Here is a 144179-nt window from a genome sequence, read left to right on the forward strand (position 1 = left end):
GGCTTTTAGCAGATGTTGATTCAATTAGACATGCTATGGTTCAAAATCATGCTGCCATAGATTTTTTGTTGTTAGCGCAAGGACACGGTTGTGAAGATTTTGACAGGATGTGTTGCATGAACTTGTCTGATCATTCTGAATCAATTCACAAAGCAATCAGAAGGTTAGATGATATGAGCAAGAAATTAACCCATGAAGACTGGGGTTTAGATAAATGGTTGAATGGTTGGGGAATTACGGGATAGATTAAGGATTTAATAAAAAATGGTCTAGTTCTATTGATGGTTGTATTAGTAATATTAATGCTTGTTCCTTGTATCTTACAATGTGTACAACGTACAGTAGAAAAATCTGGGGCAAGAATTAGCTGGGCTCATTTGGAGAGCTTTAAACTAGGCTCGAAGGGGGATGGGGTTGTAGCTGGGCTTGCCCCAGTGGGGCAGCATTCTAAAATGGATGAGGACCGGGTGGCCTCCTGTGCCCCTAGGGAGAAATTGGTGTGCTCTGCTCGCTCCATGAACTGCCTGTACACCAATGCGCGCAGCATGGGGAATAAGCAGGAGGAGTTAGAATCCTATGTTCGGTCGGGAGATTGTGATCTGGTGGCAATTACAGAAACATGGTGGGACAGTTCACATGACTGGAATGTGGTCATGGATGGCTACGCCCTTTTCAGGAAAGACAGGCCAGCCAGGCGTGGTGGTGGAGTTGCTCTCTATGTGAGAGAGCAACTGCAATGTATTAAATTCTGCCCAGGAGCAGATGAGGAACGAGTTGAGAGTGTATGGGTCAGGATCAAGGGACAGGCTGGCAGGGGTGATACGGTTGTAGGTGTCTATTATAGGCCACCAGATCAGGGTGAGGAAGTTGATGAGGCCTTCTATGGGCAGCTGAGAGTGGCCTCACAGTCACAGGCCCTGGTTGTTGTGGGTAATTTTAACTTCCCTGATGTTTGCTGGAAGGACCATTCAGCCAGCCAGCCACAGTCCAGGAGGTTCCTCCAGTGCATTGATGATAACTTCCTCATGCAGATGGTGGAGGAGCCGACCAGGAGAGGTGCACTGCTGGATCTCATCCTCACTAACAAAGAGGGTCTGGTCGAAGCAGTAAAGGTTGAGGGCTGCCTGGGTTGCAGCTACCGTGAAATGGTGGAGTTCAGCATCTCGTGTGGCAGGAACAGAATAGCAAGTAGAATTGCAACCCTGGACTTTACCAGGGCTAACTTCGGCCTTTTCAAGCAATTGCTGGGGGAAATCCCATGGGCAAGACTGCTTGAAGGAAAACGGGCCCAAGAGAGCTGGATCGCATTCAGAGATTGCTTCTTCCACGCTCAGGAACAGAGCATCCCCACACGTAGGAAGTCAAGGAAGGGAGCCAGGAGGCCTGTGTGGTTGAATAGGGATCTGTTGGGTATGCTCAAGCAGAAGAGGAGAGTTTACAGGTCATGGAAGCAGGGGCTGGCCACTTGGGAGGAATATAAGGCTGCTGTTCGAGGATGTAGGAAGGCAGCTAGGATAGCCAAGGCCTCCTTAGAATTACAGCTGGCGAGAGGGGTCAAGGACAGCAAGAAGAACTTTTTCAAATACATAGCAGATAAAACTAATACCAGAGGCAATGTAGGCCCACTGATGAATGAGATGGGTGCCCTGGTGGCAGAAGACACAGAGAAGGCAGAATTGCTGAATGCCTTCTTTGTCTCTGTCTACTCTGCTGGAGGCTGTCCTGGGGAACCCTGTACCCCTGAGACCCTGGATGAAGCCAGGTCAATGGAGGAGTTTGCTTTAGTCGATGAGGACTGGGTTAGGGAGCAATTAAATAGTCTGGACATCCATAAATCCATGGGTCCAGATGGGATGCATCCGCGGGTGCTGAGGGAGCTGGCTGAAGTCATTGCTGGACCGCTCTCCATCATTTTTGCCAAGTCTTGGGAAACGGGTGAGGTGCCCGAGGATTGGAGGAAAGCAAATGTCACTCCAGTCTTCAAAAAGGGCAAGAAGGAGGACCTGGGTAACTATAGACCCATCAGCCTCACCTCTGTCCCTGGGAAAGCAATGGAACAGCTTATCATTGGTGTCATCTCAAGGCATATCAGGGGTAAGAGGGTCATTAGGGGCAGTCAGCATGGCTTTACCAAGGGTAAGTCATGCTTGACCAACCTCATAGCCTTTTATGAGAATGTAACAAGGTAGATGGATGATGGCAGAGCGGTGGATGTGGTCTACCTTGACTTCAGTAAAGCCTTTGACACAGTCTGTCATGGCATCCTCACGGCTAAATTGAGGAGGTGTGGTCTAGACAATAGAGTAGTGAGATGGGTTGCAAACTGGCTTAAAGAGAGAAGCCAGAGAGTGGTGGTCAATGGTGCGGAGTCTAGTTGGAGGCCAGTATCTAGTGGAGTGCCTCAGGGGTCAGTACTGGGGCCAATATTATTCAATATATTCATTAACGATTTGGACGAGGGAATTGAGTGGACTATCAGCAAGTTTGCTGATGACACGAAGCTGGGAGGAGTGGCTGACACTCCAGAAGGCTGTGCTGCCATCCAGCGGGACCTGGACAGGCTGGAGAGTTGGGCAGGGAATAACCTGATGAAATTTAACAAGGGAAAGTGTAGAGTCCTGCATCTGGGCAGGAACAACCCCAGGTTCCAGTATAGGTTGGGAAATTACATATTAGAGAGCAGTGTAGGGGAAAGGGACCTGGGGGTCCTGGTGGACAACAGGATGATCATTAGCCAGCACTGTGCCCTTGTGGCCAGGAAGGCTAATGGCATCCTGGGGTGTATTACAAGGGGGGTGGTCAGTAGATCGAGAGAGGTCCTCCTTCCCCTCTACTCTGCCCTGGTGAGACCCCATCTGGAATATTGTGTCCAGTTCTGGGCCCCTCAGTTCAAGAAGTACAGGGAACTGCTGGAGAGGGTCCAGCGTAGGGCAACAAAGATGATTAAGGGAGTGGAGCACCTCCCTTATGAAGAAAGGCTGTGGGAGCTGGGTCTCTTTAGTTTGGAGGAGACTGAGGGGTGACCTTATTAATGTTTATAAATATATAAAGGGTGAGTGCCACGAGGATGGAGCCAGGCTCTTCTCAGTGGCAAACAATGATAGGACAAGGGGTAATGGGATCAAGCTGGAACACAAGAGGTTCCACTTAAATTTGAGAAAGAACTTCTTCTCAGTGAGGGTGACAGAGCACTGGAACAGGCTGCCCAGGGGGGTTGTGGAGTCTCCTTCCCTGGAGACATTCAAAGCCCGCCTGGACACGTTCCTGTGCGACCTCTCCTAGGCGTTCCTGCTCCAGCAGGGGGATTTGACTAAATGATCTTTTGAGGTCCCTTCCAATTCCAAACATACTGTGATACTGTGATCTATGAAAGGTCTATGGCTAATTGAAAAACAAAAAGGGGGAATTGTGGAATATATTACAGACAGTCATCTTGAGTTACTGGAATGACCTTGACCAAAATAGAATTAAAAAACAGAATGTTTTTGTACAAGAAAAGATATTTACAATGTGTTAGCCAAACTGCCAGAGGGTGTGCAAGATTAAGTAAACCAATCGCAAGATAACTTTGAGCGCGTGAACAGCTGACATAAGCCAATTAAAACAGAAAGTTAAATGCATGTACAACAGCTACTAACTATAAATGTAAGTGCCTTGCAACAATAAAGGGCCTCTTGGTTCACCCACACTGAGAGTCCGTGCTGTTAATCCCTCGCTCTTGTATTATTTGCTCTGCCGGCTGCAGCTGCGGTAGTGTAGAATATATAAATCGCCAAGTTACATGCAAATCATCGGGAACTTCAAAACCTAAATTTGTTTGTGTTTGTAGATATTCCCTGACCTTTTTCCAAATTCTACTGTCAAACATCCCATCACTCAGAAACCAATCACAAGTCTCTTTCACCCATACCAGAAGCGAAGCGACTTGTTTCTCAGAAAGACAATACCTGGAAGAACGTAATATCTGCAGTAATACCTGCAGATACAGGTTACGTTCCTGTATGGGGATATAGCGGAAGATTTGGCGAGGAGGTTAGTTAAATGTAAATACGCTCAAGTGACTTGCACCTGTCTGTAGAAAAAGCACATACATCACATTAATTGTTTTATTGACCTTGTGGGCTTGATGAGTAGAACCTCTGTGTTAGACAACATAGGCCTGTGAGAAACTCTAGGCACCTTATCACTATGTCTGAGATTCCTGCTTTGTTGTGAGAAAGAGTGGCAGGCTGTGCCTGCCTGAAGCCTTGAAATACAGGCGAGCTCAGCAGGCCCAGTGATCTTCCAGCAGGGCTGAACTGACCAGCGCCTGCGTCCCCGCTTGTGTCACCTCTGCCTGGGAGCTTAGGTGTGGCTTTGGAGATCCCCCAGTAGAGAGGTAACTAAAATAAAACTTGCTCTTTGCAAATGCATCCATGGCCTCAGGCTCTTCTTGCGATGTGCCTGTGTATGTGTACACAGTTTCTAAGAAGCAGCTTGCCCCATACTACTGCAATCCCACAACTCACTCATTCAGCGAGGGTTGCTGTCCCTGTTACACCCAGGGATTTGTGGCCACAAATAAAATTTATTCACCCGTCGGATTGCGTGGTCGTCAGTACAGACCCTGCTCGATGAAGAGCCTCACAGGGGTCAGACACTCACACGACGGGCACCATTTGCGACGATGAAGAACAACGCACACAGGGACACAGACAGAGATGCACACACAGGCAGAGGTCATGTTCAGCAGGGAGAGCAGAGCCAGGCAGAGCTAAGATGAGCCAAGGTGAAACCCTCTTTAATTAACCATTCTCAGTTTTTAGGTTTACAGATATGGGCCTAGACCAAGAGGTTAGACAGGATTTTTTTTTTCAATAATTGTTATTCCAAACACACCACACTCATCTTGTGACTATTTTCAGTCACGTTCCCATGCACATCTTCTTCCAACCCACTCATTCACAGCCCAGGCCCAACAACATTCATACATCACACATCCTTGGGGGCGGTAGCCCAAGATATCATTTTCACCAGCCTGGGCTATCACTCCTTACAATAATGAAAAACATATTCTGTACAACCTGTCCAAGGCCCTTTATACTTTGACTAAATACTGTGATTTAATCATGTTAGTATGATTTCTTCTTTGACTGTCCGGATGGTCATATTAGTATTTATCTTCCTTTATTATCCAAGTGGCTGCACGTCCTGCTGTTCCCACACTTTTCTGCTTCTCACACCACCTCACTAGTGAGTAGGTTGGGGATGCCCAAGAAGTTGAGAGGGAACAGAGCTGGGACAGCTGACCCAAACTGATCAAAGAGATATTCCATACCATATGCTCAGCAATATAAAGTTGGGGGAAGAAGGAGGAAGGGTTAGGACATTTGGAGTGATGGTGTTTGTCTACCCAAGTAACTGTTATGCATGATGGAGCCCTGCTTTCCTGGAGATGTCTGAACACCTGCCTGATGACAGAAAGTAGTGAATGAATCCCTTGTTTTGAATTTCATGCATGCAAGGCTTTTGCTTTACCTATTAAACTGTCGTTATCTTAACCCATGAGTTTTCTCATTTTTAATCTTCTGATTCTCTCCCCCATCCCACTGGGGGGAAGTGAGTGAGCAGCTGTATGGTGCTTAGTTGCCAGCTAGGGTTAAACCATGACACCAGGTTAATTACATGCCTGTCATCTTGATTGTAATCCTCAGCAAAATATCCAAGTGACTCATATAGGGCTAAATTATTAAAGATTTGAGTAAAATTACTACTCAGAAAAGACATTTCCAGAAAACAGATGTTGTAATGCTATTGTGGTATCTCTTTTTCATTCAAATGCTTATTTGATAAAAGTAACAGTGATGTTATATCCTTAAGCTTTGTTTTGGCATTTGACTTGGTACAGCAAAACATTTTAATTAAAAAAACTAGAAAGATAAAAAAAAATCAGAATGTCACACAGTAAGTGGACTGTGAATAATTGGCAGGCCTCAAAATACAGAAGAAGAACAATTGGCAAACACTTATGTGAGTGATTCAGATCCTCTGGGGATGTGTTTTGTCCATCTGCTATTCTTTTTTATCAGTGATCTTGAAGAAGCTATACTGAATTACCACCAAACCACATTAGCAGATGTGGCAGGAGCACTTCTTCCCCCTGGAAAGCACCAGAAGCTTCTAGACCCATGGACCATTATGGTCATGTACACACCCTTTGGTCAACAGACGGCCTTTGACAATGAAACGCCTCAGCTGAGAGAAGTTTCTAGACCACTACCATAAATGACCACAAGTTCAGATTCAACTACGATACAAATGGAGCTTGCTGGAGACTCTCTTTGAGTTGGTCTTCCTGGGAGCAGCAGATCTACAGTTGAAGACTCTCCTTCTTAGGTCTGGGATGCTGCCTAAGGAAACTTCCCTGAGGATGGAGAAACCTTGCCTTACTGGTGAGTGATTATATCTTCTGGGTTACCCTTGGGAGTCCTCATTTTTTGTGAGTGGGTAGATGTGTATTTTGAATCATCATTCTGGGATCCCCTGAGTCTGAATTGGCTGTGTAGTATTTGAACTCCCTGCTGGTATCTGAATCTGTGTTTTATAATGTTGTTGGAGTGCTGAATGATTTTGGATAAACCCTGTTTCTAGTTGGTTCTGTTAGAATAAAGTCTGTTTGGAGCTTATCAATCACCTGCCTAAATTGATTTTTGGGGTGCTTCTGTAACAGCAGATTATGCAAGAATCGGGGGTGTGGGAAATAATGGAGTGACTTACAAAGTGACTCGGAGCTCTTGGTAAACAGAGTGCACCTAAATATATATATATATATATATATAACAATACTGTATTTATAGCTTAGATACATATTATATACATTATTTTTAAAAAACCTACATATATTCCAATGTGGCCAAATGCAACATCCTACTTGTGGACTAAAAAGTATAGGCCATCCTTGCATCTTAAGCACCTTTATTCTTTAATAAAATATGCTACTTGGAAACATTTATGAAATGAAGCCTTGATAAGTAGTTTTTCGGTTTTGGTGTGCCATGCTCAAAAGGGTTAAAGGTTTGAAAAGATGCCTCATTGACAGCAGAGCCGAAGGACTCAGTTTACTCCATTTAAAGTCAAGACTGTTGAGAGCTCCATCTGCTCACCTGAGCTTAGTTGATGAGTATGTATATATATATGAAAATATATTCCTGGGGGGCTGCACTAGCAATCAGACATGGTCTTGTGGCTAAAAATGAAATCAAGCAGACTTAAGGTTGTAAATAAGGCACTTCTTAAGGAAAAAATATTAATTTAAGAGAGCGTACTACTCAGCCCCTGGGTTATGCCACAGCGGGCACCGGCCGTCCCCCTCCCTCTGCCCAGAGTATTGGATTAACTGTCCTCCACAGCCTCAGGTAACAGTTAGTAACAGCCTGGACTCCCTAAGGCCGAGGGGCCGCATCCCCTGGGCGCCTCGTCCCCACCTCCTGCCCCGCAGGGAGCTCCTCCCCCCTGCCTGCTCCTGCCACATCCTCCGCTGACATCAGCCCGCGCCGCCATATTGGAGGAGAAGCTACCTCCGCCAGCTCAGCCGCTGCAGGAGGAGGGGGACGTCTGCCCCTACGGCCACTGCCTCCGTCTCCTTTGCTGCGGCTGAGCTCTGCTCCCCATGACTACCCCTGGTCGGCCGCTGTCCCGGTGCGGATAGGGCGGACGCAGGAGCGGTTCCCGTCCCTTTTTCTCCCTCCTTTCGAGCTGTCGCCAAGCCCTTTTTCCCGTGGCGGGCCTTTACCTTCCCGCCGCCTCTAGCCATGACTTCCCTGACCCAGCGTAGTTCCGGCCTGGTGCAGCGTCGGACTGAGGCCTCCCGCAGCGCCGCCGCCGACAAGGAGCGGGGGGTGGGGGGCGGCCCGGAGGATGAAGGCCGCCGGGACGAGCCCGGCGACGACGAGAAGGGCGACTCCAAGGAAACGCGGCTCACCCTCATGGAAGAGGTGCTGCTCCTGGGCCTCAAGGACCGCGAGGTACGGCCAGAGCTGTGGCGGCGGGGCTGGGGCGGGCTGAGGTGAGGGGCGCTGGGCAGGTGGTGGCTGAGGAGCCCCAGTGGTGCTGGGGGGCTTTGGGGAGGGGGTGCCTGAAGGGACACCGGTTATTCAGGGGATTATGGAGGTTGTTGATGGGGAAGGGGAGCCTAAGTGCAGATAGGGTGCCGGTGGGATGGGGGCAAGGACGCTGCTGGGTGAGTGTTGGTTTGGGGCAGAGGCGTTGCTGGGGCCGGGACTGTGATGTTGCTAGGGCTAGGGATGCATGCTGGAACAAGCTTGGGATTTTGGAGGAGATGGGGAAGGTACTTGGATGTTGGGCAAAAGGGAACCTGGCAGAGATTTCGGATTGCACTTTGGATGCAGGATTTGCAGAAGGACTCTAATATTTGTAGCGTCTCAAGGAATGCAGTGTAGGGCTTGGGGGAAAGTGTGGACCTGGAGCCTCTGACAGCATTGGTGGTTGATTTAGAGGCCCTGGTTAGACCCGTGATGTTTATACTCATACTTACCCGTAACTCTAATGTAGGAACCTTGTCTACTATGTATTATTGTCAGACACAACTACATGGTACTTTTGGGGTTCTTGGATGCTTTAGGATGCTTAGCAACCCTTTTTAATAAGGCTTTCCAGACTAACACATGTTAAAAATGTTTTAAACTTTGTGAAGATATGTTTGACAAAAATAGGCCTTGAATGAGAAGTGTGTCAAAATGAGGAAATGGCATTATCAGTGATGCCCAGCGACAGGATGAGAGGCAATGGGCACAAACTAAAGCATAGGAGGTTCCATCTGAATATGAGGAGAAACTTCTTTACTTTGAGGGTGACAGAGCACTGGAACAGGCTGTCCAGAGAGGTTGTGGAGTCTGCTTCTCTGGAGACATTCAAGACCTGCCTGGACGCATTCCTGTGCAATCTACTCTAGGTGAACCTGCTTTAGCAGGTGGGTTGGACTAGATGATCTCCAGAGGTCTCTTTAAACTCCAACCGTTCTGTGATTCTGTAATTCTGTGGTTTTGCTAAATTTATAACTTGAGTGTCATGATATTGTGAATAACGGTCATTGAGGAAAGTATACTTCTACCAGTGTGCTGGATTTTTTGTTTCATTTGAAAGAGGTAGTCAATATAAAAAGCTTGCACACTGCAGAAAGACAGTCCTGTTAGTTTGGTTTCATGTGGTGTATGGCGAAGCATAATATGCCTTTATTTTAGATATGAGTTATATGAATTTAATTAAGCAACCTGCCTTTTTTTTCATAGTGATAAGTAAACTAATGAAGCCACTTCATTGATTTGGGTGGAAGTCTCTTAAAACTGTGTGTGTTCATGAGCACAGAATAATGGGGGGAGCTGCTAAATTATATGTTCTTTGACTATATGTTGCATCTAAAATAAATTTGTTGGTTGATAATGAATAGGTTGAAGAGTAGTTTTCCTAGTTAACATTTGTTTTTCAATGCATGTGTCTATATCTGTATGTATACCTGCCGCCATAACATATTTCTCTTTCAGATTGTGTATTTTGGGCTATATTCTTCTGATCCAATTTTTTTTTTTAGATGGACCTTGCCATGGCATCCTAATAAAGTTAGTAGCTATTCACCATGTTGTGTTCTTCCACCTGTTGAATCTGAAAACTTGTGTTTGCATGTTTCTCTTTCTATATACCTGAATAGTTGTAGGAAAGCAAATTAGGCATGACAGATACCTGGCAGGATTACCTAGGAGGTCTTGCCTTGAGGATGGTGGGATAGACTGGGTGATCTTTCAGTCTTTTTATTTTCCCCATGATTGTTTGCTAAATCTTCTGAATTTTTGGGCATTAGGCTATAAATATTTAAAGGCAGGGAACATTCTATCTGCCTAGAAATGATATACGGTGCAAGTATTCCTAGTATATCAAAAGTTAATTATTAACATGGGGCCTAAAAATCTAGCTTTGCACTGATGTACATCAAAATTGTAAATCATCTAACTTTGCTAAGTACTACAGTGGCAAACACTGCAGATAATCTAATATTTTTGTATGGATAAAGGAACTTAGTGATTACAGTGGCCCAGATATTCACAACTCCCTTGGGATTTTGCAGTTGAGACATCAGACAAAACGAATGATAATGTCATCTATAGAGTAGGGGGCTTATATGCACAAAGTGCAGCATACACAGTTTCTGAGCTTTGTTAGACATGAATCACTAGGGTTTGTATTTGCTTGTGCCCTTCTCTCTTATACTATGTAAACTGCTTTGACTCCACAGTTCTTCCCCTTTTAAAACTGTAGAAGAAAACTCTAAAAAGCTAAAAAACCCTATAGATGCATTTTGATTTTTTTCTTTTTTTTTAGTTCTCTATTTTTCTAATGATAAGTAAGCAAAGCTTAGATACTTTATGCATCTGGAAATGCATTTGTGTGAGATTTTTGTCATGACAGCAAGCAGAGAAAAGCAGCCAATATTAGACCTACTTTGTCTGCATTAGAAGGACACATCACATTTGGGGTTTCTTACTGTTTTTAAGAGGACTGTACTGGGTCTGGCTGGGCTGGAGTATAGTTCATTTTCTTCATAGTAGACAGTATGGTGCTATGTTTTGGTTTAAAATAGAAAGCTAAAACCATATTGATAACATAAAGCAGTGTTGAAAACACACCCATGTTTTAACTGTTGCTGAACAGTGTTTGCACAGTGTCAAGACTCTGTCAGTTTCTCACTGGGAGCAGAGTGAGTAGGCTTGAGGTATGAAAGAAGCAGGGAGGGGGGACAGCCAGGACAGCTCACCCCAACTGACCAAAGGGATATATGCTGTATAGTGTCATGGTCAGCAAGGGAGGAGGGGGAGGGATTGGTAAAGGTGGTTATTGCCTGAGTACTGTCTCAGCATGAGTCTGCATGTGGGAGTGGTGAGTGAATGTCTTTGCATCATGTGGGGTTTTTTGTTGTTTGTTTGTTTTTTTTCACTCTAGTTCTTCCTATTCTCCCCCCTCATCTCACTGGGGGGGATTGGGGGAACAGTTGTGTGGGACTTAGTTGCCAGCCAGGGTCAACCTACCACTAGGAGACACTAAATGTGTGCAAGATTTGTGTTGTAAACTTCTGGTTGTTGTATCTAGGCAGGATGTGAGCTATTTTTCTGATCCTGCTATATTTGCTTACTGCTGTGGGAAGCCTTGTTTTTTTTTTTTGAATGAAATATCTAATGTGGAGGATTTAAGCACCAGTTATTTCAAATAAATGTCAGATTTTATGTTCAGTAACAGTAGCTGGTAGTGTAGAAATCAATTTGCAGGTTATGGAACAAATTAACTACATCTTTTATTTTGCACAAAGTATGGAGAATAGAGATTGGACCATGATGGAAGGTTGTGAAGGGGTTTCGTTAGAAGGAGATATGTTGTTGAATTAGTCAGGCCCAAAGGAATCTCAAGGCCACTTCGAGAAACTGAGAACAGAATCTGCTGTGAGAAAGAGGGGCGTTTCTTCATTAACAGGGCCTCAGCATGGCGTGAGTCGTCGGACCTATCATCGGTGGGGCTCCAGCGTGTGGACTGCCCATGATACTCATTTAGCGAATCCATGCTTGGAGCGTGGATTCGTGATTAGAGAATAGTTGCGTATATAAGGAGATATGTGTCTGTAATAAATGGCTTTGGCGTGATTCACATTGAATCGGAGTGCTGAGTCCTTTATCGTTCCAACAGAAGGTGTCTTTGCAAGAGCCACACAAATATTTGAAATCATTATCTGCACATGTATGCACTTAACAATGGTGAAAGTTAGGCTTCTAAGTTTGTCTTTTCATTTCTAAATGAACAGTCAGACTCTTAAGTGTTGATTTGTTCAGGGGTCTCTTAAGGGTTCAGCATTCTGCATGTGTTAGTTGCTTCCTCTTCAGCAAAGTCACTTTATTTATTTATTTAAGCTTTTTATTAACTTCATTTTAGTGAAATGTTTCTGTAATACATACCTGTGTACATGCTTAATTTAATTTATTACAAATCAAATCAGAGTAGGATGAGAAATAAATCCAAATCTTAAAACATTTTCCTCCCACCCCTCCCTTCTTCTTGGACTCAACTTCACTCCCAGTTTTCTCTACATCCTTCCCCTGAGCGGTGCAGGGGGACAGGGAATGGGGGTTGTGGTCACTTCATCACATGTTGTCTCTGCTGAAGAATTATTTAACCAGAACCCGAACCCTGAGTCAGCTGAGTATGAATGAGTTGGGGTAAGACCACACAATTCCTTGTCAAAGGAAATTGATTTGGGTCTTGTCAGAGAATACTGCCACAGAAGCTGAATTTGGTTTAGTGTTTTAATCTGTCTGGCATTGTGCAGTACTGTAGCATCTGGAAGTATAAGATTTTTGTAGAGGTAATCTATACTTATTAGATATATAGATTAATATATGTGTATTGAATGTATATTGGAAAGTTACTGACAATTTATAGGTCATTAAAACACATGCAGAATTTGACCATGTCAGCTTTTCTTGTTTGAGATTTATTCACTTTCAACTGCAGCTTCTGTGCTGTGGTTACACTCATCTTCAGGTAGATAAAATTACAATAACCTGCATTGGAAAGAAAAGAATGGATATTTTTGATCCCGTGAAGGTGATTATGGATCAGTTCATACAATAAGATACCTGTAGTGAGAGCAGCCTAATATTAAGTTGAGGGTTCAAATAATTTTGGATGTTCCAACCTGTCTTCAATGAATGTTGCAATAAAGCTTTTCCTTTTTCTCCTCTTCCATCATTATTTTCTGTTGTTTGCATTTTTTCCCAACTTCTTATGAGTATGGTTAGTTATGCTGGTAAAAAGATTTTAATTGGTTCTCACTGGAATTTAAGGTGCTTTATATGTTTACAGTCTCTTTAAGGTTACTTGAATAGCTGAGTCACTGCTTTATAAAAATCTGTATAAGGACCTATTAGGTTGGTGCAAAAGGAATTTTAGTTTTTGCATTGTTGAAATTTGTCATTTGATATTGGAATACATTGTTAAATAAACGTGGTTATGTTATACATAATTTTAATGTTCTTTGTTTTTCTGCTACTGACTTATTACTTGCTGTTTATATTTATTTTAGACTATGGAAATTATATTAGACAAAAAGCAAATTCAAGCATTTTTCTTACTTGAGTTCAAAATGGGTCGTAAAGCAGTGGAGACAATGCACAACATCAACAACGCATTTATCCCAGGAACTGCTAAAGAATGCACAGTGCAGTGGTGGTTCAAGACGTTTCGCAAAGGACATGAGAGCCTTGAAGATGAGGAGCATAGTGGCTGACCATCGGAAGTTGACAATGACCAACTGAGAGCAATCATAGAAGCTGATCCTCTTACAACTACACAAGAAGTTGCTGAAGAACTCAACATCAACCGTTCTACGGTCGTTTGGCATTTGAAGCACATTAGAAAGGTGAAAAGCTCAATAAGTGTGTCCCTCAGGATCTGACCGAAAATAAAAAAAAAGCCATCATTTTGAAGTGTTGTCTTCTCTTATTCTACACAACAACAAACCATTTCTTGACTGGATTGTGATGTGCAATGAAAAGTGGATTTTATACAACAACCGGCGATGACCAGCGCAGTGATTGCACTGAGAAGAACCTCCAAAGCCAAACATGCACCCAAAAAGGTCATGGTCACTGTTTGGTGGTTTGCTGCCACTCTGCACTACAGCTTTCTGAATCCCAGCAAAACCATTCCATCTGAGAAGTATGTTCAGCAAATCGATGAGATGCACCAAAAACTGCAATGCCTACAGCCAGCATCGGTCAACAGGAAGGGCCCAATTCTTCTCCACGACAGTGCTCAACTGTACATCACATAACCAATGCTTTCTAAGTTGAACGAATTGGGCTACCAAGTTTTACTTCATCCACCATATTCACTTGACCTCTCACCAACCAACTACCACTTCTTCAAGCAGGGAAAATGCTTCTACAACCAGCAGGATGCAGAAAATGCTTTCCAAGAGTTCGTTGAATCCCGAAGCACGGATTTTTACACTACAGGAATAAACAAACTTATTTCTCGTTGGCAAAACTGTGTTGACTGTAATGGTTCCTATTTTGCTTAATAAAGATGTGTTTGAGCCTAGTTATAATGATTTAAAATTCATGGTCCAAAGCTTCAATTACTTTTGCACCAACCTAATAGATAAGGAGGAACAAATGCTGTCTGGCTGCACAACAGGATCTACGAGCTTCAGATTATTAGAATAAATATGCAGTTTTGGTATTGACTACCTGTTCTATTTGTTATTGAGAACTTGGAACTTGTGGACTGTTGGTTTTTTTTTTGGGGGGGAATGGGGGGGGTGGTTTTTATTACTTTTCTTTTTTAAAAAAATTTGTGTTCATTTGTACCAGACAGGTTTGCTTATTTTTACGTTGAGAAGCTTCTTGCTGGAAGAATAAACTTAGGTAAACTTTTTAAAAGTGTACCTTATTTCTAATATAATTGTTTCTTTTTTTGAAAAGGATATGGTTGAAGTTTTTAGGATTGACTTGAAAGGTCAGGTATCAGATTTGTTGGACTGAAGACTTTATAAAATATGCTCAATATTAAATTAAGCATATATAGCATCCATCTTGCTGATTTTTCTACCCCGTTCAAGAGATTCAGAAATCATGTTAGATATTCCTTATAGAATGATGATGTTCCTAAATAAAATACTAGATTTTTTTTCTCATCTAAATAATCCATAAACTTGTTACAGTAACTCATTTATTGACTTTGATCTGCCTGAGATATCCACTTTTATTTACATTATCACAAACAAGAGATTTACTTACCTGCAACAATAGCATGCAATGTTTCTTTCTAATCAGCAATTTTACTTTCAACTGAAAGAACGGGAATCACAGAATCATGTAAAGGTGTCAGAAGCTGACATTCATTTATTCTTTTGTCCTCTCCTACCCGTCTGCTAGCACCTCCATTTAATTGTATGACTTGACCTGAATATCCAGGAGGATGTACTGTTTCTGTTGTAGAACACTGATGATAGATGAATTTGGAATTCATAAAATGAAGCTTTTGGATCAACAGAAAGGATTGAAATTCTGTGCTGAAACATACATTTATAATAAACCAGGTACTTTCATTATCCTTTGTATATACATACTGCTTGTATTTTGTATTTTTATCTCTTTGGATTTGGGAACAGTTTGAAGGAGATGTGTTGTAGAAGTTCTTTAGGTCATTCCAGTTGCTTTGAAAAAATCAAAATATTAGTAACGTAGAAAGACTATGTAAAGGAAACAGTATATTAAGATGGTTCTCATCTTTTTTTGAGAATATGATAGTCCCATGCTCCTCAGTCTGCTAGTATTCTTCATTAAAATCAAAATACTTAAGTGTTTGTCATCAACAATCATAGCTATGAAGCAGATTAAAGTTGTAGAGTTGTTTGCAGCAGATTCTTATGTTGGAGATAGGATGCAAGGGAAAGAAAACAACCATTTTTTACTTAAAAACTGTGGCAGCTCAAAATTCCTATTAACTTTTAACCTGTTGCAATGTGCAGCGTATGCTGTTATGCCTTTCCTCTCTCCCCTTCCTAGCTGTCTTTCTGTAGATCCTAAAATTACTACTTCAGACAGGAACTCCTTGACTAAAAAAGTGAGAGTTCTGTCACAATTGTGATCAAATCCATTATGAAATACAACTTGCCACAACCCATGTTTCAAGAGAAATTGTCTCTGCCTGGTCTTTTGCAGTAGATTTCAAATGGGTGGCAAATGATCATTTTGGATTATTATGTTCTGTCTGTGCTTTGTGCTGGCTAACAATAAGGTAGTAGACACCTCTGAAAGAACTTGCTGTTGCTTCAGAGAATCAGAAAGGGGTGCTAATGCCTTCCTGTCAGATTTAAATAATAAAACTTCAAATTTATGATGATTAGGGTAATCATTGCTGGGGTCCAAAATGGGGAGAACAAGGTAATGATGAATATACTGCATGATACCTTAAGCATTATGTCTTTTGTGCTTACCAAGTAACATGAATCAAAGAGTATATTGAAAATCATACAACCTTATATCTTGAAATAGTTCATTATATTTAGTGTGCATCTACTTAAGCTAAATGATTAATATTGAGCTTGAATTGGGCTCATCCACTGACCTGTGAGTAGTAAAACCATTGCCATACAACTGACTTATTTAGCTGGGAGAGCTCAAAGTAGGCTCATCCAGGCTGTCGTATTTATAGAATAAAGTGGTTGACTCATAGTCAAATTGCATACAGTAGGAAAAGTATGCACGAGACTCCCTGTGCCCACAAGTTACCGCCTGTCAGTGTGCTGTTCTGCTTCCTTGTGGATCTCCTGGAAGGAGTTCTTGGCCTGGCTATGGCTCAGGCCCTTACCTCCTCTGGAGCCTGGACCAAACTGCTGTTGGTTTGGCTTGAGGGGGGATGGTTGAGTGCATCTGCCATAGTAGGGCATTTCCATTCAGGATCTCTTCTCTGCCCCTTCCTTTCCTGCAGGCTGTGTGTATGAACCCTGCCTCCTATTGCACCCTGCATGCCAGCATCTGTAGGAGACTGGGTCCTAGTATATTGTTTACACATTTTTGTATGCAGATCTGAGCTGGGGTATTCCTACAGTAAGAAGGAAGAAGCTGCAGGAGCCTGCGCTTTGCTCAGTAAAACTAGATGCAGCGTTTTTAAAAAGGGAAAAAAGTAATACCTGGGGAACTACAGGCCAGTCAATCTCACCTCTGTACTCAGCAAAATCATGGAGCAGATCCTCCTGGACACTATGCTAAGGCATATGGAAAGTAAAGAGGTGATTGGTGATAGCCAACATGTATTCACTAAGGGCAAATTGTGCCTGATGAATTTGGTGGCTTTCTATGACAGGGTTATGGTGTTGGTGGATAAGGGAAGAGCAACTGACATAATCTACCTGGACTTGTGCAAAGCATTTGACACTGTCCTGCGCTACATCCTTGTCTCTAAATTGGAGAGACATGGATTTGACGGATGGACCACTCGGTGGATAAGGAATTGGCTGGATGGTCGCACTTCAAGTGTTGCGGTCAATGGCTCAATGTCCAAGTGGAGACCAGTGATGAGTGGCATTCCTTAGGGGTTGGTATTGGGACCAGTATTATTTAACATATTTGTCGGGGACGTGGACAGTGGGATTGAGTGCACCCTCAGCAAGTTTGCCAGTGACACCAAGCTGTGTGGTGCGGTCAACATGCTGGAGGGAAGGGATGCCATCCAGAGGGACCGTGACAGGCTTGAGATGCGGGCCTGTGTGAACCTCACAAGGTTCAACAAGGCTAAGTACGAGGTTCTGCACATGGGTCAGGGCAATCCTAAGCACAAATATAGGCTGGGTAGAGAATGGACTGAGAGTAGCCCTGAGGAGAAGGATGGTTGATGAGAAACTCAACATGACCTGGCAATGTGTGCATGCAGCCTAGAAAGCCAACCGTATCCTGGGCTGCATCAAAGGAAGCGTGACCAGGTTGAAGGAGGTGATTCTTCTCCTCTACTCCGCTCTCGTGAGACCCCACCTGGAGTACTGCATTCAGCTCTGCTGCCCCCAACATAAGAAGGATATGGACCCACTGGAGTGAGTCAGGAGGAGGGTCGCAAAGATGATTGGAGGGCTGGAGCACCTCCTATGAGGAAAGGCTGAGAGAGTTGGGGTTGTGCAGCCTGAAGAAGGCTCCGGGGAGACCTTATAGCAGCCTTCCAGTACCTAAAAGGGACCTACAAGAAAGCTGGAGAGGGACTTTTTACAAGGGCATGTAGTGATAGGACACGGGGTTTTAAACACAAAGGGGATAGATTTAGATTAGATATAAGGAAGAAATGTTTTACCATGAGGGTGGTGAGGCACTGGAACAGATTGCCCAGAGAAGTTGTGGATGTCCCAGCATTGGAAGTGTTCAAGGCCAGGTTGGATGGGGCTTTGAGCAATCTGATCTAGTGGAAGGTTTCCCTGCCCATGGCAGGAGGGATTGGAACTAGATGATCTTTAAGGTCCCTTCCAATCCAAACCATTCTATGAATCTACGATATCGGTAAGGCTTACTTGCTTGTCGTATGCTAATATAATCGTGTGGCTTTTCCCTTCCTCTTGGAGCAGAAACAAGAATAAGATGCCTGCTCACCACATATAGCGTACATATTTTACTATTTTGCCCACACCATTTGTGTGAACAGGTCTAAGGAAATCCATGAGGATCGTAGAAATTCCGATCTTTATAAACCTGGAAGTGAAAAGTTAATGTATTGCATGTCATGGTAAAATGACATGGGGAAGGGGGCTGGAGTAGGATAATGAGTGTCACCGTTTGGTGGTGGGGAAGTGCAGCTGAAGAGGCAAGGTAAAAACAGGGAGTTGGAAGGTAAGGTAGGTTGGATAACACTGAGGTACAGGGCTATCTTTAGGAGATAGGCAGTATTTAATAAGTGAGAGTTTCAAGTGATTAATGGCTAACTGAACAGGAAGACGTGTGAGCTTGGGAATTAGTAAGGGGCATGGGAAGAGGAGAAAGTGAATAAATGCTACAAGAGGTGGTGGGAGAGAAATGGTCTAATGAATGTGGATTTTGGATAACTGCTTTAACCAGAAAGGGGATCTTAGTCTTAGCTCTGTGCTTTGCCATACCTGAGTGGAAAGTTTGAGCTTTCAAAGTTAATATGGTAACAAGTTTCTGTTATAAACTTTATTTTCATTTCCCTTTATGCTTGTCTAGCAAAACTAGTTTTTACTTGAAAATTTCTAGGTTAACTCTGACAAAAAATGCTTTTGTGCTGTCTTTGTGTAAATAAACATGACAGTTGTAAACATTTGTTTGATCTTTGAATCAATGTAGATTTAAAATTTTGTCATGTGAGCTATTCATAGTTTAAAGTGCTCTTCTAGTGTGATTGCTGTCAGATAAAAGTAATTCCCTGCTTAGCAACTTTAATGAAATAAGTATTTCATTGAGTTAGGGTGTTTATAAAATTATTAAAGACTTGTAGGAAGACAGCTAAAGCAAAAATATTTGGTGGTTTATTTGAGAGAATGCTAGTGCTATTTAAGAGCATTAAATAGTGAAATGACTTGCATCTATAAATAGTGACCTTTGATCTTCAGTCTAAGTGTTCTGAGACTGTTAGGTGTTTGGAATATATTACGAGAACAACATTACAAGTTCCAACCAAATTCTTGTTTCATAACCTGTAACTGGCAATGGTCAGGCCATATTCAGAGAACATGGAATGACTATTCCTCCAGTGTACACTGACTTCAACTGAGTGGGGCTTCCCAGGCCATGCGTAGCTTACAGATCAATTGCTGTCTGTCAAACTTCTTTATCTCCTATGAATTTAACTATTTTTTTTAAAAAGGTGTGTTTTTGTTTTGTTTTTTAAACTTTTTCCTTCCTATAAAAACAGTTTAATAGAAACATAGAAAAGAAGTTGATCTTTGACTTTTCCAACCTGTAAGCTAGCTTCATTTACCACCTTCTAGTTCTTGTCTGTGGAAAAAGAAAAAAAAAATTGTTTCCTGTGCAAATAGTACATTATTCTATATTGCTGTTCTACCTCTATGTACATTATTATTCTCTCCACCCCTTTTCTTCGCTGTCCATTTATAGCCTCTTTAATAGGCAGTAGTTCTATGATGCTGAGTTTTATTGTTTCTCCTTTGTGCACCTTTTTCTAGTTACGCTGTGTGCCATTTAAAGTAGGTGTCAAGGAACTGTTTGCAATGTTGAAGATAAATGTCTACTTCTACTCTGCTTCAGGTACACCAGGAAGTTTGAGTTAATTTAAAGGATTATTTAATTAGACTGTGTGCTAAACTGACCTTCTGTGAAGGTTCCTTCAGTTGTCTGAGATCTTTGTAGTAAGTGCTAAAGACGATCAGTCTATCTGCCTGGACTATCTGGAAAGATCAGTTTAATGGATTGAAAAATGTTCAGGATGACACTGACTGTTATAAAATATCTTTTCCCTCACTGTTTAATTGCAGTATAATCTCGGTATGTTGAAATATGATGTCCCTTATCTTGTGGATCACCTGCAAACTCTGAGCCTGTGAAAAGAAAAAATCAACCAAAAAAAACCCAAAACAAACACATACACACACACAAAAAATGAACCACAAACAAAAAAACTCAACAAACACAAAAAACCCAAACCAGAAGGTGAGGCAGTATACGTTTTATGACTTTAATGTCATCTAGCCCACTAGAGCAGTCAGTTCCATTTATAAAGACCATAATCTCTTTGATCTGACTTTCAGGATCACTTAATTAAAAACTGTTAGATGGTTGTGCAGTCTCTATCCTTGGAGGTTTTTCATGACATTATAGAACCCTGAGGAACTTGATCTCACATCATAGCTGAACCTGCTTTGAGTAGGAGGTTGGACTAGAGAACTCATGTGGTCCCTTCCAACCTGATTTATCTTATGATTCTGTATTTCTCTGCAACCCACAGCCTGAGGCATATATGTTGAATAACTGCTGAAGCAGAGAAGTTTACATCTGGTAATTGCTGCTGGGAGTAGTGTAGTTAATGCCACTGTCATGGTTTAACTTGAGCTAGCAATATAGCAAAATACAACCACGATAGCTGGTCGCTCACTCCCCCCCCCCCCTTTCAAATAGAGGAGAGAATCGAAAGAGAGGGAGAAACTTGGATTGAGATAAACGCAGTTTAATAAAATAACAAAATAGTAATACACTACTAGTAAATATATAGATAAAATAGAATGTAAAGATAGTGCAATTCCTTATGAATTCCGTCTGTACCGAACAGCTGGTCACAGCACCCTGGTCCCAAACAGCTGACCCCAGAGAGAGAAAAGAGGAAAAAGGCAGAAAGGCCCAGAGGCCTCTGCAAATGGCAGGATGGCAAAAGACCAAACCAAAGAAAGTCCTGAACATAATTCTGTCCAGTCTCTTACAAAGAGAACTCGAGATGAAGAGAGGGACTGGAAGATCTCAACTCTCCTTAAATATGAAGCATGACATTAATGGGATGGAATACTCTTATTAATCAGTCTGGATGTCAGTCAAGGTCTGTCCCATCCATGCCCTCCTTCCTTGATACATTGCACCTGTGGGCAGAGCACTCAGAATGTCCTTGGCTCTCAGATCAGAGCAATTAAAAACATTAACTCTGTCCATGGGTGTTATCTTCTTGTTCTCAAACTAAGTCCAAATAATGACCATGCTAGCTATGAAAAAGAAAGGTTTCCAGCTGCATGAAGAAAATTAATTAATTTTCAGTCAAACTAGCACAGTCACTTCATTAAAAAATGCTCACTTCAAAAATAAGTTTTGGTTTTCATTACTAAAGAAGGGAAAAAATTTCTAGCGCTTGAATTGCTTGCACAATAACACTTCTTGTGAATAAAAAGAAGTGGATATTTGTCATGCCACAGCTGTAAGTTTGTTCAATAGATTTTTAGTTTGTGTATGTGTTGTTTGATTTCAAAAATTATTTTTATGTAAAGACACTATTTGATTGAAAACAGTAGAGTGTAGGAGTTGGGTTTTTTTTTTATGTGTGTTTCTGTGGTGTTGTTTTTTTTTTTTTTTTTTTTGGGGGGGGGGGGTGTCTTTTAGTTTTTCATCAAGCAAATACTACTCAGTATTGTGCATGTTTTTTGGCAAATGTCTGGTCCCAACCAAAATCTTAATTTACAGAATGGCTCAAAGTATCAGCTCTGAGTAGAAGGCTGATTAGATAACTTCTAAAATGCCTTTCCAAACTTGTTTTTATGTCCTTTAAAATAAATGTCTGTGACATATTTCAGTAATTACTTTCCAGAGATTCAGAGCTCTTGTAAAATTTTAGGAAGTATTGATGAACTATATAATACAGCTCTTAAAATATTAGATTGGCACAAAAGTATTTATGGTTTCAGACCATGAATTTTAAATCATTATAATTAGGCTCAAACACATCTTTATTAAGCAAAATAGGAACCATTACAGTCAACACATTTTTGACAATGAGAAATAAGTTTGTTTATTCCTGCGGCATAAAAATCCATGCTTCCGGGATTCTACGAACTCTTGCAAAGCATTTTCTGCATCCTGCTGGTTGTGGAAGCATTTTCCCTGCAAAAAGTTGTCAAGATACTTGAAGAAGTGGTAGTTGGTTGGCGAGAGGTCAGGTGGATATGGCAGATGAGGCAAAACTTTGTAGCCCAATTCATTCAAATTTTGAAGCATTGGTTGTGTGACATGCGGTTGGGCATTGTCATGGAGAAGAATTGGGCCCTTTCTGTTGACCAATGCGGGCTGCAGGCATTGCAGTTTTTGGTGCATCTCATCGATTTGCTGAGCATACTTCTCAGATGGAATGGTTTTGCTGGGGTTCAGAAAGCTGCAGTGCATCAGAGTGGCAGCAGACCACAAAACAGTGACTATGACCTTTTTTTGGTGCAAGTTTGGCTTTGGGAAGTGCTTTGGAGGTCCTTCTCGGTCCAGCCACTGAGCTGATCATCACCAGCTGTTGTGTAAAATCCACTTTTTGTGCCACTTCACAATCCAATCGAGAAATGGTTTGTTGTTGTTATGTAGAATAAGACGACACTTAAAAATGATGATTTTTTTTATTTTTCGGTCAGCTCCTGAGGCACACACATATCAAGTTTTTTCACCTTTCCAGTTTGCTTCAAATGCCGAATGACCGTAGAATGGTCGAGGTTCTGTTCTTCAGCAACTTCTTGTGTAGTTGCAAGATGATCAGCTTCTATGATTGCTCTCAATTCGTCATTGTCAACTTCCGATGGCCATTATGCTCCTCATCTTTCAGGCACTTGTCTACTTTGCAAAACTTCTTGAACCACTACTGCATTGTATGTTTGTTAGCAGTTCCTGGGCCAAATGCATTGCTGATATTGCGCATTGTCTCTGCTGCTTTATGACCCATTTTGAACTCAAATAAGAAAATCACTTGAATTTGCTTTTTGTCTAATGTCATTTCCATATTTTAAATTAAATATAAAATAAACGACAAGTAAGACATCAGTATCAACAAAACTTAAAGCAAGAAAAGCACATTACAATGATGTATAACAACCACATTTATTTAAGAATGTATTCCAATACCAAACAGCAAATTTCAGCAGTGCAAAAACTGCAGTTTCTTTTGCACCAAACTAATAAGAAGTGTGTGTGTGTGTGTGGGGGTGGAACCATGCAACAGCAACTGCAGCCAGAGAGAGGAGTGAGAATATGTGAGAGAAACAACTCTGTAGGCACCAAGGTCAGTGAAGAAGGAGGGGGGGCAGGAGGTGCTCCAGGTGCCAGAGCAAAGATTCCCCTGCAGCCTGTGGTGAAGACCGTAGTGAAGCAGGCTGTCCCCATGCAGCCCATTGAGGTCCATGGTGGAGCAGATATCCACCTGCAGCCCATGGAGGACCCCCACGCAGGAGCAGATGGATGCATCCGAAGGAGACTGTGATCACATGGGAAGCTCGCACTGGAGCAGGCTCCTGGAAGGACCTGTGGCCCTGTGAAGAAAGGAGGCCTTGCTGGAACAGGTTTGCTGGCAGGACTTCTGACCCTGGGGGGACTCACACCGGAGCAGTCTGTTCCTGAAGGACTGCACCCCATGGAAGGGGAGCCACGCTGAAGCAGTTTGTGAAGAACTGTAGCCTGTGGGATGGACTCACGTTTTAGAAGTTTGTGTAGGAGTGTCTCCTGTGGGAGGGCCCTATGCTGGAGCAGAGGAAGAGTATGAGGAGTACTCCCCCTGAGGAGGAAGGAGCAGCAGAGACAATGTGTCATGACCCGACAGCAACCACCATTCCCCGTTCCATCCCCTTGTGCCACTCGGGGGGAGGAGGTAGGGAATTCCAGAGTAAAATTAAGCCTGGGAAGAAGGGAAGGGGTGGGAGGAAGGTGTTTTTAAGATCTAATTTTTATTTCTCATTTTCCTGTTCTGATTTGATTTGCAATAAATGAAATTATTTTTTTTCCCAAGTCAAGTCTGCTTTGCCCGTGATGGTAATTAGTGAGTGATCTCTCCTTGTCCTTATCTTGAACCACAAGCCTTTTGTCATGTTTTCTCTCCCCTGTCGAGCTAAGGAAGGGGAGTGACAGAGCAGCTTTGGTGGGCACCTGGTGTCTCGCCAGGGTCAACCCACCACAACATCCATCAAGTTTTAGAAATATATGTTTTCAAAGGATTTAAATGACAAAATAGTATCTGTTCCAAATATTTGCTTGAAAACTTTTGTCTTTTGGTTTACTGTATTCAAGCTGAAAAATCTGTTCTGTGGTTTGTACTGATTGCCACATTTGTGTTTGGACTTTAAATTTCCAATATACTCCATATTTTATGTAATATCAATTCCCCCCCCCCCCCTTCCCCCCAGGTTATTATTATTTAATTGGTGCCATATTGTTTATGGATGTAAAATCATGTTAATATTTCTCAGGAAACTCAAATAAGCATGTGTGATGTCAGTAATGCTATCCCATCCAACTCAGTGGGGTAAAGGCAGAGTTAACTTTTAAATACTCTGTGTGGTAACTGGGAGTAACAACAATTACTCAAGAGGTTTAATTAGATCACAAATTCACTTAAAACTCAGTGGAATTACAGCAAAATGTGGCTTGGCAAAAACTTGTAACTATATCATAAAACTTAACAAGACTTCAACAACAAAACTCACAACAATATTACCCTTATGTGCCCAGAATAAATTGAGAAAGAGAGAGAAAAGAGATAAAGATATCAGAAGAGAGGTAAGATTTCACCACTCCAGAGGTCAGTTCATCCAGCGACAATCTCTGCATTTTTCTTGGGGTGGTGGGTACCACACAATGCAACACAAAACAGTGTCCCCAGTGAGGAGATTTTTATACTTCAGTTCATTTGCATGTGAAATAGGAGAGGGCAGCTCATCTCCTCCCTCTGCTCACTCCTCATGCTAATTAAGGAGATTGTCCCAGAAGTGAGTTGGTTGGACCTCTAGGGCTAGCTGGTAATTCATGATTTCCCCTTAGCTGATGGTCATAGCTGAATGACCCTGCTTTTGTTCAAGCCCAATTAATGAGGTAGGCCTCAAGGAAGAGATACAGTCCTGCCTCCACAGCACTTATCTTTTCCTTCCTGCCAGAAGTTGCAAAAACCAGCTGTTTAAGGCGTATGTGTACACATACACAGGCATGTCGCAGGAAGAGCCAGAGGCCATGAATGCATTGCAAAAAGCAAGTTTTATTTTGGTTACCTCTCTACTGGGGGATCTCCGAAGCCACACCTAAGCTCCCAGGCAGAGGTGACACAAGTGGGGATGCAGGTGCTGGTAAATTCAGCCCTGCTGGAAGATCACTGGGCCTGCTGAGCTCGCCTGTATTTCAAGGCTTCAGGCATGTGCAGCCTCCCGCTCTTTCTCACAACAAAGCAGGAATCTCAGACATAGTGATAAGGTGCCTAGAGTTTCTCACAGGCCTATGTTATCTAACACAGAGGTTCTACTCATCAAGCCCACAAGGTCAGTAAAACAATTAGTGTGATGTGTGTGCTTTTTCTACAGACTGGCACAAGTCACTTGAGCGTATTTACATTTAACTAATGTCCTTGCCAAATCTTCCGCTATATCCCCATACAGCGTAACAAGGTGCATACCATGTCCATCACAAATGCCAAATGCCTGATGTCTTAATGATGATATGTTTATTTTGACTCCATATAAGCTATATATTTTGAAGTTCTTGATATCTTGCTGTTTTGTTTTGTTTCACTTTCCTGAAGTTTCGCTGTCTTCAAAGAGCAGAGACTAAGTGTCGAAACTAATAGGGGATGAGTCTGTTTTCTCTTTCATGTTTTCAATACAGGAATGATAGTTGACTGGTTATGCTACTTCAAAACTATATGAGGGCTAGAGAACTGCTTAGAGAATGCAGTAAGCCTCTTTTTCTATTTGCTTTTGGGTGGAGATGGAAACATCTTACTGTCTCATTCTTCACAGGGTTACACATCATTCTGGAATGATTGCATCTCCTCAGGATTGCGTGGCTGTATGTTAATCGAATTGGCATTGCGAGGGCGTCTTCAGTTAGAAGCTTACGGAATGAGGCGCAAAAGTCTATTAACAAGAAAGGTAAGTGAAGGAAAATGGTCACATTTACTTTTTTGTCATGCTCCAGGCAATACAGTAGCTGTAAATTACAACTGATTGTAAGAAAAAGACATTTTTTTCTTTATATGGGGATAGGGATTCTGAGTAGTGACTTAAGACGGAGAGAGTTATTACCCAAAGAGTTTAAACAGTGAGCTGAAGTGTCTTGTAAAATCTTCTGTGCTTGTTTTCTGCACCTGTTTGTTCTTTTGATGTGTTCCTGCTGCTGTTGGAAACCTTGCACAAACAGTTGGCAGTGGTTTTGGCCAGGATGTGGTGGCAGCGATTGCTGCTGAGAGTCAGTAGCACCAGTTGTAATCTCCTGAAGGAAATGGGTTTTGCAGTGTTGGTGAGATGTGAGCTGGGGCTGAATGGGATGGCTAACTGACAGCCTGTCAGATGTATCCTGCAAGTCACCAGTTTAATTCTGGTGTACACAGTATTGCAGTTAGTGCTTGCAGTGCACGGGAAGGAAACAATCCTTGTACCTTGGGCCCCTGAGAACACAGAACTGTATCTAGTTAAAGCATGTGTCTAGTGTGTTAAATTTGTTGTGTTGTTGCTAAAAATGTGAGTTCATTCCTGGTATGCAATGAGCCAATCTTACACACAGAGATGAGATATTATTTATTACGGAGTTGCACAAGTCTGGATGCTGGAACAAAGACAGCATACATCAACACAATGTTACAGTCATTTTATACAAAATCTTAACAGTACATATACACCCTCAGGGCATATTGGTTACACAGTCATTTTACCACTACACATACTCCCTGAGGAGGGGGTCTCAGGCTGGGCCTGGGTCTTCCCTCCTGGGGGTGTGATTTTTAGTATTATAATGAGCAAAGTTCAACAGTCTTTATCCAACAGTCTTGAGATATATGTTAAAACAAGACTCCACTAATTGTACAGGTTCCAGGATGTCTAAACTACAAGGACAGGAATTTCTGATAAGGAGTTCTTCCAATCGCTCTTATCCTTGTTCTGCTTTTCTTAAGGCTAACAGCTTCTATAAGATCAGCTTAACCCAAACTCTGTGCACATATTTTACAAAGTTTGGGCAACAACTGTACTCGCTGATGATGTATGATGCGATGAATGCAAATGCCGGCAGGAGCTCTTTGAGCGCGACGGGTGGGCCGGGCGAGAGTGAGTCCAATTCAATATGAATTTAACATCAATACTCTTTAATGAACTCTTAACAACACTGAATATCAATGTCCGCCAGACCACGTTTTTCCAGCCCTTATATACTCTATACCCAAAGGCCATGCGGCAAGCGCAGGCTGCAATTGGTTACACTTGCAGTCACTCTTCCCCCCCACTATGGTGATTAGCTGCAGGGCACTATTCACATACTGTTCATGCACAGCGGTGACGCCCCTCCTGCAGCCTGGGTGGAGGGCAGACCAGCTTCTGTTTACTTCCCTTCTGTCTTTGGTGTCTCAGGGAAAACCTTCCGTGTAGCACAGCCACATCAAGCTCTGGCTTGTTCACAGCACACAGCCAGAAACTCTCCACACCTTTAAGATGGATAATTTTTTAAGGTTGTTTATGGAATTAGGCTGAAGATTTGAGGCACCTTAATTTATTACTTTTGCTACTGGATTTTTTTCCTTAATAGAAAATGTGCAAGTCACACTGAAGAATTTTTACTTCATCAGCATTAGAGGAGACTTGTAAAATAAGTTTATTGAAAACATGGTCAAATGTTGTCTGTCACAAATAAATTATATTTTATGGCACATTTCCCTGTCACTTGCTAAATTTTTTAAAGGAAACCTTACAAATTCCCCAACCTTCTCCCAGCTTCTTCCTCTTCTGAAGAATCGAACCTCTGTTCAGACATACAGGTCCTACTTTCAGCTTCATTTAAGAATATTCAGCATTGATTAGTTTGCAAAATTTCTTTGTCCTCCAAAGCTTTTGGCTCCTTAGGCATTCAGGAATGTTCTTTAGCAGTTATTTTCATTCTACACAAACCTTGTCAGCTTGCTCTAACTGAAATTTTAACTGTCTTTTTTTTTTTTTTGGAAAATGGAAAAATAACTTCAATAAAAAATAGAAGCAAAATTATTGTTTTCCTTTATTGAATTTTATTAGGTTGATACAAAAGTAATTATGGTTTTGGACCATGAATTTTAAATCATTATAACTAGGTTTAAACACATCTTTATTAATCAAAATAAGAATCATTACAGTCAACACATTTTTGACAATGAGAAATAAGTTTGTTTATTCCTGCGGCATAAATATCCGTGCTTCAGAATTCAACAAACTCTTGGAAAGCATTTTCTGCAGCCTGCTGGTTGTGGAAGTATTTTCCCTGCAAAAAGTTGTCGAGATGCTTGAAGAAGTGGTAGTCAGTTAGCGAGAGGTCATGTGAATATGGCAGATGAGGCAAAACTTTGTAGCCCAATTCATTCAACTTTTGAAGCATTGGTTGTGTGACATGCGGTTGGGCATTGTCATGGAGAAGAATTGGGCCCTTTCTGTTGACCGATGCTGGCTGCAGGCATTGCAGTTTTTGGTGCATCTCATCGATTTGCTGAGCATACTTCTCAGATGGAATGGTTTTGCTGGGATTCAGAAAGCTGTAGTGGATCAGAGTGGCAGCAGACCACCAAACAGTGACCACGACCTTTTTTTGGTGCAAGTTTGGCTTTGGGAAGTGCTTTGGAGGTCCTTCTCGGTCCAACCACCGAGCTGGTTGTTGCTGGTTGTCGTGTAAAATCCACTTTTCGTTGCATGTCACAATCCAGTCAAGAAATGGTTCATTGTTGTTGTGTAGAATAAGAAAAGACAACACTTCAAAACAATGGGTTTTTTTGATTTTCGGTCAGCTCCCGAGGCACACACTTATTGAGCTTTTTCACCTTTCCAGTTTGCTTCAAATGCCAAACAACTGTAGAATGTTTGACGTTGAGTTCTTCAGCAACTTCTTGTGTAGTTGTAAGAGGATCAGCTTCTATGATTGCTCTCAATTTATTGTTGTCAACTTCCGATGGCCAGCCACTATGCTTCTCATCTTCAAGGCTCTCATCTCCCTTGCAAAACTTGAACCACTACTGCATTGTATGTTTGTTAGCAGTTCCTGGGACAAATGTGTTGTTGATATTGCGCATTGTCTCTGCTGCTTTATGACCTGTTTTGAACTCAAATAAGAAAATTGATTGAATTTGCTTTTTGTCTAACATGATTTCCATAGTTTAAACATAAAATATAAATATAAAATCAACAGCAAGTAATAAGCCAGTATATAAAAAAAAAAAAACATAAATCAAGAAAAGCGCATTAAAATGATGTGTTTTTACTGTAAATCGGCCTAATAAAAAAATCTTCTAAACCCAAAATTTGCAGTTTTAAAAGCAACCATCCTTTATTGGCGGGCCACCAACCCCAGGGGATCCATCCTCATAGTGGGGGGCAGAAGAAGCTCCAGGCACAGGTTATATCCATGCAGATCATACATATCCATTACATTTCCAAGAAATCCATTGCACATGCCTTACATTCCTTTTTTACTCGGCTTGTAACCTGCTTGTGCTGGTGTCGCCACCTTATCTTCTGAGAGCAAGAGCATTGTCTCCTAACCTTCTGCTTATTTTAACAAATACCATTCTTGTGACTGAACGCCTAATAAATGCCTAAAATCTAACATCTGTGACCCTTATTCTTATTAACTTAGTAAATGCCTAAAATCTATGACCCTTATTCATATAGACTTATTTTATTACTAATTGCCGTATCAGTATAACATAACCACATTTATTTAAGAATGTATTCCAATATCAAATGGCAAATTTCAGCAATGCAAAAACCACAATTACTTTTGCACCAACCTAATATCGTGTGATTTTTGGTGGTGGGTTGGTGGGTTTGTTTCTTTTTCTTTTTTTTTTTTTGTTTTTCCCCATTTTAAGGAGAGCTAAAAGCTACCTAATATTAAATGCTTTGTTCTTTTTGCTGTTTTAGGGCAATTGAGAGATTTATTTTTGTAGGCTGTAGGCAGGAAGGTTCTATGAAAAAGACAATATAAAATTCAAATGAAGATTGATTTCTGCTTAAGGAATTTCTTGCAAATAAAATCCCTTACTACTGATATATATGATTCTTTTCCCCTTGCCCCAGTTATCTCAATTTAGAAATCCTTCTCATGAATGACTTGCGTTGTTTTATACCATATTTGAAGTCTTGCATTAACACTAAATTTCGGTCTCATTTCTGTGTTCGCTAGATTTAATTGTCTCAACTCTACCAAGTGTCCCCCTTGTTTCCCTTTTGCAGGCTTTGCTCCCCTTGCTCTCAGCTTTCTCTGTGAATTAAATATTATGCTTAGTGAGTGGAATGAACATCCAAGATCGTGATTCAGCAAGGTGGAGTTTCAGTGGCAATACCATTTTTATATAGTTTCTGCCTCTCAGGCTAGCCCTTCTCCCTCCCCCATTCTGTGACTTTGTGAAAAGGTAAAATCTCATTAAAACTAAAGCTTTGATTTGTGACTCAAAACCCTGTATCTTCAAGCCATGGTCTGAAGGGAGGAATTTAGGCTTTAGTCACTTGTACTGCAGCTGAGAAGGGTAGTCCTGTCTTTGCAAAGAGGTTTATTATTGGAGTCTCTTAGGTTGTTACTAGTGTTTGTGCAACCTTATCAGATAATCACTCATTGAAAACTAGTTCACTTCTTTGATCAGTTTAGGTTTTATTTGAATAACTTTCTTGATCTTGTCATCAGATGTGGCACAAGTGAGACTGCTGGCACAAGCGATAAGATGAAAATAAGAAGAGGGTAGAATTAGTTCTTTGGGCAGTAGTACAGATTTATAACCAGCTAATGGTGGCCTTGGTCACACAGCTGACTGAAAAGATTGCTGGCTACAAAGTTTTCTACTTCAAGCATTAAATTGGGTGGATCTTGGCTGATTATTTTTTGCAGTTTCTAAGACACAACTTCAGAAGTGATCAAGATGCATGAAATCCATGCTTGAATGCCATAGAGAGACAAATGAGACTGAGAAACAGGCGGATAAGGACTTAATGAACATTAGCGAAACCTCTGAAAGTTCCTGAGATCAGCTAATCGAAGGCAGCTTGGTGGGTCCTGATTAAGCGAAATCTTCGAGGTACAGAGAAGCCTTCGTGGTTTTTTTTCTTTTTTCTTTCTCTCAATCGGGCACTTTCGTTCTCGAGAGACCCGGAAGCTCCCGGCAGCCCTTGTGAGAGCAGCTGACGTGGAGTGGGCGTTACCGCGGCGAGGGCAATCACTCCCCCGCCCCTTCACTTGAAAAAGCCTCCGGGAGGCAAGGCTGCCTTCCTGTGTAACCTCATCTAGGTGTTCCTGCTCCGGCAGGGGGATTGGACGAGCTGATCTTTCGAGGTCCCTTCCAACCCCTGACATTCTGTGATTCTGTGATTTTATGTTGCAACATCCTTGTAAATTTAGCTTCAGAGCATATAATCATTGCATAATTTTGTAGTTCTATCTGCTGGTATAACTTGTTTTTAAAACAAATATGTGAATGTTGAGGTTTATGTATAAATAAAGTTATTGCTAAGACTAGTGGTTATAGAAGATAGAAAATGGTACTCTATGCTGCTTTACAGTCTCAGAAAGCAAAGCAAATAATTACAGTTCTTAAAAGACATCCCAACACATCCTTGGTGGATTACCTTCAGTATTTCATAGCTGACAATTCTAAGTGATGAATGCATGAGTGAAGTTTTGTATTAAAACTAAATAATGAAGTTTATTTAAAAATCAATGCAAGAGGTGCTCCATCTTTAGCATTGCTTATTTGCAAAGCTGCATTGTGGAAAATGAAAAATAAATATTCTGTATAATAGAAATGTCCCCAGCAATTGCATACAGGGCAAATCTAGTACATGATAAATCACTGAAAAACTGGGATAAAGAAATATTCTTTGCAATAAGGCTAAGGACCATAGTCTCTGAAGAACCAGGACCTTAGCTCATTTATTAATGACAGAGAAAAAATACCCCCTTGCAGATGATTAATCTTCTGTGATGATTCAATTCACAAGATCCCCAACCCACTCGATTTCCCGCTCTTCTTAGAATCATAGAATCATTTAGGCTGGAAAACACCATCAAGTCCAACTGTAAACCTAAGGCTGCTGAGTCCACCACTAAATTATGTCCCTAAGCACTACGTCTACATGTCTTTGAAATACTTCCAGGGATGGTGAATCAACCACTTCCCTGGGCAGCCTGTTCCAATGCTTGACAACCCTTTTGGTGAAGAAACTTTTTCCTAATATCCAATCTAAACCTCCTGTGGTGTAACCTGAGGCCATTTCCTCTTGTCCTATCACTTGTTACTTGGGAGAAGAGATTGACACTCTCCTCGCTACAACTTCCTTTCAGATATTTGTAGCAACTGGTAAGGTCTCCCCTGAGCCTCCTTTTTTCCAGGCTAAACAACCCCAGTTCCCTCAGCCTCTCCTCATAAGACTTGCCCTCTAGACCCTTCACCAGCTTCATTGCCCTTGTTTGGGCACGCTCCAGCACTGTCTTGTAGTGAGGGGCCCAAAAGTGAACACGGTATTTGAGATGCAGTCTCACCAGTGCTGAATACAGAGGGGCAATCGCTTCTCTAGTCCTGCTGGCTACACTATTCCTGATATAAGCCAGGATGCTGTTAGCCTTCTTGGCTACCTGGGCACACTGCTGTCTCATATTCAGTTGGCTGTCAATCAACACTCCCAGGTCCTTTTCCACCAGGCAGCTTTCCAGTCATTCTTCCCTGAGCCTGTAGCATTGCATGGGGTTGTTGTGACCCAAGTGCAGGACATGGCACTTAGCCTTGTTGAATCTCATACAATTGGCTTTGGCTCATTGACCCAGCCTGTCCAGATCCCTCTGTAGAGCCTTCCTACCCTCAAGGAGATCAACACTCTGACCCAACGTGGTGTCATTTGCAAACTTACTGAAGGTGGTGTTGATAAAGATATGTTACCATTTAGCCCAGGGCCAGCAGCCAAACAGCAAACAGCCACTGTCTCTTGCCTTTCCTTGCCCAGGGGGAAGGGAAAAGGAAGAAAGACTCAGGAGTTGAAATAGTGTTGAAATAGTGGTTTTTGTAACAAAACCAGGACAAACAGAAACAGATTTACTTGAACAATAATAAAAGAAAAGGGCAGTACTTAGCCACTGGAACATGTGCTCCCAGCAATGAACACCATAGGGTGGACACTGCAAGTACAGCTAGTCCAGTAAAAGGCAGAGATCAACAGCAGGCATGGGGGGAGTCCATGGATCAGGCAATGGGAGCAGAAGCAGGACCAGGACCCCTCGTGGACAGCTACCATCAAAGAAGAGGGGCCATGTTCAGCAACTGCCTGCTTATATATGGAGCATAACATTCATGGTCAACTTGGACATCATTCTATGTGCTATCTCATTATGTTACCTCCCAGAGGCTATCTTGCACCTTCAGCTGAACAGTTGAAAAGTCCTTCATCCCCTTGGCAACAGCCAAGATATCAGTGAGTTCTTACCTTCTTTTCATACCAAATCCCATATACTGGAAAACTACCAGAAGAAAACATTAACTTTATTGCAGTATGCTATCTTCTTATTCTCAACCGAAATCCAAAACAAAAGACCATGCTAGCTACGAAGAAGAAAATATTCTAACTACGTGGAAAATTACCTCAATTCAGCTAACCCAGCACAAGATATTAAACAGAACTGGCTCTAGTACCGAGCCCTGGGGAACACCACTTGTGTGTGACCGGCTGCCAACTGGATTTGACTCCATTCACCACCACTCTTTGAGCTCAGCCATCAAAACAGTTTTTAACCCAGTGAAGAGCATGCCTGTTCAAGCCATGAGCAGTTGGCAGTTTCTCCAGGAGAATGCTGTGGGAAATGATGTTGAAGGCTTTACTAAAGTCCAGGTAGAATACATCCACAGCCTTTCCCTCATCAAATAATCAGGTCACCTTGTCATAGGAGATCAGGTTAGTCAATCAGGACGTGCCTTTCATAAACCTATGCTGATCACCTGGCTATCCTGTACATGCCACATGATGGCACTCAAGATTATCTGCTCCATAATTTCCCCAGCACCGAGGTCAGACTGACAGACCTATAATTCCCCGGATCCTCCTTCTGTCCCTTGTTGTAGAGGGGTGTCATATTTGCTAATCTCCAGTCAACTGGGACCTCCCTGGTTAGCCAGGAATGCTGATAAATGATGGAAAGTGGCTTGGTGAGCACTTCCACTAGCTCCCTCAGTGCCCTTGGGTGGATCCTATTCAGTCCCATAGACTTGCATGTGTCTAAGTGTTGTAGCAGGTTGCTAACTATTTCCCCTTGGATTATGTGGGCTTTATTCTGCTCCCTGTCTTCCAGCTCAGGGGGCTGGATACCCAGAGAACAACTGGTCTTACTACTAAAGACTGAGGCAAAGAAGACCTTTTCTTCATCCTTTGTCACTATGTTTCTCCCTGCATCCAAAAACGGATTAAAATTTTCTTTGGCCCTCCTTTGTTGCTCATGTATTTATAGAAACATTTTTTTTATTGTCTTTTATAGCAGAATCACAGAACGGTTAGGGTTGGAAAGGACCTCTGGAGATCATCTAGTCCAACTGACCTGCTAAAGCAGCTACACCTAGAGCAGATCGCACAGGAATGTGTCCAGGCAGGTCTTGAATGTCTCCAGAGGAGACTCCACAACCTCTCTGGGCAGCCTATTCCAGTGCTCTGGCACCCTCAAAGTAAAGTTTTTCCTCACATTCAGATGGAACCTCCTATGCTTCAGTGTGTACCCATTGCCCCTCATCTTATCATTGGTCACCACTGAAAGGAATCTGGTCCCATCCTCCTGACATCCACCCTTGAGATATTTATACACAGCAATGAGATCCCCTCTCAGCCTTCTCCAGGCTGAACAGACCCAGTTGTCTCACTCTCTCCGCATAAGAAAGGTGCTCTAGGCCCCTAATCATATTCGTAGCCCATCGCTGGACTCCCTCCAGTAATTCCTTATCCTTCTTAAACTGGGGAGCCCAGAACTGGACGCAGTACTCCAGATGCTGCCTCACCAGGGCAGAGGGTAACCTCCTTGGACCTGCTGGTCACACTTTTTAATGCACTCCAGGATACTGTTGGCCTTCTTGGCCACAAGGGCACATTGTTGACTCAAGGTCAACCTGTTGTTGACCAGAACTCCCAAGTCCTTCTCTGCAGTGCTGCTTTCCAGCAGGTCTGCCCCTAACCTGTACTGGTGCCTGGGGTTGTTCCTCCCCAGGTGCAGGACCTGACACTTGCCCTTGTTAAACTTCATTAGGATCTTCTCTGCCCAGTCCTCCAGCCTGTCCAGGTCTCACTGAATGGCAGCACAGCCTTCTGGTGTGTCAGCCCTTCCATCCATTTTGGTATCATCAGCAAACTTGCTGAGGGTGCACTCAGTCTCTTCATCCAGGTCACTGATGAACAGGTTGAACAGGACTGGACCTAACAATGACCCCTAGGGAACCTCACCAACTACAGGCCTCTAGTAGCCAGAAGTTCTAGTTGGGCTTTGACACTTATAATTTTCTCCCTGTGTAACCTTACATCATCCTTCTAGTCCTTGAGTTGTCTGCCCCTTCTTCCAAAGGTCAAACTCTCTTTTCTTTTTTCCTGATTTCCAGCCAAAGCACTCTGTTCAGCTAGGCTGGTCTTCTTCCCCACCAGTTAGTCTTTCAGCACATGGGAGCAGCCTGCTCTTGTGCCTTTAAGATTTCCTTCTTGGAGAATGTTCAGCCTTCCTGGACTTCTTTGCCCTTCAGGACTGCTTCTGAAGGGACTCTGTGAACCTCCTGACACTCACCCTTTACATATTTATAAACATTCATAAGGTCACCCCTCAGTCTCTTCCAAGCTAAAGAGACCCAGCTCCCTCAGCCTTTCCTCATAAGGGAGTGTCGAGGGTTAAGATTGCAGGGTGACAATCAAACCCTGGCAGATGTATTGTTAACCTCCTCTCCCCCCCCACTTCCCCCTTTTGCCCCTCCCTCTCCCCCCTTCCCACTCAGGACAGGCGATCGGGAGGGAAAGAAGGACAGAGAGAAGAGAGTTGGAAAAGTTAAAGATGTTTTACTAATGCTACTAATAAGAATAGAGAAAATAATACAAAATATACAAAACCAATCTTGAAAGTCTCAGCAACTGCAGAGCCAGCACCCAAAGTCCTGGATTAGACTCTGTAGCAAACCGGAGCTGGATTCAGTCTGTCACTAGGCCTCAGTTCGCAGGGATGACCAGCAAGGTCCTCTCCTAATGTCAGCCATGAGAAAAAAGGGAAAAGGGCCGAGATCCTCGTGATCTCCCACTTTTATATGAAGTATTCACGTGAATGGAATGTTATACACCATTGGTCAGTCTCTCGGTCATCAGTTTCTCGTTGCCCCTCTCGCGAGATGTCCATCCGTGCTTATCAATAAGTTTGCATTCCATTGCTAGGTTTAACCAAAACATGTGTTGGGTTCTCCAGGAAAATGCAGCTAACATGAAGGCTTTAGCTGACAGGCAAATTCACTAAAAGAGAAACTTGTTTTTAACAAAACCAGGACATTCCACCCCTTATAATATGACATTCACTGAATACTTAAACCTTATCAATACAATCTATCAATACAATCTAATTAATCACTACTACTATATATATATATACACACACATATGTACATATATACACAGGAGTAATTAATCAGTGGACCATCCTTTGAAAAGTACATTAAGTTCATTTTGTCACAACAGTCTCCCAGGGCAGGGAAAATGGTACAAGTGCATCTCATGACCACTGTTTGTGGGTTAACGACACCAACTTCGAAGAAGGTGTCGGGCGCCACTCGAAGAAGCTAACTCTAGTTTCATCACCATTGTCTGTAGTGGCAGAGCACCCCCCCCGCCCCAGGGGGATGGGGTTGTCGCCAGCCTGGCTGAGAGGTGAAGCCAGAGACAAAAGAGACTAAAGGAGCACCATTAGAATGTAATAATGAGTGAGCAATCGCCGGACACATGCGTGCAGAGCGCGTGGACAGTATATGCAGCCTATCATGTTATTGTATAACACGAGTTACAACCAATCACATTGTTGTAAGGCGCGTGGACAGGGCAGCTTTGCTATAAAGCTAGCCCGGTCCGACAATAAAGCGAACTCTGTGAACATCATATTGGTGTGTCAGGTTCCGTGGCTCGCATGGATAAAGCAACAATTGTCTTGATCTGAAAGATACTTATTAAACATTGTTAGTGCGGCAATTCACATCATACAGTTCAGCATTGCATATTTTCACCTAAAATCAAATCCCCTTGAGGTACACACCGAACTTCTCCATCCTTAAGCATCACCCACCAGGTGCTGCCAGGTCCCTGGGCAAAAACAATCCCACGAATAGGTTTGTAGGTTTGCCTTTGCCTGAGGCAGGAGTAACCCAGACTGCCTTTCCTAACATATTTTTCATGTGTATTACGGGGACTTTATCTTCTTTTACAGTCCGTAGAATTTCTGATTGGGCAGGCCCGGCTCGGTTGGTTGATCCCCTAGTGTTGACCAACCAAGTGGCTTTTGCTAAATGTGAATCCCAGTTTTAAAAGGTTCCACCACCAAGTGCCTTTAGTGTAGTTTTTAACAAACCATTGTACCTTTCAATTTTCCCAGAGGCTGATGCATGGTATGGAATATGATATACCCACTCAATACCATGTTCTTTGGCCCAATTGTCTATAATACTGTTTTTTGAAATGAGTACCATTGTCTGATTCAATTATTTCTGGCGTACCGTGCCGTCAAAGGACTTGCTTCTCAAGGCCCAAGATAGTATTTTGGGCTGTAGCATGAGGTACGGCATATGTTTCCAACCATCCAGTGGTTGCTTCCACCATTGTGAGTACATAACGCTTACCTTGACGTGTTTGTGGAAGTGTAATATAATCAATCTGCCAAGCTTCTCCATACTTATACTTTAACCATCGCCCCCCATACCATACAGGTTTTAGCCGTTTAGCTTGTTTGAATTCGGCGCAAGTTTCACATTCATGAATAACCTGTGAAATAGTGTCCATAGTTAAATCCACCCCTCGATCACGAGCCCATTTGTATGTTGCATCTCTACCTTGATGCCCTGAAGCATCATGGGCCCACCGAGCTAGGAAAAGTTCACCTTTATGTTGCCAGTCCAAGTCCACCTCAGCTACCTTAATCTTAGCAGCTTGATCTGCTTGTTGGTTGTTTAGATGTTCCTCGGTGGCTCGACTTTTAGGCACATGAGCATCTACATGACGAACTTTCACAGGCAGGCTCTCTAGCCGAGCAGCAATGTCTTGCCACAGTGTGGCAGCCCAAATGGGTTTACCTCTGCACTGCCAGTTGCTTTTCTTCCATTGCTGTAGCCACCCCCACAAGGCATTTGCTACCATCCATGAGTCAGTACAGAGATAAAGTATTGGTCACTTCTCTCGTTCAGCAATGTCCAAAGCCAGCTGGATGGCTTTCGCTTCTGCAAACTGACTGGATTCACCTTGTCCTTCATTGGCTTCTGTAACGTGTCGTGTGGGACTCCACACAGCAGCTTTTCACCTTTGATGTTTTCCTACAAGACGACAGGATCCATCTGTGATCAGTGCATACTGCTTATCAGTCTCTGAAAGCGTATTATATGGTGGTGCTTCTTCAGGACGTTTTACTTCTTCCTCATCTGGACACATCCCAAAGTCTTTGCTTTCTGGCCAGTCTGTAATAACTTCTAATATCCCTGGACGGTTGGGACTTCCAATTCGAGCTCGTTGCGTGATCAGTGCAATCCATTTACTCCATGTAACTTCGGTTGCATGATGTGGAGAGGGAACCGTCCCTTTGAACATCCAGCTCAGCACCGGCAGTCGAGGTGCCAGGAGGAGCTGTGCTTCAGTGCCGATCACTTCTGAAGCAGCTCGAACTCCTTCATATGCTGCTAGTATCTCCTTTTCAGTTGGAGTATAGTTGGCCTCAGATCCTTTGTATCCTCGACTCCAAAAACCTAAGGGTCGACCTCGGGTTTCTCCTGGTGCTTTCTGCCAGAGGCTCCAGGTAAGTCCATTATCTCCGGCTGCGGTGTAGAGCACATTTTTAACATCTAGTCCAGTTCGGACTGGTCCAAGGGCCACCGGATGAGTTATCTCACGCTTAATTTGTTCAAAGGCTTGTCGTTGTTCAGGGCCCCACTCAAATTGGTTCTTCTTACGAGTCACTCGATAGAGAGGGCTCACAATGTGGCTGTAGTCAGAAATATGCATTCTCCAAAAACCTACAATGCCCAAGAAAGTCTGTGTCTCCTTTTTATGAGTAGGTGGAGACATTGCTGCAATTTTATTGATCACATCCATTGGGATCTGACGATGGCCATCTTGCCATTTTATTCCTAAAAACTAGATCTCTCGTGCAGGTCCCTTGACCTTACTTCGATTTATGGCAAAACCAGCATCCAAAAGAATATGAATTATTCTCTCACCTTTCTCGAAGACTTCTTTCACTGTCTTGCCCCATACGATGATGTCATCAATATATTGCAAGTGTTCTGGAGCTTCACCTTGCTCCAGCGTGGTCTGGATCAGTCCATGGCAGATGGTAGGACTGTGTTTCCATCCCTGGGGCAAGCGATTCCACGTGTACTGGATGCCCCTCCAGGTGAAAGCAAACTGCGCCCTGCACTCTGCTGCTACAGGAATAGAGAAAAATGCATTAGCAATGTCACTTGTAGCATACCACTTGGCTGCCTTTGATTTCAGTTCAAATTGCAGTTCTAGCATGTCAGGCACAGCAGCACTCAGTGGTGGTGTAACTTCATTCAGGCCACGATAGTCTACAGTTAGTCTCCACTCGTCACTAGACTTACGCACTGGCCAGATTGGGCTGTTAAAAGGTGAGCGAGTCTTACTGATCACACCTTGGCTTTCCAATTGACGGATCAGCTTCTGGATAGGAATCAAAGAGTCTCGATTGGTGCGATATTGCCGGCGATGCACCGTCGTGGTAGCAATTGGCACCTGCTGATCGTCAACCATCAGCAGTCCTACAACAGAAGGGTCATCTGAAAGACCAGGCAAATCAGACAGCTGTTCAATTTTCTCAGTGTCCACAGCTGCTATACCAAATGCCCACCTATACCCTTTTGGGTCCTTAAAATACCCTCTCCTGAGGTAGTCTATGCCAAGGATGCACGGAGCATCTGGACCAGTCACAATGGGATGCTTTTGCCAGTTTTTTCCAGTTAGGCTCATTTCAGCCTCTACAACAGTCAGCTCCTGGGATCCCCCAGTCACTCCAACAATATTGATGGATTGCGTTCCTTTATAATTAGAAGGAATTATTGTGCACTGAGCACCAGTGTCCACTAAAGCTTTGTACTCCTGGGGTTGTGTTGTACCAGGCCATCGTATTTGTACAGTCCAATAAACTCTGTTATCCCTTTCCTCCACCTGATTGGAGGCAGGGCACCTCTAATTCCTGTTTTGCACAGTCTCTGGGTGTGAATTAGAGGTTCCTTCAAGAGCATCAGAATCTCTTCTGCTCCTTTTGTAAACTGGAGCAGCCACCTTCCTAGGAGTTTTTCCTTTTATCTCACGTACTCGTTCTTGAAGTTCTGAGGTAGGCCTTCCATGCCACTTATTCATGTTTTCTCCCTGCTCATGTAGGAAGAACCACAGTGAACCTCTTTTTGTGGGCTGTCTCTGCCCTCTCTCTCGAGATTGGAAACGCCTTCTCCTAACAGCTGAAACATAGGTTTGTGCAGGTCATGAATGGTACGTGTCTTCTCTGAGCTCTTTGATTTCTTGCAACAACTTTTCAAACCGGTCATCAGATTTTTCACACAGTTTCTCCACAGCAGAGACACAAGCCCGTAGAGAACCAGCAAGGCTGTCCTCAAAGTTGCGAAGCTGCTCAATCACTTCAGTAATATTTTGTACACCTCCAGATGACCAGACCATTCCTGCCAATGACTTAGCATATGCAGGTGGTGCACTTTGTACAAATCTGCGCCACATAGATCATGTACAATTGATTCTATTTGGGTCCGTCCTTTCTTGGCTGTTTGGGCCTAGATAGATGATCTCTCGCACAGCTAATTCTCTCAGGAACTGGATACCTCTCTCCATAGTATTCCATTTCCCTAACTTGGATATACAGTCTTCCTTGTAGGGAAATCTTACTTTCATAGCTGCCAGGAGTCGGGTCCAGAGAGTAGCGGCATTAGACTCTCTTGAAATTGCCCTATCAATGGTGGAATCTTTTGACAGAGATCCCAGCTGCCTGGCTTCACCACCTTCTAATTCAATTGTTTCTGCCCCATTGTCCCAGCATCAGAGCAGCCAGGTTAAAATATTCTCGCCTTCACGACGACTAAAGTCTTTTCGCAGATTTCTCAGCTCACCTGGAGAAAAGGACTGAGTGGTGGTCACTTCATCTCCACCCTGTCCTGATGATGCCTTTTGGGTTGATGTTGGCCCTGTGCCATCACCTGCTGCACAGGTAGTCTTTCTAGTGACTTTCTTACAACCAGCAACTGATGCTGATATGGGTTCACCATCATTTGATTCATTTCCAGAGTCTGAATGACTGTCACAGTGATTGCTGTGGTTACAGCAGCAACAGTGCCCAGTGTGTGAAGAAGGCGGGGCTGCCTTTTTAGCCTTTGAGCCTGGAGAGGTAATGTTATCTGCAGCGACCTTGGCAGAGGAGCTCTGCATAGGAGCTGTAGCTTCAGCCTGTGAAGCCGCAGTTGGCGGGGCAGTGGCTGCAGCAGCAGCTTTGGCTGTTTTGCCTTTTCTCGAGCGGCTAGGAGTGCTTTTTGCTAAAGCTTCCGAAGACACACTGCAACTCTCAGGACTAAAAAGAGACGCAAACCTCCTATTGAACCTCATTTCTCTTAACAGTAACACAAACTGACACACATTCAGCAAACCAGATAACACCATCACAGTTCTATCAAAGCTCCAAGGATGTTCAAAGTTCTCTAAAACATTTGGAAACTGTCCTAGCGAAAACACAAAAGTATTGTTAGTCAGCCTTTCTAAAGATTCGCTTGACCAATTAGCAAATATAGAGCCATTCTGCTCTTTAATCTCTCCTGGAGGTTTTTCAAGGTAAAGCAGAAGCGAGTAGAAATTCATTAGCGGCTGCAATATAATGAAATAAACCAGTGCCATACCACACAGGATCATCATGACCGCTGTCCAGTTTCTTGTTGTTATATAATGAATACTTCGATTCAGAAAGAAACACCAACACAGATATGGGATCAGCGAGCACAATGTAGAAAATAACTGATACAACTTATGCCACAACATCTTTAAGTCAATGTAATTCACTTTGCCTTAATACCACTAAATAATATCCGAAGCAAACAGATGCGCGAGTATCACAACTCTATGAGTTGGCACCGTGCCAAGAAATTTGAAAGGTACGTCAGAGCAGTAGAAAAGCCAAAAATCTCCAAATTTACCCCTTTCTCGTGCCCCACGTTGGGCGCCAATTATCTGTCGAGGGTTAAGATTGCGGGGTGACAATCAAACCCTGGCAGATGTATTGTTAACCTCCTCTCCCCCCCCACTTCCCCCTTTTGCCCCTCCCTCTCCCCCCTTCCCACTCAGGACAGGCGATCGGGAGGGAAAGAAGGACAGAGAGAAGAGAGTTGGAAAAGTTAAAGATGTTTTACTAATGCTACTAATAAGAATAGAGAAAATAATACAAAATATACAAAACCAATCTTGTAAGTCTCAGCAACTGCAGAGCCAGCACCCAAAGTCCTGGATTAGACTCTGTAGCAAACCGGAGCTGGATTCAGTCTGTCACTAGGCCTCAGTTCGCAGGGATGACCAGCAAGGTCCTCTCCTAATGTCAGCCATGAGAAAAAAGGGAAAAGGGCCGAGATCCTCGTGATCTCCCACTTTTATATGAAGTATTCACGTGAATGGAATGTTATACACCATTGGTCAGTCTCTCGGTCATCAGTTTCTCGTTGCCCCTCTCGCGAGATGTCCATCCGTGCTTATCAATAAGTTTGCATTCCATTGCTAGGTTTAACCAAAACATGTGTTGGGTTCTCCAGGAAAATGCAGCTAACATGAAGGCTTTAGCTGACAGGCAAATTCACTAAAAGAGAAACTTGTTTTTAACAAAACCAGGACAGGGAGATGCTCCACTCCATTAATCGTTTTAGTGGCTCTGTGCTGGACTCTCTCCAGCAGTTCCCTGTCCTTCTTGAACTGAGGGGTCCAGAACTGGACACAATATTCCAAATGCAGTCTCACCAGGGGGAGGGGGAGGAGAACCCCTCTCACCCTACTAACCACACCCCTTTTAACACACCCCAGTGTCAAGGTTTAAGGCAAGGCGGCAGTAAACTGCGGCAGATGCTCCCTGTTACCGTCCTATCTCCTGAAAGGTGATAGGGAAAGGTGATAGGGAAGATAAGAAGGAAGGAAGAGAGACTTCAAATTGGAGTTTTAAAGGGTTTTACTAATGCTACTAATAAATAGGGAATATATATATATACACACAAAATATACAAAACCAATCTTGAGTGCTAGATGTGGAGTTGGCGTCACTCCAGCAGCAGGAGCTGGGTGGGTGGGGCTGGCGTGGCTCCAGCAGCTGCAGGTAAGGCCCCTAGAAGTCATGGGCAGGACTTTACAGTAAACCAGATACTGGTTGCAGGGATGCAGGGCCTGAGGCCTGTAGATCACAGGCAGACAAAGTCTTCTCTAGATGCCAGCCATGGTCAAGAGCCAACAGACCCTTCTGATCACCCTTTTATATAGGGGGTATGACGATTATGGGATGGAATACTCAGTTGGTCAGTTTAAGTCACCTGTTCCATCTACCCCTCCTTAAACACGCCCCTCTCACAACAGAACATGGGAAAACTTATCAATCTTTCTTGGCTACCATAGTAATAAATCTAAACATGAGCTTCTTCAGCATTCCGTTGGTCTTCTTATCAGCATCGAGTACAGCATCCTAGGAAAAATATGCAGGCTAAAACTCAGAAGAGTACAGCCACCTAGAAGAACTTAGCTAAAATGAAAAAAATCACTAAAAGAGAACTGGTCTTGTTTTTAACAAAACCAGGACACCCGAGGATGCCATTGGCCTTCTTGACCATAAAGGCACAATGCTGGCTCATGGTCATCCTGCTGTCCACCAGGATCCCCAGGTCCCTTTCCCCTACACTGCTCTCTAATAGGTCATTCCCCAACTTATACTGGAACCTGGGGTTGTTCCTACCCAGATGCAAGACTCTACGCTTGCCCTTGTTATATTTCATTAAATTTTTCCCCACCCAACTCTCCAGCCTGTCTAGGTCTCACTGGATGGCAGCACAGCCTTCTGGCATGTCAGCCACTCCTCCCAGTTTAGTGTCATCAGCAAATTTGCTGACAGTGCACTCTATTCCCTCATCCAAGTCATTGATAAATATATTGAATAGTACTGGTCCCAGTACTGACCCTTGAGGGACTCCATTAGATACAGGCCTCCAACTAGACTCTGCCCCATTGACCACAGCTCTCTGACTTCTTTCCTTCAGCTAGTTCCCAGTTCACCTCACTACCCAATCCTCCAGACCACACTTCCTCAGTTTAGCTGTGAGGATGCTGTGGGAGACTGTGTCAAATGCTTTACTGAAATCAAGATAGACCACATCCAGTGCTTTACCATCATCTATTCACCTGGTTATGTCTTCATAAAAGGCTATGAGGTTGGTTAAGCATGACTTCCCCTTGGTGAAGCCATGTTGACTGCCCCTAATGATCCTCTTATCCTTGATATGCCTTGAGATGGTGCCAAGGATAAGTTATTCCATCACCTTTCCGGGATAGAGGTGAGGCTGACCAGTCTATAGTTACCCAGGTCATCCTTCTTGCCCTTTTTGAAGACTGGAGTGACATTTGCTTTCTTCCAGTCCTCAGGAGTCCTTCTGTTTCCTACGATTTAGCAAAGATGATGGAAAGTGGCCTAGCAGTGACTTCAGCCAGCTCCCTCAGCACCCACACATGTATCCCATCAGAACCCATGGATTTATTGATGTCCAAATTGCTGAAGGAGAGAAGTGGCTGGGCTTCCCTTGTTGCCTGTCTGCATGTGCTGGGAAAGGGAGGGGAAGAGAAATACAGTGGACCTGTACATCAAAATACTTTTCTTTGAGGAGAAGGGTAATCAGAAGAATCTGTGCCATGAATATGTAATGTAGCAGAGAAGTGAGAAGAAACAGTGCTGTATGCCTGGCTGCAGAACGGTCAACTTAGAAACAAAATCGCTGTGTATTGTGGCTTCCCAAGAGCTTATGGAACCCTGACTGAGTTGAATGGGAGATTCTATGCGCCTTACAACTTTTTCCTTTGTTTCCTTTATATTCAGACTAGCTTCTTAAACTTCTTTGCAGCAGTAGAAAAAATTGTCTTAACTCCAAATAAGCAAGAAAAACTGTTTTCTACACTTTTTTTTTTTTTTAAAGCAGCTTAGTTTTAAAAATGCTTTAAAGTCTGGGATATATCTGTTCAGTGAGGTTTGGTTTTGTTTGTTTAATAAAACAGGTCAAAAAGATGACTTCACATCTCACCTGTTAGAGTGAGATGGTGAGTAGTAGGTTACCAACTGCAGCAGTCTCGAGTGATCTAGTCTAAGGTTACTGTGAAACAAATCATATGGGATACATCAAACAAACTAAAATACTGTTGGAAAGTCATTTTTTAAAAGAAGTAAGGATAAATAAGTTGGGTGGTTTTAGGCTAATTATTAAAGGAGTATCTGAAGGGTGTCTATTAATAGCCACAATCTAGCAGCTCAAAAACCCAATTTAAAGTATGATCCTGTATAATTAAATAAGAGAAACTTCCAAAAATTTAGTCTTGATATAAAACTGGAAAACATGTAATATAATATGTGGTTAATAAAGTTTTTGAGTGACACTATGGTGCAAGCTTGTAAATCTGAAATATAAATATGCATTGTGTGTTTAGTTTCAAATATAGATTGTCTGGATTAAAATATAGTTGTGTTCTTAAAACCAAATATCTGAGATTTATGGTTGGAGTGATCTCCAGCTTCCAAAAGTGGAGATCTGGACAGTATCTCAAGAGACCATTTAATCTTGATGCAGTAACAGAAAATCAAGTTTCTCTGGTCCTTCCCTGGGACATATTTAGTCTTAAAATTCTCCACTGTATGCAATTTAACATCCTTTCTGGATATTTAATTTGCTTGTTGAAGTTTTTGACAATACATCCTGCATCTTCCATATATCCAGAATAAGCTGGTATCTTATTTTTCCCAAAGTAGATGCACTAAACTACTAGTAGTACTAGTACTACTACCGATACCCTCTTTGTAAAAATGTCTTACATGCTTCTTTTTTATATTTATACAAACATCATTCTTTTTATCCTGGTATTGTGGACTGGTTCATTCTTGCTGATTTTTATTAAAATCTTAGTTTCTGTGTTTTATAGAGACCATCTGAATTTGACATATTATTCCAGCTATGACCTGTTAGGTATTCACAAAGATTTCTCTGGCAATTTCCTGTTAATACAGCTTAAAACTAAATTTTACTTTGTCAAAAGACTTGGCTTTTGTTGATTCATTTGATTCGTAGTCTACTACTAGAATTACTATTAATAGATTTTTTTTTGCCATTCTGAACTATATAGTTATTTATTATATCTTTTATATTTATCATCTGTTTTTTCATCCTGACTATACTACTTTGCATTTCTTTTCATTTCATGTCATTGACTTTGTACACATCTCCAGTTTGGGATCATCTTGCCAGTATTGAAGCTGTCTTACCATTGCAACTCATTTCAGTGTCATCTACAAACCCTATGAAAATGTATTGTACTCCTCTATTGTTTGTAGTAAGGATTATTAGAACTATGGAACAGAACTGAACTTGGGATATATTTCAATAGGACACTTAAAACTTTTCCAGAACACCTTTCTGACTACTGTGAAACTTTACTAAAAAATAAAATCTTTCACCCTATGCTTCTCTTGCATATGTGGAATTGTTTTGATGTGTTATTTTTCTGTCTATTGCCTGTTATCTTTTTACCTGATGCTTATAAAGTGCTAGCTTGTAAAACTATTTAAATTGTCAGATTTAATAATTATTTTCATAAATAGCTTTGAAACAGTAGTAATTCTTATTTTCCTAAAGAAAGACAGCATTTTGTTGTTGTTTTTATCCAATCATATTGACTTGGGCTAGTTATATCTGTATGTTTTAGTTTGATGCTCATGTTTTTCTAACCAGAAAAAATTATAATTGTACATGGTTTATATAATTACTTATACTGGTAAACAAGCAATTACATTCTTAAATTTCGTTATGTTACTGTGAATGATTTTTTTCTTTCTCCCGTGTTCTCTTGGGTGAAGAACTCAAATAATTTTAGAAGTTATTAAATAACAAACTTAAGTGATATTGCATTTATTATTGCATATTAAGAGGTTTATTGGTACATACATATTTTGCATAATATGTGTATTTTAACTGTTGGTGAATGGAACATAATGTTGCTGGTCAGCATGTTCTTCAGAGCTGTAAAACTTATAGATGTTGTCTTGAACCTATTTTTATCCATCAATATATGGAAGAAGAAAACCAGTTTTCCTACTTTTTCACTTTCAAATTGACTTCTCAGTTTCATGTGGCCTAATTGTTTAACTGCAGTATTCTGAATAAATTAACTTGAAGCAGTAAAATTGACTGCCATCAGAGAGCAATGTAACACTGTAGTATACTTTGTTTTGGGGAGGAAGCGAAGGACCTGGCCAAGTTAGTGGATTATCTTCCTTAACATACTTAATACCTAATTTTTTATTAATACTATAGTTTTAGTTAATGAAGGTTAATTTTAATTTAGGTTATAGATAACTTAAGACTTAACATAGCTTTGTAATTAAAATCCTAAATAGTTTTTTTAACTAGGTACTTTTTAAACTTGCATATTAAGAAATTCCTCACTCCTTGAATTTTTCCTTGGTTCTGATAAAAGGTAGATATTTCCAGTTTTTATTGTTGGATGTTTATGATATATGAATTAAGTCAAAATACTGACTGTGTTTTATTTTGTCCTAGGTGATTTGCAAATCAGATGCTCCTACAGGGGACGTTCTGCTTGATGAAGCTCTGAAACACATAAAAGAGACCCAGTCTCCTGAAACAGTTCAAAATTGGATTGAACTGCTCAGTGGTAAGCCTTGAACATAATGTATTTGCTTCCCCCCCCCCAATAAAGCTAATTATCTGGAGATTACACTGTAAGATTTTTGAGGAGATAATATGCAAAAAAGTTAATTTGTCCTCTAGAGTACATTCTTGTTGATCGTAGCCTATGATCAAATATAAGTAGCTGTTGCTTTTGACTTAACTTGGTACAGAAAGGATCTAGATGGAAGTGTCAGAGGATATCTCTACTCTGTGGAAGAGGTGTCTTCCACTGACTCTGAAGTAAATCAGGACTGCACCCTGGAGATATAACTGCCCTTCTTTGTCATTGAAAATGAGGGCTAGCAGAAGTTTGGAGTATAGCCATATGGATTCAGTATTCAGATCTTTTGATAAAGAAAGGAGATAAGGAGCTCACTGTTCAGATGTAAAAACTGAGGGTGATTTGGCCATTAATCATAAAGAAACAACAGAGAGTCAGGAGTTCTTTCTATTTTTCCATTAACTGGAGAAATGTAACAATTATTTTCAAATATTAGATACTTCTACTTGTTCAAAGCAAAGTCTTCAAGATGAGTACTTTGCACACAGCTCTTCCTGTAAAGCTAATAAATTGTTACCAAAAAAATGAAATGTCAGTTAGATTTCATCTTTACAATTGCAGTTAACACTTTTCATATACCTTGCCAATGTTTGTACTCAGACTGCATAAATTAAACTGAAATTAACAATTATCATCTTTTAATATGTAGTGCTTTTATTGGGTTTTGTTTGGTTGGTTTGGGTTTTTTTTTGTTTGTTGTTTTTGTGTGTGCATTTTGGGTTGTTTGTTTTTTGTTGTTGTGTTTTGGTTTTTTTGTAGCCAAAATTAATCAATAAGGTTTGTTTGTTTTTACAAAATACACAAAATGCAGCTTTCCTGTGTTAAAGAAATGTTCTTGACCCTAGGTTTCCTGTAGCATAGTCTCAGATGTCTGTGCTTAAAAAATTAATTTAGTTTAAAATAAATAAATAAACAAATTGAAAGTTACAGCAAAGAAACAGTCTGGACTGAGTACCTCTCAAAGGGAGGGACCCCAATACAAAATAGGCTTGGGCTTTTAAACCCTCACAATCTATGCACCCCATCTTCACATGTCCTTTACATGCTGTCCATGGCGCCTTTTAGTCCAATAGTAATTCTGGGTCTGGGGCTTCTTTGTTTCTTATTGGATTCTCTTTTCTTGGTCTTCTAGGCAGCTTTTTACCGTTCTTATCTTGATGGTTTGCAGCCTCTGCTGACAGTGTTGCCTCTTTGTCTCCTGGTACCAGTTTTCACATCCTCCCCCATCACCAAGCAACCAGGTTAAGATAAGTTCACAGTATGCAGCCTGGAATTCCAGCAGGTCTGGCCACTCAAGACAAGTTTGGCTACTCATGCTAAAACAGGTTGTTCAAACAAAATAATACTGCTAATAGAATACAATTTAAAAGTTAATTTGCTTAAACTTATTCTGTAACACCTGGAATAGATCAGAGCTGTATTTAGTTGTGCAAACAGTGCAGGAAAAAAACCCCACTGTTTTGTCAACAATATGACTTTGGGAGGTAGGGGATAATGAGACTTGAAGTTGTCTATCTAAATCTAATTGTTACTTGTAACAACAGGTAAGTAAGAGTTTCAAAAATGAGCAAAATCTCTCCAGCTTTTTGTGCCTTCTTGATTTTGTAATGTTCTTCTCATTCATCCTGTACCACTTGAAGCAGCCTTCCTTGCATACTCTAAACAGTTCATAGTGCCCTTGCCATCCCTCCCCTCTTGTTTCTTGACTGTCAGGCAGAGTGGGGAGGGAGGAGAACAAAGCAGCCCATTTCAGTAGGGGCATGGCTGCTTTGCAGCCTTGCAGTTTAGTTCTTGCTCAGTTCCTTCACTTTTACAGCCTGCAAAAACAATTAATTCTTCTTGTCCCAAATACATCATCGGTGCTGACATTTCACCTTCTCTCACAGTGTGGAGCACATCAAGTTAGTACTGATTCAAAAAAGGTCAACTAATGAATGAACAATGTTGTAGGTTTTCCTTGAGCTAAGCTAAGGTTTTCCTGACCCTGCTAAGCTTTGGCTCTGGGAAGATGATTACAGTCAGTGCTGTGGCTGAGACTTAGATCAATCATTTTTACTTACACATGGATATTTAATTACTAGTACTTGGATGGCATTAGGGTTCTTTGTGTTGACCATTGTTTAGAGACCTGCCCTTTGAAGAAAAATATTTTGGTGTTTTGTTTGGGGTTTTTAATAAATTCTTTTAGATTTTTGCTTTAGAGCCTGATCCTGGAAAATAGTTACTCTATCCATAATTATCAGTGATGTGAAGAATGCTGCTTGAAGTTTGTGTTCAAAGCCTTCATGGAAGTATTTATATGGACATTTAAGGTGATGTTTGCCAGGCTGATCTTGTTTATAAGATAGCCTCTAAGGGAAAGCAAATATAGGGAATACAGAAGTTTGGATCAAAATGTCAGGTCTTCCTGTAAATGTAACAAACATCTATCTGTTTTTGAACAAGCAAGTGCCTGTGTCATTGAGGAGATTGATCACAAGGTGTCCAATCAGACCAATCAGAGCAGTGACAAATATTCCTTAGCTGCCTCCCAAGATGAGAACCAGAGGGCAAACCACCTCAAGGGTACCACACAGCTATGGTAGATCTTTCTGCACCCTTCATGAGAAACTCGCATGCTTGAGTATTTCCCTGAAGTGTCTATACACCAACGCGTGTAGCATGCGGAATAAACAGGAAGAATTAGAGATCTATGTGCATTCACAGGGCCATGATCTCATTGCTATTACGGAGACATGGTGGGGCAGCTCACATGACTGGAATGTTGTCATGGAGGGCTATGTACTTTTCAGGAAAGACAGGTCAGCAAGGCAAGCTGGAGGAGTTGCACTTGATGTGAGACAGCAACTCGAATGTCTTGTACTCTGCCTAGGGGGCGATGACGAGCGAGTTGAATCCTTATGGGTAAAAATTAAAGGACAGCTTAACACGGGTGACACTGTTGTGGGTGTTTGCTACAGGCCACCTGATCAGGAGGAGGAAGTTGATGAGGCTTTCTACAGACAGCTGGAAGTAGCCTGACTATCACATGCCCTGGTTCTCATGGGAGACTACAATCCTCCTGACATCTGCTGAGTGGGCAACACAGCTAAGGACACACAGTCCAGGAGGTTCCTATAGATCATTGGTGACAACTTTTTGACACAGATGGTGGAGGAGTCAATGAGGAGAGGTGTACTGCTGGACCTTGTCCTAACAAACCAAGAAGAACTCATTGGAGATGTCACAGCAGGGAGTGGCCTTGGTTGTAGTGACCATGAGATGGTGGAGTTCAGGATTCTGCATGGAGGAAGTAGAAAAATAAGTAGGACTAAAACCATGGACTTCAGCAGAGCAAACTTTGGCCTCTTCAGGGTCCTGCTTGGAAGAATCCCATGGGTTAGGACTCTAGAAGGTAGGGGAGTCCAAGAGAACTGGCTAATATTCAAACATCACTTCCTCCAAGCCCAAGACCGATGCATCCCTATGAGGAAGTGAGTAAGAGGCCAGCATGGATGAGTAAGGAACTCCAGTCAAATCTCAGGCAGAAGAAGGATGTTTATGAAATGTGGAAAAAGGGACAGACCACCTGGGAGGAATACAAGTAGGCTGTTAGAGTATGCAAGGATGTGGTGAGGAAGGCCAAGCTTCACTTGGAAGCAAATCTGGCCAAGGATGTCAAAGACAACAAGAAGGGCTTCTTCAAGTATATCAGCAACAAAAGAAAGATTAGGGAAAATATAGGTCTGCTGCTGAATGATGAGAGTGCCCTGGTGATGGATGATACAGAGAAGGCAAAGTTACTGAATGCCTTCTTCACTTCCATCTTTACTGCTAAAACTGGCCCTCAGGTATTCCAGACCCTAGAGATAGGAGAGAGAGTCTGGCAAAAGGAAGACTTTCCCTTGGTTCAGGAAGAACAGGTTAGAGATTGTCTACACAAACTGGACATCCACAAATCCATGGACCCTGACAGGATGCACCCACGAGTGCTGAGAGAGCTGGCAGATGTTATTGCTAAGCCGCTTTCCATTAACTTTGAAAGGTCTTGGAGAACAGGAGAGGTGCCTGAGGACTGGAGGAAAGCCAATGTCACTCCAGTCTTCAAAAAGGGCAAGAAGAACGACCCAGGAAACTACAAGCCAGTCAGCCTCACCTTCATCCCTGGAAAGGTGTTGGAACAGCTCGTTCTGGAATTTATCTCCAAGCATGTGGAGGAAAAGAAGGTTATCAGGAGTAGTCAGCATGGGTTCACCAAAGGGAAATCATGTTTGACCAACGTGATAGCCTTCTATGATGGTATGACTGGCTGTGTAGACAAGGGGAGAGCAGTGGACGTTGTCTACCTTCAGCAAGGCCTTTGACACTGTCTCTCACAATCTCCTCATAGGCAAGCTCACGAAGTGCGGGCTGGATGTATGCATGGTGAGATGGATCATGAACTGGTTGGATAGCAGAGCTTGGAGGGTTGTGACCAACAGTGCAGTGTCTGGTTGGAAGCCTGTAGTTAGTGAGGTTCCCCAGGGGTCAGTATTAGGTCCAGTCCTGTTCAACCTGTTCATCAGTGACCTGGATGAAGAGACTGAGTGCACCCTCGGCAGGTTTGCTGATGATACCAAAATGGATGGAAGGGCTGACACACCAGAAGGCTGTGCTACCATTAGTGAGACCTGGACAGGCTGGAGGACTGGGCAGAGAAGGTCCTAATGAAGCTTAACAAGGGCAAGTGTCAGGTCCTGCACCTGGGGAGGAACAACCCCAGGCACCAGTACAGGTTAGGGGCAGACCTGCTGGAAAGGAGCACTGCAGAGAAAGACTTGGGAGTTCTGGTCAACAACAGGTTGACCTTGAGTCAACAATGTGCCCTTGTGGCCAAGAAGGCCAACAGTATCCTGGAGTGCATTAAAAAGTGTGACCAGCAGGTCCAAGGAGGTTACCCTCTGCCCTGGTGAGGCAGCATCTGGAGTACTGCGTCCAGTTCTGGGCTCCCCAGTTTAAGAAGGATAAGGAATTACTGGAGGGAGTCCAGCGATGGGCTACGAATATGATTAGGGGCCTAGAGCACCTTTCTTATGCGGAGAGAGTGAGACAACTGGGTCTGTTCAGCCTGGAGAAGGCTGAGAGGGGATCTCATTGCTGTGTATAAATATCTCAAGGGTGGATGTCAGGAGGATGGGACCAGATTCCTTTCAGTGGTGACCAATGATAAGATGAGGGGCAATGGGTACACACTGAAGCATAGGAGGTTCCATCTGAATGTGAGGAAAAACTTTACTTTGAGGGTGCCAGAGCACTGGAATAGGCTGCCCAGAGAGGTTGTGGAGTCTCCTCTGGAGACATTCAAGACCTGCCTGGACACATTCCTGTGCGATCTACTCTAGGTGTAGCTGCTTTAGCAGGTGAGTTGGACTAGATGATCTCCAGAGGTCCCTTGCAACTCTAACCATTCTCTGATTCTGTGTCACCATAGTACTGATTTTAATTATTGTATAGCCACATTCACCTAACAGTTTTGGAAACATCTTAGGAAATTACCTTTTCCATGTGAAACACTGTATGGAGATGACTCTGGTGTGGGTTTTTTTGTTTGTTTGTTTTGGGTTGTTTATTTCTTTTGTTGTGTTTTGTGTGTGTGTGCGTGTGTTTGTTTTGGTTTGCTTTTTGGTTTGGGTTTTTTTTGGCGGGTGAGGGTTTGGTTTTTTTTTTTTGCTGTGTGATAGTGAGAATGTGATTCTTCCAGGGAAGTGTGGAGTTCAGGCCTGGGTGATATCTGTACTTTTCACTATGCAGTTGGTGTCACCTCATTTGTTTAATTGTCTGTTACTTGGATACAGTATACGTCACCTTCCATCACAATGGGACAAACCTTAAAGTAGTATTACTTAACCAATGATTTTTTAAAAAGCTTTTTGATATAGAAATTCTCGCATCACTTTTGGGAAAATCCCCATCTGTGTAAGAAATACTTGATGCTGTTTCTTTCCTCATCTCTCAAAATGCGTAGGCTCTTTGATATCAGGAGGGGGTTTTAATACTTACAATAAATACTTAGGCAGGTTGGACCTAAACTTTTAGCTTCTTAAGTAAACTCTTAAGCAAAGATGGATTTCTCAGCACTTAGCAACTTTAGTTTTCTCAGTAGCTGTTGATGCTGATTTTGTGCTTTTAAAATTCCCTCCTCTAAGCGCATACACACACACTCGGAAGTGCCCAGTTCTCCTGCCTTAACAAAAAACCATTGGAAATAATTTTTATAGAAACATCAAAGCCCCTGCCCAACATGTGTCCTTGTGTAATGCACACACCCACGCTCATACAGTGCATGTCACTGTTTCACCTGATGGGGGCAGGAAGGGAGAGAAGAATGTAAACCTTAAGAAACAGAGAAATTAGGAGGACATATAGGTTATGTGTGCATTAGCTTGTCTGTGGCAAAATGGCAATGACGGTTCTTCCAGATTCTGAATTGATAAAAGGTTGGAAGTAGAATTTTTATTAACTTTCTTGAGGACTGTGTGTGGAGTTTTGTTTAGTGGTTTGTTTTGGGGTTTTTTGGGGGGGCTGTTTTGTTGTGGGTTTTTTCCCCCCCCTTTTTTTTTCTTTCGTTTTCCTTCAGTATAAGAGTGCTTATTTGTCATCTCCCTAATCAAGACATGGCTTAGCTAGCATTTTGTCCAAACTTTAAATATACACTGAAACTCCTCAAAAAGGCTCTCGTTGTCTCTGTCTCTCTGCATATATCTGGGTAGGTCAAAAATCAGAGAATGCTGACATGAACACAACATCTTAGTGTAGTAGTCAGCTATATGAATTTGATGGCTCATTCTGCAGTGAGGGGAGAGAATTGCTGTAATAGTTCAGCTTAAACTTTCCCTGACTCTTGGCTTTTTTGCTTGATTTTTAGGTGAAACATGGAACCCACTGAAGTTGCACTACCAGTTGCGAAATGTCCGTGAACGGTTAGCTAAAAATCTGGTGGAAAAAGGTGTACTGACGACAGAGAAACAGAACTTCCTTCTTTTTGATATGACTACTCACCCTCTCACCAACAACAATATCAAACAGCGCCTCATCAAGAAGGTTCAAGAAGCAGTTCTTGACAAATGGGTGAATGACCCTCACCGCATGGACAAGCGCTTGCTGGCACTTGTTTATTTAGCCCATGCTTCGGATGTTCTGGAGAACGCTTTTGCCCCGCTTTTGGATGAGCAGTATGATTTAGCTACAAAGAGAGTACGGCAGCTTCTGGATTTAGACCCTGAAGTTGAATGTACGAAAGCCAACACAAATGAGGTTCTGTGGGCTGTTGTAGCAGCTTTCACAAAATAACTGCATTCAGACTGAAGTGTTCTCTCTTCTTTCATGTTAACCAGTTGTTTCTCTTCTATCTACTATTCATGTTTTCTGTAATTTGTACCTTCTCACATGATGAATCAGCTCTTCTTTAATGGGAATTATAAGTGGCGTATTCCCTCCTCTGTGTATCTGTATACAAGATTCTGCTGGTACAAGAGACCTTCCTGTTTAAAAACAACAGAAAAAGGTTTTACTGCCATATTGGCATTCTGTTTGCTATTCAGTTTGAGTTGTCTGAAATACTTTGTTTAATCTATTTTTCATCTTACTGTTATTGAAGTGGTTTAACATGGAAGGTACCTCAAGGAGGAAATGTGCATGCAGTTGGATCACTAGTCTCAGCTGACACAGATGTGTGCATGCATCTCTTCAGTACAATTCATAACAGATCAAAAAAGGACCTTTTAAAATCACCAGAGCTCCATGATGAAGTGTCTCTCAGGACATTTTATACACAGATGTTGTTTCAATTATATCTAACAAAATTACTTTAAAATTACTTTAAAATGTAAAATTACTTTAAGCAGCTTCATCAATAGTTCCTGTAAAATGCCCCTTAAATTTTACTTTTCATTGCCATTTGATGGAAAGGCCTCCTATAAAGAGCATGTATGTGAAATCTATTTATTTTCAGTGTCTACAGAGTTTGCCATCTAGATATTCTCAGGTTATGCATTGCTTTTGATAGTGTATAGAAAGAGACCAGTTTCTATCATAGTTTGTACTTTTTTTTTTTTTCCTCCTGTATGGAAGAGGCTCGTGACCAGTACAGTTCTTGAGTGCAGTTTTTAATTTTGTTTGTACACAAATTAATGTTTGTCTCTTAAGCCTTGTAGTCTATTTTACACTTTAAAAACTAAGTCAGTCCTAGCAGGTGTTGCATGTAAATGGTTAGCAAGTAATGACTGCAGTTCAGATTATTAAAATTTCTGTAATTGGATGCTCTGCTATGTTTTATTTTTTATATACGACTATGCTGATTAGCACACTATTGTAAAAGAATATATATATATATAAAAACTTTGGCTTTTTAAAATTTATTGCCTCTTTGCCATTGCTTGTTATCTCTCATTGGTTTCACAGTGTAAATATTATGCATTGAACAAATTAAGCATTGATTTACATATAATTTCTTTTTCCTTATAACAATGAAGATTTAAAGTGGGGCTTACAGGTGTTTAGAAACCTTTTTGGTTAATATTCAGAGCAAGAATACTAGATGGTATATAACTGTAGAGTTGAAATTTAAGGGATCTCTTAATCTGTATACTAGCTTTTTACCTACAGTAAATTATGTTCTTAAAAGTGCCTGAAAAAGAGCATGTCATTTTTATTTTTTGTTGCTAATTAGAAAGGTTTTATTGCTTAGCTGTAAGCTTTAGTTAATATCCTTCTTATTAGAAAGGGAGAGTTTATATTAAGTAGATCAAACTGACCTGATCAGTGGTGTCATTCAGATCTGCAGGATTCACAGCTGAGACAGACTGGGTTAGCTTATGAGTTTGCAGCTGTACCTGCCATGGATAGACCTCTTCTATCTTGAGCACAACTCTACAACCTCATCTGTGACTGAACTTCCAATTTTGCACTTCATTTAAAATCGTTTCGATGCTTAAGTAGTTGACTTTAAAATACAACTTAAATTCATCATACCTATATAACCTTTTTTAATAAAGATTTTTAAAATATGGTCCTTAACATTTAGTGGCACACTGTTCTTCAGTTCTTAAATTATGTTTCTTTAGAAAGATTAAAAGTATATTGTAAGGTATTTCAAACTTTGGTTTACAAATAAAAATATAAATGGTGTTCTCCCAGTTGTAAGATGCTGTGTTTAAAACTTTGAGGAACTTGGGCATGAACTTTGGACATTTTCTTTTAAACATTTTCAAAATGTGATTGCTTTAAGTGGAGGAAAAATGAAAGTTGCTGTGTTGCTCTTATATTTGACAGCTTACAGAATACTTTCTGTACTTGATAGTATATGCTAACTCACTGCTTTCATTGTCACTCTCTCCTGTGATCTGTTTTTTTAATTTTCTGTTGCTCTTTGAGAGGAGAGAAAAGTAATTAGGTGGAAAAGTCACAAAAATAGTGGAGTATTCAGGAGAAAGTTGAGTGCATTAAACTTTTAAAATGGCTTTGAAAATTTAAGCTACTTGAAACATGCTTCAGACTGTCCTCTCATCTTCATTCCATCAGTATTTTTCATGTTCCTGCTTGTTTTATGTTACACTGAGGAGGATACTGGGTTTTTGTCACCCTTACAGCAGCCAACATGGTTTAAAAATAAGTCAGCTTTCTTTAATCCCTTCCAGAGAGAGGGTTTGTTGTTTGTTTTTTTGTTTGTTTGTGGGGTTTTTTAGGTTTTTTTGTTTTTTGTTTTTGAGGTTTTTTTCTTTTTCATGTACTGCCTACAGTATTTATCACCTTTATTTCACTTAAAGATAGATAGAACTTCTGTGATGGGGAGAGTTTGTATTGGGTATATCAAAGAACTTTGATGTAAGTAACAAAGGGTTTGTGAAGAGTGACTATATTTTGCTGGACCTCCTGGCATAAGCCTGGATGCGTGGGGAAGATAGATGAGCTTTTGGAGTCAAGTCCTATGTTGTATTTTAAAAACCCCAAAGCCTCATGAGTGCTACTAGACCTTATATCTAACAGTGAGGGTAAGTTTAGTAGATTGAGACTATTTAGCAAACATCCTTGCCTTCATTGCTATTTCAAGTTCTAATAAAATGATTAAACATGAAAGACTGCTTTGTTCTACTGAGATTCAGGTACCCTTCTTCCTGTTAGCTGCTACTGCAGCTCACAGAGACCTGGAGACCTGGTTTTAAGACAGTTTTGGCTGGTCTGAATCCTCAGTTCTCAATGGCTACTTAAAGTGAAGATTGCTATCATAAGCTGAACTTGAACCTGTGCCTCAAGGAAGAACATATATTCAGGGACTCATTCTTTTAAAATAAACTTTCAAGTTAATGTCAAAAATATTATTCTAAAAAATAAATCCACAAGCAGTATCTAAATATAATTTTATGGTCCTTGAGATTTACATCCTCCTGTGTTTCTAGAGATGATGTTACAGTGCTCCTATATGGGATGTTAGTGAAATCTATGTGCCATACATGTTGCTTTAGAGGCAAAGTTTGCATAAATTAGCTATAAAAGGCTGGTGACTGAGTGCTCATGTGTTCATGCCAATTTCTCCTACAAAGTGAAGATATGTATTAACTAATGTTTTCTCTGTGAACTGGACTTAATCTGTACCGAAACAAAATAAAGCACCCTTTCAAGCTATGAGCTGCAAATGGTTACTGTGCATCACATGCATGCAATATTTAAAGGTTTTTTTTTCATTTTCTAAGTAATTTCCAATTTTTCCTGAGGTTGGGAAACAGAACTTTAAGATCAAAGCCTCAGTTCTACCTAAACCGGGCTTCAGGCACTTTGGGTAGTCAAAGTCTGTTTATGTCCTAGTTTCCCCTATCATGTCCATCTATTTTTCTATATAGAAGGGGGTTTCCAGATTCAAAGTACAAATTTATTGAAAAAGTAACTCATTTATTCTGTGGTAATACTTAATGTATACAACAGTTTAATTACTTAGCATCTTATTTCCTGTCAAGTGCTTTCTAAGTGTCAAATACAAAATGTGATTTCAGGTGCGTGTAAGAGGTAGCCTTCTTGGACAGGAAGGGAGAATCTTTAGATGGGGAAGAAGCATGGTGTGGTTTAACCCAGCAGGGAGCAAACCACCACATAGCCATTCACTCTCCCCACCAGTTGGATGGGGGAGAGAATCGGGGAGAAAAAAAATAGGTAAAATTAATGGTTGAGATAAAGACAGTTTAATAGGACAGAAAAGGAAGGGAAAATAATAATAATAATGATAATGATAAAATAATATTCAAAACAAGTGATGCACAATGGAATTGCTTACCATCTGCCAACCGATGCCTAGCCTGTCCCTGAGCAGTGCCCTCCACTCTCAACCAGCATTCCCCCTAGTTTATATACTGAACATGACATCATACGGTATGGAATATCCCTTTTGTCAGTTGGGGTCAGCTGTCCCAGCCGTGTCCCTTCCCATCTTCTTGTGCACTCCCAGCTTACTTGCTGGTGGGGCAGTGTGAGAAGCAGAAAAGGCTTCAACTCTGTGTAAGCACTGCTTGGCAATAACTAAAATGTCAGTGTGTTATCAACAGTATTCTCATCCTAAATCTAAAATACAGCACTATACCATCTACTAGGAAGAAAATTAACTCTATGCCAACCAAAACCAAGACACATTGTGTCCTGGTTTGGGCTAAAACAGGACCAATTCTATTTTAGTGAATTTTCCTTTCAGCTAAGTTTCTTCTAAGTAATTGCACCTTTTTGAAGTTGGCTGCATGTTTTTCAGACAGTGTCTGCTTCCAGGACTGATAACACCTGCTGTTTACAGTTTTACTGAGCTAATGGTAGAAATGGTATGCAGAAAAGACCCATGTTTACACTTATTATCATAGCAGCCAAGGTCACTGATTGTGGCAGGATGCAAACCCCCCTCTCTCCCCCTCCCTCCTTCGATATGGAAGGAGTAGACACATATCCCTCTCTCTCTCTGCTGTTTGAGGCTAACAGCTTCTTTTGTTTGGCCCCAGAGCACCCTGGCCAGGGCCGTTAGGAGAAGGGAGTGCCAAGGCGCCAGGGAGCTGCTGGGCACCCATAGCCAGTGTGGGGGATGTTTGGAAGCTTCAGGGGCACCCCACAGCCAGTGTGGGGGTACCGAGAAGCTTCTGGAATGCCTACAGTCAGATCTGATCAGCCAATAAAAAAAACGGGACTCTCGGCGAGACTCTGCCCATTGTCGCAGGGTCTCTCGGAGCACGAGCGAGATGCTGCCGCTGAAAGCCCCCCCGGGATGGAGACTCCGCTTGCCTTGCCGCCACGTGTGTGAGTAAAATTTCTCCTCGCAGGATTGCGAGTGTATTTACTTTCCGTGCACATTTGCACACGTACTCTCCGTGCTCAATACGAGCACGTGTAAAATTAATCCTCACATAATTGCGGGTGTATTTTCCTCCCGTGCTTCCACATAAGCACGTGTAACTTTCCGTGCACATTTGCACGTGTATTTCTCCTTGCAGGATTGCGAGTGTATTATAAATTTACCCTTGCAGAATCGCGAGTGTACACTTCCCGTACTCAATACGAGTACGTGTATCCCTTTAAGATAATCCCACACCGTGTTCAGGCAAGTGTAGACTCTTCCCGGACTCAGGGATGGCTCCAGCATTGTTTTGGGTGAAACCACATGCATGCACTCTGTGGACCGCCTGTTGTATTAGTTGCTGCCCCTTAATAATTTTCCTCAACTGATATCCGAACCTGTATTTAAGTCACTTTTGGAATGCTAAAACCCTGTTTCTCACCGGTTTAATAAAAGTTGTTTTGGACCCTGTTGTCCCTTAAACTAACCTCGGGGTGCCTCCGTGACACTGATAAACCTCTTATGTTCCACAAGTGATGGGTTGTAAAAGGATTGTACTTGCAGGGAGATGCAGATAGAACAGGTCACCCAAATTGATCAATGAGCGTCACGGAGGCACCCCGAGGCTAGTTTAAGGGACAACAGGGTCCAAAGAACATATGAAGAACATATCTTTAACATCTAAAGCAGCCATCCATGGGTGGGCTGCTGCTTGTATTACAGTCACCACCGAGGCTATGTTTGGGACAGCAGCTGTTAGCGGTGCAGTGTTACTATTCAGTTTTCGATAATCAATAGTTAGGCGCCATCGCCCATCAGGCTTGCGAACGGGCCAAACTGGAGAATTATAGGGAGAATGGGTGCGGCTAATTATTTGTCTTTCTTCAAGATCATTAATAACCTCTGTAATGCCCAGTTTTGCTGCATTTGGCAGGGAGTATTGTGGAGTACAGGTTATTGTAGATGTGGGTAGAGCAGGAGCAAGTTGCAAAATCCTAATGTCAGTAGTTCCTTCAAATTGCAAGGGTGCAGAGGTAAGTGGCAATATTCTAATACGAGCTACCTCCGCTCTGTGGCTTCCAAAGCTCCAAATCTCCCCATTAGGTAAACACCACTGTCTACCTGCCAAAATATCAAATCCCAATATGTTTGCCTTATAAGGACTCAGGGCAACTTCCACAGCCGTTGTCCGCTTTTCCCCAGGCAGCAAAAGGTGGGTTCGAGCTAAAGGACATCTCTCTGCTACACCCGTTACCCCTACTATATTGATGGCTTTCCTTGATGGTTTAATCCCGAGTTTGTCAGCTTGCTGCCTGTTCAAAACACTGATTTGTGCGCCCGTGTCAATTAGAAATTTCACACTTATTCGCCTTGGACCAACGGGGATATGTATGTATGGTTCTTTATCACTGGACCATTGGCAAGAAAATACAAAGCGGGTGGGGCGGTCCTGCTTCCCATCCGCTTCTACTAGTTTTTTGGCTCCCTTTGTGAGGATACGAAAGGGTTAATGTTTCGCTTGTCCTCAGGGAGGGGGGTGGTTACCGGTGCCTCCTCTTTGTTCTCTGATCTTCCCTCTAAATATTCCACCAGCTCCTGTAGGTGCTCAGTGGAAAGCTTATATAGCAGTGTTCGGGGCACACCCAGAGCAGCCGCGGCACCAGAGGCTGCTCCGCTGCAAGCTGCTACTCTGATCTGACCGGCAGCCAAAACGCTCCGGTTTCTGGGACGGGGGGGCCAGCCCCTGAAGAGGCTCGGCTCGTCTTCCAGACCGTCCGGCTTCTGCACGGACCGCCGCTCGGGTCTACCCACCCCATCTCGCGTCCATGTGTAACCATATTGTGTAAAATTTCCGGCCAGGTTAATACATGTTCAGGAGGACTTCGGGGATTTTGCTTATTACGATTAATAGCCCCCTGAATTTTCTCCTTAAGGGACTGGACATATTTTTAAGACATCCGGTAATCCTTTAATAAGCAGCCGAATGTGGACCGGATCCACCGGTGCCGCCATAAGGGGGGGACTACCGACCTTTTTCATACATTACTTGTATACAAGCCGCCTTTTGAACTCCCTCAGCAAGATCTGATAAACCTTTTACAACAATTGCAACTGGCTCCCCACGTTCCCTGGGATCTATACCACCAGCCCAGTAAGGTACACGAGATGTGATGGACTGATTACCATCCGGACCATCACTTAAAAATACCCCTGGGCCCCAGAAGCCTGTGGCCTCGTCCTTACTCAATAATATTCTATCACCCCCGGTAAGTGAAACGCACCAAAGATATTCAGTCTCTGTCTCACCCGACTTGCGTAAATCTCCTAGCTCCAGTCCTGAATATGGCGTGCTATGGGTAGCCGTGCATGGATTTTTGCCTCGTCCATCCATATGTGTTTCAGTTCTAATAAGAGGACACATGTCCTTTGTTTCTACCCCCCCTTCATCAACACTGTTTTCAGAATCAGTATCTTTGTCGAGAAGCGGGGGGGCTGAGGGGCACACCTGAAATGGGGAGACGCTAGAGGAAGCTCTCATATTAATTAACAAAAACTCAAGTTTTTGTTCCAAAAAACCAAGTTTCTGTTCTAACAAGCCAAATCTCTGTTCTAAAAAATCCGACCGTATGCTTTACCGCGAAAAGTCCTGTATTAGAGAGTCAAACTCTTCGCTTTGCCGCGAAAGGTCCTGCCTAAAAAAGTCAGACTGCTCACTTTGCCGCAAAAGGTTTTGCTTTAAAGAGTCAAGCTGTTCGCTTTGCCGTGAAAGGTCCTGCTTTAAAGAGTCAAATTGTTCACTTTCCCGCAAAAGGTTTTCCTCCATTCGGTGCTTAAGTTTACACAGATCCTGTGCTACCTTTAAGCAAACACCCAAACTGAAACACACCACGATCCACATTACGGCAAGACCCCAGGTTACTGCAGAGACATTAAACAACCCTCTAAATAATTCCTCCATATCTGATACCCTGCTCGCTGCGCCAAAAATTGTCACGGAGGCACCCCGAGGCTAGTTTAAGGGACAACAGGGTCCAAAACCACTTTTATTAAACCGGTGAGAAACAGGGTTTTAGCACTCCAAAAGTGACTTAAATATAGGTTCGGGTATCAGTTGAGGAAAATTATTAAGGGGCAGCAACTAATACAACAGGAGGTCCACAGAGTGCATGCACGTGGCTTCACCCAAAATAATGCCAGAACCGCCCCTGAGTCCCAGAGGAGTACACACTTGCCTGAACACGGTGCGGGATTATTCTTAAAGAGATATAGGTACTCGTAGTGAGTACAGAAAGGGTACGCTCGCGATTGTGCGAGGGTAAATTTATAATACACTCGCAATCCTGCAAGGGTTAATTTACTTACACGTGCGAATGTGCACGGAATACTACACGTGCTTATATGGAAGCATGGGAGGAAAATACACTCGCGATTGTGCGAGGAAATAATTTTATACGTGCTTGTATTAAGCACGGGAAGTTACACGTGCATATGTGCACGGAAAGGATAAATATACTCGCAATCTTGCGAGAAGTTTTACTCACACATGTGGCGGCAAGGCAAGCGGAGTCTCCATCCCGGGGAGGGGGGGCTCTCGGCGGCAGCATCTTCAGCTCGCGCTCCGAGAGACCGGCGACAATGGGCCCAGTCTCGACGAGAGAGTCCCGGTTTTATACTGGCTGATCAGACCTGACTGTAGGCATTCTAGAAGCTTCTCTGCACCCCCACACTGGCTGTGGGGTGCCCCTGAAGCCTCCAAACATCCCCCACACTGGTCATAGGTGCCCAGCGGCTCACTGGCGCCTTGGCAATCCCTTCTCCTAATGGCCCTGGCCAGGGTGCTCTGGGGCCAAACAAAAGAAGCTGTTAGCCTCAAGTAGCAGAGAGAGGGAGATGTGCCTACTCCCTCCATACTGAAGGAGGTGGGGGGAGAGAGGGGGGTTTGCACTCTAAATGGTGACATATGATCAGAGCTACAGCCCATTTTAATCCCTGAATAAGATGTGCAGTTTCCTCCCATTGGGTCTTTTTTTTCTCCTACCTACAAAGCAGCAGCACAAAGCCTGTGAAAATCTGATGGTAAGAAATGCCTTCTGACTCAGAAGGAGAAAGAGCTTCTGCAGAAACAGTAACAAGAAAAGCTGGTTCCTAAAACAGCAGAAAAGACTAGGGAAAGAAATGCTGATGATTAGTAGAATCATAGAATCATTTTAGTTGGAAGAGACCCTCAGGATCATCGAGTCCCATCAAGACCTAAATCTAGCACTAATCATGTCCCTAAGAACCTAATTTATATGCCTTTTAAACATCACTAGGGTGTTGACTCCACCACTTCCCTGGGCAGCCTGTTCTACTGCTTCAAAACCCTTTCCATGAAGAAAAGTTTCCTAATCTGAACCTCCCCTGGTGCAACTTAAGGTCATTTCCTCTCTTCCTATCACTTACTACTCAGGAGAAGAGACCAACACCTCCTTTCAGGTAGCTGTAGACAGGAATAAGGTCTCCCCTCAGCCTCCTTTTCTCCAGGCTAAACAGCCCCAGTTCCCTCAACCGCTCCTCGTATCACTTGTGCTCCAGGCCCATAACCAGCTTCATCGCCCTTCTCTGCAACTCTCTCTAGTATTTCAATGTCCTTCTTATGATGAGGGGCCCAAAACACAGTATTCAAGGTGGAGCCTCACCAGTGCCGAATACAGTGGCACAATCACTTCCCTAATCCTGCTCACCACACTATGCCTGATACAATCCAGGATGCTGTTGGCCTTTTTGGCCACCTGGGCACAGTGCTGGCTCGTATTCAGCTGACTGTCAATCAACACGCTCAGATCCCTCTCTGCCAGGTAGCTTTCCACTCACTGTTCCCCGAGCCTGTAGTGCTGCCTGGGGTTGTTATGACCCAACTGCAGGACCCGGCACTTGGCCTTGTTAAACCTCATACAATTGGCCTCAGCCCAACAATCCAGCTGGTCCAGATCCCTCTGTACGACCTTCCTACCCTCTAGCAGATGAACACGCCCATCTGCAAACTTACTGAGGGTGCGCTCAATCCCCTCATCCAGATCATTGATAAAGAGATTAAACAGAACTGGCCCCAATACTGAGCCCTGAGGATCACCACTCATGACGGGGCGCCAGCTGGATTTGGCTCTGTTCACCACAACTCTTTGGACCCGGCCCTCCAGCCAGTTCTTTATCCCTCAAAGTGTACACCCATCCAGGCCATGAGCTGCCAGCCTCTCCAGTACAATGCCGTGGGATACAGTGTCAAAGGCCTTACTGAAGTCTAAGTACACAACATCCACAGCCTTTGTGTCATCTACTAGTTGGGTCACCTTGTCATAGAAGGAGATCAAGTTGGTCAAACAGGACCTGCCTTTCATAAACCCATGCTGATTAGGCCTGATCACTTGTTTGTCTTGTATGTGCTGCATGATGCCACTCAGTGATCTGTTCCATGACCTTCCCTTGCACCGAAGTTAGGCTGACAGGCCTGTAGCTTTCTGTATCCTCCTTCTGACCCTTCCAGTAGATAGGTGTCACATTCGCCATCTTCCAGTCAACTGGCACTGCCCTGGTCTACAGCCAGATTGTGAGCTGTCTCTGTCGAGTGACTCGTAAAAAGAACCAATTTGAGTGGGGCCCGGAACAATGACAAGCCTTTGAAAAAAGTAAGCGTGAGATAACGCATGCGGTGACCCTTGGACCAGTTCAGACTGGACTAGATGTTAAAAATGTGCTTTATACTGCAGATGGAGATAACGGAATACCTGGAGCCTCTGGAAGAAAACACCAGGAGAAACCCGAGGTCGACCCTTAGGTTTTTGGAGTCGAGGATACAAAGGATCTGAGGCCAACTATAGTCCAACTGAAAAGGAGATACTAGCAGCATATGAAGGAGTCCGAGCTGCTTCAGAAGTGATTGGTACTGAAGCACAGCTGCTCCGAGCACCTCGACTGCCAGTGCTGAGCTGGATGTTCAAAGGGACGGTTCCCTCTACACATCATGCAACCGATGTTACGTGGAGTAAATGGATTGCATTGATCACGCAATGAACTCGAATTCGAAGTCCCAATCACCCAAGGATCTTAGAAGTGATTACAGACTGGCCAGAAAGCAAAGACTTCGGGATGTCGCCAGATGACGAGGAAGTAACATGTGCTGAAGAAGCACCACCATATAATACGCTTTCAGAGACTTATAAGCAGTATGCACTGTTCACAGATGGATCCTGTCGTCTTGTAGAAAAACATCAAAGGTGGAAAGCTGCTGTGTGGAGTCCCACACGACAAGTTACAGAAGCCACTGAAGGACAAGGTGAATCTAGTCAGTTTGCAGAAGTGAAAGCCATCCAGCTGGCTTTGGACATTGCTGAACGAGAAAAGTGGCCAATACTTTATCTCTATACTGACTCATGGAGGGTAGGAAATGCCTTGTGAGGGTGGCTACAGCAATGGACAAAAAGCAACTGGCAGCACAGAGGCAAACCCATTTGGACTGCCACACTGTGGCAAGACATTGTTGCTCAGCTAGAGAGCCTGCCTGTAAAAGTTCATCATGTAGATGCCCATGTGCCTAAAAGTCTATCAGCAAGTTTGCTGATGACACTAAGCTGGGAGGAGTGGCTGACACGCCAGAAGGCTGTGCTTCCATCCAGCGGGACCTGGACAGGCTGGAGAGTTGGGCGGGGAATAACCTGATGAAATTTAACAAGGGAAAGTGTAGAGTCCTGCATCTGGGCAGGAACAACCCCAGGTTCCAGTATAGGTTGGGAAATTACATATTAGAGAGCAGTGTAGGGGAAAGGGACCTGGGGGTCCTGATGGACAACAGGATGACCATGAGCCAGGACTGTGCCCTTGTGGCCAGGAAGGCCAATGGTATCCTCAGGTGTATTACAAGGGGGGTGGTCAGTAGATCGAGAGAGGTCCTCCTTCCCCTCTACTCTGCCCTGGTGAGACCCCATCTGGAATATTGTGTCCAGTTCTGGGCCCCTCAGTTCAAGAAGGACAGGGAACTGCTGGAGAGGGTCCAGCGTAGGGCAACAAAGATGATTAAGGGAGTGGAGCACCTCCCTTATGAAGAAAGGCTGCGGGAGCTGGGTCTCTTTAGTTTGGAGAAGAGGAGACTGAGGGGTGACCTCATTAATGTTTATAAATATATAAAGGGTGAGTGCCACGAGGATGGAGCCAGGCTCTTCTCAGTGGCAAACAATGATAGGACAAGGGGTAATGGGATCAAGCTGGAACACAAGAGGTTCCACTTAAATTTGAGAAAGAACTTCTTCTCAGTGAGGGTGACAGAGCACTAGAACAGGCTACCCAGGGAGGTTGTGGAGTCTCCTTCCCTGGAAACATTCAAAGCCCGCCTGGACACATTCCTGTGCGACCTCACCTAGGCGTTCCGCTCCAACAGGGGGCTTGGAGTAGATGATCTTCTGAGGTCCCTTCCAATCCCAAACATACTGTGATACTGTGAAGTCGAGCCACCGAGGAACATCTAAACAACCAACAAGCGGATCAAGCTACTAAGATTAAAGTAGCTGAGATGGACTTGGATTGGCAACATAAAGGTGAACTTTTCCTAGCTTGGTGGACCCATGATGCTTCAGGGCATCAAGGTAGAGATGCAACATATAAATGGGCTCACAATCAAGGGGTGGACTTAACTATGGACACTATTTCACAGGTTATTCATGAATGTGAAACTTGCGCCAAAATCAAACAAGCTGAACGGTTAAAGCCTGTATGGTATGGGGGTCTATGGTTAAAGTATAAGTATGGGGAAGCTTGGCTGATTGATTATATTACACTTCCACAAACACGTCAAGGTAAGTGTTATGTACTTACAATGGTGGAAGCAACCACCGGATGGTTGGAAATATATGCCGTACCTCATGCTACAGCCCAAAATGCTATCTTGGGCCTTGAAACGCAAGTCCTTTGGCAATACGGTACGCCAGAAAGAATTGAATCAGGCAACGTTACTCATTTCAAAAACAGTATTATCGACACATGAGCATCTACATGATGAACTTTTACAGGCAGGTTCTCTAGCCAAGCAGCAATGTCTTGCCACAGTGTGGCAGCCCAAATGGGTTTACCTCTGCGCTGCCAGCTGCTTTTCTTCCATTGCTGTAGCCACCCTCACAAGGCATTTGCTACCATCCATGAGTCAGTATAGAGATGAAGTACTGGCCACTTCTCTCGTTCAGCAATGTCCAAAGCCAGCTGGATGGCTTTCACTTCTGCAAACTGACTAGATTCACCTTGTCCTTCAGTGGCTTCTGTAACTTGTCGTGTGGGACTCCACACAGCAGCTTTCCACCTTTGATGTTTTTCTACAAGACGACAGGATCCATCTGTGAACAGTGCATACTGCTTATAAGTCTCTGAAAGTGTATCATATGGTGGTGCTTCTTCAGCATGTGTTACTTCTTCCTCATCTGGAGACATCCCTAAGTCTTTGCTTTCTGACCAGTCTGTAATCACTTCTAAGATCCTTGGGTGATTGGGACTTCCAATTCGAGCTTGTTGCGTGATCAACGCAATCCATTTACTCCATGTAACATCGGTTGCATGATGTGTAGAGGGAACCGTCCCTTTGAACATCCAGCTCAGCACTGGCAGTTGAGGTGCTAGGAGGAGCTGTGCTTTAGTACCAATAACTTCTGAAGCAGCTCGGACTCCTTCATATGCTGCTAGTATCTCTTTTTCAGTTGGAGTATAGTTGGCCTCAGATCCTTTATATCCTCAACTCCAAAAACCTAAGGGTCGACCTCAGGTTTCTCCTGATGATTTCTGCCAGAGGCTCCAGGTAGGACCATTATCTCCGTCTGCGGTGTAGAGCATATTTTTAACATCTAGTCCAGTCTGAACTGGTCCAAGGGCCACCGCATGAGTTATCTCATGCTTAATTTGTTGAAAGGCTTTTCATTGTTCCGGGTCCCTGTCCCATCCCAACCGATGGGATGAGGGATGAGTTAACTCTAGACGCAACACGTGCCCTGGCTCAACAGATGAGAACAGGTGTGAGTTAACCCTGGGTTAATTCTGCACGGTTATGTGAAGTGAATGACAGACAATCACCTCTGGGGTCCAATCCAATTCAATTGTGAGTTTTACTAAAAGTACTTGTTGGAATATTGGTTACAGCGAATGGTGACTTGGCAAAAGTATAACAGAACTTACCAACACATTAACAGTGCAAGTCCTACTACGAGCGTTGTATTAACAACCATCAGTAGCTATAATATGAAATTTAATCAGAAATCAACAGCAGAGCTTAAAGATGGTGTTATCCTTATATGTTCAAAAGGGAAAGATAAGAAGAGAGTGGTAGAGAAGAAAACTAAGGTATAAGGGAGAGAGAAAGAGAGATATATATAGAGAAGGAGAGACAAAGAAATGGGGGTATAGAAAGAAGAAGAGGAAAGAGCAGAGAGAAAGGAAGAAAGAAAAGAATGAGGGATACAGTCTCTTACGGCCCCACAGTGTGGATGACAGGACTTGTATGATGATGTGTAGCCTCGGTGTTCCACAGCGAGAATGCTGGGGTCAGGAGTGCAGCGTCCTCCGATGTCTGGTTCAGAGTGATCGTCCTCAGGGTGCTGGTATTCTCTTGGTGAGGCCAAGCTGGTATTTCCTTCAGTGATGTAGGAAACAATCCTTCTGCAAATGTAATAGGCCCAGGCAGGATCTCTTGGCAAAGCATATTTTAATAACGATTTTGCAAGACCGGGTGTTCTACCTAAAGGCAGGCACACCTAAGAGGGCAAAAAGCCCCTGCTTATATTTCCCCAAAATCCCGACCGCAATTTCCCTCCCCTGTTCCCCATTGATTGGGTACTTCAGGGTTTACAGACTATCCCAACGCACACAATACCCTTCCCCTTATCAATCTGTTTAAGATATGGATTCCTGGTACTTTGGCTACACTTCCCCCTAAATTAACTTATCAATACAGGTATCGGTATGTATACAGGAGTCAGTCCGTATTCTGCTAAGAAATTGTGTATTACATTAAGTATTCATAGTCCGATGTCTCTCAGTCCTCCCCCCTGCTAGGGTCAGGCACCAGGTCCTCAGTTATGTAAAAACAACAGTTCTTTGTTAAATGTTCCTTACAGGTGAGACTGGTAGGCCCTTGGTGTTCCCTTGATGATGACTGGACAGGCCCTTAGATGAGACTGATATTCCCCCTCCGGTGAGGCTGGCAGGATCTTAGATGAGACTGGTATTCCCTCCCAACCATGCTGGTTTTGGTGGGCTTTTTATAGCTCCCAGAGTAGAGGAAAGTCTGGGGGGAGGGGAAAGTGGTGATTGAGAAAGAGGGACAAGTCTGGACAAGTCCTGGACCATGTTGAGGGTCTCTGCTTTTCCCCTTTGTTTGCCAAGCTGGGCATATCAGGACATGGAGCTATGTGCCCTCCAGCACATCCTCCATCTCCAGTGGGTCAACCGGCCTGATCTGTGGCTCGTTAGCTCGTCCTTCATGTGTAGATCGCAGTTCCCCCTGCTCTGAATGTGTCTTCTTCTGGCTGAACTAGTCACAATGTTTTCAGCCATGATCCTTATCAATGCTCAACACCACCCCGTGGCAGAAAACATTGTCCATTGCCCCCCCAGGGCAGAGATTTTGTCATGACAGATAAAGGATGGAAAAGAGATAAAGGTCAGAAAATATGAGAGAAGGGAAGAGAGTGAGAGAAGTAGATTTCACACATTGTTTATGTAGTCTCCAACTAGTCTAGTAGAGGTACAATACCAATGCCAAGCATCGAAAGCAAGAAACCACAAATTAACATCATAGCAATATCTATTGCCATTTTCACCAATCTGTGAGTCACACTGATTCTAGGAGAGAGCTGAATCAAGGTCTGGGCCTCAAGTTGTCAAACCAATTTGACGGTTGCATTGCCTGGAAAAGCTCTCCAGTTCGGTACTATAACACAAAGAACAGGAGCAAAGGCAACATTAATAACAAGTTTGATTACACAATTTTCCCCAACTCAGGAGCTGATGCAAAGTTTTGAACTATTTAATCAAGGTCCCATCAAGAAAAAGGGACTTGATTATTTTCCACATTGTGTTTCCCACTGATTTAGGTGTGGGTTTTGGCTTTTGTTTCTTTATTCTTTGTCTTAACTAATTTTCTAATATTTTCTAAGATTCAAAACCAATCATTGCAAATTTAGTTCCAAATATATATAGGAAACCTTGCATCAGTTCCTGAGCTAAATTAGGTATATTCTGGTTATGTTAGCAATCAGGACACATAACCACGGACGTAGTTATATGTGGTACTTTATTTCAGCGCTGGGAAACCAGGGGTTCGCACCCAAAGCTGGCTTCGAACAGCTGATTCAGACTACACCTTATTATACAAGTTAGTTACATACGTATTCATTACAACCCCTGACAACCATTAGCATATTCCACATCTATTCTAACACAAACTTCCTATCTAAAAGATGCTATGTTTACCAGTTATTTTCTAAGGTATCAACTTTAAAAGAATATATCGTAAATCTATGTCCACCTTAAGAATAAGGCTCGGTTACAGTTACCTGCCTTATAAGAATGTACCATAAATCTATGTCAACTTTAAGAATAGAGTTTGGTTACTGAATACAAGAATTCTATGGTTACAGGGCTGGTTGCTATCTTAATGTTAATCCAACTGTAACAGATCCAGCGATATCCAGGGTAGAGCCAGAGAAAGCCCATCCTGACCTGTTCCAGAAGGGAACATGGAAGGAAACATCTTGTAAAGTTGATTCTGTTACTAACATCTCCCCCACTTTGAAAATGCTTTTCTTTAGACAATGCATTTTCACTTCAATCAACTTCTTCAATTATTGATTTGATTGGTGATTTGGCAAATGTGACAGTTCATAAGCTGGAGGGCTAGCTGGAGGGCTGTCAAATATAGGATTAACATAATTCCTACTCAGGACACTGAAAATGCGATTATTCTTAGCATTTGTTTGACTAATCACACGTTTAATACCTACATATAATAAACAAAGAAGTATAATCACAATTGTAAGTACAACTACACTTTCTAGTAGTGAATGTACCCATCCTCCCAAATTTAAACCAAATGAATCCAACAGAACTCCTATCCAGCTCTGTTCTGCATCCTGCTTTTCCTTTTGCAGCTCCATCTCTGTTTGGGTCAGTTGAGAAATGTCCTTCTCGACTTCCGAAGTTACGTTTGGAATATGGATGCAGCAATGATCAATTCTGTCTTTCAAATATCCACAGACACCATTTTCTTTCAATAACATTGTGTCGAGTGCCATTCTATTCTGCAAGGTCATTTTAGTCGTAGCCTGTAATTGTATATTAAGTTCCCGAAAACCTCTCTTAGTTATTCTAGCCAATTGATCCATTTGCCCGATCAATCTATCAGTCATTTCTCTATTTCTGTATGCCGCAATTGGTGCAAAGAAAGATTCTAGTGCCCAGCCGAATTTAACACTGCTCGATGGTTTGTGCCACACATCATCTTCATCTATTTCTCGTTTGTGCCTAACATGTAGTAGTTCTTGCCCATTTTTCAAGGGTGACTTTTTCCAAATAGGACATAGGGTTGGCAGTCCCAAAGTAATTTCCCTTACTGGTCCTGCTATCGGTAAATGTGTTGTCCAGGTCCCATCACTTAAGGTCCAAACTAGATGTCCCACACTACCTATAACACCTCTACAATCAATTCTATTTCCATCAATGCCTATCTTGGTTCCTTCCTTTAGATCCAACTGTTTCTGACAAATGCAACCTGCAATTACCGCAACTTTAACGATGGATATTGGTATCTCTTTCATATCTGTCTGGCAAGTTATTACTCGTGAACAATTCCACCATGGTACTGTTGTTCTTCCTGTTACATTGGACCACCGTACACACCATGGAAATGCTTCACTATATTGGTATTGTTGTACAATACTCAATGTCCACGTTACTCCATGATTCAGTTATATTTTTGTTATCCTGATCTTTGCATTCCCAGTAAGTCTGTTCAACCGTTTGGTTTACTACTTTGGTGGTCCATGTGTCATAATAACACCAACCTATATGTTTGAATGGTCTGGTCATTCCTATTTTAACCCATTTCGCCCCAGGTAATTTTAAACAGTCCTCCCTTGGCCCTGGTGTTTTCCATTTTCCTTGTTCTTTTACCTTTTGTTCTGTTGGGACGACTTCTTTTCTAGTGCGGGATTCGCATGCTATTTCACCAGTTCTATTTATTTCTGGTAAGGTGGTAGATATTATTCCCCACTGTATTGGGTCTTCGGCTGATTTTGGAATTGGAAGGCAAGCAGTGATGCTACTGGAATTTTGAGGCAGTGCGAAATCTCGAATTAATCCTATCATCAGATTCTCTGCCTGATTCTGTATGCTTTGTACCACCTGTGGTATCTGGGTACTTCCGTTATTCTCTACTGCTCTTCGTGGCCTAATTTGCAATTCCATTTGAATAGTCTCATTTTCCCACTGTTTATCAGAGGCCTTGTGGAATAGAGTGGCACTTCCGTCTCCAGTTGTCAAAAGTACAAACACTCTAACCAAAATCACAATTTGGTAATGCAAACCAGACATTATTGCGATGTAATCTTGAGCGAGGTAGGACCCACTATCTGCGATTTCCACAGTCTTGGGACTCTTTTCACTCGGGTGTAGTGTATCCAGGAGTCTACTCCAGCAACTTTGACTGCGGTGAATGTAGTTAGGAGTACTTGATAGGGTCTGTCCAAAGGCTCTTTTAAGGGTTCTTCATTCCAAGTTCTTATTTACACCGTGTCTCCAGGCTCTATATCATGTACCGGATTCTCGAGCGCTAGTGGGCGATTCCACACTAGTGCGGATCTGAGTCGATTTAGTGTCCTGCCAAGAGACAACACATAATTGTACAAGTCCTGACTACTTTCACATGTACCTCTGGGTTCGAGTTTGGTGCTTCATATGGTTTACCATACAAAATCTCGTATGAACTTACTGACATTCCACTCCTAGGTTTAATCCTAATACGCAACAATGCTATTGGCAATGCCTGAGGCCATTGAATTTTTGCTTCCTGACAGATCTTGCTAAGTTGCCTTTTCAGAGTTTGATTCATTTTCTCCACTTGTCCACTAGACTGGGGTCTCCATGGGGTATGTAACTCCCACTTAATTCCCAAACATCTGCTGATTTCTTTTACCAATTGTGCAACAAAGTGTGGTCCCCTATCGGAGGATATCCCCAGTGGTACCCCAAATCTAGGGATTGTTTCCTTTAGTAACCATTTTACAGTTTCTTTCGCCTGGTTGGTGCGACAAGGGAAAGCTTCCGGCCATCCTGAAAAGGTATCTACCCCAACTAGTATATACCTGAATCCTCAGGTTCTTGGGAGTTCCGCATAGTCTATTTGCCAATAATCCCCAGGTTGTATGCCTGTCTTTATTTTCCCCATTTCTATTTTTCTTTTTACTAAAGGATTATTTTTCAAGCAAATTTCACACTTAGCTGTAATAGACTTTGCCATTGTTAACATCTGGACCGAGATAATTTGTTTTCTTAAATAAGTTACCAGTGCTTCTGCACCCCAGTGACACTTCTGGTGTTCCGTCTGAAGTATTCCTCTCATAATAGTGGTTGGTACCACAACTTGTCCATTGGTGGTTACATACCACCCAGAATTATTCTTACTGGCTCTTACTAGACTTGCCAATTTTTCATCTTCTGTAGAATATTTAGGTGGTTCTGAAGGTAATAAATCAATTGCTCTTACCTTCTGGGAGACAAGACCCACCATTGTCCTCACTTGCCGTGCTACTGACCGAGTTGTTTGATCAGCAAGCCGATTTCCTTCAATAATTTTTGATGTTCCACTTTGATGAGCTTTACAGTGCATTACAGCAACTTGCGATGGTTTTTGAATGGCATTAATCAGGTTCAGTACTTCCTCCTGGTACTTAATGTTTGTTCCTTGTGAAGAGAGCAGTCCCTGCTCTTTCCAAAGGGCTCCATGCACATGAACAACTCCGAAAGCATATTTTGAGTCAGTCCATATGTTAACTTTCTTGTTTTCGCTGAGTTCCAATGCCCTGGTTAAGGTGATTAACTCCGCTTTTTGTGCTGAGGTGTTTGGTGGTAAGGGTTTAGCCTCAATTACTGTCTTGGCAGTAGTGATCACATATCCTGCATACCGCATTCCGCTCTCCACAAAGCTACTGCCATCAATAAAGAGTTCCCAGTCAGTTTCTGCCAGCAGAGTGTCTTTCAAATCAGGGTGACTTGCCTGGGTGTATTCGATGACTTCCACGCAATCATGTTCCAGGTCTCCTTCTTCAGTACCTGCACCCAAAAACTCAGCAGGATTCATTAGATTAGTAGTTTTTAGAACAACATCATCTTGTTCTGTCAGAATTACCTGGTATTTCATCATTCTGCTTGAGGACAGTCAATGGCCCCTCTTTTGTTCCAGTACTGTTGTCACCATATGCGATACAAACACTTCTATCCTTTTTCCCATTGTTAATTTTCGGACCTCCTGGATCAGTATTATTGTAGCAGCTACCGCCCGTAAGCATGCCGGCCACCCAGCACTTACTGGATCTAGCTGTTTAGAAAAATAGCCAACAGGTCTTTTCCAGGATCCCAGTCGTTGGGTTAATACCCCCAAGGCAAGTCTTTGTCACTTGTGTACAAACAACTGGAAATCTTTGCTCAAGTCCGGCATGCCCAAGGCAAGTGCCTGCATCAAAGCCTGTTTTAGCTTTTGGAAGGCTTCACGTTGTGGCTTTCCCCACACAAACGTCTTATTCCCTTGTGCTTCGTATAAAGGTTTGGCAATCAACCAATAGTCCATAATCCAAAATCTGCACCATCCTGTCATTCCTAAAAAGGATCTTAATTCATGTAAGTTTCGTGGTTCTGAAATATCACAGATAGCATGCACGCGGTTTGTACCTAATTTTCGCTGTCCTTGAGAAAGCTCGCATCCTAAATAAATCACAGTCTCGGATGCAATCTGAGCTTTACTTTTCGATACTTTGTACCCATTCATTCCCAATTGGTTCAGTATTTCAATCGTTACCTGGATGCAGAGTTCTTGTGTCTCAGTCGCGATCAAAATGTCGTCTACGTATTGTAGCAACAGGTACCGTTGTCGAGGGATCACGATGTGTCCTTTTGTAGTCCATTCCTCGAGTTCCTTGGCCAACTGATTTCCAAAAATAGTTGGGCTATTTTTGAATCCTTGCGGAAGACGTGTCCAGGTTAACTGAGTTTTCCTTCCATTGTGTGGGTTTTCCCATTCAAAGGCAAATAGCTTTTTGCTTTCCTGGTCGAGGGGTATGCAGAAGAAGGCATCTTTTAAATCAAGTACAGTAAACCATTTATACTTCTCCTTCACAGATGTTAACAAGGTGTATGGATTTGGAACTACCGGATAAATGTCCTTAGTGGTCTGGTTTACAGCCCGCAAATCTTGGACTAATCGGTAATTACCATCGGGCTTCTTTACTGGAAAAATTGGAGTATTATATTCTGATTCACATTCCTCTGGAATTCCATATCTCAAGAATTTTTCAATTAGAGGAACTATTCCTAACCTAGCTTCTAATTTCAGTGGGTACTGTCTCAACTGTACTGGCCTGGCATCTTCCTTTAATTCCACTTTTACGGGCTGGGCTGTTTTCGATTTCCCAGGTATGTCAGTCACCCATACCGTGGGGATCACAGCCTCCTCCACAGCTTGTGGTATTTCCACTACCGGGTTTTCTTTTAATAACAGAATTTTTCCTACCTTGGATTCTGGAATTTTCATTACCAGGTTTCCATTCTCGAATGTTATCACAGCATCCAATTTGGTCAATAAATCCCGTCCTAGAAGGGAAACTGGACAATCTGGAACATATAAGAACTCATGGGTTAATTCCTTTTCTCCAAAACACAGATCTAAGGGTTGCAGGAATGGCCGTACTTCTTCCCTCCCTGTGGCACCAACAATCGTTGTCGTTTTATGACCTATTGTTCCCTGTAAGGAATTTAGCACAGAATAAGTAGCCCCTGTATCCACTAAAAATCTCACATCCTGGTCCCCCACTTGTATTGTCACCAGGAGTTCCTTATTCTGGGTATCTGTTCTTGTGTTGTCATATAGTCAGCTGTTATTATTATACTCCCCCAACACCATAGTTTGTATTGCATTTCCTGCTGCACTTGGTACCTGACTCGTGGAGCCCGGACGGTTCGGGCATTCATTTTTCCAGTGTCCTTCCTCCTTACAATAAGCACATTGATTTATACCAAGCTTTACAACACGTCTTAAAGGAGTTCCCTGAACATTCCGAAAACCACGCCCTCGGCCGCCTCTAGTTCCTCTGCCATGGACTTCCATTCCTATTCCCCTGCCTTGTCCTTGGACCAGGGCCAACAAGTCTTGCTGAGAACGCCTCAACTGTTCCTTTTCTCTATTATTATAAACTTTCCAGGCTGTTTCTAACATAACATCCAGATCTCGTAGTTGTGCCCCCTCCAGTTTCTGTAATTTCTTCCGAATATCATCCTGAGACTGTCCCAAAAAGATTAAAGCCAACTGAACCCTTGCTTGTTCTGTTTCAATATCTAAATCCGTATATCTCTTTGCAGTTTCCTTTAATCTTTCTAAAAAGGTTGAAGGGGATTCATTCTTTTCCTGGCTAACATTATACAATTTTGACCAATTCATTTGTTTTGGCATAGCCGTCTGAACACTGACCAATAACCAGTCCTGATACCTCCGGAGGCGAAGCTGACCACCTCCAGTATTATAATCCCACCGGGGATCCTCCTTTGGAAAATTTTCATCAACATTGCCACCCACTATTCCATTCTGAATATCCTCCCTTACTTTATCTCTTGCTACCCATATAACCATATCCTTTTCTGTAGAATCCATTAATGTGTCAAGAATCACTTGTAAATCATCCCAATCAGGATTCTGCGTTTTAATTATCATTTTAGTTATCCTTGCAACCTTGTCCAGGTTTTCCCGGTAAGGACCAGCTGATTGTTTCCAGATCATTAAATCTCCTGGCGAAAACGGGATTTTTACATAAACCGTCTCTCCCCCCACTCCTACCGCTTGTCTCAGGGGTGCTATTACATTAGGCGGTCCACCCCCCTTTTGGGTTTCCTTTTCTCTGTTCCTAGTCCTGTGGGATATTGGTGTAGTTGTTACTCCTTTTACACCGGTTGCTACCCCCTCATCCCCACTGGAATCGATATCACTTTCAGTAAGACACACAGGTGCCGAGGGTTTAAGGGGTTTAGGTGCAGAGGGTTCAGTTTCTGAAGGCGCAACGTCAAGACACGGCAAATCTAATTTTAAGGCATTACTGCAGCTGTTTTCTATTGCCAAACACGTCATGTATTTCTTTTGTGCCGTACAGCCCATACATTTATCATTAGTACCGCTCCTCCGGACTAATATTAACCCACATTCCTTCCTCCAGTCCTGTTTTTGTACAAGATAGAAAAAGAGATCCACGTACTGTACCTCATCCCATTTACCTTCCCTTTGACAAAACCTCATTAATTCACTAATAGTTCCAGGTTCTAAAGTACCCTCCGGCGGTCACCGTACTTCATTAGGCAAGTCATATTCAGGCCAGCAGTGAATACAATATTCAATTAATTTCTTTTTACTCATTGATTGTCCAAATCCAGCCTCCTTCCAATGTTTCAACAAACAGTCTAATGGTGACATCTTTGTATTGCTCATATCAACACAAAAGGGTAACACACAGACAATTAACACAGAAAGATAACACACAGATAACTTTACCAGAACAACAGTAAAGACGGATCAAATCACCAGTTTCAACAGCAAATACAGATCAAATTACTAAAACTACAGACCAGGTGCTGAACAGCATAGATAACCAGACCAGGTGCACGCAAATAACCAGACCAGACCAGGTGCTGAGCCTGCGGCTTAAATAACCAGACCAGATGCCGAACCTGCAGAGGTTTCCCTCTGTCTAACGGACGGCTGCCTAGGCAATGCCTCGGGAGCTCCCTGCCCAACCGAGCGTGGCTTTCGCCGCGTCTGACCGGCAGGTTACCAGATGCCTGACCAGCAGGCTACCAGACCAGAACCAGACCAGACAGGTACCCAGTAATCCAGGTAAAACAACAGATAAAGCACCTTCTTACCAATCAGAGGTCCGTCGTGAGCAGCGGAGAGCCGGTCGCGTCCGATGCACTCCCCAAGAATACCTCAGTGCTAGCCGGAGCAGGATCGAGACGTGATCCGTCTCAGCAATGCCCACGAGGTCCCATCTGGGTCGCCAAAATGTTAGCAATCAGGACACATAACCACGGACGTAGTTATATGTGGTACTTTATTTCAGCGCTGGGAAACCAGGGGTTCGCACCCAAAGCTGGCTTCGAACAGCTGATTCAGACTACACCTTATTATACAAGTTAGTTACATACGTATTCATTACAACCCCTGACAACCATTAGCATATTCCACATCTATTCTAACACAAACTTCCTATCTAAAAGATGCTATGTTTACCAGTTATTTTCTAAGGTATCAACTTTAAAAGAATATATCGTAAATCTATGTCCACCTTAAGAATAAGGCTCGGTTACAGTTACCTGCCTTATAAGAATGTACCATAAATCTATGTCAACTTTAAGAATAGAGTTTGGTTACTGAATACAAGAATTCTATGGTTACAGGGCTGGTTGCTATCTTAATGTTAATCCAACTGTAACAGATCCAGCGATATCCAGGGTAGAGCCAGAGAAGGCCCATCCTGACCTGTTCCAGAAGGGAACATGGAAGGAAACATCTTGTAAAGTTGATTCTGTTACTAACAGTTACACACTAGCAAAAACAGTGTTAACCCTATACAACATATGAATGTACATTTGCATCGCACCATTTCTCTCTTGTAAGATAAAAGAAAGCTATACAAAGTAAAAATCCCCAAACATAGTAAAATAACAGTATTACTAAAAGGGCAACTTTTACTTCTCCCCAGGATTTTCACGGGTGTTGATCTGATGCTCTTTCCCGTGGGTGTCAGTAGCTTTCATGCATAAATGTTCATTGTTGTCTTTAAAACGAGGGGTACAGTGCCAGTGGTGGGTAGTTTCATGAGGGCAGGTCGTCCAGTTTCATGGAGTGGCATTGCTGGGTCCTTGTTTTTTTTTTCCTTTTTCCTGGAAGAATAGTGGGGTCTTGGGGACACAAAGCAGTAAGTTGGAGGCAAACCATTGAACTCATTTTTGGCTGAGTCTTGGACCACCCCGGCAGTGGGGCACTGATTTTAAAGGAGTTAAGGGGAAAGGCGATCAACAGATCCCCTTGACAGTTTCTATGAGCCTCTTTAAATGAACGCACTGGTTGCCTCCCAGCTCACTGACTGGGGGCGGCAGGTCTGTTACCCGCCCTCAGGAACAGTGGGCATCTCAGGGACAATTGCTGTCCCACCGGCTCGGGACTCTGCTTTCATGCACCTCCAAGCGAGCAGTTCTTTTTTATGGGATGCCTTCCATGCCCTAATAAGCTTTTCCAGGGCCAGGGTAGACATTCCACCTACTACATCTTGGGGAATTCCTTTCTCTATTGCATCAAACCACAAAAGATTTCTCTTTGTTTCCGGAACACCTAGGGGAGGAGTTCGATTTACCTGCTGTTCCACTCTCGGAACAAAAGTTTTTGTCTCTGTGGCTCCCCCCATCAGACCCATGCTACCACAATTAAGTTCCTGAGCCACCTCACACCAAGCGACGGCTCGACCACCCCGGGGATCACACCCCCCACCCCGTGGAGACGGTGCATCCCCCAAAAGGTCCCACAGCCACGCTGCACGCAGTTTCAGTGGGTCAGGAAGCCCAACAGGATCTTCATTTACCAATACTGGGGGAGGCTCTTGGGGAAGCAGGCTCGTGTTGTGAATTAACTGGGGACAGGCAGATTTCTGTAAATTTTCAGTTAGGTGATTTACATTGGGGGTTTCAATGCATTCTGGTTCTCCCCTTTCTAAAGGGTCCAGCTCCCCTGCCCAATAGGTGGCTCATTGAGTTAACGACTCTCTGATCATTAGGGATCAGAAGCACACTAGGCTCTGAATGCCCTTGTGCCTCCTTCTCTGAGAACAAAGTTTGATCACCACCAGTTAAAACACATTCTGTTTCCGTTTCTTGGGCTAAGTTACTAAAATTCTTCTGAGTCTCTGATAAGTTGGCTGCAGGGAATGATATTGTTTGGGTGGCAACTTGCAGAGCCATCCCCGCTTGGCTGTTACCAGTAGACTCAGTTTTAATGAGTGGCCTCATTGTTGCCTGCTTGTTCTTGGGATAAGATACTTCACGGATAATTTCCAATTCTTTAGATGGATGCAGGGTTTTAAGACCCTGTTTCTCAGCCGCTTGTGCTGGGCTGGTAAAACTGGGCTCACTGCCTAGAACAGAATCAAGATTTGTCTGGTAATATTTTACCTGCTTATATTCTTCCAATTCAGATCCTAAGATTTTCTCCTGGTCTAATGCATCTAACAGAACTGTAAGGAGATGCTGAGTGATACTGTGTTCGGCAGCTACCTGGTCTTGTAGGACTTCTACCATTTGTTGCTCTGTTTGTTTGTCCAGGTGCTTGGTTGCTTGAGCCGCCACCAGGCCCTTCACTAAATCCAAATCCAGAATATTTGTGGGAGTCCCAGTTACTAGCAGATCCCCCTTATTTTCAGTGAACCGTCTGAAATATTTCCATTCGCCGTCCCCCTACTCACTTACTGGAGACGGCGAAGGAAGTTTCCTGGCTTTGAGATGCTGTTGAATTCTTCTCTAGGAGCAGTGGAATGACTGGCACGGCTGACACCTGAGTTACAGGGGCCATGGGAGTGTCTTACTTTCCTGGTTGATCTGTTTTTGCTGGTTTCCACATCTTTACAAGCAGCTGTAAATTGGGGAGGGGCAAACCATCCATCAATTCTCGGGGAATACCTTTATCCAGACCTAATTTCCAACACTGATGCCTCGAACCTACACCTGTAAAATTCTTATCTCGGGGACGAGGGAGTTTTACCTTTGTTTCAATTCGGCGCACCGCTACTTGAGACTTAACCTCTTTACCGATGAACCCCATACGCCGGCCATAATTAATCAACTCCCGTGCAATCTCTCCCCAAGAGAGACCTGGTCCAACCTGAGGCCCCCCCGCTGGGGTGGCTCTCAGATGATCCTGGATTTGTATGGCATAGATTTTTAACAAGTCAGGTAACCCTCTAATTAAGGGGGTCATCCTGTCAGGGTCAGCAAACAGCAACATTGGGGAGGACTGGCGAGGAATCAAACGCCTATCATGCATCAGCTGAAGGCAAGCTGCTTTCTGAATGCTTTCAGTAAGCTGGCTTACCCCAGAGGTAGGAATAGCAAGTGGGTCTCCCCTCTCCAAAGGGTCTAAACCACCGGCCCAATACGCAGCTCTCTGGGTCAGTGACCCTGTCATCTTCTACTGTTAGAAATACGCCAGGACCCCAATATCCTTGAGATTCCTCCTCAGAAAACCTTATTCTATCACCACCAGTCAGAGAAACTCTCCACGCATATTCCGTCTCAGTCTCCGTAGCCAGCCTGCTATATTTTTCCTGTAACTTTGCTAGTTCAGTGACTGTATATGGTATTTCTTTAGTGACAATGGTGGGCTCGGCCTCCCAATGTCATGTACAATTTCAGTTTTAACAAGTGACCAAAGCTCGAGAGTAGGATCACATTTTGACAGAACCTCCAATTCTCTCCACGGGTAAAGAGGAGTTACCTCCCTTGCCGTAAGAGAAGTTTCTTTTACTGGGTTGGAAAAACCCGGATCACTTTCTAAATCTTCATAATTAGCCAATTTCAACCTTATCTGCCTTTCTCTTGAAAAAATATCTCACAAACTGTTCTGCAAGTTTTCTATGATTCGTTTGTTATCAGCTAACTCCTTTTCTGCTTGTTGCTGCTTAGAACACTCTACTGCCAACTCTGTCTGCAAGGACTTAATCACCACCTGATCAGTTTCTTTGTCTTTCCGACCAGCTATCAGTGCCGCACCTAATACAGCACACACCACCACTTTACCTTTTCCGAACTTAAACCTGTTTTCTTTTGCCAAGTCCCTTATTCGATGAGTTACAATATCTGGACATGACCAACATCCAGAGGCCCACTTAAGACCCTCAGGGGTCGGACAAGCCTTATAATCTTTTAGTAGATTCAACAACAGGGAACAGTCCAGATCTGGTTTAATCAGGGATGCCATGACCCACTGCTGGAGAATGTGGAACAGACCGATCATTCCTCCTTTAAAGCTTCTGGCTTCTATTACCCCACTATAAATTGCTTCTCACAAAATTATCCCACTTATGACACCAAAATAGAACTGTCCTGTCCCAACCGATGGGATGAGGGATGAGTTAACTCTAGACGTGACACGTGCCCTGACTCAACAGATGAGACCAGGTGTGAGTTAACTCTGGGTTAATTCCTTATCAATGCTCAACAGCCCCACTCAAATTGGTTCTTTTTACGAGTCACTCGACAGAGAGGGCTCACAATTTGGCTGTAGTCAGGAATATGCATTCTCCAAAAACCTACAGCACCTTAGAAAGTCTGTGTCTCCTTTTTATTAGTAGGTGGAGACATTGCTGCAATTTTGTTGATCACATCCATTGCGATCTGACGACGCCCATCTTGCCATTTTATTCCTAAAAACTGGATCTCTCGTGCAGGTCCCTTGACCTTGCTTCATTTTATGGCAAAACCAGCATCCAAAAGAATCTGAATTATTCTCTCACCTTTCTCGAAGACTTCTTTCACTGTGTCGCCCCATACAATGATGTCATCAATGTATTGCAAGTGTTCTGGAGCTGGATCAGTCCATAGCAGATGGTAGGACTATGTTTCCACCCCTGGGGCAAGCGATTCCATGTGTACTCGATGTCTCTCCAGGTGAAAGCAAACTGTGACCTGCATTCAACTGCTAAATTAATAGAGAAAAATGCATTAGCAATGTCAACTGTAGCATACCACTTAGCTGCCTTTGATTTCAGTTCAAATTGCAGTTCTAGCATGTCAGGCACAGCAGCACTCAGTGGTGGTGTAGCTTCATTCAGGCCACGATAGTCTACAGTTAGTCTCCACTCATCACTAGATTTACGCAGTGGCCAAATTGGGCTGTTAAAAGGTGAGCGAGTCTTACTGATCACACCCTGGCTTTCCAATTGACGGATCAACTTCTGGATAGCAATCAAAGAGTCTCGATTGGTGCAATATTGCCGGCGATGCACCATCATACTAGCCAGTGGCACCTGCTGATTGTCAACCATCAGCAGTCCTACAACAGAAGGGTCCTCTGAGAGACCAGGCAAATCAGACAGTTGTTCAATTTTCTCAGTGTACACAGCTGCTATACCAAATGCCCACCTATACCCTTTTGGGTCCTTAAAATACCCTCTCCTGAGGTAGTCTATGTCAAGGATGCACGGAGCATCTGGACCAGTCACAATGGGATGCTTTTGCCGTTTTGTTCCAGTTAGGCTCATTTCAGCCTCTACAACAGTCAGCTCCTGGGATCCCCCAGTCACTCCAACAATATTGATGGATTGCGTTCCTTTATAATTAGAAGGAATTATTGTGCACTGAGCACCAGTGTCCACTAAAGCTTTGTACTCCTGGGGGTGTGTTATACCAGGCCATTGTATTTGTACAGTCCAATAAACTCTGTTATCCCTTTCCTCCACCTGGCTGGAGGCAGGGCACCTCTAATTCCTGTTTTGCACAGTCTCTGGGTGTGAATTAGAGGTTCCTTCAAGAGCATCAGAATCTCTTCTGCTCCTTTTGTAAACTGGAGCAGCCACCTTCCTAGGAGTTTTTCCTTTTATCTCACGTACTCGTTCTTGAAGTTCTGAGGTAGGTCTTCCATGCCATCTATTCATGTTTTTTCCCTGCTCACATAGGAAGATCCACAGTGAACCTCTTTTTGTGGCTGCCTCTGCCCTCTCTCTTGAGATTGGAAATGCCTTCTCCTAATAGCTGAAACATAGGTTCATACAGGTCGTGAATGATACATGTCTTCTCTGAGTTCTTTGATTTCTTGCAACAGCTTTTTGAACCGGTCATCAGATTTTTCACACAGTTTCTCCACAGCAGAGACACAAGCCCGTAGAGAACCAGCAAGGCTGTCCTCAAAGTTGCGAAGCTGCTCCATCACTTCAGTAATATTTTGTACACCTCCAGATGACCAGACCATTCCTGCCAATGACTTAGCATATGCAGGTGGTGCACTTTGTACAAATCTGCGCCACAGACGTCGTGTAAAATTGATTCTATCTGGGTCCGTCCTCTTTTGGCTGTTTGGTCCAAAATAGATGATCTCTCGCACAGCTAATTCTCTCAGGAACTGGATACCTCTCTCCATAGTATTCCATTTCCCTAACTTGGATATACAATCTTCCTTGTAGGGAAATCTTACTTTCATAGCTGCCAGGAGTCAGGTCCAGAGGGTACTGGCATTAGGGTCTCTTGAAATTGCCTTATCAGTGGTGGAATCTTTTGACAGAGATCCCAGCTGCCTGGCTTCACCACCTTCCAATTTGATTGTTTCTGCCCCATTGTCCAAGCATTGGAGCAGCCAGGTTAAAATATTCTCGCCTTCGCGATGACTAAAGTCTTTTCGCAGATCTCTCAGCTTGTTATAGTTGAACTAGTTTTTGTAAGTTATATTCGGTTTTGTTTTTGTAAACTATCCAAGATGCTGTATTTAAGGTTCTTACCTTATCTTGAAGTTTTGCAGGCTGTATCCATAGGATGTGCATTCAACCATAGAATCTTTGTACTTAGTAACCATAGCCTATTCTTAAAATTGACATAGATTTATGACATATTCTTTTAAAACAGATAACTGAGAAATAACTGATAAACATGCGAATATTGCTTAGCATCACTTAAACAGATAGCTTGTGTTAGAATAGGTGTGGAATATGCTAATGGTTGTCAAGAATTGTAATGAATATGACCAAATTGTATAAATGTAGTGTAGTTTGAATCAGTGGTTGGAACCAGCTTTGGGTGCAAACCCCTGGTTTCCCAGCGCTGAAATAAAGCACCGCATATAACTACGTCTGTTGTGGTTGAGACGGACAAACGACACATACCAAGTTCTTCCAGGATGAAAGTAGTAGATACCATTTATTGCCACAAGTGCATTTTTATACAGTTTTACCAATTCATGTGTCTCTTCACTATTGGTTACAAGTTACAGCAGTAACATCTCATTGGCTAATTTTGCGATCATCAGTGTTACTCTTCTACTCCCTTCTCTCTCACGGGTACATCCTTATTATCTCCGGATACTCCTTTACTCCCATCTTTCTCATGGGTAGGCCTTCATATCTTCAAGGCTAATTTCTGTTCCCATGCCCTCCGTCAGGGAATCCACGGACCCACCGTAGTCCCCCACATACATCCATGGTTATGTGTCTTGTTTGCTAACATTTTTGGCGACCCAGATGGGACCTCGTGAGCACTGCTGAGGCGGATCGCGTCTTGATCCTGCTCTGGCTAGCACCGAGGTATTCTTGGGGAGCGCATCGGACGCGACCAACCCTCCGCTGCTCTCGACGGACCTCTGATCGGTAAGAAGGTGCTTTTATTACTTGGGTACCCAATATTTGGTTTGGTAGCCTGCCAGTCAGACGTGGCGAAAGCCACGCTCGGTTGGGCAGGGAGCTCCCGAAGTGAAGCCTAGGTGCCATCCGTTAGACAAAGGGAAACCTTTGCAGGCACAGTATTTGGTTTGGTTTGGTTTGTGTATTTGTGTCGATAATATGTCCGATTCAAAAGTAACGCCGTTGAATTGTTTACTGAAGCATTGGAAGGAGGCTGGGTTTGGACAGTCTATGCATAAAAAGAAGTTAATCGAATATTGTATCCATTGGTGGCCCCAGTATAAACTACCTAATGAAGTTCAGTGGCCACCAGAGGGTACTCTGAATCATGAAATTATTGCTGAGCTAATGCGGTTTTATCGGCAAGAAGGAAAATGGGATGAGGTACAATATGTTGCTCTCTTTTTCTACCTTGAACAAAAGCATGATTGGAGGAAGGGTTGCGGACTGATGTTAGTGCAGAGTAACGACGAAAATAAGTGTACGGGATGTACAGCGGAAAAGAAATGAATGACATGTTTGGCTGTGGAAAATAGCAATGGTAATGATTTAAAGATGGATTTACTGTGTCTCGATGTCGCGCCTTCTGAAGAAATGGTACCAATTAGACCCTCTGCACCTATATCTCTTACTGATAGTGATAATGATTCAAGTGATGACAAGGAGGTAGTAACCGGTATAACGGTAACACCAGTGTCTCACCAAACTAGAAACAGGGAAAAGGAAAAGGAAGCTCAAAAGGGGGGTGGATCCTCAAATGTAATAGCACCCCTGCGACAGGCAGTAGGTATGGGGGGAGAACCAGTTTATGTAAAAGACCCGTTTTCACCAGGGGATCTAGTAATCTGGAAGCAATGAGCTGGCCCTTATCGGGAAAATACAGATAGGGTTGCAAGAGTGATCAAGATGATAATTAAGACGCAGAATCCTGATTGGGACGACTTACAAGTAATCTTGGATACATTAATGGACTCTACAGAAAAGGATATGGTTATATGGGTTGCAAGGGATAAAGTGAGAGAAGATATTTGGAATGGGAAAGTAGATGGCAATGTTGATGAGAACTTCCCAAAAGAAGATCCCTGATGGGATTATAATACAGGAGGTGGTTTACACCGTCTCCGGAAGTATCAGGATTGATTATTGATTGGCGTTCAAACTGCTATGCCAAAGCAAATGAATTGGTCAAAATTATATAATGTAAGGCAGGAAAAGAACAAGTCACCCTCAGCCTTTTTAGAAAGATTGAAAGAAACTGCCAAAAGATACACAGATTTAGATATAGAAACAGAACAGGCGAAAACTCAGTTAGCTTTAATTTTCTTAGGACAATCTCAAGATGGCATTCGAAAGAAATTGCAGAAACTAGAGGGTGCACAATTAAGAGACTTAGACGTAATGTTAGAAACAGCTTGGAAAGTTTACAATAATAGAGAAAAGGAGCAATTGAGACGTCACCAGCAAAATCTGTTAGCTCTGATCCAGGGACAAGGCAGGGGAGTAGGGGTCCGTGGTAGGGGAGCTAGAAATGGTCGAGGAGGAGGTCGGGGACGCGGTTTATGGAATACCCAAGGAACTCCCCTGGGACCCTTTGCGAGACTTGGCTTAAATCAATGTACTTATTGTAAGCAGGAAGGGCACTAGAAGAATGAGTGTTGAATCCTTAAGAACCCCGTAGGTCAGGTACCTGATGCAGTAGGAAATGCGGTACAGACTATGGTGTTGGGGGAATACAGTAATGACAGCTGACTATATGAAGGTACGAAAATGGAAACCCAGAACAAGGAACCCTTAGTGACAATACAAGTGGGAGATCAGGATGTAAAATTTTTAGTAGACACAGGGGCTACTTTGTACTGAATTCCTTACAGGGAGCGGTAGGTCATAAAGCTACAACAATTGTTGGTGCCACAGGGAAGGAAGAGGTATGGCCATTCTTACAACCCTTGGATTTATGCTTTGGAGAAAAGGAACTAACCCACGAGTTCTTATATGTCCCAGATTGTCCAGTCTCTCTTTTAGGACGAGATCTGCTGACTAAATTAGATGCCATAATAACATTTGAAGATGGAAATTTGGTAATGAAAATTCCGGAGTCAAAGGTAGGACAAATTTTATTATTAAAAGAAAATCCAATTGTAAAAATACCACAGGCAGTAGAAGAAGCTGTGATTCCCACAGTATGGGAAACTGACATACCTGGGAAGTCAAAAACAGCACAACCTGTGAAAGTAGAACTGAAGGAAGATGCTAAACCAGTACAGTTGAGGCAGTACCCATTGAAATTAGAAGCTAGACTAGGAATAGTATCTTTGATTGAGAAATTCTTGACATATGGAATTCTAGAAGAATGTGAATCAGAAAATAATACTCCAATTTTTCCAGTAAAGAAACCTGATGGTAGCTATCGATTAGTCCATAATTTAAGAGCAATAAATCAGATCACTAAGGATATATATCCGGTAGTTGCAAATCCATATACCTTGTTAACATCTGTGAAAGAGAAATATAAATGGTTTACAGTACTTGATCTAAAAGACGCCTTCTTCTGCATACCCCTTGACCAGGAAAATAAAAAGTTATTTACTTTCGAATGGGAAAATCCACACAATGGAAGAAAGACCCAATTAACCTGGACACACGTTCCACAAGGATTTAAGAATAGTCCGACCATCTTTGGGAATCAACTAGCCAAAGAACTCGAGGAGTGGACTACAAGAGGCCATATCACAATTCCCTGACAATGGTATTTGTTGCTGCAATATGTGGATGATATTCTGATTGCTACTGAGACCCAAGAACTCTGCATCCAGGTAACAATTGAAATATTGAATCAACTTGGAATGAATGGATATAAAGTGTCAAAAAATATGGCTCAGATTGCATCCTTGACTGTGATCTATCTAGGATGCGAGCTTTCTCAAGGACAGCGAAAATTAGGTATAAACCGTGTGCATGCTATCTGTGCTATCTCAGAACCACGAAACTTACATGAATTAAGATCTTTTCTAGGAATGACAGGATGGTGCAGGCTCTGGATCATGGACTATGGACTTATTGCCAAACCTTTATATGAGGCACAGAAGAATAAGACCTTAGTGTGGGGAAAGCCACAACAAGAAGCTTTCCAAAAACTGAAACAAGCTTTAATGCAAGCACCTGCTTTGGGCCTACCTGATTTAAGTAAAGATTTTCAGTTATTCGTACATGAATGACAGAGACTTGCCTTAGGAGTATTGACCCAATGGCTGGTATCCTGGAAAAGGCCTGTAGGGTATTTCTCTAAACAACTTGATCCGGTAAGTGCTGGATGGCCGGCGTGCTTGCGGGAAATGGCTGCTACAGTAATATTAATTCAAGAAGTTCGAAAATTGACCATGGGGAAAAAGATCAAAGTATTTGTACCCCACATGGTGACTACGGTATTGGAACAAAAGGGGGGCCATTGGCTTTCCCCAAGTAGAATGATGAAATATCAAGCGATTCTGACAGAACAAGATGATGTTATCTTAAAAACAACTAACATAATGAATCCAGCTGTGGTTTTAAGCACAGAAACTGAAGAAGGGGATTTAGAACATGATTGTGTGGAGGTCATCGAATATACCCACGCAAGTCGTCCCGATTTGAAGGATACCCCATTGGAAGGGACTGATTGGGAACTTTTTACTGATGGCAGTAGTTTTGTGGAGAGTGGAGTGCGGTATGCAGGATATGCGATTACTACTGTCAAAACAGTAATTGAAGCCAAATCCCTACCACCAAACACATCAGCACAGAAACCTGAGCTGATTGCTCTAACTAGGGCATTGGAGCTCAGTGAAGACAAGAAAGTCAATATTGGACTGACTCAAAATATGTGTTTGGTGTTGTTCATGTGCATGGAGCCCTTTGGAAAGAGCGTGGATTGCTCTCCTCTCAAGGAACAAACATCAAATACCAGAAGGAAATACTAAACTTGATTAATGCCATTCAAAAACCATTGCGAGTTGCCATTATGCACTGTAAAGCTCATCAAAGTGGAACATTGAAAATTATTGAGGGAAATCGGCTTGCTGATCAGACAGCTCGATCAGTGGCATGGTGAGTTTGGACAATGCTGGGTCTTGTTTCCCAGAAAGTAAGAGCAATTGATTTATTACCTTCAGAGCCACCTAAATATTCTATAGAAGACGAGAGATTGGCAGGTTTAGTGAAAGCCAGCAAGAATAATTCTGGGTGGTATATAACCACTAATGGACAAGTAGTGGTGCCAATCACTATTATGAAAGGAATACTTCAGACGGAACACCAGAAGTGTCACTGGGGTGCAGAAGCATTGGTAACTTATTTAAGAAAACAAATTATCTCGGTCCAGATGTTAACAATGGCAAAGTCTATTACAGCTAAGTGTGAAATTTGCTTGAAAAATAATCCTTTAGTAAAAAGAAAAATAGAAATGGGGAAAATTAAGACAGGCATACAACCTGGGGATTATTGGCAAATAGATTATGCGGAACTCCCCAGAACTCGAGGATTTAGATATCTACTAGTTGGGGTGGATACCTTTTCAGGATGACCAGAAGCTTTCCCTTGTCACACCAACCAGGCGAAAGAAACTGTAAAATGGTTACTAAAGGAAACAATCCCTAGATTTGAGGTACCACTGGGAATATCAGATGATAAGGGACCACACTTTGTTGCACAATTGGTAAAGGAAGTCAGCAGATGTTTGGGAATTAAATGGGAGTTACATACCCCTTGGACAAATGGAAAAAATGAATCAAACCCTAAAAAGGCAACTTAGCAAGATTTGTCAGGAAGCAAAAATTCAATGGCCTCAGGCCTTACCAATAGCGTTATTGCGTATTAGAATTAAACCTAGGAGCGGAATGTCAGTAAGTCCATACAAAATTCTGTATGGCAAACCATATGAAGCACCTGACCCAAATCCAAGTGTACATGTAAAAGGTAATCAGGATTTATACAATTATGTGTTGTCTCTTGGCAGGACACTAAATCGACTCAGATCCGCACTAGTGTGGAATCGCCCACTAGCGCTTGAGAATCCGGTACATGATATAGAGCCTGGAGACACAGTGTATATAAGAGCTTGGAATGAAGAACCTTTAAAAGAGCGTTGGGCTGGACCCTATCAAGTACTCTTAACTACATTTACCGCAATTAAGGTCATTGGAATAGACTCCTGGATACACTACACCCGAGTGAAAAGAGTCCCAAGGGTGTGGCAATCACAAATAGTAGGTCCTACCACGCTTAACATCACACCACAGAATGCTAATTTTTATTGTGTTGTGTTTTTGGTAGCGTATATACCTAGATTGCTTGCTTCTGTGGAAATACCCCTTAAAAGAGGAACATGTGTGGTGACTGAGGGAGAGAGTGCCACTCTAGTCTGCAAAGTTGCTGCAGAACAATTGGAAAATCTGACTGTCGTATGGGAAAAATTACACAAAGGAGGAAACAATACATTGTTATACAATAAGTATCTTAAGGATCAGACAACGAATGGATCAGTGGGTCTACAAGATAACAAGGTAAATGTTCAGATAAGATTACAAAATAGGTCACGAAGAGCTATAGGAGATAGTAAAAGCACTCAAATGCCACAGGTAGTGCAGAGTGTACAGAATCAGGCAGAGAATCTGATGATAGGACTAATTCGAGACTTCGCACTGACTCAAAATACCAGTAGCATCACTGCTTGCCTTCCCATCCTGAAATCAGCTGAAGAACCAGTACAGTGGGGAATAATATCTACGACCTTACCAGAAATAAATAAAACTGGTAAGACAGTGTGTGAATCTCGCACTAAAATAGAGCAAGTGCCAACTGAACAATGGGTAAAGAAACAGGAAAAATGGAGAACGCCAGGAAGCAAAGAGGATTGCTTAAAGTTGCCAGGAGCAAAATTCGATAAGATAGGACGATTCAATACTATAGGTTGGTGCACCTATGAAAGTTGGACCACTAAAATGGTATTTGAAAAGGTTGAGTGAGCCTATTGGGAATGCAAGGATCAGTACAATCGAAATATAACTGAATCATGGAATAATATGTAGACATTGAGTATTGTACAACAATATCAATATAGTGAAGCAATCCCATGATGCGTACGGTGGTCCGATGTGACAGGAGGAATGACAGTACCATGGTGGAATTGTTCACGAGTAATAACCTGCCAGACAGATGTGAAAGAGATACCTCTATCCATCATTAAAGTTGCAGTAATTGCAGGTTGCATTTGTCAGAAACAATTGGATCCAAAGGAAGCAACCAAAATAGGCATTGATGGAGATAGAATTGACTGCAAAGGCACTATAGGTAGTGTGGGACATCTAGTTTGGGCCTTAAGTGATGGGACTTGGACAACACATTTACCGATAGCAGGACCAGTAAGGGAAATTACTTTGGGGCTACCGACCCTATGTCCCATTTGGAAAAAGTCACCTTTGAAAAATAGGCAAGAACTTCTGCAGGTTAGGCACAAATGAGAGACAGATGAAGAGGATGTGTGGCATGAACCATCAAGCAGTGTTAAATTCGGCTGAGCACTAGAATCTTTCTTTGCACCAATTGCAGCCTATAGAAACAGAGAAATGATTGATAAATTAATTGGGCAGATGGATCGATTTGCAAGGATAACTAAGAAAGGTTTTCAAGATTTCGATATACAATTGCAAGTCACGACCAAAATGACTTTGCAGAACAGAATGGCACTTGACATAATGTTGCTAAAAGAAAATGGTGTTTGTGGATATCTGAAAGACAGGGTCGATCATTGTTGCGTTCATATCCCAAATGTAACTTCTGAGGTTGAGAAAGACATCTCCCAACTAACCCAAATGGAAGAGGAATTGCAAAAGGAAAAACAAGAAGCAGAACAAAGCTGGATTGGGGCTTTACTAGCGTCTAATAAGTCGAACAAATGCCAGGAACGATCGTATCTTCAGTGTTCTCAGCAGAAATTATACTAACCCTCTTTTTGATAACCCTCCAGCTTATGAAGAAGCACAACGCACACGGCCACAATTAAAAGCAATCACCGATCAGCCACGATCAGGGCCAGTTGTTGAAGGAGCTGATTAAAATGAAGTGAAAATGCATTGTCTAAGAATAGAAAAGAATTTTCAAAGGGGGGAAATGTTATAGTTGAACTAGTTTTTGTAAGTTATATTCGGTTTTGTTTTTGTAAACTGTATCCAAGATGCTGTATTTAAGGTTCTTACCTTATCTTGAAGTTTTGCAGGCTGTATCCATAGGATGTGCATTCAACCATAGAATCTTTGTACTTAGTAACCATAGCCTATTCTTAAAATTGACATAGATTTATGACATATTCTTTTAAAACAGGTAACTGAGAAATAACTGATAAACATGCGAATGTTACTTAACATCGCTTAAACAGATAGCTTGTGTTAGAATAGGTGTGGAATATGCTAATGGTTGTCAAGAATTGTAATGAATATGACCAAATTGTATAAATGCAGTGTAGTTTGAATCAGTGGTTGGAAACAGCTTTGGGTGCGAACCCCTGGTTTCCCAGCGCTGAAATAAAGCACCGCATATAACTACGTCCGTGGTTATGTGTCTCGTTTGCTAACAAGCTCAGCTGGAGAAAAGGACCGAGTGGTGGTCACTTCATCTCCTCCCTGCGCTGATGATGCCCTTTGGGTTGATGTTGGCCCTGTGGCCCCTGTGCCATCACCTGCTGCACGAGTAGTCTTTCTAGTGACTTTCTTACAACCAGCAACTGATGCTGATATGAGCTCACCATTATTTGATTCATTTCCAGAGTCTGAATGACTGTCACTGGCATCGGCATAAACATAGTGATTGCTGTGGTTACAGCAGCAACAGTGACCAGTGTGTGAGGAAGAAGGGGCTGCCTTGTTAGCCTTTGAGGCTGGAGAAGTAACATTATCTGCAGCGACCTTGGCAGAGGAGCTCTGCATAGGAGCTGTAGCTTCAGCCTGTGAAGCCGTGATCAGGGGGGGCAGTGGCTGTAGCAGCAGCTTTCGCTGTTTTGCTTTTTCTTGGGCGGCTAGGAGTGCTTTTTGCTAAAGCTTCTGAAGACGCACCGCAAATCTCAGAACTAAAAAGAGATGCAAACCTCCTATTGAATCTCATTTCTCTTAACAGTAACACAAAGTGACACACATTCAGCAAACCAGATAACACCATCACAGTTCTATCAAAGCTCCAAGGATATTCAAAGTTCTCACAAACATTTGCAAACTGTCCTAGTGAAAAAACGAAGGCATTGTTAGTCAGTCTTTCTAAAGATTCGCTCGACCAATTAGCAAACACATAGCCGTATTGCTCTCTTATCTCTCTCAGAGGCTTTTCTAGGTAAAGCAGAAAGGAGTAGAAATTTATTAGCGGTTGCAATATAATGAAATAAACCAGTGCCAAACCACACAGTATCATCATAACCATCGTCCATTTTCTTGTTGTTATATAATGAATACTTCGATTCAGAAAGAAGGCCCAGCACAGATATGGTACCACTGAGCACAATGTAGAAAATAACTGATACAACTTATGCCATAACATCTTTAAATCAATGTAATTCACTTTGCCTTAATACAACTAAATAATGTCCAAAGCAAACAGACACGCGAGTATCACAACTCTATGAGTTGGCACCGTGCCAAGAAAATGGAAAGGTACATCAGAGCAGTAGCAAAGCAAAAAATGTCCAAATTTACCCCTTTCTCTTGCCCCACGTTGGGCGCCAATTATCTGTTGGAGGTTTTGATTGCGGGGTGACAATAAAACCCTGGCAGATGGATTGTTAACCTCCTCTCCTCCCCCCCTTCCCCCTTTTGCCCCTCCATCTCCCCCCTTCCTACTAAGGACAGGCGATCGGGAGGAAAATTAGGACAGAAAGAAGAAAGTTGGAAAAATTAAAAATGTTTTACTAATGCTACTAATAAGAATAGAGAAAATAATACAAAATATACAAAACCAATCTTGAAAGTCCCAGCAACTGCAGAGCCAGCACCCGAAGTCCTGGATTCGACTCTGAAGCCAACCGGAGCTGGATTCAGTCTCTCACTAGGCCTCAGTTAGCAGGGACGACTAGCAAGGTCCTCTCCTAATGTCAGCCATAAGCAAAAGGGAAAAAAGGGACGAGATCCTTGTGATCTCCCACTTTTATATGAAGTATTCACGTGAATGGAATGTTATACACAGCTGGTCAGTTTCTTGGTCACCTGTTTCTCATTGCCCCTCTCGCAAGATGTCCATCCATGCTTATCAATAACCTCACATTCCATTGCTATGTTTACCAATACACGTATCTGCTTCTCCAGAAAAATGCAGCTAATATGAAGGCTTTAGCTGACAGGCAAATTCACTAAAAAAGAAACTTGTTTTGTAACAAAACCAGGACAGCGGGTCTTCAGTGTCTCCAGAGAAATAAGGTACGGAAATCACTTTACAACCTATGAGGTTATAAAGAGGGTATGTTTATTCAGCACTGGGCACACACGAGGATAATTCCGCTCAAGACGTGTGCAAATTTCCAGCAGCCTTGAACTTGGTTAAATGCTGTAAAGTATGACATATTAATGAGAATTCTAGGAACACCTATACATATTCATAACCTGTCCCTGAGAAGGCGGCTCTTATTACAATGAGTTCCAGGAAATCATTTCCATAGTCTCCACCTCCGACCCCTCCTGGTTGCGCCCGCGCAGTGCCATCTGGTGGTTATGGGTTGGGGGTCTCCTGTATGAAGACCCACAGTCTTCTTCGCTGTACACTTTTACCTCTGGCCTGGTGTGCTGAGTTGCCCAGGGCTCAGACTGATGAGCTGGTTAGAACTGGCTTATCTCCTCTCCTGTGCCCAAGATTCTTGTTATCTTGTTCACCCAAGGATGCAGCTAGGTTTTTTATCTTTGCAAGGCCTGTTAAGTCGTTCATCAAACTCCTGTTTCTCATACAATAAGTTACACAAATCTCTAAGCTCAGCAATTGCTATGTGGGTACGGCAGATGCACACCCCCCTCTCTCCCCCTCCCTTCCCTTGATATGGAAGGTGCAGACACATCTTCCCCCTCTCCTGAAATGGGGTTAACAGCTTCTTTTGTTTTAACCCCAGGAACCCGTTGATCAGGGTCATTAAGAGAGAGAAGGGGTGGGGGCGTAGAGGCGCCAAGGAGCCGCTGGGTGCCCACAACCATAGTGGGGGTGCTTAGAAGCTTCTGGAATGCCTACAGTCAGATCTGACAAGGTTATTTAAACGGGATCCCCAACAAGACCAGCTGCCAGTTGTGCAGACCTCTTGGAGCGCAGGCCAAAGTCTGCAGCCAAGAGCAGTCTCCTGGGACCGGGATTCCCCCCACCGAGCCACGTGGGTGAGTGATAAAATTTTCTTTAATAATTCCTCGCGGGATCACGGGTGCTTATTCCGTGCTTAAATATAAGCACGTGTATTTTCTTTAATAATTCCTTGCCAGATTCAGGCAAGTGTATACTTTTCCCGGAGTCAGGGACGACTCTGGCAATGTTTTTGGTGAGTCACGTGTATGCACACTGTGGATGTCCATTGTTATTATTTGCTGCACCTTTAATAATTACCTCGACTGATACTCGAACCTGTATTTATGTCACTATTGGAGAGCTAAAACCCCGTCTTCCAGCAGTTAATCTGCTGCACTTTCTTTACCGAATAAAAGTTTGTTTTGGACCCTGTTGTCCATCTAAACTAACTTCGAGGTGCTTCTGTGACAGTGGATTAAGGGTTAGCTCTTTAAGTGTTAGGTCTTTAAGTGTTATTTAGTTAGTTCCCTGTATCAGAAGGACACTCCACAACCTCTCTGGGCATCCTGTTCCAGTGCTCTGGTATCCTCAAGGTAAAGAAGTTTTTCCTCATATTCAGGTGGAACCTCCTATGCTTCAGTCTGTACTCGTTGCCCCTCATCCTGTCATTGGGCACCACTGAAAGGAGTTTGGTCCCATTCTCTTGACATCCACCGTTGAGCTAATAATAAGCATAATTAAGATCCCCTCTCAGCCTTCTCGTCTCCAAGCTGAACAGACCCAGCTCTCTCAGTCTCATAAGAAAGGTGCTCTAGGTCCCTAATAATTTTTGTAGTCCGCCACTGGAGTCTCTCCAGTAATTCCTTGTCCTTCTTAAACAGGGGAGCCCAGAACTGGACGCAGTACTCCAGATGCGGCCTCACCAGGGCAGAGTAGAGGGGGAGGATAACCTCCCTCGACCTGCTGGTCACACTAATGCTCATGAACAGGAGACCATGAGCTTTGTTTACTCCCTCTGTTACTCTACTGGAAACTTCTGACCTTAAAATAAAACAAGCCAAAACCACTTCTTGCATTTGTAGGCGGAGCACAGCAAATGGGTTTATGGGCTGCCAAGTTGCAGGATTGAGGTGGACCCTTAAGAAACACACAGCTACTAGAACTGTAATTGTGGTGACATTTGAAAAGTAAGAGTTCTGCAAACTGTGAAACTCAGCAGTGAAAAGGGCCAGTAATGATGCATCACTCACAGTGTTATCGCACAGCCCAAGGCAGCCAGCACACAGCTGACAAGTCTTGTGGGGATCAAGGCTTTACTGATTTCCACAGCAGGTGATGGTGGCTAATAAAGACCTTGTTATCCTCTGGTGCCATTGAAAACACAGAAACCATACACACCCTCTCCCCATCTGGGATTTCTGAATCCTAGCACAAATCAGACCTCGCTTTGGCAAAACACCTTTCTAAGCTACATTGCTGGATGCAGAGCAGGTTATTCTCTGTAGATCCTGGGTAAACCAGCTCAGATTCCTCTATGGAGCTGGAGACCCACCAGTGTGATCTGTGGGTCCACACCATACTGTAGTCCCTAGCACTTAAAAGAATGAATCCTGTCGGCAATTGCTAACGTAAAGATATGTAAATCCTCTCAGTTTTAGGTCAGTCTGCTCCTCTAACAAAGAGTGATTTACAAAACACCTAATCAGAAACTACAAAGAATACTATCCTTGCAGTGTAAACATTCTGGAGCCTGCATAATTACTTGAGCCTTGTTTTAACATATATCTCAAGATTGTTGGATAAAGTGTGCTTTAGCTGAACTTTGCTCATTATAACACTAAAAATCACACCCCTAGGTGGGAAGACCATGGCCCAACCTGGGACCCCTTCTCAGGGAGTCCATGTAGTGGTAAAACCATTATGTAACCAATATGCAAATGTGTAACCAATTCACTCTTTAGGACTGCCCTGAGGGTGTGAATGTAGTGATAAAATTTTGTATGTAATGGTTGTTACTTGGCTTTCTGGCATGTTGGCTTTATTCCAACACCCAGACTTGCGCAACTCTGTAATAAACAATATCTCGTCTCTGTGTGTAAAATTTGGCTCTACTGTGCACCAGGAAAGAACCCTGTATTTGGGACAACAATGTCGTCACACCCTCATCCTGGCCACTGGCTCCAGAGTGGGCTCTATATTTGCTTAAAGACTTCCAATAAAAATATCAGCTTAAGAAATCACAGCAACAAGGGATGGGTGGGAAGAATACTCCCCACGAGAAAGAACCTGAGCTCTGTGATTACATATATCACATCTAGATATTGTTGTAAATAGCTCTGCCAACAGAAGGAATTTGATCTAATAAGCAAATAAAAATCAGAAATCTCTTCTGCCAGCCATGAAAATGGCTATCAATAATTCATTTTAACAAAAAAAGAAGATAAAAGAGAACTGCTGTGTTTGACATTTTGGTATATTGGTTCAGGATTCTTATGTAATGTAATATGTAACAAACAGCAGAGTTCATCTATAAATGCCATAAATTGTTAAATATAGCAGGTCCTATTAATATCCACTTAGACTTTTTAAATTAATTCACTTGAATGCCTTTACATCTCTTTTAATGCCTTTATCCAATGGTTTTAGGTCAAGTGGAGCTCTCAGAAATGCTACATGGGGTTTCCAAAGAGAAAGATTGACATCTGTAACCATACTGCCATCTATTTCTTCATGTCACCCATCACATAGCTTAACGTCCAACCCAACTTTTTCACTTGCTGTGAATTGCTTCCAAAAATTGTACAGTCAAGAACCAGAATGAGGTGCTTGTGTCCTAAATCAACTGTCCGTGCAAGTTCATTCTCATAAATAGTAGTTTCATTTCACTTACGGGCATCTGGTGGAGTGAAAGAAGTATATTATATTCCAGAAAGCACAGGTTTACAATCCACAGATTTCAATGTAATGTTGCAAGAAGTATTTATTACAGTGGAGAACTGTTGGTAAATTTAACATATATTGCTCAAGCTCCGTCTGTATTCCCTTCAGTGCACAGGAGACACAAGGAAGATAGAGCTGGTTAATATTCAAACATTACTTCCTCCAAGTCCAAGACCGATGCATCCCTATGATAAAGAAATAAAGGGAGTAAGAGGCTAGCATGGATGAGTAAGGAACTCCAGTCAAAACTCAGGTGGAAGAAGAATGTTTATGTAATGTAGAAAAAGAGACAGACCACCTGGGAGGAATACAAGGAAGCTGTTAGAGTATGCAGGGATACAGTGAGAAAGGCCAAGCTCCACTTGAAATTAAATATGGCCAGGGATGTCAAGGACAACAAGAAGGGCTTCTTCGAGTATATCAGCAGCAGAAGTAATGTTAGGGAAAATGTAGGTCTGCTGCTGAATGAGGTGGGTGCCCTGGTGATGGAGGACACAGAGAAGGCAGAGTTACTTTGCTTCTGTCTTTACCACTAAGACTGGCCCTCAGGAATCCCACATACTGAAGGTAAGAGAGAAAGTCTGGAGAAAGGAAGACTTTCCCTTGGTTGAGGAGGATCAAGTTAGAGATACATAAACTGGACAGACAGAAATCCATGGGCCCCAATGGGATGCACCCACAAATGATGAGAGAGCTGGCAGATGTTATTGCAAAGTCACTCTCCATTGTCTTTGAAAGATCATGGAAAACAGGAGAGGTGCCTGAGGACTGGAAGAAAACCAGTGTCACTCCAGTCTTCAAAAACAGTAAGGATAACCTGGGAAACTAGAAGCCAGTCAGCCTCACCTCCATCCCTGGAAAGGTGACATAACAACTCATTGTGGCCAAGAAGAACAATGGTATCCTTGCATGCATTAGGAAGAGCACGGTCAGCAGGTCGAGGGAGGTTATCCTCCCCTGCTACTCTGCCCTGGTGAGTCTGCATCTGGAGTATTCTGTCCAGTTCTGAGCTTCCCAGTTTAAGAAGGACAATGAATTACTGGAGGGAGTCCAGTGGAGGGCTACAGAGATGATTAGGGGTCTGGAGCATCTTTCTTATGAGGAAAGACTGAGAGTGCTGGGTCTGTTCAGCCTGGAGAAGAGAAGTCTGAGAGGGGACCTTATTTATACTTATAATGATCTCAGGGGTGGGTGTCAAGAGGATGTGACCAGATTCTTTTCAGTAGTGCCCAATGACAGGATGAGGGGCGATGGGTACAAACTAAAGCATAGGAGGTTCCATCTGAATATGAGGAGAAACTTCTTTACTTTGAGGGTGCCAGAGCACTGGAACAGGCTGCCCAGAGAGGTTGTGGAGTCTCCTTCTCTGGAGACATTCAAAATCCACCTGTATGCATTCTTGTGCTATCTGCTCTAGGTGAACCTGATTTAGTAGATGAGTTGGACTAGATGATCTTCAGAGGTCCCTTCAAACATCAGCCTTTCTGTGATTCTGTGATTTCTCTGATTCTGTGAGACTGCGTCTTCTAATTTCATAAGAGTAGGGAAAATTTCTTCTAAGATTAAAATCCTCTCTAAAATGCAGAGAATTATTAACTAGCTGTGACTTTTCAGTTCCAGGTTTGAGGAGAAAAGTAATCCTCCTGTTACATCACTTTGATTAAGGACTCTATTTAACATACATTTTTAGGCTATATTTATTCTTGTGTAGCCTCATCTAGGTGTTCCTGCTCCGGCAGGGGGATTGGACTAGCTGATCTTTTGAGGTCCCTTCCAATCCCTAACATTCTGTGATTCTGTGAGTTCTTTAAAAATGTATTTCCCTGGAGGAAAGCCCTTCACGGTAACCACCTTCTTAAGAGGCTGACAATGCATGTTTCTTCTTAAGAACAAAAGCAGTTCTCACTCAGATGCTGAGCCTGGTTGGATCCTACAGCCTCTTGGTTATAGATTTGTAGATCCATGGGTTTTTTATGTATTGTAGTTTTAAAATTACTGTTTACATTGACTGTTCTATCTAGAAAACAGACATAGGTTGATAAAGGGGATAACAGTTAATTAATGTGATGACAGCCCAGATTGTAAAGTGTCACCATTTATTGTAGGGTGACAATAAACCGTGGCAGATGCTCTCTATTAAGCCCCCGCCCTCCCCACTAAGGAAAGGTAATAGGAGTAAAAGGGAGAGAGACTTACAAGCTGAAAAGTTAAAATGCTTTATGAATACTACTACTAAGTAGAGAAAACAATACAAAATATACAAAACCAATATTGAATTTCCTGCTGTAGTACAGTGGTAGCCTGCGGCAGAGCTGGCATCACTCCAGCAGCTGCAGGGCAGGCACCCGGAAGTCCTGGGCTGGATTTAACATTAAAATGGAAATGGATTCAGGGATGCAGGGCCTGGAACTAGGCCTAGAATCACAGGCAAAACAGGCATGGTCCTCTTCAGATGCCGGTCATGGTTGAAGAGAGCGAGACCCTCATGATCTTCCACTTTTATCACAGTATCACAGTATCACAGTGTGTTTGGGATTGGAAGGGACCTCAAAAGATCATCTAGTCCAATCCCCCTGCTGGAGCAGGAACACCTAGGTGAGGTCGCACAGGAATGTGTCCAGGCGGGCTTTGAATGTCTCCAGGGAAGGAGACTCCACAACCTCCCTGGGCAGCCTGTTCCAGTGCTCTGTCACCTTCACTGAGAAGAAGTTCTTTCTCAAATTTAAGTGGAACCTCTTGTGTTCCAGTTTGATCCCATTACCCCCTGTCCTATCATTGTTTGTCACTGAGACGTGTATGACATGTATAGGCTGGAATATTTAGTTGGTCAATTTTAGTCACCTGTTATGTCTGCTCCTCCTTGCAAGTACACCCCTCTCACGTATGGGACTTGTGAAATTTATCAGCAACCTTGGCTGCTATAGCAATTAGTCTAAACCTGGGCCTCTTCTACACACCACTGCTAAGGTTATCAGCTCTGGAGTGAACAATGTCTGAAAAAACATGCAGCCAAGTTCAGAAAAGTGCAGTTACTTAGAAGAACTTAGCTGAAAGGAAAATTCACTGAAAGAGAACTGGTCTTGTTTTAAACAAAACCAGGATATTCCACCCCTTATTCCATACCATTTACGTCATACCCAAATCATTACTGCTTTTTACCTGTCGTCAAATGTATATACACAAATATATCGCTTCATGATTCATCTTCCTACAGAAAAAGTTGAAGTTCATTTAGTTCATGACTGCAGGTCACTGTCTGTCACAGCAGTCTCTCTAAGCAGGAGAGATGGTGTATAATCTGGTGTGGTTGATGCCCACAAATTGCAGTTTAGAGAGGTCAGTCTCCAGGAAGTTACTGGATGCCACTCAATTAAGCTAGCTCAGGTTTAATCACCACTGCATTAGCCTGAAAGACACTTATTAAACACTGTTAGTATCATGCTGTAATTAACATCGTACAGTTTGAAACTGAGTATTCTCACCCAGAATCAAATCTCCTTGAGGTACACATCAGATTTCACCATCCTTCAGCATCACCCATCAAGTACATCCAGGCCCTTGAGCAAAAAAAATCCCACGAATGGGTTTGCCTTTGCCCAAAGCAGAAATAATCCAGACAGCTTTTCCTAACATATTCCTCCCTTGCACCACAGGGACTTTATCCCCTTCTACTCTATGTAAAAGGTCTGACTGAGCATGGCCAGCTCGACTGATTGATCCCCTGATGTTAACTAACCAGGTGGTTTGTGCCAAACACTTATCCCAGTTTTTAAAGGTTCTGCCTCCCTTCACCTTCAGGGTAGCTTTTAACAAGCCATTGTATTGCTCAATCTTCCCAGAGGCTGGTGCATGACAGGGGATATGATATACCCATTCAATGCCATGCACTTTGGTCCAGTTGTTTATGAGACTGTTTTTAAAAGTAATCCCACTGTCTGACTCAATTTTTTCTAGAGTTCTGTGTCGCCACAGGACTTGCTTTTCAAGGCCCAAGATAGTGTTTTGGGCAGTGGCATGAGGCACAGGATATGTTTCTAGCCATCCAGTGGTTGTTTCCACCATTGTAAGCACATAGAACTTGCCTTGTCGGGTTTGAGAGAGTATAATATAATCAATCTGCCAGGCCTCCCCATATTTATATTTTCGCTATCACCACCCCCCCCGCCCCATGGGACAGGATTTGGCTGGCATCAGCAAAACTCCCAGCACTTATCAATTGATAAAAGGAAACGTGCTGGAGCTTGTTGGTCACAGACCCTGGTGACGAAAAACAGAAACAGTACTTAAAGACAGGATGTGCTAAACCCTTTGTGTAGATAAGAATTACAAGTTACTAAGGTTGTCAAGAAGGAATTGCTGCTGCTGCTACACTAAGGAGAGTGCATTAATCAAGATAGCAACTGCCTAAACAAACATTAGCCAATCAGTAGGTATCTAGCAAGAATAACAAACCAATCACCGTGTGACGTGCTATTTAGGACAGGTATAAAATATGTTAGAAATTACAGTAAAGTTGACATTTTGCTTGCATCAAGCTGTGTCCCGTCTCTCCATCGCGGCAAATTGGTGATCACGTGATGTGATTCCAGGGCTCAAGAACCACCTATCTGCGTGGCATGTTGCAAGTCCCACAGAACGTCGAATGGGCTGCTGAAAGGAAGCAGGAACTGGCCGGCCTGAAATCCCTCCGGAGTAGAGAGGTGAGCTGTGGGAAACATGGGAAATCAAGCGTCTTCCCCAGAGAGACGTATATGAGCTTATGAAAGTTCTCCTTCAAAAGCATGGAAAGAATGTTTCTGGGCACGATCTTAAAGCGATGCTTAAATGGGTGCAAGCTAAAATAACCACTGTAACTGCATCTACTATTTTTACGTGGGAACTTTGGGATGACGTGGGGGTGAAACTGTGGGATGCGGCAACAATGGGGAACGCCGAAGCACAGCACGTGCTCCCGTGGTGGAGAAGTATTTTTGAAACTTTGAAAGCCCAGGAAAAGGGACCAAAAGACAAAAAGGAGGGGGAAGAAGGTTCTTCCGTGGGACCCACTGCGCCGCCTCTGGAAGTGAGTGCTGCAGGGTACCCCCCTGAGGAGGACCCCTTTGACCCGAGACCGGTGGATCCTGAAAAAGAGCCAGACTTGTACCCTCCTGACCCGCATGATGTTTGGGTAAATATAAGGTGACAAACCTTGAAGGAGGGGGATTTGGACATTGCTAAGACTATTGTGGCCCCCGTCATATATCAGGGCCGAGGAGGGTAGCAACCACAGTGGGAGGTTATATCTTTTCCGGTGGTTAAGGAATTGCGCCGTACTGTTACTGAGCATGGACTTTCTTCCCCGTATTTTGCAAGTTTATTATCCTCTGTTTTTGATACTTATGTTATGACTCCGCATGATTTAAAATCGTTAGCACAACTGTTGTTGACCCCAACGCAATATACCTTATGGGAAACACATTGGAGGGGGGGGGTGCTTCAAACGGTTCTTGGAGGTTATGCACACCACAATAATGCAGCTATAGCTGTGCTGACTATAGAACATCTCACAGGAATGGGTCAGCACTCTGATCCAGTAGCTCAAGCCAGGCACATCCCCCGGGAAGCTCTTGAGGCTACTCGTGAAGAAGTGAAAAAAGCTTTTTTTAAGGTTCCTGATTTACAAAAGCCACAGAAAGCCTTTACTACGATAACCCAGGACCCCCGAGAGCCTTATATGCAGTTCATTGATAGACTGAAACAGGCTTTAGACCAACAGATAGATAATGCAGATGCGTGAGAAATTTTATTATTGAAACTAGGTGTTGAAAATGCTAATATGGACTGTAAAAAACTTTTGAAATCTCTCTCTAACCCAAACCCCACATTAGTTGAAATGGTAGAAGCCTGCATCAGAATTGGTACTGTGGATCATAAATTTGAAGCCATGGCCGCCGCTTTTGCAGCCATGCGCGGCCCGGAAGGGGCAGGTACCTGTTTTGGTTGTGGTAAACCTGGTCATTTAAAAAGGAATTGCTTAACCACCAATGCTAGTACCAGACCTCAGGCTCCTGGGATTTGTCCTAGATGCTGAAAAGGGCATCATTATGCTAATCAATGTCGATCCAGATATGATTTTCAAGGCCAGCCGATACAGGGAAACCGATCACGGAGCGCGGGGCAGCGGCGCGCGCAGACACAAGTGCTGCAGCCAACGGCGCCGGTGCAGGTGCCACCTCAGACCTTCCAGCCCCCGCGGAGGGAGGCAATGGTGCCTCAAGTCTTTGCCCAGCAACAGCAGGCAGTGCCGGACTGGACCTGGCAACCTCTCACACAGTAACGTTACTTGATCCCTCAGTCCATTCATTGTCAACAAACATTACGGGACCCTTATCCCCTAAAACACAAGCGCTGTTGTTAGGAAGATCATCTACAACATTGTCAGGACTTTTTGTACTACCAGGGGTCATCGACTCTGACAGTACTGATGAAATTAAGATTATGGCATGGACCCCATTTCCCCCCTGCACAGTACCGAAAGGCAGCCGTATAGCGCAATTGATATTGATTCCCACAGCCTCAACACAGACAGGGAGGGTTTGGATCTACAGGGACCCCACAAATTTTGTGGGTACAGGCTATTTCTCAGAAGCGACCTGTATATCAATGTACTCTTACTCGTGGGGACCAACAAGTTGTATTAAGTGGAATTATTGACACAGGAGCTGATGTTACAGTGATATCGCAAGCTAAATGGCCCCCGCAATGGCCTTTAGCTAATGTTTCCCAAACCTTAGCAGGAATCGGAGGGACTGGTGGTAGTCACCAGAGCTTGGAGCTAATCCAAATTCAAGGTCCGGAGGGGCATATAGCCTCTGTTAAACCTTTTGTGTTGCCAGTTCCTATGATTCTATGGGGGCGTGATGTGTTGTCTCAGTGGGGAATGTCCATTCGGACCCATTTTTAGGTGGGGCCATTGAGGTGCGTGACACCCTAAAATTGACATGGAAAACTGATGCTCCTATTTGGGTAAATCAATGGCCCCTACCTGTTGGAGCGATAAAAGACTCAGCATTCCGATTCAATGTGAATCACGCAAAGCCATTTATTACAGAAACAAGCCTCCTTATATACGCAACTATTCTCTAATCACGTGTCCACGCTTCAAGCATGGATTCGCTAAGTGAGTATCATGGGCAGTCCACACGCTGGAGCCCCACCGATGATAAGTCCGACGACTCACGCCATGCTGAGGCCCTGTTAATGAAGAAACGCCCCTCTTTCTCACATCAGATTCTGTTCTCAGCTTCTCGAAGTGGCCTTGAGATTCCTTTGGGCCTAACTAATTCAACAACATATCTCCATCTAACGAAACCCCTCCACACCTACCACTGGAAAAGCTTCACGCCCTCCAAGAATTAGTTGCGGAACAGTTAACGAAAGGGCATATCGTACCTTCTACCAGTCCTTGGAACTCACCTGTTTTTGTTATAAAGAAACAAACTGGCAAGTGGTGCTTGCTCCATGACCTTAGGAAAATTAATGACGCTATGGAAGACATGGGAGCCCTCCAACCTGGACTCCCATCCCCTACTATGATTCCTCGAAATTGGCATTTAACTGTTATTGACCTTAAAGACTGTTTTTTTAATATCCCGCTGCACCCAGACGATGCTTCTAAATTCGCTTTTTCGGTTCCAAGCGTCAACATGCAAACTCCATTACAAAGATACCAGTGGGTTGTGCTGCCACAAGGAATGAAGAATAGTCCCACGATATGTCAGTGGTATGTAGCTAAAGTACTTAGTCCAGTTAGGACCGCAATGTCTGATGTCTTATTGTGTCATTATATGGATGATATCCTAGTGGCCGCACAACATCACGAGGTCATGGAGGAAGCTGTGGCCCTTGTCACGGCTGCTGTTAATTCGGCAGGCCTCTATATTGCACCAGAAAAAATTCAGAAAATGCCGCCATGGAAGTACCTAGGCTGGCGCATAAGGGCTCAAACCATAGTTCCCTAACCATTGCAGATACAGACAGATATAAGAAATTTGCGTGATGTACAGAAATTGTTGGGAACAATTAATTGGGTCCGATCGCTGTTAGGGATTACTAATATGGACTTAAAGCCTCTATTTGAACTGCTAAAAGGAAGCACCGACTTGTGTGCCCCTCGCAGCCTCGGACCAGAAGCTATTGATTCCTTGCAGAAAGTTGCTACAGCAATTACTCATAGGTAAGCGCATCGTTGGGCACACAAGTTGTCTTTTTATCTTATCGTTCTGAATCCTGCTAGACAGCTGTGTACCTGACAACCCCACACGCTGATATTCCAATGGGACTCACAGAAATCAGATCCCTTATTAATCACTGAATGGGTTTTTCTACCGAATCAATCTACAAAAACTATCCTCACACAACATGAGATGTTTGCTTCTTTAATAATTTTAGCCAGACAACGCTTGTTAACCTTATCAGGGACAGATTTTGCTTGTATTTGCTTACCTGTAACCACTTTCTATTTACAGTGGCTTTATCAACAGTCAGATGCCTTTTGCATTGCGTTAGTTGATTACACGGGTCAACTTATGTCCCACCCGCCTTCGCATAAACTGTTTAATGTTGACTTCCACCTCATCTCTATACCGAAAAGAAGCTACCAGCCGTTACAAGCCCTTACTGTGTTTACAGATGGGTCTGGGAAGGCACACAAATCACTTATCCTGTGGTGGGACGATCATCAAGGGTGATGGGACTCAGACGTACAAACCGTTCCTGGCTCTCCCCAGATAGTAGAGTTGACCGCAGTTGTTCGAGCCTTTCGGAGGTGGTCTGCACCACTTAACATTATCACTGATTCAGCTTATGTTGCAGGAATTGTTGAACGAGCTGAGGCATCTGTACTACGTGATGTCGTGCATTCTGACTTGTTTGCTTTATTGCAGGAACTCATTTTTCTCTTGGACGCACACCTGCATCCTTATTTTGTTATGCATGTCCGATCCCATACTTCCCTCCCTGGCTTTATTGCGGAAGGAAACCGACAAGTGGATCTGCTGACATTATCAGTACAAGCTTTATCAGATCGTATAGCACAAGCTAAATTGAGACACTCTTTCTTTCACCAAAATGCAGGAGGTCTCAAACGCCAGTTTGGCCTCACCTCCCAACAAGCAGCCAATATTATTGCTGTTTGCCCTGACTGCCAGAAGCACTCTTTCCCGTCAGCAGCAGGAGGAGTTAACCCTAGGGGATTACAAAGCTTACAATTGTGGCAAATGGACATCACGCATTATGCAGAGTTTGGAAAACTTAAATATGTTCACTCCTCTATTGACACCTTTTCAGGCGCCTTGTTTGCCTCTTGTCATGCTGGGGAAAAGACGCGTGATGTTCAACGACACTTGATGCGTGCTTTTGCCACCTTAGGTATACCCTCTCAAATCAAAACGGACAATGGTCCTGCGTATACCTCTGCAGCTACAAAGGCTTTTTTGGATGCCTGGGGTGTGACTCACATTACTGGCATTCCTCATTCCCCTACAGGTCAATCCCTGATTGAACGCTCTCATCAGTCTTTGAAACGTTTATTACAACAACAAAAAGGGGGAGTAGGGACTGCCACCCTGAGGAACGTCTACAGAAAGCTTTGTATGTTTTTAACTTTTTAAATTGCTTTTTATTAGATAATAACCCTCCAATAGTTCGGCATTTTAACACTAATGCTTCACTCGAAGTACAGATCAAGGCCCCTGTATTAGTCCACAACCCGGAAACAGGTAAGGTAATGGGACCCTATCCCCTTATCACATGGGGCAGAGGTTATGCTTGTGTCTCCACAGAAAAGGGCCCTCGATGAATCCTGGCAAAGAGTGTGCGACTTTTCCATGAATCTTTACTGCAACCATCTGAAGACGGCTCGGCTCACCCTCCAGATCAGTCTTTCAAACAGCAACCTGCTGACGCTGCTCAGAATGGAAAAAATTAACCATCACGAGAGGAAAAAGGACTATACGAACCGGTGCAAAGAAACACCACTTACAGAGATTGTTTGTGCAACACCTGCGAACCTTGGGTTCTATGTGCATGTTATGCTTGCAGCAAAGAACGGTGGCGCCGGGTGATGCTCGCTAGACGGTGGTGTGATAGTTGCTTAGACAAGGAAGTTGAAGTCGCAAAAGTTTTGCTTATTACAGGGCATGAACCTTCGGGAAGTGATCGCTATTTACGTGACTGCGGAGACTGGGCCTATTTAGTGTGTAAAAGAGCTGAGGAAGTGTTAGTCTGTGACCATAGTGTAGTAAGACTAATCTAGTGCCCGCTATATGGGCCATCCTTAAACAGGACTGGGATCAAACAAAAGAGAGATGCTACAAACGATTTGCATGGAAATGGGAAAGGGGCGAAAAATTGTTTTTGAAATTATCCTCTCCTGTCTGATAATATTAGGATTTAATATAGGCATAGGAACACTTGCACATCCAGGGATCCAAATTAGCCCTCGACAAAATGTATGGGTCACAATATCTAATTTAACAAATCAAGACTCCATGTGCTTGAACATGGCTACACCTGGGGATCCATTTAGAACTTGCTTAATTGGGGTTCCCACATGGTGGCCAGATCAGTTTCGAGGCTTTGTAAAGAATGGGACTGTTCTATCGCTGCAAACCATCCCTCAGATTAATCAAACTTTACAAAGTAAAGGAATAATCACAAGGGGGATGAAACCAGCACATTTTGATGGAGCCTGGCAAGCAGAAATAATTCTAGCTCTTAATAATATGATGAAAAATGATCCAGAGAAATTAGATTTGCTGGGGTGTTTAAATACTACTAATGTAACAAGAAACGGAGGATGGTTCACATTTAAGCCTCGATCTATGCAACAAATGAATGTCCCTATGACAGAATGGGGCACCGTCAACCCGCATCCTCCCCTTTTTCCAGAGTTAAAAAATGCTGTTGGCAATTACCACAGTATCACAGTATGTTGGGATTGGAAGGGACCTCAAAAGATCATCTAGTCCAATCCCCCTGCTGGAGCAGGAACGCCTAGGTGAGGTCGCACAGGAATGTGTCCAGGCAGGCTTTGAATGTCTCCAGGGAAGGAGACTCCACAACCTCCCTGGGTAGCCTGTTCCAGTGCTCTGTCACCCTCACTGAGAAGAAGTTCTTTCTCAAATTTAAGTGGAACCTCTTGTGTTCCAGCTTGATCCCATTGCCCCTTGTCCTATCATTGTTTGCCACTGAGAAGAGCCTGACTCCATCCTCGTGGCACTCACCCTTTATATATTTATAAACATTAATAAGGTCACCCCTCAGTCTCCTCTTCTCCAAACTAAAGAGACCCAGCTCCCGCAGTCTTTCTTCATAAGGGAGGTGCTCCACTCCCTTAATCATCTTTGTTGCCCTACGCTGGACCCTCTCCAGCAGTTCCCTGTCCTTCTTGAACTGAGGGGCCCAGAACTGGACACAATATTCCAGATGGGGTCTCACCAGGCCAGAGTAGAGGTGAAGGAGGACCTCTCTCGATCTACTGACCAAGCCCCTTGTAATACACCCCAGGATGCCATTAGCCTTCCTGGCCACAAGGGCACAGTGCTGGCTCATGGTCATCCTGTTGTCCACCAGGACCCCAGGTCCCTTTCCCCTACACTGCTCTCTAATAGGTCATTCCCCAACCTATGCGGGAACCTGGGGTTGTTCCTGCCCAGATGCAGGACTCTACACTTTCCCTTGTTAAATTCCATCAGGTTATCCCCCGCCCAACTCTCCAGCCTGTCCAGGTCCCGCTGGATGGCAGCACAGCCTTCTGGCGTGTCAGCCACTCCTCCCAGCTTAGTGTCATCAGCAAACTTGCTGATGGTACACTCAATTCCCTCGTCCAAATCATTAATGAATATATTGAATAATATTGGCCCCAGTACTGACCCCTGAGGCACTCCACTAGATACTGGTCTCCAATTAGACTCCACACCATTGACCACCACTCTCTGGCTTCTCTCTTTAAGCCAGTTTGCAACCCACCTCACTACTCTGTTGTCTAGACCACACCTCCTCAATTTAGCTGTGAGGATGCTGTGAGAGACTGTGTCAAAGGCTTTACTGAAGTCAAGGTAGACCACATCCACCACTCTGCCATCATCCATCCACCTTGTTAGATTCTCATAAAAGGCTATGAGGTTGGTCAAGCATGACTTACCCTTGGTAAAGCCATGCTGACTGCCCCTAATGACCCTCTTATCCCTGATATGCCTTGAGATGACACCAAGGATAAGCCATTCCATTACTTTCCCAGGGACAGAGGTGAGGCTGACCGGTCTATAATTACCCGGGTCCTCCTTCTTGCACTTTTTGAAGACTGGAGTGACATTTGCTTTCCTCCAATCCTCGGGCACCTCTCCCGTTTCCCAAGACTTGGCAAAAATGATGGAGAGCGGTCTAGCAATGACTTCAGCCAGCTCCCTCAGCACCCGCGGATGCATCCCATCTGGACCCATGGATTTATGGATGTCCAGACTATTTAATTGTTCCCTAACCCAGTCCTCATCGACTAAAGCAAACTCCTCCATTAACCTGGCTTCATCCGGGGTCTCAGGGGTACAGGGTTCCCCAGGACAGCCTCCAGCGGAGTAGACAGAGACAAAGGCGGCATTCAGCAATTCTGCCTTCTCTGTGTCTTCTGCCACCAGGGCACCCACCTCATTCATCAGTGGGCCTACATTGCCTCTGGTATTAGTTTTATCTGCTATGTATTTGAAAAAGTTCTTCTTGCTGTCCTTGACCCCTCTCGCCAGCTGTAATTCTAAGGAGGCCTTGGCTACCCTAGCTGCCTTCCTGCATCCTCTAACAGCAGCCTTATATTCCTCCCAAGTGGCCAGTCCCTGCTTCCATGACCTGTAAACTCGCCTCTTCTGCTTGAGCGTACCCAACAGATCCCTATTCAACCACGCAGGCCTTCTGGCTCCCTTCCTTGACTTCCTACATGTGGGGATGCTCTGATCCTGAGCATGGAAGAAGCAATCTCTGAATGCAATCCAGCTCTCTTGGGCTCCTTTTCCTTCAAGCAGTCTTGCCCATGGGATTTCCCCCAGCAATTGCTTGAAAAGGCCGAAATTAGCCCTGCCAAAGTCCAGGGTTGCAATTCTACTTGCTATTCTGTTCCAGCCACACGAGATGCTGAACTCCACCATCTCGTGGTCACTGCAACCCAGGTAGCCCTCAACCTTTACTGCTTCGACCAGACCCTCTTTGTTAGTGAGGATGAGATCCAGCAGTGTACCTCTTCTAGTCGGCTCCTCCACCATCTGCATGAGGAAGTTATCATCAATGCACTGGAGGAACCTCCTGGACTGTGGCTGGCTGGCTGAATGGTCCTTCCAGCAAACATCAGGGAAGTTAAAATCACCCACAACAACCAGGGCCTGTGACTGTGAGGCCACTCTCAGCTGCGCATAGAAGGCCTCATCAACTTCCTCAGTCTGATCTGGTGGCCTGTAATAGACACCTACAACAGTATCACCCCTGCCAGCCTGTCCCTTGATCCTGACCCATACACTCTCAACTCGTTCCTCATCCGCTCCTGGGCAGAATTTAGTACATTGCAGTTGCTCTCTCACATAGAGAGCAACTCCACCACCACGCCTGGCTGGCCTGTCTTTCCTGAAAAGGGCGTAGCCATCCATGACCACATTCCAGTCATGTGAACTGTCCCACCACGTTTCTGTAATTGCCACCAGATCATAATCTCCCGACCGAACATAGGATTCTAACTCCTCCTGCTTATTCCCCATGCTGCGCGCATTGGTGTACAGGCATTTCAGGGAGCGAGCAGAGTACACCAATTTCTCCCTAGGGGCACAGGAGGCCACCCGGTCCTCATCCGTTTTAGAATGCTGCCCCACTGGGGCAAGCCCAACTACAACCCCATCCCCCTTCGAGCCTAGTTTAAAGCTCTCCAAATGAGCCCAGCTAATTCCTGCCCCAGCATCCTTTTGCCTCTGCGAGATAAGCCTTTCCCGCATAACACTGTCCGGACTGGAGTCTTATAAAACCAGCCATTATCAAAAAAACCAAAGCCCTGCCTGTAGCACCAGTCTTGGAGCCAACCATTTAGAGACTGAATTTTCCCATTCCACCCCACATCGTCACTTGAAGAGGGAAGGAGTGAAGAGATCACTTGAGCCCCTGAATCTTTCACCATCCTTCCCAAGACCTTGAAGTCATTCTTCATTCCCGTCAGACTACGGGAAGCAACTTTCTCCCCATCTGTCTGGAAGACCAGCAGCGGGTAGTAGTCTGTCGGGTGCACCAGTCTGGGGAGCTCTCTAGCAATATCCTTGATCTGGGCTCCAGGTAGACTACAGACTTCCCTAAGATGAGGGTCAACCCTGCATATTGGGCCCTCTGTTCCTTTCAGAACGGAATTTCCTATTCCAATCACCCTTCTATCTTTCTTATCAGAGGTAGTCTTCAGTTGTGTAGTCAACCGCCTCTTCCTATGTGATCTTGTAGGCAGGCCTGGCACCACCTCTTCATCTACCTCTTCTTCAAGATCCAGGGCCTCAAACCTATTACGGAGGGGCACCTGGGGAGGCAAATCAGGCAGGGAGGGGGGCTGCCTGTGATGCCGAACTGGAATAAGCTTCCAACCCTCATCTTCTTTTAGGTCATTTACCTCTGCCCGACAGCGACAAGGGTGGGGCTGTCTCAGGACCTCCGCCTCTGTCCGAGAGGGCAGGAGGTCCATCTCCTTTTCGGGGGTACCTCCCGGGGTCTTTCCGACCGACACGTAAGGGTGTTACTCCACCAGTCGATCTCCTTTTCGCACTCCCTGATGGACCTCAGCATCTCAACCTCCTCCTTAAGCTTCACAACCATGTCAAGCAGATCTTGCACCTGCTCACACCTCACACAAGTAGAGTGCTGGTCTCCCTCCTCCGGCAGCAGCAGGCTCTGGCACTCCTTGCAGCCGGAGACCTGAACAGCCACCGTTCGGGACAGAACCTCAGTCTGCGTTGCCACAGTCTTTCTGAGACATGCTCTCCTTCTGGAGGCGACCATGGTCATCAGCAGTCTGGGACGCTGGCAATAAGTCGGTGGGAATGACAAACAACAAGTGCTCTCTGCACCCCGCTGAGCTAGCTGCCACCCCCGCTGTGCTAGCTAGTTGCTCCTCTCTGCACCTGGTGGGCAGCGACTAGTCTCTGCCCTCTCAAAGGTTTTTTCAAGGCAAGGGGAGGAGGTGTGGTCGCCTTCACCGTGGGAACGCTCCCCGCCACGTCAGCCGCTCTCTCGCAATGGCTACCGGGGCTTCGGGGGGATCAGGACCGCCGGGAGTCACGCTGTTCCTGTACGTTTCCCTCTGGGCTTTCTAATCTCGGCTAAACCTCGTAGTTGACTGAACCTCGCCGGCTCTGGCTCTCGCTGCGCTGGCTCCGATCAGCTGACTCAATTATACATACTCAAGGTTAAATTGTACTGACTTCCCTGCTAAACGTCTCCCCCCAGGACTATTTTTAATTTGTGGGGATCGAGCATGGGCGGGGATACCCCGGGACCCCCATGGAGGACCTTGCTATTTAGGTAAATTAACAATTTTCCACCCCTTGTTACATCAGTTATTTAATGCGAGCTCTCACATCCGAAATAAGCGATCCACACGTGAATTAGATTGCAAAGAAATAGGGGACCCCATATTGTGGGACTGCACTGTCACCGTCCTTGCCTCTATCTTTGTGCCAGGCGCTACTGCAGCAAGGGCCATGACCTCACTCAAACAGCTCACATGTTGGACATAAAGGAGCTCAACTTGACTAGCCAAATTTTAGGAGACCTAACGCAGGATATAGCTAGCGTTAGACATGCTGTACTTCAAAATAGAGCAGCTATTGATTTTTTACTTTTAGCACAAGGGCATGGTTGCGAAGACTTTGAAGGTATGTGCTGCATGAACCTCTCTGACCATTGGGAGTCTATTCATAAGAAATTGACTCAATTAAAGGACAACTTGCATAAGTTAAAAGAAATCGATGACCCACTTGGAGATTGGCTGTCACACTTTGGAATTACTGGATGGTTAAAAGTGTTCCTATTAGTAGGATTGCGTTTTATTATTATTGTTATTGTAGCTTTGCTTATTTTTGGTTGTATTCTAAGTTGCTGTCGAGGGTTAAGATTGCGGGGTGACAATCAAACCCTGGCAGATGTATTGTTAACCTCCTCTCCCCCCCCACTTCCCCCTTTTGCCCCTCCCTCTCCCCCCTTCCCACTCAGGACAGGCGATCGGGAGGGAAAGAAGGACAGAGAGAAGAGAGTTGGAAAAGTTAAAGATGTTTTACTAATGCTACTAATAAGAATAGAGAATACAAAATATACAAAACCAATCTTGTAAGTCTCAGCAACTGCAGAGCCAGCACCCAAAGTCCTGGATTAGACTCTGTAGCCAACCGGAGCTGGATTCAGTCTGTCACTAGGCCTCAGTTCGCAGGGACGACCAGCAAGGTCCTCTCCTAATGTCAGCCATGAGGAAAAAAGGGAAAAAGGGAAGGAAAAAGGGACGAGATCCTCGTGATCTCCCACTTTATATGAAGTATTCACGTGAATGGAATGTTATACACCATTGGTCAGTCTCTCGGTCATCAGTTTCTCGTTGCCCCTCTCGCGAGATGTCCATCCGTGCTTATCAATAAGTTTGCATTCCATTGCTAGGTTTAACCAAAACATGTGTTGGGTTCTCCAGGAAAATGCAGCTAACATGAAGGCTTTAGCTGACAGGCAAATTCACTAAAAGAGAAACTTGTTTTTAACAAAACCAGGACAGTTGCGTAAAGAAAAGTTTAGAAAAACTAATGCATGCTACTTGGGTGGTACAAAAGGAAGGGGGAGATGTGGGATAGGATTTGGCTGGCATCAGCAAAACTCCCAGCACTTATCAATTGATAAAAGGAAACGTGCTGGAGCTTGTTGGTCACAGACCCTGGTGACGAAAAACAGAAACAGTACTTAAAGACAGGATGTGCTAAACCCTTTGTGTAGATAAGAATTACAAGTTACTAAGGTTGTCAAGAAGGAATTGCTGCTGCTGCTACACTAAGGAGAGTGCATTAATCAAGATAGCAACTGCCTAAACAAACATTAGCCAATCAGTAGGTATCTAGCAAGAATAACAAACCAATCACCGCGCTGTTTAGGATAGGTATAAAATATGTTAGAAATTACAGTAAAGTTGACATTTTGCTTGCATCAAGCTGTGTCCCGTCTCTCCATCGCGGCACCCCCCGGCTTTAACCTTTTAGCTTGTTTGATTGCGGCATATGTTCCACAATTGTGGATAACCTGTGCAATAATGTCTGCAGTCAAGTCCACCCCTTGGTCACGGGAACATCTATATGTTGCATCTCTTCCTTGATGGCCTGAAGCACCATGGGCCCACCGAGCTAGAAATAGTTTACCTTTATGTTGCCAGTCCAAATCCATCTCAGCTACCTTAATCTTAGCAGCCTGATCCGCTTGCTGATTGTTTTGGTGTTCCTCGGTGGCTCGACTTTTAGGCATATGACGTACTTTTACATGCATGTTCTCTAGCTGAGCAGCAATGTCTTGCCGCAATGGGGTAGCCCAAATGGGCATGCCTCTGTGCTGCCAGTTATTTTGCTTCCACTGCTTTAACCGCCTCCACAAGGTATTTGCCACCATCCATGAGTCAGTAGAGAGATAAAGTACTGGCTGCTTTTCTCTTTCAGCAATGTCTAATGCTACGTGTATGACTTTTACCTCTGCAGTCTGGCTTGATTCACCTTGTCCTTCATCAGCCTCTGTGGCTTGTATAGGACTCCATACAGCAGCTTTCCACTTTCAATGTTTTCCTACAAGATGACAGGATCCATCAGTGAACAGGGCATAATGCTTTTCATTCTCTGGTAATTCATTATATGGTGGGGCTTCTTCAGCATGCATCACTTCCTCTTCTTTTGGTGACATCCCAAAATCTTTGCCTTCTGGACAGTCTGTGGTCATTTCTAAGATCCCTGGGTGATTGGATTTTCCTATTAAAGCCTGCTGTGTGAATAATGCAATCCACTTACTCCATGTAGCATTGGTTGCATGATGCGTGGAAGAAACCTTACCCTTGAACATCCAGCCTAGTACTGGTAAACAGGGCGCCAGGAGGAGCTGTGTTTCAGTACCAACCACTTCTGAAGCAGCTCGAACTCCTTCATATGCTGCCGATATCTCTTTTCAGTTGGAGTATAGTTAGCCTCTGAGCCTTTATATCCTCTACTCCAAAACCCTAGGGGTCAACCTTGAGTCTCACCTGATGACTTTTGCCAGAGGCTCCAGCTGGGACCATTGTCCCCAGCTGCAGTATAGAACACATTCTTAATATCTTGTCCTGTCTGGACTGGTCCAAGGGTGACTGCATGTACAAGGTCTTGTTTAATTTGTTCAAAGGCCTGTTGTTGTTCAGGGCCCCATTGAAAATCATGCTTCTTTCGAGTCACTTGATAGAGAGGGCACACAATCTGGCTGTAATATGGAATGTGCATTTTACAGAAATCCACAACACCCAAGAAGGCTTGTGTTTCCTTTTTGTTAGTTGGTGGGGACATAGCTGTTACTTTGTTAATCACCTCTATCGGGATCTGGCAAGGCCCATCTTGCCATTTAATTTCTAAAAACTGAATCACTCTTGCAGGTTCTTTGACCTCACCTCTCTTTATGGTGAAACCAGCTTTCAAAAGAATTTGAATTATTCTCTCACCTTTCTTGAAGACTTCTGCTGCTGTGTCACCCCATACAATGATGTTGTCAATGTACTGTAGGTGTTCCGGAGCTTTACCTTGTTCCAGTGCAGTCTGGATCAGTCCATGGCAGATAGTAGGGCTATGCTTCCACCTCCGGGGCAGTCAATTCCATGTGTACTGGATACCCCTCCAGATAAAGGCAAACCGTGGCCTGCATTATGCTGCCAAAGGAATAGAGAAAAATGCATTAGCAATGTCAATTGTAGCATACCACTTGGCTGCTTTCGACTCCAGTTCATATTGCAGTTCTAACATGTCTGGCACAGCAGCACTTAACAGTGGCGTAACTTCATTTATGCCACAATAGTCTACTGTGAGTCTCCTTTCTCCATAAGGTTTTGGCACTGGCCATATAGGACTGTTGAAAGGTGAGTGAGTCTTACTGATCAATCCTTGATTCTCTAGTTGTCGGATCAGTTTATGAATGGGGATCAGGGAATCTTGGTTGGTGTGATATTGTTATCTGTGCACCATCATGGTAGCAATCAGCACCTGTTGTTCTTTGACCTTAAGCAGTCCTACAACAGGAGGGTCCTCTGAGAGAGCAGGCAAGGTACACAGCTGTTTAATGTCCTCTGTCTCCACAGCTGCTATGCCAAAAGCCCACCTGTACCCTTTTGGGTCCTTAAAATACCCTCTCCTGAGGTTGTCTATACCAAGGATGCACAGAGCATCTGGGCCAGTCAAAACAGGGTGCCTTTCTCACTCGTTTCCAGTTAGGCTAACTTCAGGCTCTAATACAGTCAGTTCCTTGGATCCATCAGTCACTCCAACAATACTGATGGATTCTGACCCTTTATGATTTGATGACATTATTGTACACTGTACGACAGTGTCTACCAGGGCTTTATACTCAAGTGGTTCTGACATACCAGGCCATTGAATCCACACAGTCCAAGAAACTCGGTTGTCGTTGTCCCTCTTCTCCACCTGGCTGGAGGCAGGGCCCCTCTAATTATGTTTACTTGACTCTGGTAGGGAGACATAAGAATCCCACCTACCCTGGCTGGAAAGCCTCCCACTGAAAACTGTAGCAGCTTTTCTCTTGGGAGCTTTCTTTTTCAAATCATGTACTCATGCCTCTAGGTCAGCAGTGGGTTTTCCATGCCAGTTACTCATATCTTCTCCCTGGTCACGCAGGAAAAAATATTATTCACCTCATGATGTGTTCCGTTTCTCTTGAGCCGGTCCTGAAGAAGGGCATTTTCTTCTAATAGCTGTGACTCGGGCCCGTGCAGGTGATGAGGGGGATCTATCCTCCCTCTTGGACAGTTTGTCACACAGTTTCTCCACAGCCAAGACACAGACTTGTAGGAGAGAAGAGAGAGTGTCTTCATACTGCCGTAACTTGTTAGCTATTTCACCCACAGTTATTGGTTTGTTCCCTACTGAAATGATGAATAATCCCAAAGTATGGGTATAAATTGGTGGTGTATTCTGCACAAACTTCTGCAGTATAACTCGGGTACATGGCATTTCATCAGGATCTATAATTGTCTGTGGGTCACTATAAATTATCTCTTGCACAGTCTATTCTCTCAGATACCTAATACCTTTCTCCATGGTGGTCCATTTGGTTGTGCGGCATACAATATCATCCTTTAAAGGATACCTGGTCTTTACTGCTGACAAGATTTGCCTCCAGAGGCTTTGAGTTTGTTTCCTCTTCCCAAAAACCTTATCAATGCCACCATCTCTGGCCAGGGATCCCAACTTCTTGGTTTCATTGCTATCTAATTCCAAACTACTGGCCCCACCGTCCCAGCACTGAATCAGCCAAGTGACAAGTGGCTCACCTTCACGATGGCTAAAATCTTATTTCACACCTCTCAACTCCTTCAGACATAAGGAGTGGACTATTACCTCTGGTTCTACCTCTTCCTTTACTGATTGCTCTACTTCAGAAGGACCCTTTCCTTCCTCCCCTGATTGTTCTATTCCAAAAATAACCTCTCCCCGCTCTTCATCTTCACCTTCCTTCACAATGGATTCTAATTTTACTTTCTTTTGCCTCTTGGTTGTAGAGGCAACCGATACCACTGAAGTCTGAATGGCCACATTATGTATTGTGGAGGTTTTAGTGGATGCAGTAACTGGTGTTGGAGTTGGCATAGCTACAGTGACGGGTGTTGAAGTTGCAGTGGCTGCAGTAGCTGTAGTCAGTGTTGGTGTGGCTACGATGCCAGCTGTTGGAGTTGCAATAGCAGCAGTAACTGTTGTCAGCACTGGCATGCCTGCAGTACCCAAGTTAGAAATTGGAGTGGCTTCTGTAGGTGAGGTCAGTGTTGGCACGACTGCAGTACTGACGTTAGGAGGAGGAGTGGCTGCTATAACTGTCATCGAGGTTGGAATGGCTGCAGGGCCCATGGCAGGGGTTGAGGTGGCTGTTGTAGCTGTCATCAGAATTGGTTGGACTACAGTATCTGTTGTCGGGGTTGCACTGGCTGTAGTAGCTGTAGTCAAAGGTGGTGTGGCTGCAGGATCTGTCACAGGAGTTTAAGTGGCTGCATTGCTACTTGTCGGGGTTGCAGTGTCTACAATATCTGTCGCGGGGCTTGCAGCATCTACAAGATCTGTTGCGGGGGTTGCAGTGGCTGCAGGATCTATCACGGGAGTTTGAGTGGCTGCGGTGCATGTTGCTGGAGTTTCAGTAGCTGCAACACCTGTCGCAGAAGTTAGAATTGCTACAGTCCTCCTAAGTAGTTTTACCATCAGCAAGGACTGACACATATTCCAGAAACCCAGCACTACCAACAAGCTTTGCTCAGTTTCCCAGGGATATTCAAAATTCTCAAAAGCATCTGCAATTTGCCCTAATGAAAAAGGCAAAGAGTAGTTGAATGAAAAAGGCAAAGAGTGGTTGAATGAAAAAGGCAAAGAGTGGTTGAATAGCTCTCCTAAAATATCACTTCTCCAATTGAAAAAAAAAAAGGTACAGTTCTCTTTTATTTCTCTTCTACTGGTGGGCTCCAAAAATATGTGCTCCCAAAGCATGACAACAATGAATAGAAATACACCATCGGCTTAACTATGACTATATAGATCAATGCTACACAACCCAGCAACAAAGCAATTATACCAACATTATGCCAAGTTTCAGAGGTGATGTGCTGCACATAAACACAAGAAGTATCCACCCCAAAAAAGGCATCATTGAATAAAACCAAGTGAGTAAATAATACAAACAATACCAGATTTGCAACAACATCCTTTATTTAAAGATAATAACTGCAATCTGCTTTAACATCACCAAATGACCTGCGAAATACACAAATCTATCGTTTTCTCACCCCTTGGAAACTTGCAAAGAAAAAGTTGATACTCTCTCAAGTGAGTTTTCCAAGGTCTCCTCCCACCAGAGGCAGGATTAGCACTTGGACCACTCAAACCGGGAATCCAATGTTCTCCTGCTTGCACTACCTGGGAAGCTGTTTAGGCAAATTGTCAGAGAACCCTCTTAGCCCTTCTCACTTGCCCCACGTTGGATACCAATAAATCTGTCACCGTTTATTGCAGGGCGACAATAAACCATGGCAGATGCTCTCTGTTAACCCCCTGCCCTACCCACTAAGGAAAGGTAATATGAGGAAAAGGGAGAGAGACTTACAAGTTGGAAACGTTAAAAATGCTTTACTAATACTACAAATAAGAGAACTGGTCTTGTTTTAAACAAAATCAGGGCATAAAGCTGTTAGCTATTCCAGATCATAAAGTCATATCGTCTTTTTTACATTCAGTGAGTCAATTCTGAACAGTCAAAAGAATTTTTTTTTTAACAACTGTTTGCAGAGCTCAATGCTGACAGTTGCATATACTGGAATCCTATGGCACTGCCAGCTGCCAAAAACAGCACTTACAAAACTGTGCATCCTTTGGTGAGCTGCTTTTACCCATGCTGGATAACATGGGGGTCATCTTCCCTGCCAGAGGAGAGCTTTTTCCCCACAAACTTCAACCCCAAGAAATCCCATCCTCAAGAAATCCCATCCCCAAATAGTGTCTCTTGGCTCAGTGCTATTTCTAGGGAAGCAACTCCAAGGACAAGGTCTCCATCTCTAGGCCACCCACACCCCTCTGCCCACAAAACTGTCTCTCGGGCATCCCCTAGACCATGCAGGCATTGCACCGTACCACGTGCTGAGGAGAGCAAGTCCTGACTACACTTGCAGATGGCATACCTGCAGTTGGGACCAGCTGGTCCCAAAGGTGGCCTTGGGTCTTCCCTTAATCACATGGGGAATACACACAAGAATGAGATAAAATGTTCAAGGTAAAGACAAATCTCAAGTCCCTCTTAAAGTTAATAGGATTTTAGGTTTTTTTTTTGCAGACGGAAATAAATTTGTTAAATCATTTAGATGCTTTTATAAATATTATATTAGCCACTGCTGGAATAATCAAAAAAAAAAGAGAGAGAGAGAGAAAGAGAGAGAGAGAAAGAGAGAGAGAGAGAAAGAGAGAGAGAGAGAGAAAGAGAGAGAGAGAGAGAAAGAGAGAGAGAGAAAGAGAGAGAGAAAGAGAGAGAGAGAAAGAGAGAGAGAGAAAGAGAGAGAGAGAAGGAGAGAGAAGGAGAGAGAAGGAGAGAGGAGAGAGAAGGAGAGAGAAGGAGAGAGAAGGAGAGAGAAGGAGAGAGAAGGAGAGAGAAGGAGAGAGAAGGAGAGAGAAGGAGAGAGAAGGAGAGAGAAGGAGAGAGAAGGAGAGAGAAGGAGAGAGAAGGAGAGAGAAGGAGAGAGAAGGAGAGAGAAGGAGAGAGAAAGAGAAAGAGAGAAAGAGGAGAGAGAGAGAGAGAAAGAGGAGAGAGAGAGAAAGAGGAGAGAGAGAGAAAGAGGAGAGAGAGAAAGAGCGAGAGAAAGAAAGAGCGAGAGAAAGAAAGAGCGAGAGAGAGAAAAAGAAAGCCACTGCCACTCACTCAGAGGGCTACACGGCAAACTGTTAATCTCTGAAACCTATTTAATAAAGCTGCTCCAGAACAGGAAGTGAAGAACTGCCACAATTTGCGTGTGCAACAGACTGACATGCAGTAGGGTCCTGTCTGGCAGCATATATTTTATTTCTGATTACAAAAAACAAAGCCCAGAGGCACAGCAGCTGGATTAAGAGCTGTCAGTTCAGACTGCAGCCCCCACTGACACAAACCACTCTCAGTACTCAGGATGGGTGTCTGAAGCCAGTACCCAGCCCTGGTCTCAGAAACACCACCGCATGGAGAAGAACGAGGACACTGCACTAAATCTACGGAGGTTTAAAGCACAAGATCTCACTTTACATAAACCTGTCCATTCTAAGATAGTTACTTACATCATTAAAATTAGGAGAGGGGAAAATATTTCCCTGACACACAGTATGAACACAAACACATTTGTCATGGTTTAGCCCCAGCCGGCAACTAGGACCATACAGCCGCTCACTCATTCCTCACCACCTCTGGAGGGATGGGGAAGAGAATCAGAAAACAAAAGGTAAAACTTATGGGTCGGGATAAAAACAGTTTAACAGAATGGCAAAGGAAGAGATAAACAACAATCATAACAATAAAAGAATATACAAAGTGAGGGATACACAATGCAATCACTCACCAAACTGACTTCATTTAGGTCACGAGAGTCTGCTATTAGTCTCTACTCTCCATTGGACTTCTGCACCGGCCATGTGGGACTGTTAAAGAGTGAGTGAGTCTTGCTAATCACTCCTTGGCTCTCCAACTGACAAATCAGCTTATGGATGGGAATCAGATTGTCTCAGTTGGTGTCATATTGCCGCTAGTGCACTTTCATGGTAGCAATCGGCAACTGCTGTTATTCGACCCTCAGCAATCCTACAACAGGAGGGTCCTCTGAGAGAGCAGGCAAGGTACACAGCTGTTTAATGTCCTCTGTCTCCACAGCTTCTATGCCAAAAGCCCACCTGTACCCTTTTGGGTCCTCAAAATACTCTCTCCTGAGGTAGTCTGTGCCAAGGATGCACAGAGCATCTGGGCCAATCAAAATAGGGTGCCTTTCCCACTCATTTTCAGTTAGGCTCACTTCAGGCTCTAATACAGTCAGTTCCTTGGATCCATCAGTCACTCCAACAAAACTGATGAATTCTGACCCTTTATGATTTGATGGTGTCATTGTACACTGTGCACCAGTGTCTTTCAGGGCTTTATACTCAAGTGGTTCTGATGTACCAGGCCATCGAATCCACACAGTCCAATAAACCTGGTTGTCTCTCTCCTCCACCTGGCTGAAGGCAGGGTCTCTCTAGTCCTGGTCATAGTATTCATTACTCGCTTTTTGCAAAAATGAATCAGAAGTCTCTTCAAGATGATCAGAAGTAAGATCAGCCGTTCTACTCTGGGGAACTGCCGGCTGGAAACTGGAGTGACATTTTTCCTGGCAGAATTCCCTCTTCTGGCTGTTTTTCATTGTAACTCATGTACCTGTGCCTCTAGGACTGAGGTAGACTTTCCATCCTACCTCCTCGTGTCTTCTCCATGGTAACGCAGTGTAAGGAACGTTTAACAAAGAACTGTTGTTTTTATATAACTGAAGACCTGGCGCCTGACTCCAGCAGGGGGGAAGGACCAAAAGACATCGGACTATGAATTCTTAAGGTAAAACACAGTCTCTTCCTGCAATATATACTGACACCTGTATATACCTGTATTTACAAGTTAATTTAGGGGGAAGTGTAGCCAAAGTACCAGGAATCCATATTGATAAGGGGAAGGGTATTGTATGCATCAGGGTAGTCTGTAAACCCTGAAGTACCCAACCGATAGGGAACAGGGGAGGGAAATTGCGGCCAGGATTTTGGGGGGAAAAGCAGGGGCTTTTTGCCCTATCGTGTGTGCCTACCTTCAGGTAGAACACCCGGTCTTGCAAAATCGTTATTAAAATATGCTTTGCTGAGAGATCCTGCCTGGGCCTGTTAGCAATCAGGACACATAACCACGGGCGTAGTTATATGCGGTGCTTTATTTCAGCGCTGGGAAACCAGGAGTTCGTACCCAAATCTGGCTTCAGCGGTCAGTTTAAGCTGCGCAATACTTATACAGTCCATTCACATACATATTCATATATCCATTAGGATATGTAATAGTTACTCAACATTTATTGCAACATCTATTGCAACACCTTGGAACTACTTTGATCATGCGCAGTGTCCTCTGGTGGTCTTTCAGGGGGTCTTCAAGATGAAATAAGTAGTCTTCATCGCTTCTGTCCTTTTCACCTTTGGGTACTGCACATGCGCACTACTCTATAATTGCATAACTGCTGACTTGTTCAATTTCCAGAGATACTGTATATACTACTTCTCAATCTAGGCATATTTGGGCTAAGATAAAAGCTAGGTTGATAAGATAAGAGTATACTCGAATCCCTTATTAGGTAAAACACGATGTGCTTCAACATCCTTTCAGGGACAGTTTACAAAACTGATTCATCCTTTCAGGAACATTTTGTAAAACTGACTCTGTTACTAACAGGCCTATAATATTTGCAAAATAATTGTTTCCTACAGATCTGGGGGCTCGTCCAGGAGAAACGTCATCATCTCGGGGGTCCCTATCGCCAAAGGACAGGAAGGCACGCCCCATTGATTTCAACCGTCCTGTGGATCGTCGGTGGGGACTCCAGGAGAGACCAACAGAAATCCTGAGGCTGTATTGAAAAAGGCGGATCCCTGCAAACCATAGGGGAAAGGGTAAAAGAAAAAGTGGTAGGCACAATACAAGCGACCAGGCAACTCTGTGCACAGGCCAAGGTAAGAAAATAGACTGTTAAGTATTACCTTGGTGGTTGGGGGCATTCTGAAAGGAGAGATGAGGTGGAAGGAGAAGCTTTGGGACTCAGAATGGGAAATGTAAAGGAAAAATTATAACATTCCTCCATACAGTCCTTTAGGGAGGATGTTAAGGTATTGGGGAAACATGTGAGGTACAAAAAAGGAAGGATAAATAGAAAATGATAAAGTATTGTGGTTTGTCTGGACAAAAGAGCCCATAACAGAGCGGAAGGTATTCTGGCCAAAATACAGATCTGATGACGATTGGCTATGCCAAGATCTAAACTGGTACATAAAAAAACTGTAGGGGGTTTAAATCTTCTTCCATACCAGGGTGGGTTTGAGTCCCTCCCTTGCTGCAGCATGTTTATGAGTGCAAAGTGTGTGGCTTGATCAGTGTAAAGTGCACGTAAAAGGGGGTTCAAGACTCTCTTAAGAATGGGAAAATATCCTTTAGACATAAACCGTTGACCAAGTCTGAGACTAGGATTGGATCCAGCTGCACCTAAACTCCTCTCTGAAGGAGTTTAGAAAGCAAGGGGGTCCTTTCTGAACCTCGTGACTCAACAGAAGGGTCTCCCTGAATTTTTTAGTGATGGGAAATAAAACTCGGCATAGAAAAGGGGACACCCTTGGCCGAGGTATTGCAAAATTGGGAAAAATATTTATGGCAAAGTAAGTTTGTCAAAAAAAGCATGCAATGACCTTGATAGTAATCAACTTTACAAAATGTTTTTTTTTTTTCCATGGAACAGGACAGAATGGATCTTCCCTGAATATTGCTGGATCTGTTACAGTTGACTTAATATTAGGATAGCAACCAGCCCTGTAGCCATAGAACTCTTGTAATCAGTAACCAAACTCTGTTCTTAAAGCTGACATAGATTTATGGTATATTCTTATAAGGCAGGTAACTGTAACCGAGCCTTATTCTTAAGGTGGACATAGATTTACGATATATTCTTTTAAAGTTGGTACCGTAGAAAATAACTGATAATTATACCATCTTTTAGATAGGAAGTTTGTGTTAGAATAGGTGTGGGATATGCTAATGGTTGTCAGGGGTGTAATGAATATGTATGTGACTAACTTGTATAATAAGGTATGGTCTGAATCAGCTGTTCGAAGCCAGCTTTGGGTGCGAACCCCTGGTTTCCCAGCGCTGAAATAAAGCACCGCATATAACTACATCTGTGGTTATGTGTCCTGATTGCTAACAACCTTATATTGAGAAGATTGGCAAATTGTAACTAAAAATCATCTAGAAAACAGATGTCCTGGACAAATGAATTACTGGTATGTATAGGATGATTTGCCATCTGACCACCATAAAGAGGATGGTCAAAAATGAGTATAAAAACCTAGAGAATGAATTTTAGCTACAGTTGGGAGTAATTTAACTAACGTGCTTGCAGAGCTGGTCTCTGCAACACCCTACACTCCGCTCTCTGTATCACCTCTTGATTCCCTCCCCAACTGTCTTTGTTGTCCTTACTGATTTGCTGGGCTTTACCCTAGGATTGCTGAAGTTATTTTGCAGTGCAGCCAGCAGCAGATGTGTGTGTGTATGTGTGTGTAGGGGAAGAAGTGTGAGGGTGGGATGTGTGTATGAATGCTCTCTAGTGTTACATGTAAGCACCCATCACCCCTGGGACCCTGGGGATTTGGTTATGTGAGGAAATAAAACTCTTAAGGGAAGATGGGGATCGATGTGCACCATTATTTTCTAATTTTTTTTTCAGGATATAATCCATCCTGAGCAGGTGTTAACCTGTTATTGAGAGTTGGTCTGTCCAGAAAGATGATTTAAAAGAATGTGGAATTAACTCTACAGACAGGGGGAAACTGCCTGGCCCCAAGGTGATTCTAATTGAGATTATAATAATCAAACAAATGGAGATAATTGCCAAACAGTGGTTAAAAATCTGCTAAAAGCTTTTGAGGAGATAAGAGTAAGTTGAACTGAAGTGCAGGAAGGTAGACAGAAGCCAGCACTGACTGGGGAAGATTTTGATAGGCTTTGTAATGAACTGGTAGCAAGTGTGTTTGTGGATCTACCGAAGTATTTCAAAGAGCATGTGCCAGGTTAGCAGGAAGAATTTGCAAAAATTCTAAGTGTGGTCATGTTTGTGTATGATGGTTGGGAAGAGAAGCAAAAAGTTGAAGGAGATTGATTTGTTAGTAGCAGCTTTAGCTAGGAATTTGCAAGTGAAAGATAAAGATTGGAAGGGGAAAAAAATGGAGGATAAAAAGTGATAAAAGTGAGAGAATGAGAGAAAATGGAATGCTATTATTGTGGAAATCTGGGATATTTACCCCTAGGGCGGCAATTGTTAGAAATGACTAAAGGAAGAAAACTCAATACGCTTTGGAAAATCAGAGGGGTTGAAAATGTTTGTGACGGTGGTGGTTTGTGGTTTTTTGTTTGTGTGTTTTTTGTTTGGTTTTTTTTTTTTTTTTTTTTTTTTTGGGGGGGGGAACTTGTTTAAATCGCAAAAGGGCACATCAGTGGTAAAGTTGGAGGTCATGACGTCGAGTTTTTACTAGAAAGGGAAGCTACCCTATCTCTTTCAAATTTCACTCTAAAAAGATCTTAGACCGAAGATACAGTTGTAATAAACGGGGCAGCAAGGGAAAGGAGAGAGAATTATGAATAAACTCTTGTGGCTATAGGAATTAAAAGCATATGGGGAAGGTTTATATTAGTGGAAGATTCCCTAGCTTATTTATTAGAGAGAAATCTTTTACAGGCTCTGGGTGTGGAAACACAGTTACTGCCTGGGAGGTGACAAGGAGAAAACTTGAAAGCTATTATATTACCTGGAAGTTTGTGTTGGTTTTGGCTGGGGTGGAGTTAATTTTCTTTATGGTAGCTAGTATGGGACTATGTTTTGGATTTATGCTAAAACCAGTGTTGATAATACAGAGATGTTTTTATTATTGTTGAGCAATGCTTGCACAGAGTGGAGGCCTGTTCTGCCTCTCACACTGCCCACCAGCAAGTGAGCTGGGGGGGAAGCAACAACCAGTGGCACACATAGATAAGCTCTTAGACCCAGTGTCTTGAGGTTGACCAGAGTGTGTGCAAGCTGCAGCAGCAACTGCTCTTCTGGTGGAAGAAAGCAAGAAATTGAACCTTGCTGCTTTCCTATGGAGAGGTGACAATGGGCTGCACCTCTTCATAGATGGGTCTTCAAGGGTAATTCAGGGGAAAAGACACAACAGGTGTGCCATCACTGAAGGCGTGAGTGGTGAAATAAGGGAAATTGGAAGGCTGACTAATAAGGGGTCAGCTTAGACATGCAAGCTATATGCTCTCAATCAGGCACTGCAAACGTTAGAAGGAAAAGAAGGTACCATCTGTAATGATTCTAGATATGCATTTGGAGTAGTGCACACCTTTGGGAAAATCTGGGAAGAACGGGGTCTAATTAATAGCAAAGGGAAAGAATTGGTTCATGAAGAACTAGTTGGACATGGATCATGAACAGGCATTAGTAGAAAAGATGTCCTGGGAAGGTTCTAAATATAAGTGTCAAATATCAGATTTAAGAGAAACCTTTGAAGTAGAAACAGGATATGGAGATACAAATGCATGGGGTAGAATGGATCAAATATATAGTGCAATGCCTAAACAAGAGCAATTGCTATGCCTGTGCACCAGGAAGGCCTGTGTCCCAAGTGGTACTGTTAGAGATATTATCAATTTTATAGGGGATCATACTAATATAATCAATATTATACTAATACAATCAATACAGTCAATTTTCACGGGAGACTGGCAGGATCAGTTTGCAAGATGTTCTTTTTCTGGGATGGGTACATCTTGTAAAACTGATCCTGTTAGTTTCCAGGCTGATTCAACCATGGGTACCAGGCTGATTCAACCTCTGCATAGCGTGTTTTACCTAATAAGGGAATTGAGCATACCTTTATCTTATCAACCTAGCGTTTATCTTAGCTCAAATATGCTTAGAATGAGGAGAAATATATACAGTACCTCTGTAGTTGCACAACTGCTGGCTAGCTTATACTTTGGAAATTAGGCTGGTCAGCATTTGTGCAATTCTAGAGTAGTGCGCATGTGCAGCATCAAAAGGTGAAAAGGACAGAAGCGATGAAGACTACTTACTTCATCCTGAAGACCCCCTGAAAGACCACCAGAGGACACTGCGCATGATCAAAGTAGTTCCAAGGTGTTGCAATTGATGTTGCAATAAATGTTGAGCAACTGTTACATATTCTAATGATCCTAATGAATATATGAATATGTATGTGAATGGACTGCATAAATACTGTGTAACCTAAACTGACGATGGAAGCCAGCTTTGGGTGCGAACCCCTGGTTTCCCAGCGCTGAAATAAAGCACCGCATATAACTACGCCCATGGTTATGTGTCCTGATTGCTAACAGTACCCTTCCCTCTGGGATGGAGTGAAGATTGACAGGGGATGGAGTGCATCTTAGCCTTATGCCAAGACTCTATGGCATGAGGAAATAAGTTGTGTCATACTCTCTCCCTACTACTTCCAGCCTTGCAGGGAAAAATATCAAAATTCCCCCAGCATTTTCAGGAATAATTGGAAATCATACTGCCTGTCTCTCACGACGGGGCAGGAATGATACCAAGTTCCTAAGAACATGAGTACGTGTGTAGAGACATGGGAAGTTGGTCCTCATATATCCTCAAATGCTTCTTGAGTGGATCTTTGGTGGTACTGTGGGAAGATGACACTTCATTCCATTTTATCCCCCACTGGGAAGGTACCTGTGACATTGTTCAATTGGCAATTCCTTTTACCCTGGCATTTGAACACTGTGATTCATCAGGGCAACAGAAAAAGGAGTTTAGGGTTTTCCTTTGATGACAGTTTATCTCAATTTGATTGGGGTCCCCAGAGGGGTCCTCAATGAAGACAAAGCAAGAAATCAAGTAGCTGCAGGTTTTGAGTCCTTTTTGTTTTGGTAGGTAACTATAAACAAGAATGTAGACTGGATAGTTATACTAGACAAGCAGTTAAAGGAATCACTGAACAATTAGATGCTACTAGTAGAATGGCATGGGAAAATAACATGGTCCTAGATATGATGTTGGCAGAAAAAGGTGATGTATGTGTAACCAGAGCATTGCCAGGACTCACGACTTTAGCAGAAAAACTGGCTGAGAATTCAGGAATAGATAGTTCACTCATGGGATGGTTAGCATCTTGGTTTGGAAAATGGAAATAAATACTATCTTTACTTCTTTAATTGTAGTAGCAGGGGTGTTAACTGCAATAGGATGCTGCATCATTCCATGTGTCTGAGGACTTGTTCAAAGCCTTATTGAGACAGCTTTATCAAAACAAATGCCTTTAGGGCCACCACGGTACTCTGATAAAATGATGCTGCTAAAAGAACAAGAAGAAAGAAGTAATGCTGAATGCATAACTCCTGAAGAAATATGTGAAATTATGTTGTCCCAGCTTGAAGCCACCTACTAGACTGTATCATAAGATAATGAAAAAACAACAAAAGTAAAAAGAAGAAGAGGAGGAAAATTGTAAGGCGCATTTAACGAAGAACTGTTGTTTTTACATAACTGAAGACCTGGCGCCTGACTCCAGCAGTGGGGAAGGACCAAGAGACATCGGACTATGAATTCTTAATGTAAAACACAGTGTCGTCCCGGAATATATACTGACACCTGTATATACCTGTATTTACAAGTTCATTTAGGGGGAAGGACTGAGAGACATCCGACTATGAATTGTATGCGTCAGGGTAGTCTGTAAACCCTGAAGTACCCAAACAATAGGGAACAGGGGAGGAAAATTGCAGCCGGGATTTTGGGGGGCTTTTTGCCCTATTGTGTGTGCTTAGCTTTTAGGTAGAACTGATAGAGGGAACTAACTAACTAACACTTTAAAGGTGCCTAGTTTAGAGCTCTATGTAACCAATTATGTTAAGAAAAAACAGAACCTCGTTGAATGCCAAGATAAGAAGTTTTACAGCACCTAGATGTAAACTTAAGGCACCTAGCTGTAAACTTGAGAAGACGAGATAACAAAGATTTACAGCAAAACGGGGGAACCAGTCTGGTTTCAATCGACTTGGCAGCTTGGGTTCCAGTCAATTCAACATAATGAGCCAAAGGTTAAAAGTTCACTGTGACGAAGCTGAAGGAGCCTTCATCCAAAGACCCCTTCTCAAGACCACCAGATGGCACTGCACAGGCGCAACAGGGAGGGGTCAAGGAGGAGACTATGGAAATGATTACCTGAGACTCATTTTAATAAGAAGCGGGGAAAGGTTACGAATATGTATAGGCATTTCTGGGGTTATTATGAATATGTAACACCTTACTGTATTTAAACACACTTCTTATTGTTAGAAGTTGCGCATGAATGGTGGAACGATCCCCCTTGTGCCCGATGTTGAAATAAACATATCTGCTTTATAACCTTGTGAGTTGTAAAGTTTTATGACTTTATAGGTTGCAAAGTTGTTTCCGTGTGTCAGAACACCCAGTCTTGCAAAATCGCTATTAAAATATGCTTTGCCAAGAGATCCTGCCTGGGCCTATTATATTTGCAAAATAATTGTTTCCTACAGCAGGAAAAAACACAGGGTGTCCCATTTTGTGTACCCTTTATATTCTCTCTCTCTTGAGCTGAGAAACACTCATGCCAAATAGTTGGGACACTGGTGTATATAGAGGTGGGTAGTAGAACTTACCTTCAAAATGTTGGACATCTCGAGGCAGTTTCTCAGCTAGCATGTCTGGCAGTTTCCCCATAGCCAAGATGCAGGCCCATAAAAATTGAGAGACTTCCTTTGTATTGCTGGAGTTGGCCAACCAATTCATCCACCATTTGTCCCTTGCCTTCTTTTCAGGACATTACTGTCAATAAGTTGCGACACAATGATGGTCCATCCCGTAGAAACATTACTACATGGGATGTTGTGCTGGGTCGGTCAAGATGGGGTTAATTTCTACACTGCCAGGACATCCGGGTATTCTATACCATATCCGGTCTCTCTCTTAGGGCTCTTCTTCCGGTTCCGGGGTGGGGGACAAGCCAGGAGGCGGATGGAGCGGTGCTGCGCCTGCTGGACCACGCGGTTTCTTTTTCTTTTGGTATTTCAGGTGCGAGTCGCGATTCGGGCAAGGGAGGGGGGAACAGCGGCGGCTTCAACGCGGCTGCGGGGGCGAGAGAGTTTAAGTGCAAGCTGTGGGGGGCGAGCTGACGGCTGGTGGCACTGACTGCTGTGGCGGTGGGCAGCCACGTGGGGAAGGCACCCACGGTGTGGGCCACGCTGTGCTGTGTGCCCATCGTCTTCGTAGGTTCCTTTATCATTGCTGTTAGTGCTTGTTCGTTTTTCTTTGTATTCTCCTTGCTGCCCCGTTAAACTGTTTTTTATCTCAACCCACGAGTTTTTGCCTTTGTTTTTTTAAATTCTTCTCTCCATCCCACTGGGGGTGGGGAGGGGTGAGTGGGAGGCACGTGGTTCTAGCTGCTGGCTGGCGTGACCGGGGCTAAACTACCACACTCCTTTTTTAACTCCACCCCTTATTCTATACCATATACAGGTCTCACATGTACTCACACGTTTTAACTGATTACTACCACCTTAAATACATACACACACACACATATAAATATATATACAGACATAAACACATGTGGATATTTTCTCCCTTAGTTCATGGCATAGTCTTATTCCTTTGAAATATTCATTGAGTCCATGATTTTGAATTCCGTCATGAAAGGCATGAAAGATGGAGTGTCACGTTGGAGTGTTGTATTGCTTCATGCTGCATCTGGAACATTTAGCCCACGTTCATAGCCTGCGTACCATAGTGAAACAGAATTAAACTTATCAGCGGAGTCAATTATACTGTCAAGCGGCATTCTTTATTGACTGTGCTGGGAATCATTCTCAATCATTCTCGGTAAGTGCTCCAGCGACTGAATGCTCTTGCATTGCTGTCCTGGTTTTGTTAAAAAACAAGTTTCTCTTTTAGTGAATTTTCCTGTCAGCTAAAGTGTTCATATTAGCTGCATTTTCCTGGAGAACCAGATATGTGTTTTGGTAAACATAGCAATGGAATGCAAAGCTATTGATAAGCATGGATGCACCTCTCGCAAGAGGGGTAACAAGAAACAGGTGACGAAGAAACTGACCAACAGAATATTCACCATTCATGACCTCTGCAAACCTATGTTTCAGTTATTAGGAGAAGGCGTTTCCAATCTTGAGAGAGAGGACAGAGGCAGTCCACAAAGAGGTTCACTGTGGATCTTCCTACTTGAGCAGGGAGAAAACATGAATAAGTGGCATGGAAGACCTACCTCAGAACTTCAGGAACGAGTACGTGAGATAAAAGGAAAAACTCCTAGGAAGGTGGCTGCTCCAGTTTACAAAAGGAGCAGAAGAGATTCTGATGCTCTTGAAGGAACCTCTAATTCACACCCAGAGACTGTGCAAAACAGGAATTAGAGGTGCCCTGCCTCCAGCCAGGTGGAGGAAAGGGATAACAGAGTTTATTGGACTGTACAAATACGATGGCCTGGTACAACACACCCCCAGGAGTACAAAGCTTTAGTGGACACTGGTGCTCAGTGCACAATAATTCCTTCTAATTATAAAGGAACGCAATCCATCAATATTGTTGGAGTGACTGGGGGATCCCAGGAACTGACTGTTGTAGAGGCTGAAATGAGCCTAACTGGAAAAAAACGGCAAAAGCATCCCATTGTGACTGGTCCAGATGCTTCGTGCATCCTTGGCATCGACTACCTCAGGAGAGGGTATTTTAAGGACCCAAAAGGGTATAGGTGGGCATTTGGTATAGCAGCTGTGGACACTGAGAAAATTGAACAGCTGTCTGATTTGCCTGGTCTCTCAGAGGACCCTTCTGTTGTAGGACTGCTGATGGTTGACAATCAGCAGGTGCCACTGGCTAGTATGATGGTGCATCGCCGGCAATATTGCACCAATCGAGACTCTTTGATTGCTATCCAGAAGTTGATCCGTCAATTGGAAAGCCAGGGTGTAATCAGTAAGACTCGCTCACCTTTTAACAGCCCAATTTGGCCACTGCGTAAATCTAGTGATGAGTGGAGACGAACTGTAGACTATCGTGGCCTGAATGAAGTTACACCACCACTGAGTGCTGCTGTGCCTGACATGCTAGAACTGCAATTTGAACTGGAATCAAAGGCAACTAAGTGGTATGCTACAGTTGACATTGCTAATGCATTTTTCTCTGTTGCTTTAGCAGCAGAGTGCAGGTCACAGTTTGCTTTTACCTGGAGGGACATTGCACATGGAATCGCTTGCCCCAGGGGTGGAAACACAGTCCTACCATCTGCTGTGGACTGATCCAGACCACGCTGGAGCAAGGTAAAGCTCCAGAACACTTGCAATATATTGACAACATCATCGTATGGGGCGACACAGTGAAAGAAGTCTTCGAGAAAGGTGAGAGAATAATTCAGATTCTTTTGGATGCTGGTTTTGCCGTAAAACGAAGCAAGGTCAAGGGACCTGCACGAGAGATCCAGTTTTTAAGAAAAAAATGGCAAGATGGGCGTCATCAGATCCCAATGGATATGATCAACAAAATTGCAGCAATGTCTCCACCTACTAATTAAAAGGAGACACAGACTTTCTTGGGTGTTGTAGGTTTTTGGAGAATGCATATTCCTGACTACAGCCAAATTGTGAGCCCTCTATCGAGTGACTTGTAAAAAGAATGACGTTGAGTGGGGCCTGGAACAACAAGAAGCCTTTGAACAAATTAAGCGTGAGATAACTCATGCGGTGGCCCTTGGACCAGTTTGGACTGGACTAGATGTTAAAAATATGCTCTACACTGCAGCCGGAGATAATGGACTTACCTGGAGCCTCTGGCAGAAAGCACCAGGAGAAACCCGAGGTCGACCCTTAGGTTTTTGGAGTCGAGGATACAAAGGATCTGAGGCCAACTATAGTCCAAATGAAAAAGAGATCCTAGCAGCACATGAAGGAGTCTGAGATGCTTCAGAAGTGATTGGTACTGAAGCACAGCTCCTCCTGGCACCTCGACTGCCGGTGCTGAGCTGGATGTTCAAAGGTACAGTTCCCTCTATGCATCATGCAACTGATGTTACGTGGAGTAAATGGATTGCATTGATCACGCGACAAACTCGCATTGGAAGTCCCAATCACCCAAGGGTCTTAGAAGTGATTACAGACTGGCCAGAAAGCAAAGACTTTGGGATGTCTCCAGATGAGGAGGAAGTAACATGTGCTGGAGAAGCACCACCATATAATACACTTTCAGAGACTGATAAGCAGTATGCACTGTTCACAGATGGATCCTGTCGTCTTGTAGGAAAACATCGAAGGTGGAAAGCTGCTGTGTGGAGTCCCACACGACAAGTTACAGAAGCCACTGAAGGACAAGGTGAATCTAGTCAGTTTGCAGAAGTGAAAGCCATCCAGCTAGTTTTGGACATTCCTGAACAAGAGAAATGGCCAGTACTTTATACTGACTCATGGATGGTAGCAAATGCCTTGTGGGCGTGGCTACAGCAGTGGAAGAAAAGCAACTGGCAGCGCAGAGGTAAACCCATTTGGGCTGCCACACTGTGACAAGACATTGCTGCTCGGCTAGAGAGCCTGCCTGTGAAAGTTCGTCATGTAGATGCTCATGTGCCTAAAAGTCGAGCCACTGAGGAACATCTAAACAACCAACAAGCAGATCAAGCTGCTAAGATTAAAGTAGCTGAGGTGGACTTGGACTGGCAACATAAAGGTGAACTTTTCCTAGCTCGGTGGGCCCATGTTGCTTCAGGGCATCAAGGTAGAGATGCAACATAGAAATGGGCTTGTGATCGAGGGGTGGACTTAACTATGGACACTATTTCACAGGTTATTCATGAATGTGAAACTTGCGCCGAATTCAAACAAGCTAAACGGATAAAGCCTATATGGTATGGGGGCGATGGTTAAAGTATAAGCATGGAGAAGCTTGGCAGATTGATTATATTACATTTCCACAAAAACATCAAGGTAAGCGTTATGTACTTACAATGGTGGAAGCAACCACCGGATGGTTGGAAACATATGCCGTACCTCATGCTACAGCCTGAAATGCTATCTTGGGCCTTGAGAAGCACGTTCTTTGGCGACATGGTATGCCAGAAAGAATTGAATCAGACAATGGTACTCATTTCAAAAACAGTATTATTGACAATTGGGCCAAAGAACATGGTATTGAGTGGGTATATCATATTCCATATCACGCACCAGCCTCTGGGAAAATTGAAAGGTACAATGGTTTGTTAAAAACTACACTAAAGGCACTTGGTGGTGGAACCTTTAAGAACTGGGATTCACATTTAGCAAAAGCCACTTGGTTGGTCAACACCAGGGGATCAACTAATTGAGCTGGGCCTGCCCAATCAGAAATTCTTCGTACTTTAGAAGGAGATAAAGTCCCTGTAGTACACATGAAAAATATCTTAGGAAAGGCAGTCTGGGTTACTCCTGGCTCAGGCAAAGGCAAGCCCATTTGTGGGATTGTTTTTGCCCAGGGACCTGGCAGCACCTGGTGGGTGATGCTTAAGGATGGAGAAGTTCGGTGTGTACCTCAAGGGGATTTGATTTTAGGTGAAAATATTAAATACTGAACTGCATGATGCTATATGCCATACTAACAGTGTTTAGTAAGTGTCTTTCAGATCAAGACAGTGATGATGAAACCAGAGCTAGCTTCTTCAAGTGGCGCCTGACAACTTCTTCAAAGTTGATATGTTTAACCCACAAACAGTGTTCATGAGATGCACTAGATGTACCATTTTTCCTGCCCTGGGAGACTGTTGTGATAAATGAACTTAATGAACTTGTGAAAGGATGGTCCACAGATTAAGAGAATGATGAATTACTCCTGTGTATATATGTACGTATGTATATATATATATAGTAGTAGTGATTAATTAGATTGTATTGATAGATCGTATTGATAAGGTTTAAGTATTCCGTGAATGGCATATTATAAGGGGTGGAATGTACTGGTTTTGTTAAAAACAACTTTCTCTTTTAGTGAATTTGCCTGTCAGCTAAGCGTTCATATTAGTTGCATTTTCCTGGAGAACCAGGTATGTGTTTTGGTAAACATAGCAATGGAATGCGAACTTACTGATAAGGACAAATTCACATCTCGCGAGAGGGGCAATGAGAAACAGGTGACCAAGAAACTGACCAACTGAGGTTTTTTTGATAACAGCAGGTTTTATAAGACTCCAGTCCGGACAGTGTTATGCAGGAAAGGCTTGTCTCGCAGAGGCAAAAGGATGCTGGGGCAGGAATTAGCTGGGCTCATTTGGAGAGCTTTAAACTAGGCTCGAAGGGGGATGGGGTTGTAGTTGGGCTTGCCCCAGTGGGGCAGCATTCTAAAACAGATGAGGACCGGGTGGCCTCCTGTGCCCCTAGGGAGAAATTGGTGTACTCTGCTCGCTCCCTGAAATGCCTGTACACCAATGCGCACAGCATGGGGAATAAGCAGGAGGAGTTAGAATCCTATGTTCGGTCGGGAGATTATGATCTGGTGGCAATTACAGAAACGTGGTGGGACAGTTCACATGACTGGAATGTGGTCATGGATGGCTACGCCCTTTTCAGGAAAGACAGGCCAGCCAGGCGTGGTGGTGGAGTTGCTCTCTATGTGAGAGAGCAACTGCAATGTACTAAATTCTGCCCAGGAGCGGATGAGGAACGAGTTGAGAGTGTATGGGTCAGGATCAAGGGACAGGCTGGCAGGGGTGATACTGTTGTAGGTGTCTATTACAGGCCACCAGATCAGACTGAGGAAGTTGATGAGGCCTTCTATGCGCAGCTGAGAGTGGCCTCACAGTCACAGGCCCTGGTTGTTGTGGGTGATTTTAACTTCCCTGATGGTTGCTGGAGGGACCATTCAGCCAGCCAGCCACAGTCCAGGAGGCTCCTCCAGTGCATTGATGAAAACTTCCTCATGCAGATGGTGGAGGAGCCGACCAGGAGAGGTACACTGCTGGATCTCATCCTCACTAACAAAGAGGGTCTGGTCGAAGCAGTAAAGGTCGAGGGCTGCCTGGGTTGCAGTGACCACGAGATGGTGGAGTTCAGCATCTCGTGTGGCAGGAACAGAATAGCAAGTAGAATTGCAACCCTGGACTTTGGCAGGGCTAATTTCGGCCTTTTCAAGCAATTGCTGGGGGAAATCCCATGGGCAAGACTGCTTGAAGGAAAACGGGCCCAAGAGAGCTGGATTGCATTCAGAGATTGCTTCTTCCATGCTCAGGATCAGAGCATCCCCACATGTAGGAAGTCAAGGAAGGGAGCCAGAAGGCCTGCGTGGTTGAATAGGGATCTGTTGGGTATGCTCAAGCAGAAGAGGCGAGTTTACAGGTCATGGAAGCAGGGACTGGCCACTTGGGAGGAATATAAGGCTGCTGTTAGAGGATGCAGGAGGGCAGTTAGGGTAGCCAAGGCCTCCTTAGAATTACAGCTGGCGAGAGGGGTCAAGGACAGCAAGAAGAACTTTTTCAAATACATAGCAGATAAAACTAATACCAGAGGCAATGTAGGCCCACTGATGAATGAGGTGGGTGCCCTGGTGGCAGAAGACACAGAGAAGGCAGAATTGCTGAATGCCGCCTTTGTCTCTGTCTACTCCGCTGGAGGCTGTCCTGGGGAACCCTGTACCCCTGAGACCCCGGATGAAGCCAGGTTAATGGAGGAGTTTGCTTTAGTCGATGAGGACTGGGTTAGGGAACAATTAAATAGTCTGGACGTCCATAAATCCATGGGTCCAGATGGGATGCATCCGCAGGTGCTGAGGGAGCTGGCTGAAGTCATTGCTAGACCGCTATCCATCATTTTTGCCAAGTCTTGGGAAACGGGAGAGGTGCCCGAGGATTGGAGGAAAGCAAATGTCACTCCAGTCTTCAAAAAGGGCAAGAAGGAGGACCCGGGTAATTATAGACCGGTCAGCCTCACCTCTGTCCCTGGGAAAGTAATAGAACAGCTTATCCTTGGTGCCATCTCAAGGCACATCAGGGATAAGAGGGTCATTAGGGGCAGTCAGCATGGCTTTACCAAGGGTAAGTCATGCTTGACCAACCTCATAGCCTTTTATGAGAATGTAACAAGGTGGATGGATGATGGCAGAGCGGTGGATGTGGTCTACCTTGACTTCAGTAAAGCCTTTGACACAGTCCCTCACAGCATCCTCACAGCTAAGTTGAGGAGGTGTGGTCTCGACAATAGAGTAGTGAGGTGGGTTGCAAACTGGCTTAAAGAGAGAAGCCAGAGAGTGGTGGTCAATGGTGCGGAGTCCAGTTGGAGGCCAGTATCTAGTGGAGTGCCTCAGGGGTCAGTACTGGGGCCAATATTATTCAGTATATTCATTAATGATTTGGACGAGGGAATTGAGTGTACCATCAGCAAGTTTGCTGATGACACTAAGCTGGGACGAGTGGCTGACACACCAGAAGGCTGTGCTGCCATCCAGCGGGACCTGGACAGGCTGGAGAGTTGGGCGGGGGATAACCTGATGGAATTTAACAAGGGAAAGTGTAGAGTCCTGCATCTGGGCTGGAACAATCCCAAGTTCCAGTATAGGTTGGGGAATGACCTATTAGAGAGCAGTGTAGGGGAAAGGGACCTGGGGGTCCTGGTGAACAACAGGATGACCATGAGCCAGCACTGTTCCCTTGTGGCCAGGAAGGCCAATGGCATCCTTGCGTGTATTACAAGGGGGGTGGTCAGTAGATCGAGAGAGGTCCTCCTTCCCCTCTACTCCGCCCTGGTGAGACCCCATCTGGAATGTTGTGTCCAGTTCTGGGCCCCTCAGTTCAAGAAGGACAGGGAACTGCTGGAGAGGGTCCAGCGTAGGGCAACAAAGATGATTAAGGGAGTGGAGCATCTCCCTTATGAAGAAAGGCTGCGGGAGCTGGGTCTCTTTAGTTTGGAGAAGAGGAGACTGAGGGGTGACCTTATTAATGTTTATAAATATATAAAGGGTGAGTGCCACAAGGATGGAGTCAGGCTCTTCTCAGTGGCAAACAATGATAGGACAAGGGGCAATGGGATCAAGCTGGAACACAAGAGGTTCCACTTAAATTTGAGAAAGAACTTCTTCTCAGTGAGGGTAACAGAGCACTGGAACAGGCTGCCCAGGGGGTTGTGGAGTCTCCTTCCCTGGAGACATTCAAAGCCCGCCTGGACACATTCCTGTGCGACCTCACCTAGGCGTTCCTGCTCCAGCAGGGGGATTGGACTAGATGATCTTTTGAGGTCCCTTCCAATCCCAAACATACTGTGATACTGTGTGAGTATAACATTCCAGTTTATGTGAATACTTCATATAGAAGTGGGAGATCACAAGGATCTCATCCTTTTTTTTCCTTTTTTGCTTATGGCTGACATTAGGAGAGGACCTTGCTAGTCGTCCCTGCGAACTGAGGCCTAGTGAGAGACTGAATCCAGCTCCGGTTGGCTGCAGAGTCCAGTCCAGCAGTCTGGTTGCCGGCTCTGCAGTTGCTGAGACTTTCAAGATGGGTTTTGTATATTTTGTATTATTTTCTCTATTCTTCTTAGTAGCATTAGTAAAACATTTTTAATTTTTCCAGCTCTCTTCTCTCTGTCCTTTTTTCCCTCCTGATCACTTGTCCTAACTGGGAAGGGGGAAGAGGGAGGGGCTGAAGGGGGAAGTGGGGGGAGAGGAGGTTAACAATACATCTGCCAGGGTTTTATTGTCACCCCGCAATTTCTTATATCCACACAATTATTGCATATTAATTGCAACTTTTGAGAATTTTTAACATAAAATACACCTCTACTAGGAAATTATTAGATAAACTTAAGATCGAGATGGAGTTAGTTATTTCATGGTCTTTGCTGCCATCTAGCGTCCTTTTACCGGTACTACAGTTTCTTTCGGTGCTCTTCTGTCTTTTTAGGTGTCCACTTATTCACTCCTCCATGTTGGCAGCTCTTTGCACAAGCACAATTAGCGTTCACTTACATAAGTTATGGCTTTGTTTCTTGCTTACAGTGCACCTATTAATTTGTAGTTAAACATAAGTACTCTGCTTCTAAACAATATGGTACTTAATCTTCTGTATCGAGCTTGACATGCAAGAGAATCTAAAACTTGAAAAGTATCCCTTCATTTAGCAGGTGGTTAGAAAGCATTCTTCATGTCTATTGATTAATGATGGGTACATTCTCTGCAGCTTAATCACAGTATACCTTAATTTAGCAGGTTCTCCTCATTTCCCCCATTTTCTTGTATCTTGCAAATTCTTTTGCACTTAGAAGAAATTACTTTCAGAAACAAAATATATCTCCCTGATTCTAGTTTATGTCTGAGTTTATTTGTTTTCCAAAGTTCATAGTTATTATTTACTCGATTGCAACACCAAGATAAACACTGTATGGTGATACAGGTGAACGCTATTAACAGTAGCATGACAGAATGTTAGGGATTGGAAGGGACCTCAAAAGATCATCTAGTCCAGTCCCCCTGCCAGAGCAGGAACACCTAGATGAGGATACACAGGAACGCGTGGAGGCAGGTTTTGAATGTCTCCAGAGAAGGAAATTCCACAAACCTCCTGGGCAAACTGTTCCAGTGTTGTCACCCCTCACTGTGAAGTTTCTTCTCATATTCAAGTGAAACCTCTGATGTTCCAGCTTGCACCCATTGCCCCTTGTCTTATCATTGGTTGTCACTGAGAAGAGCTTCGCCTCATCCTCCCGACACTCACCCTTTACATATTTATAAACATTAATGAGGTCACCCCTCAGTCTCCTCCAAGCTAAAGAGACCCAGCTCCCTCAGCCTTTTCTCTAAGGGAGATGCTCCACTCCTTTGAGCGGCAGAGGAACACGCAGGTCGACTCAATATGAGTGA

At 43.5% G+C, this 144179-nt stretch overlaps 2 protein-coding genes across 2 annotated transcripts; both read left to right on the forward strand.

Moving 5' to 3' along the window:
* The first annotated feature begins 7545 nt into the window (after positions 1–7545).
* LOC136114644 (Golgi phosphoprotein 3-like) lies at positions 7546–59097 on the forward strand. The gene is made up of 4 exons (XM_065860070.1): positions 7546–8003; positions 25997–26128; positions 48283–48397; positions 55359–59097. Exons 1-4 carry the CDS (start codon positions 7791–7793, stop codon positions 55781–55783), a joined length of 885 nt encoding a protein of 294 aa, XP_065716142.1. The 5' UTR covers positions 7546–7790; the 3' UTR covers positions 55784–59097.
* A 75206-nt stretch (positions 59098–134303) lies between these two features.
* LOC139826342 (uncharacterized) lies at positions 134304–143277 on the forward strand. Its single transcript, XM_071801637.1, has 3 exons — positions 134304–134378; positions 134936–140741; positions 143224–143277. Exons 2-3 carry the CDS (start codon positions 139542–139544, stop codon positions 143275–143277), a joined length of 1254 nt encoding a protein of 417 aa, XP_071657738.1. The 5' UTR covers positions 134304–134378; positions 134936–139541.
* The last annotated feature ends 902 nt before the right edge of the window (positions 143278–144179 follow it).

The sequence above is a fragment of the Patagioenas fasciata genome, chromosome W (genome assembly GCF_037038585.1).
Source record: "Patagioenas fasciata isolate bPatFas1 chromosome W, bPatFas1.hap1, whole genome shotgun sequence".
Taxonomy (NCBI): domain Eukaryota; kingdom Metazoa; phylum Chordata; class Aves; order Columbiformes; family Columbidae; genus Patagioenas; species Patagioenas fasciata.

Bases quoted from the DNA above. Each gene is read 5' to 3' on its own strand.
- LOC136114644 (XM_065860070.1), top strand. From the start codon at position 7,791: ATGACTTCCCTGACCCAGCGTAGTTCCGGCCTGGTGCAGCGTCGGACT. The intron at 8,004-25,996 runs GTACGGCCAGAG...CATTCTTCACAG, and splicing joins TGGGCCTCAAGGACCGCGAG to GGTTACACATCATTCTGGAA. The intron at 48,398-55,358 runs GTAAGCCTTGAA...CTTGATTTTTAG, and splicing joins TTGGATTGAACTGCTCAGTG to GTGAAACATGGAACCCACTG.
- LOC139826342 (XM_071801637.1), top strand. From the start codon at position 139,542: ATGCAGGAAAGGCTTGTCTCGCAGAGGCAAAAGGATGCTGGGGCAGGA. The intron at 140,742-143,223 runs GTAGCCAAGGCC...CTGTCTTTTTAG, and splicing joins GATGCAGGAGGGCAGTTAGG to GTGTCCACTTATTCACTCCT.